This window comes from Takifugu rubripes, chromosome 20, assembly GCF_901000725.2.
Source record: "Takifugu rubripes chromosome 20, fTakRub1.2, whole genome shotgun sequence".
Lineage (NCBI taxonomy): Eukaryota > Metazoa > Chordata > Actinopteri > Tetraodontiformes > Tetraodontidae > Takifugu > Takifugu rubripes.
The window spans coordinates 11,022,777-11,162,858 of record NC_042304.1 but is presented as its reverse complement, the minus strand read 5'-3'; the positions used below and the strand labels follow the sequence as shown (position 1 = coordinate 11,162,858).

Here is a 140,082-nt window from a genome sequence, read left to right as displayed (position 1 = left end):
CAGGATGGTGCTAAAACACCTGAACAACAGCGGTTAAGACACGACGGGCAACTCTGTGAAGCTATTCTCTTTTAGATAGGACACACAGACACACACCTAATTCTCAGCCCAGTACAAGACTGATGGAAACCATAACATGGGCCAGAGGTCCTTCAGGGGATTGAGGAACGCCACACACTAACACAGCTCCAGTTACCGTGAAACTCAAGACACAAAGCTGGGGAGACGGAGAGCTAGGGCAGAAGGGAGGGAAGGATCAAACGCTCTGTTGCCCAATAATTTTATTTAGTTTAAATGCTTTCTGCTTCCAGATGGGCGTGGAGCATCGTGTCAAATTAAAGTGTGAATACAGGAGGGTCAATGAAACCTAATTATAAACTATTTATAACCGTTTGTGGTCCCCTCAGGCCTCCCATGGAGCTAAAACATGGACTCGGGTCCGTCACACGCCTGCCGCTGTGGAGACCTTATATCGGCAACATATGTTAAAGACCAAAGCGGCATCTGCTATTTGAAGTGGTTCAGAGTTGTTTTGAGCAATATCACAGCGATGTGTTTGTGGACAAGCTGCAAAAATCATGGTTGGACTTTGATGAGGCTGGGAAGGCTCACTTTAATGTACAGAAAACTTGACGCCTGGTTTCCAATGTACCGAGAACTCCAGGTCTTTTCAACGTGGCTGGATTAAAATCCAATCTGGTGAAATCATCACGTTTCCTATCAGGCACATTTACTTTGTCCTAAAGGTAGAGTTGAACTGTCTCACCTGGCTTGTACATAGTCCCATTAGATGCAGTTTAATAGCGTTATTAACACATAATGAATACGTCCATATAGGCAGTAAGAGGGACACGTAGCCTGAAGCCTTCGGGCAGCAAAAGGAAGCAGATTAAGCCAGTAAAAAGTGTTAATCCAGCCATGTTAACAAGACCTGGAGTTCTCAGTACATTGGAAACCAGGCATCATCGCTCACGTCCTCAAGGTTTCTGCACATTAAAGTGAGCCGGCCCAGATCCTTTTTAATCGTCTGAATGTTTGCGAGTGAGAGCATGTTGTTATGTGGCAGGTAAGGAAGGAGAACAGGTTGAAATAAGTGATAAAAGGAGCCACCGCTGCCAGATTGGATCCTAGACAGACCTTTCTATTTTGATTCAGTTTTCTGATTAAAATGAGGATTGAGAGCCGTTCAGCTTGGTTGGACAGTTCGATCACATCACTGTTTTGGCTGTTGCTTCTTTTTTTAGCTAACATCATCTCTCTCCAAGTCTGCTGGCCAGAAAATTGTATTTAAAAAAAATCACTGTGGGGAAAAATACGGAACATGGATCTATTTGAGAAAATGGGCTGCTGAAAACACTGCTGGAAATCAAACTGGATGCAGATCTTCATTAGAGGAGATGAAGTCAGACTATGGGAATGTGCGGAGGATAAGACGGAAGAAGGAGTGAACTAGTCAAGGAGTGAGCGGAGCTAATAAGAGGGAGATAAAATGGGATTCACCCATTAATCAGCACGCAGGGACGAAGGAAGAGCAAAGCATCCTCCTGATTCATCCCAGCGTGCTGAGTAAATCCCCTTTATTATTGCAGCCTGTATTTAGTTACATTAGCTGCGTGTGTTTGTTAATAGGTGGTCAAGACAGAGGGAGAGCGAACACCAGAGGGGCCGGCAGGGAGCACGTGAGGCCAACTCAGGCTAATTGTGATTGACTCAGTCTGTAGCCACAAAACGGGTAAACACGTGATTTACCTGTGACTCTGAGCAGTTTTATCTTTCTAATATAGTGACCCCGTTTGACCCCTGTCCAAACCGTTCACAAAGGAGGAGTAGAAGTTTATAATGAAAAACAGATAAACTCAAGACGCACATATACTTAGGCCCTATTTAGCTAATCAGTGCTGCGCAGCAGCTATACGGGTGACTACAGGTATTGCAGATGGTCTGTGCAGCTCAGTGTTCCTTAAACACGCAAAAGACATTTACCTCATGGAAACAAAATTCAGGAAGGGGTCGGACGCTCCACGCCAACGGCCACCGCTGCACGCGTTCATGCTTCTGCTCGCCACTGAGTCGGTTTCATCGACGTGACATGTTTTTTTGACGGGGTCCAACGCTGTCAAGGATGCTGAGGAAGTGCAGAGCCAATAAGCCCCAAGTTTCCTTCTGGGAGCTCACATGGGGTCTGGAGCCTGTTTGAACCCCGTGGCCCCTGGCTTTTGGAGCCCTCCTGAATGCAAGCACACAGGGGTAGAAGGCTAATCCCCACAGGTATACACAGACCTGGGAGAGGAGCATGAAAACAGAGGTTTCCACAACTGAGAACATTTTCTTTATGGCTATTAAGCAAGTTTTGTTTTTCATTTTAAACAAACCCTGTTGGTGAATTTGAACAAATGCGGCGGGGAAACAAAATGGCGGGCTTTGGAATTGCGTTTTGGCACATGCTTACCGCCACCCTTGTGCACACATGCGCATTGTTTAATACCTGTTTTATATTACAATCAACACTGCGATTAGAAATCGAACGCATGGCTTCGTCTTTGCATATATAATTTGCGGTAATGCCAGGAGCAGACGAGCCTTGGCATCGTGTTTCAGGACCAACCTTTGAGACTTCCAACTACATCGACAGAGGAATCTATTTGAACCATCTGCCTGGCGCCTTAACCTATTTTCCAATAATGTAAATTGTACAAGTGGAAAGTAAAAGCATATTCCCACTGTATGTGCCAATGTGAGCCGCTTTGAAATTTTTTTCCCTCCTCCTTTGTTGTTGGTATGTGTTGCTAAGGGATCGGTGCTCCCTCATTTTAGGGTTCGCAAATGTAATGCTCCTAATTTGGTTGGAAGAGTGCAGCTATGTAATTACAATAATCTCATCCTTTCTGGAGTTGGATAGTGATGTTGCAGAAAATCACAAGGGTGGGGGGATTATTGAGAAAGTGGATGTACTTTAAGGTTTAATAATAATAATGCTTTTTTTGGGGGGGGGCGTATACAAAAGTAATGGAGCTCCACGTGTGGAGTTGCAGCATTTGCAATTACGAAGGCCCGAAAAGTGCTTTCAGCTGCGCATTTAAAGCTTCTACGCATCCACATGTTCACCATTTAACTTTCAGCATCGCGCGTTTTTAGTATTGAGGAAATATTCGTAAAACAACGAAAGGCCTCATCAAGCAGAGAGCCAGAGAGGCCCAGTCCCGTCCAACCTGCTCCACTCCTCTCCTACGCATTTCCAAACGGATCCCAACGTGGGGCAGAGCTGCTCTCTGCTCCCAGCCGCTGTGAATCCCATTTGCATTCTAAGTGTTACTGGATGCTCTTATCCAGAGTACATATCAGTAAAAGGGGGACCAGGGGTTCACAGGATGCTTTAACATCCTGCACGGCCCCTCCAAACTCTCGAATATCAGCGTGCTTGAATGCAAACATCAGTCTTTGCAGACAAAAAGGGAACAAAGCTACTGAAGACATTTGTCCTGGACAGTAGAAGACTAGCCAAAGGGAGTTCCTTAAGAGTTGTGACTTCTTAAACACAGAAGCATTAATGTCAGCTGTTTTTCAGACACTCAGAGGCAAAAAGCCTCCATTAATAATTTCCTGCTATGACAAGGCAGAATGTACGGCGTGCGCACATGCAGACTGCGAGTTCCCGGAGCTGAAACCCCTCAACAATTAGATGTCAAACATTGGGCTTTAAAGGTTGCATGATGAATTCCCCTCGTCCATTTTCTCACGTGCACATGTGAACCGTTTACATATTTCCAACCCTCTACTGAACGTTCTTTCTCGAGCCTCTTGGAAAGTCCAGCCGCGAACGGCCTATGTTGCAGATGGAACTGCACAGAGCGGCAGAAACTCCGACTCCTCCAGTCCAGCTCCTCCATAAGTTGTCGACAGCAGCTCCGGCTGTTTAATTACTCGCTGGAAAGTAAATAAGCTTTCTCAAAAACTGCTGAAACAGTTCATTTATTAAGGAAACAACATCAGTGACATTGTTAGCAAATTGCTCTCCATCGGTGTGAGAAACAACAATAAAAAAAAGTTCTTTAAATAACAGATTGTAGCTGTGCACTTGATCTAAGCTGAGGGGTCTTGGTTTGCTTTTACATTACATCACCTGTCCATTCCTCTTCAGTTCTTCATCAGACAGGCTGCAGATGCATCTGTGTGTTCACCAGGACTCACTGGTGATTCAGGTTCCTCTCCTGATACTAAAAAAGAGCCCCTAGATGGCAGTAGAGCCACCAGAACTCACCTGTCCGCTGTCCTTAGATTCGCTCTTCCCTGCTGTTCATCAGCACGGTCACACGACGCTAAAACAGTTCAAAACGCAACAGGAAGTGCAGCTCTCTGATGTTGGAGTTTCCAATTCTTGTGTTTATTGGTCTCTCTTCGTGTTGCCTGCAGCTTTGAGTTAACCAAAGCGTGTCTCCTTGTTCTGATAAACAACCACACACAGAGCAAAAACATAAAAAAAAAGGGGAGAAGAAAATCCCGACACATGGTAGCGCTTGTTTGCACGTGTGCCTGCGCGTGTGAGAGCGGGACGAGTGGCCGCCAATGCAGAGGTGAAGTCAATGAGCTGTGCAACCATTCGCGGGACGCTCGCTGTATTTGGTTAAAGATGATATCCTTGAGAATAAAGGTGTGCGTGTTAATTGCAGGCGTCACTGAGGCGCCACATATTAGTGCGCTGATGTCACAGTGGGCTGCCGAAGGTCCCGGAGAGTTGAGTAATTACTCCCCGCTGTCAAGGGAACCTCCCGGAAGACACGCATCAGTCATTTAGTGACCAAAAAAAAAGAAAAAAAATCTCATTGGCTCACAATAGCACCCAGGAGCAGCGAGCAATTAATTGATAAACGCCAGGACGTGATGTCCTGTCAGATAGTATGGAAGCGCTAAAAGAGGGGGGGCGCTGGGGCATGAATCAAAGACTGAGAAATGTATTAAGAGAAAGTTAGTAAAAAGCCATTAACCTCGCAAAGCCCTCGACTGATAACGGAGGGCAATAGCAAGAGTTTTTAAATTGCGCCGAGCCCCCGAGATTATGGAGAACTCTGTAAGTCTTCCACGAGGAGCTGCGGGTCTATTTTGATTGCTTCTGACACGAGCTCAGGAGGTTCCATGAGCGGGACTTTGAATTAAGGGGGTGCAGTGAGTGTTTTGGCTGAGTGATGATAGCATATACACACGTGTGCATTTCTAATCACTGGTCATTTATGGAAAAAAAAGATCAGACTTTGGTTGGAAGCGGCGTAAATACTCTGCACATTCCGACATGACTAGATATTCCCGGGAAGGGGGTGGGGGGGGGGGCACCCTGAACAAAAGCTTGAATTCATTTTCTGGGCAGTGGATGACAAATCAACAGACTTGGCGAAGACTACAAACTCTCCCTTTATAAAGCCGCGATGCACACGCGGGGAAAGAAACAAAAAAAGGAGCGTGTTTAAAAGAAAAAACAAACACTCATCCTCCCACAAATAAAAATATGCACACATGTTTCCCCCGCTCGTCTCGCCGTGGAGACTCCCCTGACTTTGATTAATCTCTGCCGTCAGGGGGAAGTTCCTGTGTTTGGTCCTGACAGGCCGGTTGCCCGCTGCACATCTGGAAGCTCTAGTCCTACCACCTCACAGAGGCGCACGCTCGGGCTCAAACCCTCCTCCCTCCTGGAGAGAAATCAGCCGAACGCTGCGACCCACCAACCAGAATCGCTCTTCTCTGCAACAATCCTCCTCTGTAATCAGTTATTCCTGGGATTTGCACTCTGTTTAGGTTCGAGTCAGGCGGCTTTATTGATTCTAAATTGTAATTCTAATGAGGCAGCACAGGCCGATCGCGTTTCGGCGTCCGTTTACTCAACGGTTGTCTTGGCGAAGGCTTTGTTAACACCGCGTCTGAATTTATATCAGAACGGGCCGAGATCTAAGCGGGACGTTTTTAAACAACTCCGGACGAGGAAGCCATCCCGAAAACTCCGGCCAGACGTGTCAGGTGTTTCTTACATCTCTTTGACATCATTGGGCATCCGTCTGTCGCCGAACGTAGACGTTTACGCGCTTTAGTGTTAATCTAAACTGAAATCTTCATAAATCCTGACATTTAATCCTAAAAAACGCTGCCTCCGTGGGGTCAGGAGGGGTCATTTCCCTTCACGCAGTCTCTCTGTTGGCTCAAAGGGAAAGGATTAAATTCTGTGTGTGTTTCTGTTTTAATAAATGTTTTCAGCACAGGTCCGACCATATGGCATGAGTCTCCCGTTTATCCTAACATTTAGCGGTTAGCTACACGGCTAAACTGCGTTGCTGCTTTGATATTGTGAAACCATCACAGTTATCGACTAACCCACCTCGCAGTGGAAACACAAACCAGTTCAAACCAGACTCCACACTGGTCTAAATTGGACCGTGCAGCTTTGCACAATGTGTTCTTGTGCCTAATCCAACTTTTATTAGCTTTGTTGTTGCCTCCAATTATCAGATAAACACTTCCACCTTTGCTTCTTGTCATGGCCTGTGTGTTTGGTGCCTTTTATTTGTGTTTTGTTTTCCTGGTTTTCTCACTAGGGGGCGTGGTGGATTCACCTGGGTACCATGGTGACCGTCACACCTGGTTCGTTTCATCGGCTTTATGGTAAATGGGTCAAATGGGTCAATGGTATCTTCAAGGGTCCCTTCAAGTAACTTTCCCTGTTTGTTTCACGTCTCATCCAAGGTCACCACGCGCTGCACTCCGCGCACCTTTTCACCACGTGGTGCAGTTATCCAAGTTAATCAGACCGTTAGTAGTTGTTTACGGGTCCTGCCTGAATCGCATCCTAAAACTTCTTCGATTTTCTGGAAAAGGACGTTTCTGCCGTCTGCCTTTAACAGGATCAGGATTGCAACGCTTACACAGTTCTGCACTGAAATGATCGTTTTCTATAAGGTGTCTGCTTGGCCAAGTGGATTATAATATAATGGAGGGAGAGTCAGGGAGGCTCAGGAGAATAATGTATACACAAATACTGCGCATGTTTGTATCAGTGTGAGACCACCATCCAGCAACATCACAAAGGGACGGGGGTTCTTTTACTCCGCTCGTCCATTAAACTGTTCGCACCCAGACTCATATAGGTAAAATTCATGTTTATGGTCGAGCTCATGTGAATCCTGGTACTGAGCTACAGACAATAACTTTTTTCTTTCAGTCCTCGGTGACATAAATCAGCCTGTAGCCACACAGCCGGTAGTCTCGTGGTCGTGTTTCAACACCACGCTGTATTTATGGATCGGGTCCTTCAGGAGTCAGCGGGGCCGTGTCTGAAATGAATGTGTACAGTAAGTGGTGCGTTTGTAGTGCCAGGAACAGACTTCCGCCGTCCCTCACAGATGAAAGCCCAGTGGGGGGAGGAGGGGGGAGCGGTCTGACGTCGGGCCACTTGGCTTTCAATCCTGGTTCACCAAATCCATTTGGCCATTGTTCACCCTCAGGCTCTATGTGAGATTGCGGAAAGGGAAAAAATATGCTCACCTGGTCGACGTTATGGGTTCGTGTGGAGCATTTTTGGGTCTAAAAATCAATTCATCTGCATGATTGTAATAAAGCGAATGGCTAAAGTGTTGTAGAAAACATGATTTAAACAACTGTGTATTTTACCCAAGAAGTCTGCATCATCTCAACGAAGCCGCCTGACGTCCTGGAATGAGACAGGGAATACGTGACCCGCCGGTTCAGGCTGTGGTCTGTTCTGGCTGCCTCGCTCTGACCTTTTTTGTGAACGAGCAAAAAAGGCCACCTTTCATTCCCAGACATGTCAACTCAACTTCCTCCCTCTCCTCAGAGCCGAGTGTTATTGTGAAGTGCCACTTGGTGCTGTCAGAGCAAGGAGAGATATTTCTGTTACCGCTGGTGTGTGTCTCGCTCTGTGTGTGTGTGTGTGTGTGTGTGTCTGCCACATTCTGCCCGTTTAGCGTTCCAGCTGCTTTGTGAAAAGCCTTGTGTGTGTGTGTGTGTGTGTGTGTGTGTGTGTGTGTGTGTGTGTGTGTGTGTGTGTGTGTGTGAGTGTGTGAGTGTGTGTTAGAAGGGTGCTGTCCGTGGGCACCTCTGTTGTGGTGAGACACTGCCACTCAGTGGCCAGATGATAGAATGCAACAGCAATTCTGCCCTCGGTGATGAGAAAGGGAGGCATTTTTGAAAGACAGTTAAATATTTTGCTGAAGATTTAAAGTTATTCTGATCAAAGGTGCCAGTTAATTCCCGCACAGATCTTCATTTATTTTATTTTATTTAAAAATGTTTTAAAATTTATCACGAACGTTGTGAGTCGGGCGCTCGTCATTTTCACTTTATTTGCGTCAGGAATGTCATAAAAAAAAAATCTTTAAATGTAAACAAGATAAAGGAGTGAATTTGTTTATTTAAACTACAGAAAGGGTGAAGATAGCAACATCTTGTGGTTGAAAGGGTGGAGGGTCAAGTCTGGGACGATACCGTGACAGCAGAAAAGGAATGATGTCATGACCCTGAGGATGCCAAATAACCTTACACAGTTAAGGCTTTTCTTTGTTTCAAGTTCTACACTCTGAAAATTAAGGATTCGATTCCAACTTAATAAAACAAACAAATAATCCCCACATCAAAGGCCAAGCAAGACCTCTGACTTGAATCAGCCATTAAAATTACAGACATGAGCGCTGATTAAAAGTCCCTATTCCTTCCTGGATTATCAGGATTCTCTTAAGACACTTGATATCGGATTTTGTTACCACCTCATTTATCACAAAGTGATGCAGCCTTTATCAAAGCGTGACACTCCTGTGGCAAATCTCAGGAGATAACGGTCTTAATTTAAATTCCCACTGCCGAGCACACTTAGCTTTGAACTCCAAGCATGTCTTTCACCACGAAGTCACCCCGCGCAGGTTCCCTCAGCACTTTAGGGTGGAGGCTGGTACGAGAGGAGATGGATTCCCGGATAAATGAAGGTGGAGACACGGAGAGGCAGTGAGACAAAGAGGGGGAGATGGGAAACGACGCCGTAAAAAGAGATGAAAGTGTTGATAAAGTGAAATTGGAGATCAGGCCAACAGATGGAGGGGCAAAGAATGTGACCTGCCAAGTGGCTTGTGGCACTCCGGGCAAGGATGGACAGATAAACAGACAGTTACAGTCGGGGAGATAAAAAGGGAGGAAGAGTGAGAGTGACAGATGCGCGGCGAGGATGAGAAATGGGAGAGGAAGGAGGGGAGACAGGAGGAGGAAGCTGGGCGGGCACGAAGGGGATGTTAAAGGCAATGAAAACATTAAAGCGTAAAAATGGAGATAGTGGAAATTAGTAAGAAATCATGGGGGAGGAGTTGGGAAAAAGCAGGGGAGGAAGGCCAAAGTCTGCCTTCCTCCCATTCAGACGTGGAACAATAGACGCCTATCAGTCTGTCGGCACCTACGGGCGCGCAGGGAGTGAGAGGCTGGAGCGCCACGGCTTAAGCATCAATGAGCTATTGTCTGTGCAACGACTCCACACTCAGCCAAATCTTACTCACACAGTTTTCCTATTAAAGAAAAAGGTTGTGAGTCTGTGAAGAACAGGCTGAACTCTGGGAGGCCGCGGTGCCGGGAGGCGTGCAGACCGAGCGACTCAGCAGACGCGCGTAAAAGTCGGTGCTGGAGCAGAGCGCGTGGAAACGTTGGCGCATACAGTTAAACAAGGGGAATAAAAACACAAATATATACAGGAAAAGTGTGCTATATCATGATTTTTATGCAGATGGTCTAAAATAACTGACAATCTGGATAATTCGATAGTCGATTCAAAGAAAAATGCCAATTTTAGCAGTCGTGATTGTTAAGATTATATTTTATACTTGTTTTACTTTGTTGGCTTTTGCCGGGAGGGCAGTTTGTACCAGGCTAGTGAACATTAACACGTCAGGAACATGTTTTCTTCCTCCTTTGGACAACTGCACCACCAGCTGGTCCCTTCTTTTCTCTCTCTGTTTTATTTTACACACATAATCCATAATCTGGATTACATTGCTCCTGCATTCATTTAACACCAGTTATGAAAATATTCTGTTGCAAAATTAAATTCAGCATTTCTACAAAGAATTTGTAAAGCTGCAAATTATTTATATGTTTATAAGACAAATAGAAGTCATATATCTGAAAATCAGAGAGGAAGAAAAAGATATGACCTTTTTTGATGGTTTAATGTTGAGTTTGTTAATGCTTGGAAGAAAAGTTCAAAACAAGTTCAAAAACAATCAAAAGGAAACTGAATATTCACTTCCTGGCGTCAGGAAGGAGTTTATGTTTCTCAATTAATAGAGAGAACTGGAATTTTTCAGACATGTTTGATTTGGAATGAATCACAATATTGCGCAGCGTTACAACATTATTCAGTTTGGTGTTGGGTCACGTGAAGGTTAAACACCAGTAGGATTGACAGGTTAAAAAAAGGGTGCTAAACAGGCAATTTTAGCTAGTGAGGAATGATCAACATTATCAGACATGAGGCGCTTTTACATTGATTTGGTTTGCTTCTGTCTGGGTGGTGCACAGGAAACCTGAAATCCTGTAGATCCCCAGATTTTTTTCAGGTTTCGCGCCATCACTAAAACATGTGAAGGAAACAGGTCTGTAAATGGAACCGCTTTGAGTTTCCTCGGTGGCTAAACGGGTAAACTTTCCAGGCAATTTAAACACGATCATCGTTTAGAACATCAGCAAAAGGTCGGGGTTTATTTGACTTCGGCCCGCTACATGTGAAAACATGGCTTTTCTGCGACCTGTTAATTTGGTACAGTTATTAGTGTGCTCCGGCCCTCTCGTGCACCCACACAGCTCATTCCTGCTCTCAATGAGAGAGCTGCTCTCATTGAGCTGCGTTCAAAGCCCGGGTCAATGTGGTTCTGCTTAGGAAGGAAAACTGGGAGACAAAGAAGCAAGAGAAATGTAAAGGTTCTCTTAAATCAACACGGCGGAGCACACTTTCCCTGATGATTTTGACATGCAACAGTGCAAAATAAATATCTGCAAATGATAAAGGAGCACTTAAGGCTTTATCAGTCCCATGTGTGAAACAGTGCAAAGAGTTGAGTGAAGGGAGCGGTTGCTAACTGCATCATGTGTGTATACTGTCACTATGGGAATTTAAGGTGGAAGACACGGTTCGGTATCTGTTTGGTAGGTTTAGTGAGGTCAGCATTTTTTCATTGTAAGTGTGATTATAATTGACCTTTAAGTGGTTTTATAGATATTAAAATATCTATAAAAAGTAGCCTTTAGAGAATCAACCAAACACACCAGTTACTAATGGTGCCAGAAAAATTCCCCACTCTTCAACCCCCCCCCCACACACACACATCCACCATAATCCCTCCATGTTTCAGCAGCTCCCTTTGATTCCATTTTAATTTCTTATCTGTCCAGATTTAGAATCGAGGGAAGAACTTCCACAGATTCTCTTTCCTGCTTCTTCCTTCTGTCCTCTGAAGTTCAGCACGGAAGGTGGAACAGTTAACTCGGATGTTCACTTCCTGTAGGATTCTGCATATTTGCTGCTAGCTTGTCAGTTAAAGCCGCCCGGATCGCATGGGTTCCACATTTCTACACATGATCCCAGCTTTCCAGATGCCTAAAAAAGTTTGCTTCCCATCACAGATCTTGGACCAGTCAGAGGCTGGGCTCTCATTGAACCTGCCAAAGACGATGATATTCCTCTACACTCAAAAAAACAACAAAGGGAGAAAATCAACTGTACTTGGGGGAAAGTCTGCAGTGGCCTGATCTGGGAGCCAGAGGGCTTCTGCTTCAATTCCCAGTTGCAGACCAAGAATTGGTTAGGGGATGGGTAGCAGGAGAGGTGCACAGAACCCCTGTCCAGGTCCAGCTTCCTCCCTCTGACCCCTTTACATTAATTGACTGCAGCCCCATATGTTCATACATACTGACTGGATGGTGCGTAGTAAACGGGGTATAAATACAGTCATTTCCCCTCTGAGGATTAATACAGTCTGCTTCTTTGTCATTATGCACGGGAGTTTCTGGTGGCAGATGGTGTTCTTCTGCCTTGAGCTGGCAAAAGCCTCAAACGTCAGCTTGCTCTAAAGGTCCCGGTGAGAGACACCACTGCTGTTCTGCATGCGCTGGCTTGGATTTAGATATTGACTGGCTGGTTCTGATGGTGCTCACTCGCTCGCTTCGGAGCTGTATTAACTGTTTAAGTCCTTACAAACTGTCTCTAGTCATGAAAAAGACTAATTTTGAAAAGGAAATTCGGTCGACTCAGATACACAGTGTCGCTTACTTGTATTATCCTAACTTTGAGTTGTCCCTCCACCCGGTGGGCTTCAGCCTCCACATCCTCCACTACCTGTGACCCGCGGTGGGGTAAGGAAGGGTAGCACCTACAGTATATTCAAAAGCAACCAAGGCTTTTTGTGAACCATACAGGATCCTGTAAATGTCATTTAGGATGGTGGAAGGAAAGGGAAGAAGATCAGGACCCCCCCCCCCCCCCCACACACACACACACACACACACACACACCCAACCACCCACCCACCCAGTCCTTACATATAATTTCATTCACAGCTGCTGCAATAACCACCTGCAGGTTTAAATCAAATCCTCATCCCAGTCGGGGTATTTGAGACACAGTCTGAACTGTGAATGCTTGGCACTCAAACACAACATGCCTTCAAACTCATAGACTTGTTAGTTTAATTTGGGGGAGGAAGAAATAGGAAGTGTGAAGGGTGGTGTTACTTCCCAGTCAAGGCTCCTCCGTCTGCTCACCGTTTCAAACCACACCGGTGTCACGCAACCATCCTGCGGACAGCCTGATCCTGGTTAGTGTTGGACCTAATTATAGCTAGCAGGAATCACACAGCAAAACGGCCGAGAATAGTTGGAGTATTGTCGGTTTCCTCGGAGGGTGGATCACATTTCTGTTTGTGGTCGTGTCTTGATAGCGAGCAGCAGATTGGGAATGGGGAAATTGAGACTATGTTTCTGTGATTTATGGCCGGTTTTAATGCATTTGGCATGCTGCAGCATTTGAAGGTCCGCATGCATCACAATATCCGTCACGGTAACAAATATTCCGAATGGAGGTTTCATCCGAAATGACGGGAGCAAACTGTGTAAAGTTGTGCAGGGATCCTGCTGAATTCAGCTGATAGTACTAATAGAGTTCTTCTTCTCGCTGCATGTGTTCAGGAACAATAAATCCTAGTCTGCTGATGGCAACTAAACTACACCTCTACAATTGTATGTGTTAATGGTTGCAGTGAGTCTGGCTTAGCTTCTCCAAGATTCCTTGGATAGCGTCTTTAGTATCATCTTCCTGCAGGGCCTGAGCAGACCTTTCTGTCCCAATGAGACCTTTGGCTTATTCTTTTACCCTGACGTTGAGCACCTCTACCCTAAAAAGTCCTACAACAACCTCTGAACTCCAGACGTCCTGATTCTGTTGGAGTCTGCAGCTGGTTGGCAGTTGACTCCTGCAGTCAGTAGATGTATATGGATAGAACGCCTGTATGAAAGGACTGGATGGACAAACAAGTCTCAATAAAGAATGCATGTGTGCTTTTTGGCTCCTGCACCCTGCCCGGGAGGTGTGCTTAGTGGAACAATGTGTGGTGTGAAATCATACTGAGTCATGGTTGGAAAATGCCTCCTTTCCTCAAATGACACGTGGGAACTCAGCAGAAATGCTTTCATATCAGAGTTGAGGTTTACCAGGAAAGATTTTAAAGAAATAAATAAATAACAAAAACCCACTGAGATCTGCATCGTGTGTTTTATGGAAAGATAAAACAAGGATACTCTAGAGGGAAAGACGAGCGTTGCAGAAAGTAAACTTGTCCGAATGAATGTTGCAAAAAAGCGAAAAAACCAACACTACAACCCTGGGAGCTTTTAACCGGCAGGGATACAATAAACCTCCTTCTTTAAAAGCTATAAATCAGCAAGAGTAGAATGTACCTTTCAAATAAATACCAGACTCACGAGACAGCGGCACGGACCAGTGGGGATATGGGGTCAGTTTCTGGGCAATTTAGCACAGCAGGAGGATCGTGGCAGTGGTGACATCATGGTATGGAGTCGAAATCTCACACGTGAGCTTGTCAGCTCTGTCATTTTCCATTCAAATCAACAATTTGGAAATGTTCAAATCTGCAACCGTCACGTGGTCTAGAGTACGCATCTACAACTTGTTAAACAATCTGGGCAATTGATTGTTTTGGAACCGATATGCTGCATTGTCTATAATTTCAGGTCATATTTATTTATGAATTCACATAAGTATCTATGGGAAAGTCCCTGATCAGTTGTCTTCTTGGATTATCCCAGCCGCTGTACAGTGGACATTAGTCTTCATCTATACTGCTACTAATGTTTGGTATTGTTTCCATTTTGAAATATTTAACATCCATACTGGTTGGATTTCAGACTGGATGGGGAAGCAGAAACATTTGGAAAGAATGAACCCTCCAAAGGTGCTTGGCTCAGTTGTTATCAGCAATAACATTTAATTCCATGGTTCGCCGTCAGGACCAGATCAATTTATCATGCATGCAAAGAAAACTTGGAGGGCAGGAAATAAATGTTGTCATGAGAAAACAAATGTCAGGACTGATGAAAACGGAGAATATGACAGGAAGGAATGGAAACAAGTGTGAGCGTTCCGCGGACACTTCCAGCCTGATCTGCAGGGATAGTGCAGCTTTGCCTCAGGGCAGCGAGCGTATGTTAGCATGCAGCTGGGCGCTCCAGGTTGGCTGGTGCTGCCCGTTTCTATGAGTCCTGGTGCTGTTTGTGGGCAGCGAGCCTGAAGAATGGGGCTGTCAGGAGTGAGGCGCCGCATTTCCCCCTGACTCCCTCCATCTCTTTCCCTCCGCCACCTCCTGCTGCTGTGTCAAACTCCACCTTTGACGGTTCAGCGTGGCTCCTCCAGCCACTGTTTTGACAAGTGCTTTAGACATCATGTCACAGAGAACCCAACCCCGCAAACCCCAGGCATGCCAAAAATACTAACTAATCATAACACCAATTAGTCAACCAGCGAATGGGATAGGAAAATGGTAGCTTGAAGCGCACGCCGGTGGTAGCCACTGTGGGGAGAGTTGGACCGCGTCCTGATTGGATGAGGAAGAACTTGAGAGAGGGGAGGTTGATGGAGAAATGGAGCATCCGAGGAGAATTTCAGAGGCTCCCCGTCTATGATTTGCAGATGGCAGTGTGAGCAGCAGGACCTTGTGGTGGAGTCTCGCACGGTCCATCTCTGGCATGTCCTCTGCCCGTACCTTGGATGTCAGGCATAACATTTAACGATTTCATCGACTGCATCCCCGAGAGGCCGTATAAGATTAAATAAAATAAAGTGTCTTCCTCCTATTATTCAGAGATGTGAGGGTAAACTGTTAAATCCATACAAGAAACAAAGACACATTTATAATTATTCCATTCAATCAGTCCAAGATCAATTTCCCCCCAATTTAAACTAAAGGCGTGCAGCTCGGTTTAGTTCCCTGCCTTTAATGTTACATAAAGTTCAGTCCTACAGTGCTGCATTCACATCACTCAGTCCCACCAGGCAGTAAATCCAGCATGTGTGTATATTTTGCTGCCGGCCTGTGGAATTGGGATGACAAGTTGCGAATGAGGAATGAACCGGGGACGGTGGAGTTTTCTTGGAGTGCATAATGATCAGATGAGAGATATCCCACTGGATGGAACGGCGAAAGGGTTTTACGTCATAGATTCTGCCAAACAGTGAGCATGTCTGAGGAGTTGAAGGTTTTGATAAGTCAAAAGCGGAATTTATTTGAACGCTGAGGAGGGAAAAGAAAGGAATCCGTTATCCTCTTATCTGAGATCAAGTTGTGTTGGCAGCAGGATCAGGAGAGTTTTTTCAGATAACCGGGAAGACTTTCGAGTTCCTCAAGGCATCCTCAAGGCAGGCTAGATCTATCCATCCATCCATCTGTCCACCCATCCATCCATCCATCCATCCATCCATCTTCTTTTGCTTTTCCCTTCAAAGGGTCACGGGGGCAGAATAGATACAGAAAGTTCTAGAGTGTTTTGTAACTCAAACCATGTGAGAAAGAAACTGAAGGCTTGCACCTCTGGCCAGGGATCATTGCACCTCAAATCTGCTGTTAGAGTGACAAAGTTGGGATGCAGATGTTCTTTAAGAAAGAAAGTAAGTCTCCAGAGTTGAGGTAAAAGATCGGTGATAATAGGTGTCGTTTTAACTGTGCCCAGGAAATGTAGAATATTGTTCTTTTTCTCTTAAATAGGCCTAAAAGTGCAGCAAGAGCTGGTTTGATACAACATTTCTCAGCTGACTTGGACATGTTCATCCTAAAATGCAGCCGTAGTCTCTCCGGTTTTAAAAAATCCTGACGCTAACCATGCAGGATTTACTGTGGAATCAACACGCCTTCTCAATCGCATCCTTTACAAGTGAATATCAAAGCAAGATTTACTGATCCCTGTGGGGAAATTAACTATACAAACAGCAAGTACACAGAACCAGCCCGTTTAACGTTGAAGGCAAAGATAGACAGACAGACAGACAGACAGACAGCCAGCCAGCCAGCCAGACAGCCAGCCAGCCAGCCAGCCAGCCAGCCAGACAGCCAGACAGCCAGCCAGCCAGCCAGCCAGACAGACAGACAGACAGACAGACAGACAGACAGACAGACAGAGCCTGAGGTAAGTTTCTAAAGGTTCTAATTTATGATGCTGCTGCTACGGGAAGCCGAAGCAGTGGCTCTGATCTCATATCTCGCTGTTCTCTCCTCCATCCATCAGCAGATCCTGACAAATCATTTCTAATGTTTGAGACACACCTGTGTCTGACAGAGATTTTCCCAAATCATTTGTAAGACTCAGGGTGTTCCTGCTATAGGCAGTGTTGTTAAGGACAGTTGACATAAAGGAATGACATGCAAGTAAAATGCATGAATACGTCTGAGTGGTTGACATCAAGGACAATGTGGTCTGGTCAAATCTGCACTGGTGCCTTTTATATTAGTTACAATCCAGCTTAGGGGCTAAATTTGGCCAGTTTGCCCAGTGAGAAGTTCACTTTTAGCGCTGTTTTTGGTTTTTTGGGAGAGTTAACTTTGCTGCTGCAAGTATCTCTTGGCTGACCTCTTTACAAGTCTCTGAAAATGGGCAGAAATTAAACGGGGTTCTAACTACTCGGCGTGAAGGTGACTCGTTTAAGCGAACGGCGTGCGTGTCCGATGAAGGACTGGCCACCGTGTGTGTCCACCTCTTGCTGGACGACTGCTGAGATCAGGCTTCCACACCCCCACTTCCCCTGAGAAATGATAAATGGGACCGTTTCTGACTGAGCTGCAGCGTGTTTGACTAAAAACTCTCTTCTATTAATATTTAGTTCAGTGTTTTCTCATTGGTTTCATATGTTTTTGGTTATGCTATGTATAGAGTGTCAAAACATCATATCTCTGTTGAAGTGGACATTTGCTGTGGAGAGAGCTGTGAAATGTATGTCGACGCATAGTATTTTCTATTGGTTGCCAATAGATCTTAGGGGGATTTTGGATCACACAAGTGGGTGTAAAAGTTCAAAAAGGGTCATGTTAACTATGTCATCTTTGGTATAAATGTCTATTTTTCACTAGATTTTTGATCTCTTTCCATTTTTCCTCCCTGTTGAAGAGTTCTTTCCAACTCTGCCTCTATTGGCGTTTGCTCTTCACACTGTCGGACTCTAAACACATATGTCCACAATTACACACTAACAAAATATAGGCTCACATTCTTATCAAGAACACGTGTCCTGGACGGAGTTTTGTTTTATCTCAATATTAATACTAAGGCGACTCAAAATATTGTGTTTTTTCTAAATAGGAAAGGAAGGATTTTACTGTAATTATGAGGTCTAAGTTTGGCCCAAACACACCTGCTTTTTTAGCAGTTTTGCATTTTTCAGCATCATCATCAGCATCAACACACACACACACACACTCATACAAGCTTGTAATTCTATCTTTGTGAGTACTCTCCTAGACATAATACATTCCCCAGCCCCTCACTGTAACTCTAACCATACCCTCACCTCAACCAAAACATGAACCTTATCCTTAAAACCAAGTCAGATCTCATAAATAGCTCATTGAAGTTGTGAGGACCAGCAAAAATGTCCTCATATCCCAAAACTGTCCTCACTTTCAGTGGAAGTTGTATTCTGGTCCTCACTATGATCTTTATACAAACAAACACACACATATAATTCTGAAACCTTTGGGATTAGAGCCTTTTTTCTCCTTGACGGGCCTCCGTGCAGAATGGCAGCCTGTTTGTGTGACCGACTGTCCCCTGTGCACTGGTGCAGAAGTTGGAACACAAACTCACCCCAACACACTGTGCATGCTGAGCCACCTACACTGAACCACATGCACACACACATATGCCGTCAAGCCGAACGTGCCGGCCCACCCACGTAGCCACGTGAGGTAGCAATACACACACGCACGCACACACACAAGCACACACGCATTATGATGAACATGTTCAACAGCGACTGACTCCAAAAAAAATCTCCTCAGCTGACTTTCCTAATGTTTCTAAATTCCATGTGTGCATCCATTTTTAGAATAAGCAAACTGGCAACTCTAAATCATTTGAGTCTGAATTGATGTATTTGCCAATAAATGCTTCTATTTATTTGCCTCACGACCCAAAACCGCCCTTATGAAAAGGTCAGCTAATAACAAAGCAATTATCGATTGGTGGGGTCATTACATTTTTGTAGGTTGATAAATATAAACTCTGTACCATGATACACTTGCATGAACACTCTTCCACCCCACAACAACATAAAGCTTTACAAAGTACGTGTCCTGTGACCTGCAGATAAACTCTGCTCACGCACTGACTGCTTTGGTCTCCCCGTCCAAAGCAGGATGTGGCAAGAAAATAACCTGAGAAAAGGCTGCAACCTGAAACTGTTGAGGTTCCAGGATGGTACGTCCATCGTTTACACTCTGTCTCTCGGTGAACTCTGGACCTTGTGCGTAACAGACTCCCCTTATCTCATTTCTCAGATTTTTGATATGTTTCAGTGTAGTTTGGGTCACTGCCCGAGGCACTTTGAGGTGAACTTCACCCTCAACTTTAACGGCGCTAAGGGAAAATGTCAATGTCTAAGAGAGAAAAATCGTTAATGCTTGAAGCAGAATGGTAGCAGCCTCCTACAGGAGGGATCGGTGTTAACGTGCATTTCAGCCTTAATTCGGTTTAAGACAAAAAGCCGACCAGGCCAGATAACATCGCCCTGAGAAGGGGAAAGATTTTAAAAATACATCTTAAAGTTGAAAGTTTCACTTTTCTCTTGCTAGAGGGAGATTAAATGTCAGCGCCTGCCCTAGCTGCCGCACACAACATCCAGAAATGCAAAGACAAACATCCATCCATGCTCATACACACCTCAGTTTAGCTCAATTTAGCATTACCCATGCAAATATCCCCCAAACATACGTCTTTGTACTTTGGGAAGAAAACTGGAAAACCCACATAGAGATGAAGCAAACATGCAAACATGCAAACTCCAGACAGAATAGACCCTGGCCCCCAGCAGGGACTCAAACCCAGGACCCTCGTGCTTGTAAAACCACAGTTTTAAGCTGATTTTCTGTCCAGTCTCTCTAGGGAGACACTTCGGAATGTTTTCCGTACCATCTTGTTCAAGTTGCCCGGAACCCTGGATGTGTTAAGAGGGGCTGATGAGGCGGGAGGAGCAAATATTTCAAGTGGTTTATCTAACTGACAAGATGTTGCACACCTGCTTTCTTGGACCATATTACAAAACTATTAACGTAGTCGGGTTCCCAGAGGAATCACGCATCTCCCTCGTCCGCACACAACGTTCCAGGTTTTTTCCTCCCCGTGCCTGAGTAAAGCCAGCCAGTCCAATCGATTAGCCACACCTCTCTAAGCGCCTCTAATGTTGGAGCTGGGAGAGGCCACTGTTTCCCACCTGTTCCAGACAGATAGTTCCCCACGACGCTTGTTAGAGCAAAAGTAGAGGCGTGCATTGAAAAGCAAAGAATGGTGGGGGGAAAGTTTTAATTAATTTCAAGCTGAAGAGTTTCTTTCTTTCTCCCTTGCTCTCATTGTTGAGGTTGTTTCGGTATGATGGGGAACGACTTATTGTAGAGGACTCAGACCAGCATTCTTCTGGAAAGCCCTCTGAAATAAAGCGATAAGAGAGGAAGTTACTGTGCAACAACAACTGCTTACTAATGGAGGCCTCTCTTTTGTTTTCCACACATTCGCAGCGGTTGGATGCTATGTCATTATTCTGCTTTTCCAATGTTGACACAACTGAGGGGTGACTTTTTTCGCTTATCCTTAAGGCGTTTGCAACTTTGAATAGAGATTTATTTTGAAGAAACACAAATGGGTCTGGAGCAAATCTCAGCCTTGTTCAGTGGTAATTAAAAGGCCATTTATTGATTTCATAAACATGCCTGTGACTTATCAACGTGTAATATCAGTTAATTACAATGGAAATTGTACTGTTATCTGAGTATGGGACGTCCCATCATTGGGGTTTGGGCACTCCTGTGAGAAGTGTGGCACAAATTCCAAGAGGTTTAAGTTAAGGTGGAAGGCTTTTCTAACAATCTTATCTGTCTTTATTAAATAAAAATACATGTAAACCTTGTGCAATTTGTCCTCACAAACCTAGAGTGCAAGAACACTAGTGAAGGTCAGCGAGACAACTATGACTATTTTGAAGGCTTTCAAAGCTTCAGCAGCTGTGATGAGAGAGAGGCCTCCACCCAGCAACTGTTGCCAGGGTTCCTCATCAGTCAATATTCATATGAGAAGAGTCTCCAGTAGTGGTCACCCATGGCCACTCAAAGGCTCCAGGGTCAAATGGTGAGTAGATGTTTTTGTCTGGAGGATCACAAACTGCCGTGTGCACCAGGAATCCTGGAGGTGGCAGCATCAGGCAGCGGAGATGCTTCTCTGCAGCAGGTCCTGGAATTCTTCTCAAGGGAAGGTCGCGACAGAATGCTGCAAAGAATAACACCTGGAGGACGATCAGATTAAATCCGAAATTTAAAGGGTGTATTTTAGAGAAAACTCCCTTGAAATGGTTTAAAAAACAATGTTTAAAGGGCTGTTTCGAGCTATTCAGGAAGTGTCCCAACTGTAACACGCCCATTTAGTGAGTTTTTGTTTTCCACCGACTTCTTAGACCAGTCCTTTGTCAAAATGTTCCCAGGAAAAGTGGACTTGGTTTCAAATATGAATCCTTACTTTCAGCATGTCTCCATGGCCACTTTGATGTAAATCATCACGAAATAATATGACTATTGATTAATCCTCAAAGGTGCGTGTAGAACCAGGATTTTGTTCTTAAATGCCAGGAGGATTATCAGCAGAGATAAGTGAGGAAGGTGCACTCAGCTTGATCCTCCGGACTGCCATTTTGTTCCCATTCAAATGTATGAGATGTGCATTTAAAGTACCATTTTCAAAGAATGTATGATGAGTTCAACATTCGTTTTAACTTTAGAGCCGTTGTGCCTCATTAAACAGACAGAAAAACACATGAACAGGCAGACAACCACAGAACACTGGATTTCCCCGCACGTTTGGAGGTGCGTGTCCAAAGGGCCAACGAGCAGATGCTACCCTTGAGGTGGGCAGTTGTATTGTAAACAGGTGATTAGTTTATTACATATGTGATGGTGCTGACAGTGTGAGCTTCAGTCAGACACATTACATGTATTTCAGTGCAATTATTAGTGTATTAAAGTTACAAATCCATCCTGACCTAGAGGCCTTTCCCTACTGCAATACTGCCGCATACACTTGGAGTATACTTGGAGCAAATTCGCCATCTAGTGGTCAAATTTTAAAAATGCATTTCAACATTTCATCATAATTCAACTTTGTACATGGCTGACCAGCATCGTGCCACCATTACTTGCTGCTGCTCAAGTGTAGGCTCTAACATCCCCCAAGACGGACACAAAACAACGATGCATGAACGTTTTGCCTTAATTGTCCTTTATTTAGATGTTTCAGCAGGAAAATGACTGTTTCCACTTGAGACAATGAGATCTTTTTATTGTGCTTATCACAAAAGTTGTAATCAGCAGAAAGTGAAGGATCATAAATCATCTGTAGTCATTTCAGCTAGGAGAGTCAAAGACCCACATCTAAGTTTAACCTCATCAATAGCTCTGTGCTCTTTAAAACCTTGGCCATTTTTACATGTACTGGATGTTTATTTGAGTAGTGCGCTCAATTGACATGTCTAAAAAGGTTTTACGGTCCTTCCTGTCCTTTCTTGTGTCTTTACCATCTATGTTTCAAAGGTTTTCATATATGTTTCTGATTTGTTTTTAAGAGGGAAAAAAGAATTAAAGTACCCAAAACCCAAACAAAGAAAGTAGAGCAAAATATGCTCTTTCATCTCTTCTTTGTTGTTTTTTCCCCTTTAATTGGCTTTCACACCACGCTCAGGTGCGAACCATTTCTGCTGCACTTCCTCCTTGCCCATCTGCATGAGCTTGGTAAGGAGCTCAGTACCACCTTTGGTTGTTTTCAGGAGGTACTTGTTATCAGGGTACTTTTGGGCATTGTACCGCCCCAAAACCAGGGACTGGCACAAACGACCAAGCACCAGGAGGAAAAGGGAGTCCTTTTCCTCCTGGTTAAGGTGCATGATGCTCTCCCAGCCTGCTACCAGAGCACCACCTGCATCCAGAGGACTGGGATTCTCCAGCATAAAGTAAGCAATGGAAATTGCCAACTCGTACACAAAGCAGCCGTTCATGAGCAGGGAGAAGTCCAGGATGCCGGACACCTCGTTGTTCCCGCTGTCGTCGGGCTTCACGATGATGTTGTGGTGACGCAGGTCTCCGTGGATCACACCTGTGTAAAGAGAAGACACAGTTTGTCCCTTTAAGTCCCAGGAAGGGACTGGTGGTGTGTTAATGAAAAACTACTCGTGATGCACCTTTGCGGAAAAAGTTGAGTTTGGGTTGCACGTCTGTCTTGAACTTGTCAATGACCGCCTGGACGACGTCCTTCAGGGGATCGTCCTCCATCACGGACAGGTATTCCTCCAGGAGAGGAATGTTGGACAAGCTCCAAACAGAGTCTCCTTTTTGCAAGACCTCAATGTTTGGAGAATCCATCTACAGGTGAAAAGTAGAATTGACTCCATGCATGTTAACGTTCAAGAACTCTTTCTAAACCAGATCTTCTATAAAAGTAACTAAAGGGTTGCCACCGGCAACGCCTTCAGACTTACAGTCTGCAGTGTCTTGTCCACGGTGGCAGCAAGCTTGCCGACCTCATAAAGATCTTTCTGGGTCACTGGAGTCTCAGCGATGGTTTTGCCAGCGATGTAGTTCATCAGCCTCACACAGTAGGTCTGAACTCCGTGTCCACAGTCTGAAGAGGTCAAAACAAATTGAAACTTACAGATTTCCTCCAACATTGTCTAAGGATACATTTGAACACATGGTTGTCGTCGAGGTCTCTCCTCTTACCGATCTCCTCCATGCTCATCAGCTTCCCGGTGGTGGTGGGGATGACTGTTTGAGCAGGAAGACCATGCTGCTTCAGGAAAGACATGGCAAGGGTCTGCATCTCCAGCAGGGAGGAGTTCTTGCTGTCCTCCACGTTCATGATCTTCAGGACGTACCTCTTCCCATCCTTGCCCTCCAGACGGAAGTTCTGGTCCAGATAACTGGGCAGGTTGGTCATCTTGGTCACCCTCATTCCATACAGCTGCTCCACCAGATCGGTGGCCTGCTGCAGGCTAAGGGTTGGCCTGGCGTAGGTAGATTGGTCTGTGCATCCAGAGAAAGCGAGAAAGGGTGACAGGAAATAAGAGCATTGCGTGAAGTTCTAGAGATGTTCACTATAGGACTCTCACTTACCCATCGTCGCTGTAGATTGAGAGGTGCAGCTCAGGAGCTATGATGGACAGCAGCGGGTCTTCATCCTTTTATACTGATAGTCTGAGAAAAAAAAAAGAAAAACAAACTGGTTCCACTGGAATAACAGGTTTACTGGAAGCAGTTGTGGCTTATTAGGGGAGGCACTTTTCCAGTATCTTGGAAGAGTGCTCCAGTAGTTGCTTGCCAGAAAGCATGAGGAGTATGGCCAGATGGACCCTGTTGCCATGGTACAGGAGGATCATTCGTATGTTAGTCTCGTGGCTCCTCACTCCCCTGGACATCCCCCATTTACAGACAACGTGACTCTAAGGTGAAGCTTCTCCGAAGCACAAGGTTTTAGAATCAGCTTGAGATCTCAACATCTTTTTATTTTTTGAATGTTTTTTTGTTCAAACATTTAGTGAGGATCTGTAAATATAACCATTCTACTTAAATCCCTGGGTCAGAATTATAGAGCATGTGTTCCACCAAACACCACCAACATCCAAGAACAGCAGTTCTCCATAAACCAGCACAGTTTGTGCGTTTTTTAGGGAATCCCAGCAGGAAGTTTGCTCTAAAAAAGCTTCTTGGATCAGAGGTGAAACGTCTCCACAAATCTAAAAGGGTTTTTAGTTTTTAAAGTAAAGAGATTTCTTCATCCTGAATGACTGAGAACATTCACCGACATTCACTGGCCAGAGAACATTCACATTATTGCAGCTTTGTTAATTTGATATTAATTGAAATAAGTTTACAGCACATAACGACAGGTCCAATTTTTCACAAGATTTTTTTTTTTTAAAGAAAACCTTCATAAAAAAAACCCTCCTAAAAACTAGAAAGGATCACTTTTCAAGCACTGTAATAGTTTAAACCAAATTATTCAATGAGCTGCCTGTTTCACACCAATGTAGTTCACCTGCCTCTATAGATTAGGGTGCTCCACTATCAGATATATGATTCTGATCACCAGCCTATAGATGTAATATCCATCTTGTGATTCTTTTTGTGGGGATGGACGAGCATGTTGAGCTGACTAAAGTAACCGTGCATTAAGAGAAGAAACAAAACAACCAAATGCATAGAGTCAGTGGCTCTGTCAGTCACTCGTTTAGCGAAGGCATCATTTAAAATCATGTATAAATATACAGTTCCGTCAGTCTCTGCATGTCCATGTCACTTTGTCAATGCTATAATAACCGGCTGCCCGGAAGAGGCGCCTACTGCTGTGGGAAAGCAATTATGGATATATAATGGAAGTGGAGTGCGCAGTGGAAAGGCAGCAGAGTGCTTTTGGATGTGGAAGATGGATATTAGGTACATTCCGACCTGGAAGTGCCTCCTGACAGGAAGTGGAGATGTGAGGAATAGCACGATGTGAAACATTGTGAGACATGATAATTCAGATCTGAATAAAACAGAAATTGGATTTATATTTGAGAAAAGCAAAATCTTGGGCGAGCATTTTCAGGGGGACCGGTCTATTTTTATATTTACATTAAAGAGCCCAAGAAGCAACAGATACTTGGGATAAAAACTAACGGCTGCGTGTGAAGCTGTGACCCCCCCTTTTTTCTCAAAATAAAAGGCTAGTGTTGCCTGAGTACTTGTCTCGCTTTGAATCTTATATCAAGTTCCTGTTTACATTTTTTAATTGCATTCAAAAACCTGAAAGGAAGAAGGATGTCAAACACAACCTAGGTAATTATATACTAACGAACAGGGTTTGTTCTGGGGAAGGGCCGTTTTTTTATGATAATATATGTTGATGATCCATGTCATCATGAGGGTAACACACACGTATCCTGAGTGTCTGCTCCGACAGGTTACTGCACAGCTAAATATTATTATTATTCACAGATCAAGTAAAGAGCATCTTGCTGCAATCCAAGATTACTTTCTTGGTGAGTTTTAACTCCCCACTGGTGCTCTGAGCTTGTGAGTTCTCTGCACACAGAATCCTAGAAGTTGAACGGACACTGGAGGGGAAATGGGCTAATTGATATGGACACAAGGGGGGTAGAACAGCAAAGGGCAGACTGACTGGTGGAAGGCCCCGGGTGCATCGCTCGCCATCCTCCAGCAAACTCCCTGTGTGACCAAGCAAGCAGGATGTTGTGAGAATATTTATTTTATTGTTATCACTTAAATGCATTTGTATGTTTGACACCTAAGTAGATGAAGGAGAAACAGAGTGTTTTCCACTTCTCTTGATTTAATACACTTGTCCCGAGCATCAGATTTATTGTGATATTGCTATCTGAAACCTTGAGAGCGTTTAGGGAGTGAAAGAAATACCACAAAGATAACAAGGTGATGTGAATAAACGAAGGAGGTTTGCAGTGGAGCAGCAGAACGACGGATGGTGTCCCGGAGTGAACGGCTGCTCGTTCTCAGGTCACCCGTGTGCTCTTTGTTGACTCACGCCGGGTTTTGCCAGGTTGCGCTGTTTCAACTCTAACAATGTGAAGACTAAAGTCAAACCACAGCTATTTTCAATAATTAGGAGGAAACGTGAAGGCAACTTAAAGAAGTCTTTCACGCACAATCTTCACACACCACATTCAAATGTGACGTGTGAGGAGGTTGAAGGGAGGGAGGCTGCAGGCAGCTGCCGTTGGGAACTGGTGTGACCTGAATGTGGGTGGCAAAGCCACCCTGCTATCATGTGACTTGATAACTCTGTGCAATAACAACTACATGTTACAGAAAGCCATAAAAAGATAAATGCAACTCATTGCATGAAGGAAAGTCAGAAGGCAATAATTAGGGGCGAGTGCCGTCTATTTACCTGTCCTCTCACAGACAAAACCAACTCGATAAAACACGTTAGAGCATAACAGAGCAGTAATTAGCCAAATTAATAAAATCAGTTTCACGAATGAAGAGACAGGATGTTATTGCATTATAGTTACTCCAAGTTACTGGAGTTTGAAGATGGTTCTGAGGTGAAAGAAAGTGGAACTCCCCGATTCTGGAACCAGGGATAATGCCAAAGTTGCAGATCTAAGAGAACAGGATCGTGCAGGCATTTCTGAAACCGAGGTCATGTTGTCCGATGATCAAGACCAAATGGGACCATGTGACGTGTTGTACGTGAGCATAGAACCTTGGGGTATGCTGCAGCTGATTAGGGCAGGGTGAAAATCTGTATTGCTCAAGGTGAGAATGCTTCCTGTTCCAAAGGTGGTGGTGAGATGGCTGGTGGAGGGGACGGTGCAGGAGAGTCTGCAGGCTGCAGGAAGGTTAACAGGAAGACCAGTCTGAGAGGTGAGCAGGTGACCAGGTACTGTGATGAGCGTCGTCACTGCAGTGGTTGTTGTTCGTTTATTACTGAAAGCACAGTGCAGCACAAGGACGTGCCAGGTTTTTTATGTTTTTATGTTCTTAGCTCCAGGGATGCATACTTTGCAGAGTGTCATAATTATGAACATATTTTATGCAATAAGGGGACCCTGCCAGGTTTTGTAACTGCTGATAGGATCTAAGACAACTGCAGTTATCACCTCATATTAGACCAGGGTGTACATTAAGCACTATGTCAAATCTCACACTTCCTTTAAGGCCGTTTTGTTGTTCTTCGCCGCAACGTTGTCTGAGTTGGATCTCAAGCACGCACAATGTGAGCATTCAGAAGGTTCATGCTGATGATTAAAGAAAGCCATTAGAAAGTGCACAAATGCTTTGGAGGCAGACGTACCTGACAGGCTATCTTGGGTCACATTCCTTATTTCTTATAACTTAGGATCTCGTTCTGCTCGCATCAACCTGCTGTCGGCCCTGTCCTCACAGTCTCTGCCTTATCACACTCTTCTGTTTAACCAGTATCTTTTTAATGCAGTCTTGAGAGTGCAGAAGATGGAATTTAGTTGCAGTGGCCTTGAATGCCCCACTGTTTTTCGGATGGTTGTTGTCGAGGAACTATTTGCTGTTAACAATAGCGGAAGCTCTGTTTGGCGGAACTGTTTAAATTCAGTAGATCAAACTCAGTAAATATGAGTGTGGTTGTAATCACATTGTGATTGGCTCTGTCGCAGCATCCCCTGTGCCATTCCACGCTGCTGTTATTACCCTGAAATCTACATGGTGATAAAACACGAACAAGTCAATAATGCCAGTCGGGTCTGTTGTAATAGAAATTTAGAAGCATATCAACTTGAAGGCACTTGCCAGATGTGCTCACACACAACTGCTCACTCCTCTGTGTGTTCACGTCCCTTGGCAGCTGCTACTAAAGGGCCTGTGTTCTGATCGTTGCTCAGGTTCCCAAACCAGATCTATTATCTAAAGAGCCACCAAAGGTGACAGCCCTATTCAGATGCAAGATGGAGATGATGACAGAGTACAAAGAATGATTATTTGCACCTTTGATTATCTCTTAAAGTGAATCTGCATACCAAGGGTTTAGAGATATAAAAAAACAAACCTCAGAGTCACAGATGAATGCATCAGTAAATAAAGGCTCAACAATCTTGTTTTGCTGATCATGGTAAAAAGCCTGAACAGGTGTGGAGTTCTGAGGCTTTGACCCTGTTTTTTCCGCTCTTCTGAAGGGAGTGTGAAAAACACAACTGTATTGTAGCAACGTCTGCTAGTACATCCAAGGAAAACAGAGCACGCCTTAACTATACCACAGACCTCAGGGCAAAACAAACCCTTTTATGGCACAGTCCTTTTCTTTTCATGCAGCTAAGGTGACAAATAGAATATATATCTGCAGGTAACTTCATGTTTGATACGTGGACTGGATTATTGCTGTGTTCCACCTGAGATTTTGCTCTGTGCTCACACTTTCTGCAATGTCATTTAATAAGCACATGCAAAATAGAAGAGTTAAAATCTTACCCAATCTGGAAAAAAACAGGGACATTGTTGTTTTTTATGAGGGTTTTTTCATTGTTTGTTTTTGTCATTAGATTTTTGTTCAATTTCTGATTTGCGTCATGAAACGTTTTATCATAGAACAGTTTTATCATAGAGCAATAGTAGCTTTTATTGCTTTTTCTTTCCAGTTGCCATGAGAACAAAGGCTTGAGCCAGGCTGCTGGGCCACTACAGCGTCATTTTATATTGCCCGTAAGCAGCAACATCATCTGTCATTTCCATCTGTGAAATGTCTGTATGAGAAGGGCTTCATCCAACAATAGGATGAGGATCAGATCATGGAGGTCTGTAATTGGAACCCATAGGCTGAGGAGGATAACTCCCAGATCCTTTGTCTTCTCGCCATCCTCACAGCTCCAACGTTGGGGGATTGAAGTTGCTTTATTGCAGTGCGATGAAAATCAAACCCCTTTGCAAAGTTCCAAAACTGTCTGATGCAGAATCGAGTGGCCAGAGCAGCATCATCAAGGTATTCATCCACTTCCTGCTCATCCATCACTCCTTGGAAGATTGGCGTGATGAGGCGAAGGATTAAGGATTAAGGTGTTCAGCCAGCTGATGTGCTCTATAGTCTTTTATACTCATTTTCATGTGTCCTTGAAACTTGAACTAGGTCACATTAATCAATTAATACGCATTGGCATCATCAGCTGGAGGCTAACATCTGCCCAGCACAGATTTATTCATGGAAAAACAGTGATTCCTTTAAATATTTCATGTTTTACATTCTCTTGTCAAAGACACACAGACCCATACTGACATTGAAAAAAGAAGCCATTCCTGTTTACTGTTGCATAACATTAAGCTATGAAGCATCGCCATGAATTAAAATAATAATAAAAAAACAATGCAAATGTATCTACTATCACTGAGTGACATCTGACAGACTGTGGCCTGTTTTGAATTGTAAGTGCTTTCAGATCACATGTCCTGGACCGACTGGGCCAAGTGATCACGTCAGCGGCTTCTACTGAAGGGATTTGGAATGAGTTTTGGGACTGAGGAGTTCACCACAAATGCTATCACATTCAATTGAATGAAATCATACTTCTCACTCCATATCTTTGCAATTAAATAGTCAGCTCCCTGTTTTATTCGCTGAATCTATCTTAATTCCCTTTTGACAGCATTGAGTCATAGCAATCACCCTAGTGGACTAAAACATGCAAACAATCCGCTCTTTCCACGAACTTCTCTGTCTGTTTGTTTTCCCTTTCCCCCGGTGTAATAAACATGATATATCAAGAAAAATAAAAAAAATAGTAATTCATGTTCCGATTAAACATGTGAACTTGGAGCATTTTTAGCTGCCTGTTGGTGATCATCACTTTACAGCAGAAAATTTAGTGGAGTTAGTTTGTGTAAATTCGCTTCAGGTCCTTCTTTTAAGCTGCATGCCATTCGGTAACAGTGAGGAGTGTCCAGTTTCAATGTTTTCAAATCTGTAGTGCATGACGTCCCCTTTCACTCATTTTTTGCAAAACATTCCCTAATATTGGAAACCCAGTAAAAGGAAAAGCATTTAAATATGCACCTGTGAGTCAGGAAAAGGTCAAATGGATCCCTTCCTATGCATTGGCCTCATCGGGCCTGGCTAAACATCTGCTCAGCTTGGTTTATTCATTAAAAAAACAGCAATTCTCCATGATGTTGCATGAGCTGCTATCACCTTTGTTCGACTTGTTATGCTTTAAATGTGTTTAAATGTAAAATAGAAATACATTATAAATAAGAAATACACTATTTACTAGAAAAATCATTTAACTGACTTAGTTCATAATTCCCCATGACAAAAGCCTGTCTCATGAGGGGGAAAGATGGAAATCAAAGATTGCTTCAGCATATTTCAACAGTCTGATCCCGAGAAATGAAATTTAAAAAGTAATAGTAAAAGTAATTCTATTTAAATGATTTCCTTTTCATCAAATGAGGATTGTTTGGACGGGCAATCTCTCCTGGCATGAATGCAGTGTTAAAAGTGATGGCAAAATCAGGAGGACCAATGAACAATACTAAAACTGAATGGCAACAATACCCCGTTGATAAGTAAAATCAGAATAATTGGACCTTATTATGAACCTTCTTTTCAAACTGCAAAATCAATTGTTAATTGTACTGAGCTACATAAATGCTAATTAATCAAATCAAGGTAACGCTTAAATGATATGGTTGAACATCGACTTTCTATTTTATAATAATAAACTTGTGCTGAGGAATAAAAAATGGCGTGTAGACAATATGTTTGGGATTCAGACGCAGTCCTCGTTGGTGTGCATGTGTCAGAAAGATATGCTACTTAGCTTTCCTTACATGTACATACTGACTACGCACTCATTTACATACAATGACCTCATTAGGACAGTAAGTAAATGGGCAGTAAACCAATAAAAAAGGTTATACAGAGGTCACCCCGTTGCATAAAGGAGGTCATCCTTATATAATATCCAGTTTCCAAGCCAATCATTTATGCATTGCTTTGTGTGGTATAGAAACAGTAACAGTGAGCATTAGTGGAAGAGAGAAGAGGAGGCAGAACGAGAGAGAGAGAGAGACAGAGAGAGAGTGCTCCTGTGTGTGTGTGTGTGTGTGTGTGTGTGTGTGTGTGTGTGTGTGTGTGTGTGTGTGTGTGTGTGCGTGCGTGTAAAGGTTCTACAGAGAGTGAGCAGATCAGAAATGGACTGCACACACTCCAGACAGCAATCGGTGCCTTTTCCGATTGAATAACGGGAAAATCACTACAGGTAAGATGTTTTATGCTCTTTGGGATGCTAAGTAACAGATATTTATTCCTGGATGGCTATTTGCTAAACTGTATTTAATTTGTACCTCAGAAAGAGAATGGTGCTTTGTGGTTATTTTTTAAAAATATCTTCCAATGCGAGGGATATTTAAGAATGTTCCCCCTTTTGAAACTATCTACAGGTTGGAGTGCTTGGTTGTTGAAAATATTGTGTATTTCTGTATTACCCTGCACAAAAAAATAAAAATACAAGTTTTGCTTGTGTGAAATGTGTTTCTTTCATTCATTCATTTAGGGTTTTTTTTTTAATATTTGAGGTATGAAACCATCTTCTATACAAGTACGGAGGCTATAATTTAATTCCTGCCCTCCATAACTCCTCATGAGCCTAATTGTTCTTCCTTTTTACGCCATCATGTTCCTTTCATGTCCTTTTAGAAAATATGTAACATCAATAACAATGCTTTAAAAAAATCAATTTGGTTGCCTCTTAAGTCTTTTCTGTTTTAAAAAACAAACATGGGAACATTAGAATGAAAGAGCTACAGCTTATAGAAATCAGAAAATACACATTTGTAATTGTTAAAAGTCTTTTTTTTGTCAGTGATGAGGACCTTTCACACACAACTGCAGTTGATAATACTCTTAAAACGCCGAGGTCTCCGGGACTTTAAACATATTGTAATGGATCACTAAAATCAGAAGTCTTCATTGTCATGACTTGATTTTCTGTGATTATATGGCACTTGTCTCTGAAATGGAGTTGATGAGAACTGAATGTGGGGACAGATTGCGAAGCAAGACCAAGCACATTGTTATTGATTGCCATCATTTCAGCGTGTTGGGGTTGAAAATGTTTCACATTAGTACTTTTCAGAATCATGGGTAGCTGTTGAATAATGGTACTGTAATTAATATTATTTTTCCACCACCTAATGGCCATGCTGAGGTGTAAGCTAGGGCAGTCGGATAAACAAGCAAAGGTGCCCGGTACATACTTCAAAGTTTGGGCCTCAGGATTTGTCGTCCGCACTACGAGTCAGGGTGGGTTTTAGGAGTTGGTGTTGACGATATCTTCAGTGTACGTTGTTGTCCTTTAAAGGAAAAACCGGACACTCACAGGCAATTCTGGGTAACACTTGTAGTGATTTGGATCTATAGTGACGAGTCACAAATGCAGATGGTCACTCAGTTTTCTGTTTACTGTCAGATGACAATTAAAAACTCGTTAGCCGGAACATTAGCCACAACTAATATAATACAGAGTTTTGGTGAATGATCAGGAAACATGAATCTGACAATATCCAACAGCTCCTATTTCCTCCCCCTCCTCCATCCAGCTCCTTCCAGAACTCAAAAATGAAAGAAAGCTCAATAAAATGTTATTTTATTCAATAAAATCATCTGTATAAATGCATTCAGCCTTGTGTTCTTTTCTTTAGAGGACTCATTTCACAAAGATGGACCCTTCGTACAACTGCACCTTCCTGCTGGTTGAGAATGACAGCTGGTTTTGTCCTTTTGAGGAAAAGTGTGTCAATTTGACCTGTGGAGTGAACGAAAGCCTGGCAGATGTGGATGACGCGTGTCTGACGGAGGAAGACTACTTGAAGAAAAATCTGGGTTCTCGCCGATCGCCCGTGTTCTTCCCCGTGTGCCTCATTTACCTGGTCATCTTTGTTGTGGGTGTGGTGGGAAACGTGCTGACCTGCTCCGTCATCGCACGCAACAAAATGATGGGGACGCCAACAAACTACTACCTGTTCAGCTTGGCCGTGTCGGACCTGCTGGTGCTGCTTCTCGGCATGCCTCTCGAATTGTATGAGCTGTGGCAGAACTACCCCTTCCTCCTGGGGAGGGGTGGATGCTACTTCAAGACGTTCCTGTTTGAGACTGTCTGCTTGGCATCGATCCTGAACATCACGGCCCTGAGCATGGAGCGGTACATCGCCGTGGTCCACCCACTACGTGCAAAGTATGTGGTAACCCGTACCCATGCCAAACGGGTCATCCTGTTGGTTTGGAGTGTGTCGGTCCTGTGTGCACTGCCGAACACGAGTCTCCACGGGATCCGTGTCCTTCAGCGCCACTGTGCCGGGGATTTCTATGCAGAAGTCCCTGACTCTGCCATTTGCACGCTTCTAAAGCCGCAGTGGATGTACAACCTGACCATCCAGGTGACCACATTGTTGTTTTTCGTCCTGCCCATGCTCACCATCAGTGCCTTCTACATGCTCATTGGGCTGCGGCTGAGGCAGGAAAAGATACAACAGGCACTGGAGGCCAAGTCAGAACTCGGACAGGACAGCTTCTGTAACATCCGCTCACGGCAACAGAAGGCACGGCGCCAACAGGTCACTAAAATGTTGTGTGAGTATCACACTATCTTTGTCCCACCAGCCTTCAGGTAATCTTGCAATCTGTCTGTCACACATCTTAATGAAAAGAATTGCTATCTCAGTTCGGCTCAGTTCAATCGTGAAGCCAAGACCATCTTCTCCTCACCTACCTCCTTCAGCTCCACCTTAAGAATCACATTTGTTTTCCCATGCCTTGATGATAATCTAATCTCCTCGGCATGTTCTGGGTCTGCCGCGGTGCCTCCTCTCAGATGGACATCCCCAAAAACACATCTCCGGGTAGAGGTCCAGGTGTTATCTTGACCAGTTGACAAAGGAGGAGCAGCGGCTCTGTGCCGTGAGCCTCTTAGATAGAAGACCTTCTCACCCTAGCTCTGAGTCGAGTCAAATCAGCTAAAGTCAAAACACTTCAAATCGCACATCATATTTAAAGTAAGTTATCTCGACATATTCTTCAGGGACCAAATCATACTGAAATCCAATTGATAGGAGTGAAATTCCGTCTGTCGTCACCAAATTGACTTTTTTCATGCGTTTAAATGAGATGGAGAGGAGCAAGAGGCAAGATGGTTAAGAAGGTTATGGGTTTTATTCCTATTTTTGGGGTCTTGCTGCATCGATTTACTGATGAAATCCTTTTCTGCCGCCCCATCCTTTTTTTTCCATCCTTTCCATCCTTTTATCCTTCCAGTCATTTTAGTTGTGGTTTTCGCAATCTGCTGGGCCCCGTTTCACGCGGACCGCCTGATGTGGAGCTTCATCGGCGAGTGGACCGACAGCCACCATGAAATCTTCCAGTACGTGCACATCATCTCGGGGGTGTTTTTCTACATCAGCTCGGCCGTTAACCCTATCCTTTACAACCTGATGTCCACCCGCTTCAGGGAAATGTTCAAGGAGGTGATGTGTCGGCGGGCTCATCGCAGCACACCTCGGAAACACTCCCTCAGTGTTACCCGGGTGACGCTGCGGAGTACCTTAAGCGTTACGCCACTCAGCAATGGAACTGCGGTGGTGGAAGGTGAGGAAGAGGGAGAGGTAAGAGCTAAGGAGGAGACCAGTTTTACCTAGAATGAGAGGCTGGTGACAAGAAGATTTCAGACATCATTAAATTCACCCTCCGCCATCAGGGTCAATTTTGAATAGACCATCAAAAATAACGCTAAAGTCATATTTGAAAACAAACTAGCAGGTGAAACTGAAGTTATCTGATGTTATCAAGTAGATCGGCCTGCACGCATAAACCTCTGCAAAGGTGGTTTAATAACACAGCCAGTTGAAGAATGTGTCAATGTATAAATGTGTTTATATTCTCTAGTACAGTGATGTTAGAGGAGTTTTAAGGTTTTTGTGTAAAATAAGCCCGAGAGAGGAAGAAAACTCTTAAATGATCATTTTTAAATGATCTGTGTAAACAGTGTCTGTGGAGATTCTCAGTCATCCAGGTCTTAGTTATCCAAGGCAGTTTTCTGTGTCAACTGGACTGTTTTCTTTTTCTTTTTTGAAAATGTTTCACCTTCTATCCAGAAGGCTTCTTCAGTTCTGAATTCACTGGGGACCGAGCTTGAAAATATAGCCCTTGTGGACCATTAGCGTGCTAATGATCTGGGTGGTCACCTGAGAGTCTTTGGCAGTCATTGGCAACACTCTCAGAGGCTGGTACACCCGAAGGTCAAGACACCAAGACATAAACAATGTAATGTTGTTTATGCTGTACAGTACCAGGAGGAATGCAAGCAACTGTACATTGGTGAAACCAAACAACCTCTCCACAGAAGAATGGCACAACACAGACGCGCCACCTCTTCAGGCCAGGACTCAGCAGTCCACTTACACCTAAAAGAGAGTGAGCACTCCTTCGAGGACAGCCAAGTAAGGGTACTGGCCAGAGAAGAGCGCTGGTTTGAGAGGGGTGTCAAGGAAGCCATTCATGTCAAATTGGAAAAGCCATCCTTAAACAGAGGCGGTGGGCTAAGGCACTTCCTATCACCCACGTACAATGCAGTCCTCCACTCCTTCCAACAACAAACCAAACGTTCACACCATTTCAGGAGACCTGGAGACTCACCAACATGTGGGTCAGCAGACGAAGGGGAGACACCTCAAATGAAACTAGGTGAACGACCCTACCAACGACCCTGCCAATGACCCTCTGGTGACCACCCAGATCATTAGCATGCTAATGGTCCACAAGGGCTATATTTTCAACACCTGTCCCCAGCGAGTTCAGAACTGAAGAAGCCTTCTGGATAGAAGGGGAAACGTCTTCAAAAGAGAAGAAAAACAGTCCAGTTGACACAGAAAACTGCCTTGGATAACTAATAGTATTACTAAGAAATGTTTAACTGTACATTACTCTGTGATCACACACACACACACACACACACACTCATAGTGCATAACAAATACATTCAAAGACCAGTCATGACAAAAAGAAAAAATGCATATTTTAGAAAAATTAATTCTAAAATAAACTTGTTTCCAACTAAAAATTGTATTATTTATTAGGGAAACAATCTGGAGCAACTTAACGTGGCTTATTAAGCTATAATAACCAAAATTATGGTGTCATTTTGTTGTTATCGGCTCACTGGCAGTCTCAAAATGATCTTTCCAATAACGTGATGGACCGCTCTGCTCCACATCAATTTTATCTGTAAATCTGCCACCCATATTATGAGCACAACCAGAATTACTACCGAACCGCCTCCACACTAGTGGCATTTCATTACTAATGATGTACGGGCTTACAAAGGCTAACGAATAAACCTGAAGCTCAAGACTAACATAACAGGAATAATGAAATATATTCAAATGTCATGGAAAATGTCAAAATTCGAAATCATACGTGGAAAGAAGAGTATTTCAGGTGTGCTTGACCATTGTCCTGAGGCGTTTGACCTGTGCTGCCAAGCAGCTCCGATAAAAATAGAATGTCAGCTCTTCACATCAACAGGCTCAATACTTGTAGTTATACAGTTTCTAACCTTTGTGATGTGTGATTGTCTTGCTATATAAAATATGGAAACTTTCCAAACCCCACAGGAGTTACTGAGCATGATTTTTTTCAAAATGTCTGACACAGCGACACTGCTGCTTCAAGAGGCAGAGCTGTATGAATATCTCCAATCTTCAAAGTCCCATAGAAATGATGCCTGGCTTGTGTTCTCTTAGGTGATTGTAACTGTAGTGCTGCTAATAACTGTGTAATAACAACCCTGCATCAGCCCAAAAGGATTCAAATTTACTTATCTTCTCCAGGTGTCAATGCTGTGTCATCAGTGTTGTTCTGTGTCCAAAAAGTCTCTGATTAATAAATGATAAAAAAAATGAATTATTAGTTTTCAGTTTTCTTTTCTCTGCACGTCATTGTTTTTACCTATGCCTTGAGCTTCCCTTTCCCCCATTCTAAGCAACATTTTGGCCCTCTTAAAATGGAAAGTCCGGCTTCCGAAAACCTAATAAAGGAGTTTTCGCCTCACTGTAGCACCTCCTGCTTAAATTGCCACATCCACGCAAAGCAAACGTTAGAAACCCAGCTTGCATCAAACCCTCATAGAACCTCACAGGATGTTCGTGGGCCCCAATTAGTTTGCCACTGATAAATTGAGTGGCACAACATGGGTCCCAAAACACCGTGGGGCCACATTTTCCAAATCACTTATTCGTATTCTAAAACACTTTCAGCTACAGTGTATTCTGAATCATGCTATATTTAAGGTTCTTAATGGGAGACATACTGTGTTTAACCATCACATGCTGCTTCATTCTAGCTTTTACGCAGCTTGTCAAACATCCCACAAAGATATGGATCTGGCATTAGCCTGGTCTGTAGGGGACGGGAAGCAGATTTTAAGCCCCGCTACGGACAGTAGCTTGGGAGTTGTGCTGATAGCCACGGGAGGTGCCAGAATACTGCTGAGGTACCCACGACCATAGTACTGAGCCCCCAATCACTCCCTGCAATCTGCTGATGATTCATCCAGGGGCTCGGCTCCAACTCCCTTCCTGTGACCCCAAAAGGGGTGTAGCAGTCAAGGGAGTAAAAAAAAACCCTGGTCCATTCACATTCCCCTCAGTCACAGATGGCTAAGAGCATTTTAAGTCCATACATTTGGAGCTTTATCGTCAAAGCAGAGTAACATCTTAGATGCTGCACAGTGAGAGGATATATGAAGCAGAGTCAACGAAGGACAAGAAAATAGTCTAATTGCCAAAGTGGAGATGGAACATCTCAGGCCTGGTATTTGGATTCAGTCAGTGTTTGATTATCAGGCCGGTGTTGCAACCAAACACTGTGTACGTGACAAGGGAATGTGTTGTTAGGGTTAGGGTTTTCTCTGTGCAAGAATAGAAAGAATCCTGATGTGCTGTTTCTGTAGCCTCGGTGGCAATCATCACATAACGCAAATATTCCCGCATTTCTGGCCTGTACTGTAGATGGAGTTCACTCAAATGTGACATTAATTACAACGAAACATTCATGAAAAATCACACGCCCTTAAAATGGCACTTTGCCACACTGATCAAACTGGTCCTGCAGCATAAAGAACTTTAGCAGCAGTTGGTATATGAATGATAGGTAACAAGTGAGCCGCACGCAGATGCTGAGACAGGTTAGCGATCACATCGTGGTGTTTACCCGAGAAGCTGATTCGTTCATCCTCAAGCAGTGGCTGCTGCGAGGTGAAAAACAGGCCAAATTAATGCACAGACATGTGCACAGACAACATCAAGTAGGTGCATCCATCAGAAGAATGTAAACATCATATGGTGCCACCATAGGGAATGTCTGAACCTAAGGTGGGAGATAATGAGACAGGATAAATAATAAAAAGTTCAATAAATTGTGGCTTTTTCGCTTCATAGTCATTGCAAACGGAGACCCAGGTTGATAGAGACAGAGGAAGATGGGAAGCCAGGTACAAACAAACAGGCATAACAGGGTTTGAAGAGTAAGGAGGTGTGAGGAGTCACAAAGGAGACATAATGTGCCTGTTACACGTGGTGTGCTATGTGTCAAAAAACATCAGCAAAACAAGAGTTCTGTGCCATTTACCCCATGGCTCACAGGCACAACACGTTGCCATGGATACTGGAACACACCTAAATGGTCTCACATAGGAAGGCAAAGGTCAGTGGCCCCCTGTATCTTTGCTAGGGAGTGAGAGAGTCCACCTCTCCTGAATAAAAACCCAGCAAAGATGGCAGATAACAAAACCAGTGTTGAGTGTTCTCACTGAAATTTAAATTTTAAATATTTGTAACCATGCCAACCACTCTCAGATAAGTAAGACACGCAGTGCACCGCGCTTCAGGTAGCTTCATTGTTTGGACCGTTAAGTGAGCTGGACTCCACCCGCCTGCTCCATTAATTCTACTGAGCGCCTCTCGGTAACATCAGATGGTGCCGCTCTGCCCCATGTGTCTACCCCTCCACCCCCAACCCCTACCCCCACCAGCCAGTGACGTGCAGTGAGGTCTGAGGTTGGGGAGGCAATGACCCACGAGTCGGATTTAAAAACAGAGAGTATGATGCCATGGCACCGGCTCAAAATCCCAAATCGTTTTCTACTTATTAACTTTTGAACTACAAGTTCACAATATATGGGCCGCCTCTTTGAGGCAGAGCTACTTGCTGCCTCGTCGCCTGCCTTTTTCTCGCGGCACCAAGCACCTCGCACGCACACGCCCAATACACTTTGTGTGTAGTCGTGCAGGCACCTGTCTGCTCATCTGCCTTGTTATTTTGATCAGGAAAGACGGGATTTCCGCAATTTTAACCTTCCAAATTATCAAAATATACAGGAACCACACCAAAATCACATAGAAGATATTAAAACTTATTTTATTGCTTCGTTTTTGAACATCTCATGGTTAAGCCTTTTACCCCCCCACCGGCAGCACGTCACTGCCACCACCCGCCACTTGCATGTGCAAATCATTCACTTCAGTGAGCGTGTCCACAGATTTCTACCGTAGGTCCCAATGCTAATGAAGACCATCAGGAACGAGGCAATATCCTGCCAATTAAGTTGAAAAAAGAGTCTTCAATCTTCTCCTAAGCGGAGCAATTTCCCACCACGCGCCCGCTCCCCACGATACCCATTATCCAAGATAAATTGAATCGGAAGGCTCAATATTGTCCGGAGGAATCAAGCGGTGGCTCCTCTTCCCTCAAAGTAAAGTGATTGGGAGAGTATAGAGGGAGAGTACCCGGTGAAATCAAATCCACATTGCAGTGTGGCTGCTGTGAGGCTACTCAACTACAAATTGATCTCGTCACCAACACACATTGTCACAACTGCAGCGTGGGGGAGGGGTGGAACCTCCAGAAAACCTCCTGAAGACGCAGATGAAATTCCTTTTAGATGTCAGGTTAGAGTCCTTATAGGTGCAAACGCATTCAACCCACCCACTGATTATTACCCTTTACTGTCCCTGATTAGTTTAATTACCAGTCTGTAACCTGATATTCAGATAATTAGTGCCGTTTTATAGATATTTCCGTCGACGTTTTGGCTCTGAAGAAATGAAAGCAAGAGATGCTCACAAATAGCATCGCATGCTGCACATGAGAACCCGCGACGAGCACTTCCGCGGGCCTTGGCATTGGCAACAACCTACACGGCCACACCGTCGGATTACATCATCTCCCAAGGTCGCTGACACGTTTCTGCCAGCAACTCGTATTAGATTTAAATCTAATAAACAAAAGTCTCAGCAGAGGTCACCCATTTGTCATCTGGAGTGGTGGAACCAAAGTAGGCTCAAAATCCTCCATCAGGGTTAACAATGGGGGGGGCAGATCTTGACCCCGTGATGGTCATGTGAGTGGGTTTGAGGGCAAGTGGAATAGGAGGTCATGAGTGATTACAGGTTGGTAGTAGCTCATTGTTTTTAAAGGAGGGGTAGAAAACTATCCAGGTTTTGCCCCGCATGGCTCTCCTTTTGATGTTTATTGTCAGAGAACTAGTGAAGTAGGAAGAGCTGATCTGACAACACCGCCCCCCCCCCCTCTTGGCGAGCTTTGATTCAGCTCACCCAGTGTTACCAGGACGCTGGACATGATGCCCGAGAAGCACAAAGTGAAGGGCTTCAGAATTTCTACTTAAATTTAAAAGGAATCAAACCAACACGTGGAAGGTGTCAATGTAATCAGTGTAGGATGCTTAAATCAGTTTATCCTGCACCTTATTTAATTTGGCTCTCACTCCCTGCATGTCTGATTTACACAGCTCGAGCAGGAATATAAATGTTTCTCTTGTTTTATTAAATATTGACTCTTAAAAACAGGAAGAACAGAGCAGTGTCTTTGGTTGGGTCCAAAATAAACACAGTAGTTCAGTCAAAAAACAACCCCCGGCTGTGTTTCTGTAGAAATATCTAACTTTACTTCAGGATTGAGCACTGGAATAATTATCACCTCTAAATGGAAATGAACCCATTTAATCCCACCGGTCACAATAGTGACCGTAAAAAAATGTTTCATTTCTAAGGCTATAAAAATGTTACTGAATGATCTATCAATGCATTTCCAGCAGATATTGAAATAATAAAGGGTCTCAGTGAAATATGTGCAGTGTCGCACATTTACTGTAAATTGTCACATGACCAGAGCTGTTTACTTCCTGTTTGCGCCAAGAGAAGAGGATGGCGGCAAGAAAGCTCCCAAAGAAAAGGTTAGTAAAATATGTTAACATAAAGATAGGACATAGATTTTTGGTACACATCATGTTTAAGGTGTCTAGTATTGATATATGCATTTGCAATTATTCAACTTTGTTTAATGTGGTCATAGAACTCACAAACATGTCACCGGCAACAATAGTGACCGGTGGGATAACCCATTGTATCTACATGCTAATACACATAGGCTAACTGTTCTACCTTACTTTCTGCTGCTACCTAACTTTGTACCTAATTGTACACACAGACACACACACACACACGACTAGCTAGCTAACTAATTCTACCTAACTTTCCACACATGCACGCACACACGCAATTACAGGTAGGCACACACGCACACCACACACACATGAACCCCAGGAAGACTAGCTAGCTAACTACCAAACTTTCTGCTGTGTTTTCTTTTAGATTTACTTTGAGTCAAGTTCTTGATTTGTTGGATCAAGATGAGTTCCCAGACAAGGCATGCAGCATTGCAATCATCCCTCAAAATGAAAAAGATGCTGTACTCAGTGATTGTGACAGTGATGGGTCTGACATGGACTATGAGGGGGAAACCGGTCATTTGCCAGCAAGGCTGTTGAATGCATATGCAGAAGTTATGCAAACAGAACATCATTGGAATGATGGTCTCCCCTTCACCACACCCCCTTCCCCCTCCCCAACCTCCCCTGTTCCAGCTCCCCCACCTCCTGCTATAACAATGAAGGCCAGCTAGAAGACCCAAGGGCCTCTAAGCACCAGAGGGTCCAGACAGAAGACCCAAGGGCCTCTAAGCGCCAAAGGGTTCAGCCAAGTTAGCCAGAAGAACCAAGGGCAAAACTGCAAGTGGTCAAAAATAAAGAGTATTTAAGCGATCCAAGAGGCCTTCCACTGCTGTTATTCCAGAATACACAGTATACAGACCAAATGCTGCAGAATGTGTAAAACAAAGCTGCTCCAACCCAGTGGATGTTGTCTTACTGATGTATCCACCCACCCTGAGAGAGATCACAGTTGAAATGTCCAACCTCTACTCCACCCAGACCAAGGGAAAGCAACTGAATCTAAGTATGGATGAGCTCCTCACCTTCTATGGGATCCTAATTGCAAGTGGATACAGCTCTGTCCCAAGAAGACACATGTACTGGTCAGTTGACAATGATGTACACAATGAGAGCATTTCAGGTGTAATGCGGAGAAACCGCTTTGATGATATAATGGCCTCAGTTCATGTGGTTGACAACACCAAGATCACTGATGACCCATTTTTTAAGGTTAGACCCATCCTCTCTGAGCTCAATCACTCATACAAAATCATGCCATTTCAGGAATGGCTGTCAGTGGACGAGAGCATGATCCCATACTACGGCCGACATGGATGTTCATCAAAGGCAAACCAATTCGCTTTGGTTACAAGGTATGGAGCTATGTACCACATGGAGCCATATTGTGGATCACACACTCTCCTCCCAGAGACAGGGTTGTGTCAGGGACCCAGCGTTATCATAGGTTTGGCAGAGCAAGCTCAGGTGCCTCAAGGTTGCAAGTTCTTCCATGACAACCTCTTTACCACTCTTTCAATCATGGATGAGATGACAAAAAGAGGATATGGGAGCTCTGGAACCATGAGGCAGAACCGCCTGTTTGATGTCCCATTCACACCACTGAATGCCTTCATGAAGGGGAACCTCTGAGGTTCTGTGCCAAGGAGAGAAGCTGCTGGTCCGTTGGAAAGACAATAACATTGTCACAGTGGCAACAAACATGGAGGAAAAATACACTGAGACCTGTCAAGAGATGGAACAGGCATCGACGTGCCTTTGACAACGTCCAACAACCAAAAGGCATCAGCCGATACATTGAGCACATGGGTGGTGTAGACCTTCACGACCTACAGGTTTCACGATACCATATCGCAATCAGGTCAAAGAAGTGGTGGTGGCCCGTCTTTGCATGGTCTATCAACAGTGCTCTTGTAAATGGCCAGAGATGTTATTGGAGGGACCTTCGACCTGCTCACCTTCTCAAGGACAGTCTCACAGTCTCTTCTGCAAAGGTTTGGAACGAAACCACTGAGCTCAGGCAAGATCAGGCAAGATACGACAAAGCCTCCCACTGGCCAATTAACACGATGCACCGGTTCCAGAGATGTCGCCATTGTGAGAAACGCACAACCTATGCATGTGAGAAATGCAAAGTACCACTGCACCTTGAGTGCTTCAAGCTGTACCATGGAGTGTAGAAGAAAAACAGGAAAGACAGGAGAATGCAGTCGGACATAGAGTTCACAACCATGCACACACACACACACACACACGCACACACACACAAGTGGTTGCATAGTTACAAACAAACAGTACTTTGGAGTCTAGGAAGAAAAGCTGAAAAAAAAACCCCATTAAAATGTAATAAATGTTGCAGGAAAAGATGTTATTTTTTAGTCATTCAAGGCGTTGCTTTGCTCTTTGTTCTTCAACCTATTTTATTTTGCTGTTCAGTCGGTCAGTGTAGGCCTATACTTGAAAGCATGTTCAGCCGGCTACCTCTATCCTAAATGTTTACCTTCATGTTCAGTGTGGTCAATGTATACTGCACTAAAAATGAACGTTTTCAAATGAATGTTGCACTAAGTAAGTTGCACTAAAGTTACAATGTTGAAATACATTGATGATTGTTGTTGTTTTTTGTCTTAACCTCAATATTCATAACAGTGCTCCCAGTATTCACATTGCTAGCCGATAGTATAAGGCTTTTAAAAGTGATAATAACTAGCCTTTGATATAAGGATTTTATACACTCACGCTCGCACACACGCACGTACGCACACACGCGCATGCACACACACACACAGAAACACACACCCAAACACACTGCACAGGTCAAATAGTCTTATATTCCGTCTTGATTCAATGGTTGATACAACACAGTATCCCACCGGTCACAATTGTGACTGATCATAAAACACACTTTTTCACACACCTTTCCATGAAAATTTCTAAAAATTATGATTGATTGTTTCAAAGGGATACACATGATTTGGATATTTTTGTGTCTGGGAAAAATTTGGGATTAAATGGGTTAAATGAGACTACAGCTCTGGATGCAGGGGAGCCTTTCTCCCAACAGCACAAAGGAAACCAAGTGTTTTTACATTCCCCTGCTCAAAACAGATTGGGAGAGAACTTTATTCAACCCAGACATTTGATGAAAAAAAGAGGTTTCTGGAAATAAACAGGACGGCAGCGACTCCAGCCTTAACTCCAGCATCAACCCCACACAGGTGAGCACAGATTTTCATCGTGTGCAGACGCCTGTGGCTGCACACACGCCACCACCCAGGTATCCTGTTTGGTTCCATTTTACATCGTTGTCCAGAGGCTTTTCTTGCAGGCATCCTTCAATCCTCAGTAATAATAGCTTCCAAACACTGTCACGGCACAGAACAGGCTCTCCTGTGGCACAAAAAAAGAGAAAGGCTATGTTGGTTTTATGAGTAAACACCCTCATGCATGACAAGGAGGGACGGACTTACATTAATAAAAACCTCCTCTGCATAGTTGTCCGTGTCAGCGTCCCACAAGCATCTCAAGGACATCCTGGTGAGCGACAAAGTGTGTTAGAGAGGTCACTTACAGTATTTCCACTGTGTCCAAGGCGGACTCACTTGACGCCTTGTCCTCGCTGCTCTCCGATGACAACTTGAACAACAAGTTTGTATCTGTCAAACCCTAAACCTGTAGAAGAGGCACAGTCAGTCAGCGTGTACATGTTCAGACGCTGCACGTAATGTGTCTTACGACGACTTTCAAACCACTGATTTGGTTTTGTTTTTTTAAATTCTGGTACATGTGCATATCAGAAAAGTAGAGTTTGGACAAAATACCTTTCACTTTGTCTTTAATGCACTCCGCCAGTGAACTGGTCAGCTGTGGGACTTCCTCCGGGTCGTAGTGCATCCCAGACAGTCGTTCCCTCACAATTTCACGAATACATTTCTTCACGATAGCCGGCTTAAACCTGCAATTGTTTAAATTCGGTAGTGGGCAGACGGCAAAGTAACGGTGGCGGATCAAGACGTGGCTATTTAACATTAACATTTAACTGTAATGAGGAGCTGAGAGCGGGGAAGGACGAGGAGAGGAGGTGCAGACGTGTAACCATGAGTGGATCATGTTTCTGTGTCCCCACCTATGGCAGCTTTATTTAAAATAACGGCTGCTGGGTCAGACACCTGGAACAGTCTCATCTCGTCGCTGCTCCCAGTAAAATGGGACTTTCCACTCACTTGTATTTAGGATTAGGTCGTATGACGTATGTAGCCTCCCCGTCCATCGCGTTGCCAGCTCCTCAACAAGGAAAGTTGCTATCAGCCGTTGTAAATGATGCCACCATCCAATTGGCATGAATTCCAATTTGCATGTTATTGTTAAGGCCAGAGGAGTAGCGTCATGGGAGACAAAAAGTGAGCAAAAGACACCTTAGTGTGCTTGGAACAGCCAGTAAATTATCTGTTGATTTGGCTTTTGTTTGAAATAGGTCAAGCTTCAAATAAATTTACATGAATTTTGTCCTGTTTAGTCAAATGTTGGAAGATTAAATCTAATGTAAAAAACAAACAAACTCCTCAGCCCACACAGAAAGTAATGGTGCAGCAACAGGAAATAAAATAAATAATAATCCTTGCAATTAAGCGGACGACAGAACGCTATTTTAGATGTGACATCCACATGTCCTCCTACACGTAGCAGGAAGTGCCACGATTAACATGTTTCTTGCATTCAAAGCAGCAGAAAACAGGATCAGATTCCAGTTTCAATGTCTCACCGAATTGTTTGTTTGTTGAATTGTTTGTTTTTTAAAGGAATCGGCCCCACAGAGGGCAGGCGCAGTATGTAGTAACATGATCACAACAGCTGCTTTGAACCAAAGCTCATTTTATCATCAACAAAACAAAGTTTCTTCCATCATTTGTTCTTTAGATTTAGGTGATGTTAATTTTGCATGGTGTTAATGCATGAGTTTGTGTGTGTGTGTGTGGGGGGGGGGGGGGGGGGAGTTCCATGGTCTGTCACCTTTGAACCCTTTTCCATTCATTTTCAAGTGCCCAAAATATGTATTTTTGTTGCAGGAGATATGAACAAATGAGAGGAGGTGAAAATGTGTGGCCATGTTTTTTTTATAGGAGGGAGAAACCTCTTAGTGGATGATGTTTCTGTTCTTTGGTGTGTTGTAGCTTAATAAAAATGGCTTTCGTATAATATAATAATAACTTTAGCTATAGAATTACTGACGAAGCTTTCTCAAAGCAGTAGCTCCCCAGCTACATTCTAACTACATGAGGGTAGTTAGATGGAGATGTGTTTTCAGGATTGGTACATGCTTTAAAACCACTATCTTTGTTGGAAACATCATTTATGTGCCCTGGATGAGAGGAGGCTTCTGCACGGAGCTGTGGGAGCTCCTGCAGAGGCAACGTTCACCCCTTCGAATTACAACATAAAATCCACTTTAAATACTGTCTATAAGCCCGGGACAGCATAAAATGTGACTTTTTGACTCACTTGTGTTGATAGTTAGGTCGTATGAGGTATGTAGCCGTCCCCTCCATCCTGCATCAATATTAGCCTGTTGCTAACGGGCCTAGCTAGGCGCTAACAAGCTAAATATGCTGCTACAAGCTGGTTCCGTTCCCAGTTAAGAGTTTTTGCCCATATTAGAAAAGGAAAAAATCTCAATCTTTGCCTCTTACAGCCCTCACTCTCGGGTAATAGCAGCTAGCCTCAGGAGTAGCTTTGTTACTATAGCAACAACTGTCTCCGGTTGTTCTTGTTTCAAAATAAAAGCATGTTTACGCGGAATCTTTTACATTGAATGGAATGTCACGTTGGTTGTGTAGGTATATCTTACTAAAGCTGCTTTATAAAATGTGTAAAAACAAGCAAAAAAAAAAGATTTGGCATTTCTTCAGCAATTAAAAACATATCGTGAGGAAAGAGGAGCTTTTTTAGCCAGAAAAGGAAGATTCTAAAGGGCATCTTGTTTCCTATCATCCTTCCTAAATGTCAACACTTGACTCCTAACCCTGGCCTTAATCCAGCTGTCACACAAATCATCTATATCCCTTCAGCTCAGCTCACTCTTATCAGGTCTTTTGAAGGGGAGCTGCTGCTTTTTATTATTATTATTACTCAGACTTCCTCAAATGGCAAGGACTTTAGATAGGATTGTCTTTTTAAATGTCAGTCCATCATGCAAACTTTGTCTGTTTTATAGGCATGGCGTAAATCCACGATCACGTGAATGTAACGCCTCCATTTCACTGCATGCTTCAGCTTCAGCTTTACGAACTTTAGGGAAATGAGTTAAAATGATCAATTGTTATAATTTACAGCTGAATACATTTTTAAAAAGCACACTTCTTCATATATTAATATGCTGCCAATTCTCCAAGGCAGGGGGGTTCGATTTGAATAACTAAAATATATAACCCATTTTATAGAGTATCACTTTAATGATAAAAGGCTTAGTGTGGGATAGTGTCACCATCTAAGCTATGCTGATAGGGACTTTGTCGACATTGCTGTATAAAATAAATGAGTCCGTATTCATGAGTCTATCTCAACTACCAATAATGTGAATCGCTGTATACATGGAGAAAACTGTGTTGGATTATACCGCCACCCAGTGGCCACGTTTAGATATCGATACATATATAAAATGTTATTTATTTGTACACGCTGTTTGTACACGTGAGACCTCAAAATGTAAATGCTGAAACGTGAATGAACCCAAATCAAAATAAAACACAGTTTATTCTAAATGAAAGGCAGAAAACTAATGTAACTCGCCTTAGTGTTTTGGGTGAATGATGCAATAACAGTGATTGTGTCAGTAAAATTTTAACTCAATGCTCAAGCAAATTCACAGTTTAACTGCGTGTTTATCTATTTGTTGATAGATACATTGTCCATATGTGGACAATAACATGCTTGTTTCTCATGGTGTTGCTTCTGACACTGGTATATTGACAGGCAAACAAAATAATAACCTTTTTAGCTGTATATATACAGTACCTATAAAGCTGCACACTATCCACTCAGGCTAACGTGTTGTTGCCCAAGTCCAGTATTTGTTCATTTATTGCGAAATGTTCCCTGTTTAAAGCCTTTTGCACAGCTATGCTTAGTGCTTATTTGTGATGTAGGTTTAAGAAGAGCAGTTTACAGAAGGTTACAGTTGCCTGTGAGGACTCCACCCAAGGCTGTTGATGCAGATAACCAGATGGTTTAGTGCCAGTTTCTTGATTAGATTTCAGTGTGTGAGGCAGTGCGGAGAAAATTTAATACGTGAATATATCTGTCGCCTGGGCAGTTCAGGAAATGGTATTATTTTAGCTCAAGATAATCCAGCCAGTAGCTCCTCGAGGTCCTCCTCAAAGCTAGGGAAGCATTGGGGAGAATGCTTCTGTCTGAATGTCACTTTCTTTCTCTTTGAATTGTTTTAACATTTTACTCTGCCGTGGATCCTGCAACGGAGTCTGAAGTACACAACTGAATGAAAAGAAACAACAACTGTACAGTAATTTTGTTGAGTATTCATGTCACCCGAAGGCTCCAGCAGCAAATGCCAATGTAAAAGAGACAGAGAAGGTTTAGGGGTTTTATTTAGTTTAGCAGCATTCTGTCTGCCAAAACCAACAAAGCATGAGAAACATTGTTATCAGACAAAAGTCTAATTACAAAATTGTTTGTATGTCTTTTTTCAACGTTCATTGAACCGTGCTTGATACACAAAGCAGATAAGTCAAAATGTTCAAGTCTTTTGTGTTGACACTTTCTTTTTACCCAGTGTAGGTGAAATTTAAGTGAAAACATTTTCTGATGATCTCCTTGAAGATGTTTTCCTCTCATCCAAGAAGCAAGAGCAACCAACAACTCGGTGGCTCCTGAACGGTACAATTATCTGAAACCCCCCAACAGTCAAAACTGATGAAGCCTCTTGGATGAGAGGTCAAATGTCTTCAACAAACTCAAACAGACTACAGTTGCTAAGATTCAACAACCAGATTTAAATTGTCTTTCACTAATTAAGGCCAAACAACCAAGGTATATTTAATATTTGGACAGGAATGTTTTAATTTTGCTCCTGAGTTGTTCATCTTATTTTACAATGATGATCAATGTCATCACCAGCTTCAACAAGCAGAAGGTTTTCTTTGGTTATATATGTGTCCAGTCTGTCAGATGACAGATACACGTACATATATATATATATATATATTTTTTTTTTTTTTTTTTTCTTTTAAAGAAACATGCTGGTTTATTTGCTGCATGGTTTGTATGCACAGTCAGGCAGTTGAAACAAGAGCCAAGCATGAAAGAAGAGAGAAACAGCAGAAGGCTAACCTGTCACTATCAGTGAAAGAGGTCTGGAAAGAATGTACAGGTACGTAGAAAGTATGTAGTTTGGGTGGTGAGAGGCGTTGACTCAGCAAGCTGACTTTGAAATTGAAATTGAAACCGCAGCAATTTCAGTGGTTATGCACAAAGCCAACAAAGTGCGCTCAAACTAGCAAGCTGTAGTGTCCATAAAAGCAAGTTTTCCCCCTAAATATTGCATTTTTGGGATAGCATGAGTGTACCCTTAAGCAAGGAACACTTCTTCAGACCGACGCACGAGCACAGTTGTGCACAATGTGCTAAAAGTGCTCAATACAAATGAACAATGTGACTCTCGTCATTGTTTGTGAGGATGGAGTGTTGTGAAAATTGAACAGAAACATTTACAATAACACAACTAAGGTGTGCGAGCTGCTTCACACTGCTCCAAACAGAAGCAGAAACAACAGTTTAAATGCATACATGTCCCATACCAAATCAAATTTATTTCTAAAACATGTTCTAATTCATAAAAACAACCTAGGTCTGCCAAAGTATTGCACAATGCCACAAAAACAAAGGTGTAACAGGTGAGTCCAATCATGAAGATACAGACTCAAACAAAGTAAGAGAATAAGACATTAAGACTTACTCTCAAGCTGAAACCTCGGGGCTGAAAACCTAAAGTACGCTCTAGAGTTGAATTTGCCCATGAAAAAATGACCTTTCACAAAAGTGATCATTTAATAAATGTATGTGTCAGAGGCATTAAGTCAGTAGTTACACCCTCAAAGAGGTTTGGGGGACTGAACAACACCATTTCTGTCCTGTCCTCATTCAGTTGGAGTGAGTTGCTCATCACCCATCCTTGTCAGAGGAATCAGTGCTTGAGCACAGTTTGCTAAAGGTAATGCAGCAGGGGACAGGTTAGTAGGGCTGCGTTAAAAAAATATATATTTAAAAAAGGACAAAGAAAAAACTCCGTTAATCAATCCTTATCAAGTTGTTGATAGTAATTGTGTACATTGCAATTTTTGAAGATGTATTTTGATGTATTTTCCCTCCTGCCAGGCTGGGTTGTTCTAAAAGTTTGCACTGAGGGGGTTGGAAAATGTAAAATAAATGAGTATTTTATATTTAGGATTCTATTGACGTGGAAAAATATATTTTATATAAATATATTTGTGTTTATACATAGCTGGTGACAAGTGTGTAATTGACACATAATGGAAGCAATAAAAACAGAATTGTTTCTTCAGACCATTAAAAAAGACTAGGAAAACTCAAGGAAACGAGCTTCACTTTCATTTCAGTTTATACATAAGTTGCTCTTTGAAACTGATAACAAGTCATTGCGGGTTTTCCTCTGCTCTGGTCACCCATCTCATTTTTGCTCTTCTTCAGGCATCAGTGCTTCAGGACTGGACAGGATGGAATGGACAAGCAACTTTGCTCATCACATAAAAGCTTTAGAATGTGACGATTCCTGGAACTTGGAATTTGATGACAAGATTGACCCGAAAAACCCAGACCCAGGCTGGAGAACATTTATGTGGTGCTCCAGTGCATGGTAAGTGCACGGCCAAGTTTACTGTATGTAGGCATGAATAAAAATCACATACAAACTGTTTAATTTATAGAAATATTTTGTTTTAGTCTCTGTAGAAATAGACGTTGAATGTATCGCGCCCAGTATTATAACTTATTTCATATGTTGATGCAATGAAGGGGGAAAAAATACAAAAAAACCCACAAAAGTCTTTCAGTGAAAATGTCAACTATAAAATAAAATGTTTGACACTTTGTGCTAGATGCAATAAATATAAGCTGTCATTCACAGTTTTAACCACGAGATGGCACAGTTCTCAGTCGACAAACAAATCTTATCAACCTATTTAAAAAATACATATCATTAACTACCCAAATAGCAAGCCAGCTAATGACTGCTGTTTTTTTCTCTGTAGTCAAAGCTTTGCATTTTAAAAGTGATAATCAAGACTGTGCATACTCAAACTCATTTTCAAGGTTCAAATGCAGTGGTTGTAAGAGAAGCTGGCCCTCCAATAATGTGATGGTAGCCTTCCACATGCGCCTGATGGATAAGGAGGGCACAGTCAAGGTGAAGCGTTTCCGCCAGAGCTGCAAGATCTGCAGCAATGCTCCAATGGAGACGCCCGACATCTCGCCCGAAAACATCGACATCCTCATGGAGAAGCTGGTACAGCACATAGAAGCAAAGTGCTACGGCAAGGTGGTGAATTTTGGGTCCGGCCGAAGTGCTCCCCTGAAGGTCCGCAACAAACATGAGCCAGAACACTGTGAGGGCTGTAAGGCAGGTGTCTGCAGGAGGGGGGGCATTTAGATTGAAATCATGTTAGTCACCTTTGCTTTGTAAAGGCTTCGGGTGGAAATAAATGTGATAAAGAAATCTTAAAACTTATACACAATGCTTGTGTGATTCTATATTTCTTTTTGTCTGTCTGTCGGTCGGTCGGTCGGTCGGTCGGTCGGTCGGTCGGTCGGTCGATTTATCGATCGATATATTTATCGATAGATATTCATGGCTGCACAAGAACAGGCCCTGAACACCAGAGCAATAGAGGCTGGAGAAGCTGGAGAAATACCAAGGACTGAAGGAGGAGATAGAGAGAATGTGGGGCATGAAGGTAACAGAGGTCCCAGTAGTGATTGGACACTAGGGGGCAGTAAGCTGAGTACTTGGCTCCAACAGATACCAGGAACCACATCAGAGATCTCTGTCCAGAACTGGGCTGTCCTAGGAACAGCCAAGATCCCACGCAGAACCCTCAGACTCCCAGGCCTCTGGTAGAGGACCCGAGTCTGAAGGAGGCACCGCCCAGGAGGGCGAGGAAGAGATTTTTTTTTTTTAAACATTGTTTTGAGGACCAAGTAAAGTGCAAAGGAGACCATTTAACAGGCAAGTATTGAGACAAATGTTTAAAAAAATATATAAAAAAGGAACAGTATGATCAAATACACATAAGAATTTTTACATTGAGACAACTCTTAAGCAAAGACAAAAACATTTTGAAACACGTGTGGATTTTCTGATAAACCCTTCACTGTAGCAGGAAATCCTTCCTGTTAACAGCCAATGTACCAGTCCACCAGCAGCCTGAAGGCCGAGTAGATCCTGGGGTTAAAGGAGCAGATCAGTCCTCCTCCGCGCCACATTTGGGCCCTCTCCCTGTTCAGATCCCCCAGGCAGGTCACCTGGTCCTTGAAGGCCAATGACACGCACCACTTGGAGTGGTCGTAGTGGGACTGGAAGGGGACCGACCCGGGGAGCCGAATCCGCTTGATGTTCATGGTGTGTTTGGGCAGCGAGCAGTTGGAGGGCAGGGCGTGGCTTTGCCTCTGCCACGTTTCCACCAGCAGGTCGGTGTGTAGATCTTGAGCCACCCAGCCTGTATAGATGTCTGGGTAAACATCGTTGGGTTAGACAAATAACAATAAACAGCATTAAACAAAACAATATACACAGGAAATCCATTGTTGAAGTATTTGATCTTCCACTACAAGTGTTTCCAAAAGAATTCCATGACATTATAGAGTACAAGCCCTGATGAATCAGCTTTCAGGCCTCTAAAAATGCAAACATTTCTAAAACAAAAAAATCTTTTTTGAGGAGGCTCAAACCAAAACTGGCTGCCAATCCTCACCTGTCAACAGTGGTTATGCAAGTCATGTCTGATAAAACTGCCCGTCAGCACATTAAAAACAACTTACCATCCACAAAATGCTCAGATTTGGCAAAACTGACAAATTTCTCTCCCCTGACCGAGAGAAGTGGCTCCGCCCATTTGTCCCTAATCATTTGTCCAGTACCTTTAAAGCTGCACACTATCTACTCAGGCTAACGTGTTACTGCCCAAGTCCAGTATTTGTTCATTGATTGCGAAATGTTCCCTGTTTAAAGCCTTTTGCACACCTATGCTTAGTGCTTATTTGTCGCCTGGGCAGTTCAGGAAATGGTATTATTTTAGCTCAAGATAATCCAGCCAGTAGCTCCTCGAGGTCCTCCTCAAAGCTAGGGAAGCATTGGGGAGAATGCTTCTGTCTGAATGTCACTTTCTTTCTCTTTGAATTGTTTTAACATTTTACTCTGCCGTGGATCCTGCAACAGAGTCTGAAGTACACAACTGAATGAAAAGAAACAACAACTGTACAGTCATTTTGTTGAGTATTCATGTCACCCGAAGGCTCCAGCAGCAAATGCCAATGTAAAAGAGACAGAGAAGGTTTAGGGGTTTTATTTAGTTTAGCAGCATTCTGTCTGCCAAAACCAACAAAGCATGAGAAACATTGTTATCAGACAAAAGTCTAATTACAAAATTGTTTGTATGTCTTTTTTCAACGTTCATTGAACCATGCTTGATACACAAAGCAGATAAGTCAAAATGTTCAAGTCTTTTGTGTTGACACTTTCTTTTTACCCAGTGTAGGTGAAATTTAAGTGAAAACATTTTCTGATGATCTCCTTGAAGATGTTTTCCTCTCATCCAAGAAGCAAGAGCAACCAACAACTCGGTGGCTCCTGAACGGTACAATTATCTGAAACCCCCCAACAGTCAAAACTGATGAAGCCTCTTGGATGAGAGGTCAAATGTCTTCAACAAACTCAAACAGACTACAGTTGCTAAGATTCAACAACCAGATTTAAATTGTCTTTCACTAATTAAGGCCAAACAACCAAGGTATATTTAATATTTGGACAGGAATGTTTTAATTTTGCTCCTGAGTTGTTCATCTTATTTTACAATGATGATCAATGTCATCACCAGCTTCAACAAGCAGAAGGTTTTCTTTGGTTAACATTTCTGTCTTTTAGTTGTTGCAGGACATGCCTGGAAAAAGGTGTGACATGATTGTGGGTTGCAAGTCCATATAATTAATAACAACACCACTGTTGCTACAGGTGACAGATGAAATAATAAAACAGCTCAACGAAGGTGAGTCAGTTAAGAACCACCTCTCAGAAAAATGTTTTTAGGATTACAAACTACGGAACCACACTAAGATTTCCTGTTAACAGATTATTGTTGTGTTTTAAGCACATGCCAAATACACACGTGATAAAGTACAGCCTATTATTGTATGTGACTTGATTTGGACCGCTGACACGTTTTTGTGATTAAAACTGTTAAAATCTGTGAGAAACGCAAATAAGCGTCCAGATTGATGTCATAATTGATTGATGTCTCCTTCGCCTCAGGTCTCGGTGCCCAGCCATGTCTCAGCTTGCCTCAGCTTGTTTATGTGTGTGGGTGTGTGTGTAAGTGTGTTGTATGCATGTGTGTGTCTCTGTCCTTTTCTTAATTCTGTTGTTCTCTTTGCTGTTTTTATCCTTTGTGAGGCACTTTGTGCTACCTAGCGTATGAAAAGTGCCATATAAATAAAGATTGATTTGATAAACAGACTTTATTTCGCGTTCCTCTGCAATGGACTGGAGAAGAATGCTGGAGTGCGTCTCATTCGATGTGTCACCAGCAGGCGGAAGTGTTGAATACTAGTGCGTTCTTTCAGATTCGTTTCCATGACACTGGCCTTGGAAACATAACTAAGTTGCTGAAAGTTATTGTTTACATTGCAATTTTTGAGAAGGAAGGAAATAAGACATTAACTTAGTATAAAGCTGAACCCTAGAGGCAGCAAACCTAAAGTATGCTCTAGATTTGAGTTTTCTGATGGAAAAAACAACCGTTAACAAAAATGATAAGTTTAGAAATGTATGTGTCAGAGGCCCTAGGTCAGTAGTTACATCATCGAAGGGGTTTGGGGGACCGTTTCTGTCTTGTAGAGAGAGTTGCTCATCACCCATCCTGGTCAGGGGAATTAGTGCTTGAGCACAGTTTGCTAAAGGTAATGCAGCAGGGGACAGGTTAGTAGGGCTGCGTTAAAAAAATATAAGAAAGAAACTCTGTTAATCAATCCTAATCAAGTTGCTGATAGTAATTGTGTACATTGCAATTTTTGAAGATGTATTTTGATGTATTTTCCTTCTGCCAGGCTGGGTTGTTCCAAAAGTTTGCACTGAGGGGGTTGGAAAATGTAAAATAAATGAGTATTTTATATTTAGGATTCTATTGACGTGGAAAAATATATTTTATATAAATATATTTGTGTTTATACATAGCTGGTGACAAGTGTGTAATTGACACATAATGGAAGCAATAAAAACAGAATTGTTTCTTCAGACCATAAAAAAAGACTAGGAAAACTCAAGGAAACGAGTTTCACTTTCATTTCAGTTTATACATAAGTTGCTCTTTGAAACTGATAACAAGTCATTGTGGGTTTTCCTCTGCTCTGGTCACCCATCTCATTTTTGCTCTTCTTCAGGCATCCGTGCTTCAGGAATGGACAATATAAAATGGAGACGCAACTTTGCTTGTCACATAAAAGCTTTAGAATGTGACAATTCCTGGAACTTGGAATTTGATGACGAGATTGACCCGAACCCAAAACCAGGCTGGAGAACATTTATGTTGTACACCAGTGCGCGGTAAGTGCACGGCCAAGTTTACTGTATTTAGGCATGAATAAAAATCACATACAAACTGTTTAATTTATAGAAATATTTTGTTTTAGTCTCTGTAGAAATAGACGTTGAATGTATCGCACCCAGTATTATAACTTATTTCATATGTTGATGCAATGAAGGGGGAAAAATACAAAAAAAACCACAAAAGTCTTTCAGTGAAAATGTCAACTATAAAATAAAATGTTTGACACTTTGTGCTAGATGCAATAAATATAAGCTGTCATTCACAGTTTTAACCACGAGATGGCACAGTTCTCAGTCGACAAACAAATCTTATCAACCTATTTAGAAAATACATATCATTAACTACCCAAATAGCAAGCCAGCTAATGACTGCTGTTTTTTTCTCTGTAGTCAAAGCTTTGCATTTTAAAAGTGATAATCAAGACTGTGCATACTCAAACTCATTTTCAAGGTTCAAATGCAGTGGTTGTCAGAGAAGATGGCCCGCCGATAAGGTGAAGGTAGCCTTCCACATGCGCCGGTGGAAAAAGAAGGGCACAGTCAAGGTGAAGCGTTTCCGCCAGAGATGCAAGAGCTGCAGCAATGCTCCAATGGCGATGCCCAGCATCCCGCCCAAAAACATCGACATCCTCATGGAGAAGCTGGTACAGCACATAGAAGTAAAGTGCTACGGCAAGGCGGTGGATTTTGGGTCCGGCCGAAGTGCTACCCTGGAGGTCCATGACAACCATGAGCCAGAACACTGTGAGGCCTGTAAGGCAGGTGTCTGCAGGAGCGGGGGCATTTAGATTGAAATCATGTTAGTCACCTTGGATTTGTAAAGGCTTCGGGTGGAAATAAATGTGATAAAGAAATCTTAAAACTTATACACAATGCTTGTGTGATTCTATATTTCTTTTTGTCTGTCGGTCGGTCGGTCGGTCTGTCGGTCGATTTATCGATCGATATATTTATCGATAGATATTCATGGCTGCACAAGAACAGGCCCTGAACACCAGAGCAATAGAGGCCAGGGTCCACCATACCAGACAAGACCCCAGGTGCAGACTGTGTGGAGACGCCCCTGAGACAGTCCAGCACATCACAGCAGGGTGCAAGATGTTAGCAGGCAAGGCATACATGGAACGGCATAACCAGGTGGCTGGCATAGTGCACAGGAACATCTGCACTGAGTATGGACTGGAGGTCCCAGGGTCCAGGTGGGAGACACCCCCGAAAGTACTGGAGAACAAGCAGGCCAAGATCCTGTGGGACTTCCAGATCCAGACTGGCAAGATGGTGGTGGCCAACCAGCCTGACATAGTGGTGGTGGATAAACACCGGGAGACAGTGGTGGTGATAGATGTAGCAATCCCGAGTGATAGCAACATCAGGAAGAAGGAACACAAGAAGCTGGAGAAGTACCAAGGACTGAAGGAGGAGATAGAGAGAATGTGGGGCATGAAGGTAACAGAGGTCCCAGTAGTGATTAGACACTAGGGGGCAGTAAGCTGAGTACTTGGCTCCAACAGATACCAGGAACCACATCAGAGATCTCTGTCCAGAACTGGGCTGTCCTAGGAACAGCCAAGATCCTGCGCCGAACCCTCAGACTCCCAGGCCTCTGGTAGAGGACCCGAGTCTGAAGGAGGCACCGCCCAGGAGGGCGAGGAAGAGATTTATTTTTTTTAAACAATGTTTTGAGGACCAAGTAAAGTGCAAAGGAGACCATTTAACAGGCAAGTATTGAGACAAATGTTTAAAATAATATATAAAAAAGGAACAGTATGATCAAATACACATAAGAATTTTTACATTGAGACAACTCTTAAGCAAAGACAAAAACATTTTGAAACACGTGTGGATTTTCTGATAAACCCTTCACTGTAGCAGGAAATCCTTCCTGTTAACAGCCAATGTACCAGTCCACCAGCAGCCTGAAGGCCGAGTAGATCCTGGGGTTAAAGGAGCAGATCAGTCCTCCTCCGCGCCACATTTGGGCCCTCTCCCTGTTCAGATCCCCCAGGCAGGTCACCTGGTCCTTGAAGGCCAATGACACGCACCACTTGGAGTGGTCGTAGTGGGACTGGAAGGGGACCGACCCGGGGAGCCGAATCCGCTTGATGTTCATGGTGTGTTTGGGCAGCGAGCAGTTGGAGGGCAGGGCGTGGCTTTGCCTCTGCCACGTTTCCACCAGCAGGTCGGTGTGTAGATCTTGAGCCACCCAGCCTGTATAGATGTCTGGGTAAACATCGTTGGGTTAGACAAATAACAATAAACAGCATTAAACAAAACAATATACACAGAAAATCCATTGTTGAAATATTTGATCTTCTACTACAAGTGTTACCAAAAGAATTCCATGACATTATAGAGTACAAGCCCTGATGAATCAGCTTTCAGGCCTCTAAAAATGCAAACATTTCTAAAACAAAAAAATCTTTTTTGAGGAGGCTCAAACCAAAACTGGCTGCCAATCCTCACCTGTCAACAGTGGTTATGCAAGTCATGTCCCATAAAACTGCCCGTCAGCACATTAAAAACAACTTACCGTCCACAAAACGCTCAGATTTGGCAAAACTGACAAATTTCTCTCCTCGGACCGAGAGAAGTGGCTCCGCCCATTTGTCTGAGGTCAGCGCCGCCTTGTTGCCCTCACACAACCGGGACAGCTGTGGCAGGTCGGCCGAGAACATGGCAGGTACGGAGCAGTTATAAAAACGTGGGTAAAGGTACGCCAACTGCTTTGCTACAGACAGCGAGAGGTGGAGGGAGAGAGGGGGGAGGGAGAGGGGGGAGGGAGAGAGGGGGAGGGAGAGAGGGGGAGGGAGAGAGGGGGAGGGAGAACCCTGTTGTATTACATTAAGAATAACAGATATTCTACCAGCACATTTGCATGATTGGCTAACCTTAAACTAACACATTAACCACACCTTATATTATATACTGTATATGTGTGCGTGTGTTTGTGTGTGTGTGTTTGTGTGTGTGTGTGCGCTCTGCAAATATATTCAGCAGTTTTCCTGCCACGGATCAATAAAAGGTCTGCCTTACAAAAAAACATCCCACAATGCACAAACAAGGTCAGGTTTGTACTGCACATACATAATATCTGGAAAACGTTGTCATGCCATCACGGTAGATGATGAACGGGTCCATTCGGTGCTGCTGGCAGTGTTACGCAACGGCGGGTTTGCAAACAGACAATTTTGTAATGTGTGTTGACAGGAACAAGTCCAGCCCTGTCGGACGATAAGAGGTTACTCACCTATAAGCTGGACCTGGTCGTAGCTGTAGGTCACGCAGAGGGCCGTCTGGCCGTTGGTTCTGCCAGATGAAGGGTAACGGTAGCCTCTCTCGGGGAATGATGGGAAGTGAGGAATGCTGTGGGACAGCCAGAAACCCTGAGAGTGGTCGGAGAGCAGAACCCCTGCGGGGTGACACACGGACACTCAGTGACGCTCTCCGTCCACACCTGTCCTGATATGGATGCTCTGATGCTGACGGCTGCTTCGGAACTAAGCAGCGTGCCAGCGTCGTGCTGTACCTTTGGTGTGGCCATATCCCTGGATGTAGTCCAGCACTGGAGGAGCATCGTTGTAGAAGGCGTAAACCGAACTGTTGGACTGAGAGAAAGGTTTTATTTTGTATCGCGTGCAGCTCATTCCTCCTTTCTCCTGTCGATCTGCCTGTAATTATCTGGTACAGACCCACCCACCGCCAGCCCCGAGTTAGCGTTGCAAGCCAGCGAGTTTGGCCAAAGAAAAATCCAAAAGGGAATAAACAAAAAATAGATAAAAAAACTGGCTGAAATATTTGCTTAAACCTCAGAAAATTAAGACAGAATGTCTGAAAACCCAGGCTTGACTGACAGAAAGGCCAGGAACCCAGCCTTGGATTCAGTTCCCCACACGAACCAGAATGTCTGCGCAGCAAACTGAAACTGAGCTTCAGGAGCTTCTGGCACTCACAGGAATCTCAAAAAACACAAGGGTGTAATCTCACCTGGTAGGCCTTTCCCTTGTAAAGCTGGTTCAGTGTTTGGCCGAGAGCCCCCTCACTGGTGTTCACCAGGTATTTACTCATATGCCAGCTGCCTCCAGAAGAGTCCAGATACATGTAATCCACACCGCTGCCCACCTCGCCGATTTTATACATGGGCAGTTTGTAAATGATGAACCTGAAGCAAAAAAAAAAAAAAAAGACAAGTATTTAATTGTGTCAGAGCAGATTTAAATACAGCTTCTACTTCCCTCAACTGCACCTTATCCACTCACCAGTCGACAGGCTCCCCAGCTTCATCCTGGCAGGAAACACCAGCAGTTACAGGACACAAAAAGACAACAATTATCTGCGCACACAACCCAATGTCCATGGGGAGTGTTGGTTTTGGCACCGTGTGACAACAGGGCAAAAAGGAGAAATCTTTGTTTCACGGGTGAACATGGCGCAGCTGTAAAACAGGAAGTCATGAGGTCTGGTCACATGATGGAGGGATACAGAGGAAAAGAGGTGATATTTAGTGTTGCGCATACCTGGGCCTTCCTCTCATCACAACCTGCTAGTCTTATTCTAATTATCAGCACTTGCTGTTTATTTGCTCTAGTGATCATCGTGTGTATTGTTTTACTTCCCCCCAGATGATTATGTGAGATATTTTGGATTCCCTTTAATTATGCATCCTACATATTATTTTCGCTCATTTGGATTTCATAATTTGAAAAACAGGTATGTCATAAACCATCTAAACAGTTAATGAAACAAAATCAGCTTTCAGGGATGGTAAAAGATTGAAAAAGATCTAAATTCCTGTTAGCAGAGGAGCACAAGGAGCATAAAAGCTGAATCAGAGGGGGGGATGCACACAGACACACCTCTAAAAACGCTTATATCCTCTCATAAGGACATTTATGTCAAGTAGTGACAGAATTGTTGTCACGACGACCATAAAATCAGCCGCTGCTTCTGAACGGTGCCAAAACGGTCTCATCACTAAATCGTCAGCATGTACTATAACTTATATATAACTAAGAAGGCATTAAAAACAAGAGTAAATATGTCACAGACCTTATGGGGAGGGGGCTAGGCAGACTGATGACCTTTGCCTTCCATTAGTTTTGGCTCTATTAATGCGACCAATGCAAGTTCGTCCAACAATTGAACAGAAATGTTGTCAGACACAAGGTTAACATTGGAACTGCACTGGAAAAACAGGTGAGGATGGGCCTGAAGTGAGACCACCCTCGCTACAAAACCCTCCGCTGGTGGGAGGACCTGCGCACAGACGGGCAGAGAGGGCAGAGACGACGCCATGTCGACAGCTTCGGATCAGGTAATCAATCATGCACATCAGGAACACACCGACAGCAAGGAGGCGTTTACATGTGGCAACACTGGAATGGTCCTCACCATTGAGTGTTGCACGCTGGCTCGCGACAGGTCTCACTCATGTATGAGTCTATCAGATAGAAGAGCCTCGCTTTATTTCACCTCAGGGGTAATTATCAAAATTCACCCTCTATGTTGGATAAAATGACACAACAAAAAATTGTTATGAGAAAAACAGACAGCAAGAGATAGAGAGAGGTAGAGGGTTGAGGGGCAATAACCTCCCCTAACCCTGGGGGGAGGAGCCTTACACAGTTGATTTAACCTTTTTGCATCCAAACTTTTTATTATTATTAATGAATGAAGTCACATTCAACCCTAATTGATTAGATGTGAGGTTTAGACAGGATGATGAGGGCAAGTAAACCAAAAAAAACCAACAAATAATAAAAAAGCACTTTAAAGTAGAGAGTAGTGCAAAACCATATCTCACTCAAGTAATACCAGACTGTGCTGCATCCACAGAATGTGGAGTTTGTGCGAACCGGCTACGGCAAGAACGCCGTCAAAGTGCTGGTCATCCGCAGACACAGGAGCCGCCACGACATCATCGAGTTGAAGGCCGACGTGCAGCTCACGCTCAAGTCACGCAAGGACTATTTACACGGAGACAACTCGGACATAATCCCGACCGACACCATAAAGAACACCGTCCACGCTCTGGCTAAGCTCAAAGGGGTGAGATAAGAAATGCACTTGATTGATAACTTGATGATCAAAGCAATTTCTTCTCCAGTTCAACATATCATTAACAGTAGCCCCGCCCACTCCCTGTCTGATAGGTGCAAACCATTGAGCAGTTTTCCCTGGACATCTGTCATCACTTCCTGACCTCGTTCAACCACGTGTTGAGGGCCAGAGTCTACATGGAGGAGGCCCCGTGGAGAAGACTGGAGAAGGTGGGCCAACACTTCAAATACTGCACATGACAGGAAAGAGCAACGTCAGGTTGCTCTCCTGCAGCACCTAATAAATGCAGGTAGGCAGAAAAAACAAACCCTACATAGATGTGGTATTTTCTGATGTATATTTCCCAGAATGGGGCGGAGCATGTGCACGCGTTCATCCACAGCCCAGAGGCGTGCCGCTTCTGTGATGTTGAACAGAATCTTAATGGTAAAGCAAACACACGCGGCTGCAAAACACATTAAAACCGCTTTCATGGGGCAAAAAGGAGGTTCTGTTGGATTGAAGAGGTCAGCTGTGGCCACGACCAATCCAACATATGAAAGTAACAGTTTCAGCTGCACTAACCTACTTTGAATCCCAACATGGAATGCGGATTGACCTGAGTTACTGGTTTCCCGTCTCTATCGGCTGGATCTAAGCCAGTGCCTTTGCCTCCCTTGCAGGCGTCCCAGTGGTTCACAGCGGGCTAAAGGACATGACCTTGCTGAAGACCACCCAGTCGGGCTTTGAGGGGTTCCTCAAAGACCGTTTCACCACTCTGCAGGAGACCAGGGACAGATGCTTCTGCACCTCAGTCTACAGCAGGTGGCGCTACAACCAGATTCGCAACGTGGACTTCAATGCTGCGTGGTACGGTAGAACCGCCGGGACCTCCGTCCCACACGACATCAGACATCAGGTTAAAGTCTCGTCTTCAACAGGAAATGCGCCAAGGCGACGATTGTGGAGAAGTTTTCTGGCCCTTACGACCGCGGGGAGTTCTCACCGAGCGTGCAGAAAACGCTTTACGACTCCCAAGTTCTGATTCTGCAAAGAGTTCCTGAAGTACGCTCACATTTTAGGACAAGTCAAGGAAATATGCACCACCGCCCTCAGATCAATGAATAAATGCTCTGTCTCCAAAGGTGGAGGAAATTGAGATCGTCATGCCAAACCAGCATTACCTCACTATAGACATGACAAAAATGGGCATCGTCAACAAAGATGAAGTACTTCCTGTCATTTACACTCATTGTGAACCTGCTGATGCGTGATTTGACTGCCTTACTCTACTCACATTCTTTTGTTTTGCTCTCGCAGGTTCTGCTTCCGCTCGATAACCCCTCAGGGAACATCACTGGAACCCTGCGCAGGAGACAGCTGGCCAAGCTGTGAATGACACTTCTGTGATCCAATCAAACCAGAGAAGAGATGGCGGTGAAACCCTGGGCGCCGCATGAAACGGGACCAAAAGGACAAAGAACAGCTGGGAATAAACCCACATTTGTTGAGAAAACAGCACCGTTTATTGCAAATCTTTGAATCAGAAAGTCCAGTGTAATGTTACACGTCAGTCTTTCCCTCACACACACACACACATTTCATTACAGACGTCGTCGTGACAATGTTGAGAGCACCACAGTTAAAAACATGATGACAACATGGACACAAATAAGAATATCAAGGGCTCTGAGCTTTAAAAAAGTAGGTGATGAGTTCAGTTTTGGCTCCTTGTGTCTGGGAAAACAAACTTTTTCATTATTTCATGCTAATGGACTCAGCTGCAGTGTCAACATGGAAAAAACAAACAAAGAAAACCCAAAACAGGATGCAACAAGGTCATTTTCTGCATCTTTGAACATGTTCAAGTATGACAGACCACACAGTTTTAAACTATATATATATATATATATATATATATCTCATCTTATATACAAATACTTATTTCAAAACCAAGATAGGTTATTTCACTTTGCAAACATACACTCACAAATCATGATCGCTCTCCAATTTATTTTAAATAAAACATAAAAATACATATTTCAAGCAGCGAAAATAATGGCTAAAAAGGTAAACGACCGAGCGGACTCCGTGTGCGGCTCAGTTTTTCGGGATCCACGTTGATTAAAAACATACAGCATTTAAATCCCCGTTAAGGTGCCGCCGCGGCCAGAGGAGTCTCTGAAGCAGAAGCTAACCTGGGTTCTCTTGACATGGTGATTGTCACTGAGGTGGGTGGGGGGGGGACCGGTGGGGGCCAGCGTTGCTATGCGGCGTTGCTCTTCAGGTGTTGGGTTTGCAACGGCTTCACGTGATACTCGTAGATTTTAAGCGCTGGGCCGAGCTTTATCGACAGCCCCGTCAGCACGTCGTTGCGCGTCATCAGCAGCAGGGACTTGCCGTCGATTTCCTGTCGGGCAGAGGCAGAGATATTAGACTTCGGTGTGTGTTTTCATCAGGAACCTTTAGCGGGAAGGGCGGTCTGACCTGATCCTGGAAAGCCGTGGCTTGCTCCTCAAACCCGGTCGCTTTAAAGTAATTGACAACGTCAGCGACCCCCCAGTTAGCGGGGTCCGGGAGTTGACCGTTCTCAACTGGGCTGTGAAGACAAGCACGAACGGAATCAATTTAACGTACCTGTTAATTACAGTGAATGCATTACAGTAGTTATAGGGGGAAGGGGGGGGGGGGGTACCTTTTGGAGTCAACAGAACCATTTGCCTTGTCTTCCATTCTGGCTGTAAATGGAATACATGATTACATTTTCAAGGAAAACACATAGTAAATAATGTCAGCTTGTAAATTCTTTAGTGCCCGAAAATCTGCAAAAGTTTCCAAGAACCAAGTGGAGATTCTTTCCTGACGTCATCATGTCAACAGTGCATCGATATAATAAAACATTCTTACAAACAAAATTTTAAATTTATAATAGCCAACAATCTCTATCTTACCGATGATTTCCTTGATATTGTGATTTTACTGGTATATCCCAATAAAGACCTGTTTCTAAATCTAATCGTAATGGAAAGAAATTATATATATCTGCATAAACAGCACATAACTTATTCAAATATACCAACAATATACGAACGATGATATACCAAGAAAGGACAAAACGCACCCTCCGAAAGATGAAAAGACAATTAACTCCTTTCAGAAACGACAGTTTGATTGTTTGTTTTGATGGACCGCATTTCCTCTCCCATTCACTACCGAATAGATTACAGATATTTTCTTACAATCGACAACGTTGTAATAAGTTTTCATTGGGTGTTTTGTCACTCGGTGGACCGGCAGCTGAAATACCATCGTTTGTCTGTAGCACTGTGGACGAATTCACTGCAATCGGCAAGAAAAAAGAGGAGAAAGAAGCCTGAAATTAAGAGGAAAAGCTAATGCTAAAACTGTGACCGTCACAATAACAGCGAAACTGGGTTGACCAAATCACGCTGGCGTTGTTACGTGAATTAAGAGCAGCAAAATAATACACATTATAAGGCATTGCTAGAGTGCTTAAAACATTACTACAAATAAAATGTGGCAGTTTATCGCAGCACAAATCCGATGTGACGTTGCGCTGGAGTGACGACACAGAGAATTGAGTCGCTGCCTTCATGTAATTCCTATTAAGCTAACAGTAACAGTTAGCCGGACTCGCTAATACAAAATTTATCAGTTAACGTTACCTTATTAAAGATGATCCTTGCTTGACAACAAGTTATTCCGGTGTGTGAGCTGCCTTTTCATAACAAAAAATATTGTTTGGCAAATGGGATATTTAACAAATTAAGAAACAGCAACAATAATTTGATAAAAGAAAGATTAAATCAAGTAAAGGCAACTAGCCCTTCTTCATCGGCTTCGCTTCCTTCGCCCACGTGACAGCAAAGACTCATGGGAAGTGAAGTTTTTTGTGATTCGACGCCATTGCTCATCAGTCATGTGCAGTGTATCCACAAAACCATCCGATTGAATACTAACCATTAAGATTTTGATAAAAAGAATTTATTATAGTGCCATATCCTTCGTTACATAAAATCTGCTACAGCAAAGTATATTCCCCTCAAAAACAAAAGTGTGGGTGACAAAACCAAAAGAAAAACACGTGTTAGCCTTCTAAACAAAGTGCAAAACATATTCCACAAAGTACAGACACATTTCAGAATACGGATCCCCAACTGTAATATGTAACTTGCTACAAAAAAAAATCCAAACTGATTACTCTCTGTCCGGCATTTGAGGATGTCCATGGTCAACGAAATGTGCCATCACTTACATCAAATATGACAATCAGCACTCATATGGGGAAAATGACACATAAAAAGAGCTGTGGATGTCCTACACACTTTCTGGGAAGATTTATGCACAGGTATGGAGTGAAACATGCTGACTTTTAAGAGATAGCTTCTGACATTTATATATATATATATATATATATATTTTGTTCTTTTATTTTTGCCATTGATTCTGCACTTTACATTCTGTTCACCCGTCTGTTTGGGAGCATGTTGGTTGGTAATTTCAACAGAAAAAACATACAACATAAAGAATGGAACTTGGATTATAATGTCACCTTTAAATGATGGGGTAAGGTTAACAAAATATCTTTTTAAATGGGGGCAAAATGTAACACAATATATTAATACTTCAATGTAACCATTCTAATTAACTCTGATATAAATAAAAATACGATAATAAACAAGTTGTGCCTTTTGACATAAAACAGTTGAATAAAATGTCACATCGTGTGCTTAGCCAAGGCATAGCAAATAAATTTGTACACGATACACAAGTACCTTAAAAACAGCATTCAATCCCCAAAAGCATTTGGATATTTGGTTGTCAAAGATTGTTGAAATTGAACTGCGATCCCCCCCCCCCACCCCCATGAACACTTGAGCACCATGAAAAACAACAACCAAGACTGAAGAGGACATCAAATTGACAGACAAAAACGGAGGATCAGATAAACCTTGATTTCTCTGCAACCCTGAGTGTCCAACCTGCAGAAAGGGTCCTCAATCTCTGAGCGTCTTGTGGACGGCAAACAAACAAAAAGGAAACAGCTGCAGGAGCGATCTGGGCTTTTCTGACATCTGGAAGTTCAAAAAGTTACACAAAGCCACCTCAGCCTTCGCAGCATAACACTACCTATCACATACACACGCTGACTCGTCACGAAGGTGAGGAGTTTGCAGAAGCAGATTTCAGCAGCAAGGACAGGCCGGTTGGATCCTGGGTGGGGGGTGGTGAGAGGGTGGCTATGGTAAAAACAATAGGAGTGAATGACAATAAAACTGTTCATCAAGGTCAAATCTTGTGTTGTCCCTTATAGTTCTCTAACTGAACCACCTGAGCAAGCGTCTGAGCAAGAATGAGCAACTGCTACTATCACAGTGTGTACATTTATGGAAAAGAAAGATACAAAGACACAAGCTACAGATGAGGTAAGTCTATGTTCTTACCGAAAAACAGACCAAGAGGAATTAATACATTAGAAAATGTTATGATACTTCAGTGCCTTATCATTTCACGATTAAATATTTTGGATTCTCCACCTTTATGTGACTATGCTGGGATCAAATCCTAATGCATGACCTTCCTGAAAAAGCAACAGATCCAACCAAAAACAAGGAAAAGAAACAAACCTCAAAACAAAACAGCTCTGTGGATTTGCTATTGTGACAGTGTTGCACAAACGTAACCAAAGTGTGATTGTAACACATGTAATAAAAATAATACGGTAGCTACACAATGCCCGAGTGCTCTGCTGAAAAAGGACTTAAACAGTGATAAAATATGGATAAAACACACCCACGTGGGCAACACTGCTTTAAAACCTCAGCAATATACGTCAGTAAGCTGCTTTCTTTGTTCCGCATGTACTTCTATTATTTTTCATTGACAGATTCAGCCTGTTTGTGGAAGAACACACAACTAAAAATCCCTTATGATCCTTTGGTGGGATGTGACGTGCACCACCTTGTCCCTACACTGAAAAGAAATGCCTTCAGAAAAGATATGAATTAACTCCTGCGACGGATCACCACTGGGGTCACACAGCACTTGTCAATTCCCTGGTGTTTTCACTGTTGTTTCTCATTAACAACACCATATTTCTGCTTTTATATATATATATGTTTGTTATTGTGAGCACGAGTGGGAATCACTGAATAAAACTGCGTCTTCAAGCGCACTCCGTGTAAAAATGATGACTGGAAAACTCAACAGAAGCTGAACTGATTACAAAATAAAAGTGCAACCCCAGCTAAAATAATCACAGTTTGGGCAGAATAATCATTTAGCTTTTCAAATAATTATTGCATGTCAATGAAAATGAGGGACGGCAAAAAAAAAAAAGAAGAAAGAAAATGTCTACTATGTTTGGAGCCTGCGGGATGTACGTGTTTATAGATTAGTGCTGATCGCACGCAGAAACATGACAAGAAGGACCTCATTCAGCTGTTGGAATGAAGGAATGAGGATTTTTTTTTTTGTTTTGAAAGTATGATGCCTCTGTTCCACTTCGACCCCCCCAGGAGAGTGCACGTTTCCTCAAAACACGTGAGCCCCGATGGAAGTCCTGCGCGCCTGCTAAAAATCAGCAAACTCTTTCGCGCACTTTTCCGTCTGCGAGACGTGAACATCCTCCTCTTCGTAATCATCGAAGTTACTCGTGTCTCCGGGTCCTCGGCACTTTGGCAAAAAAGGCGCTTCCACCTGAGATTAGAGAACATAAATAAATAGGGAAAAATTGAGATAATGAACAGTTTTAATATTTGACATAATTACTCCAGAATCCATTCTAAAATGAACCAATACGGAAACATTTCTCTTGTCCCAGTGAGGATAACTCCAACAGTTGCTGGGACACACTGTTACTGGACAATCTCTGAAGCTCCAACCTACAATTTTAATGAATGTGAGACATTGCACCAGGACTGAAATAGCAGATAAGCGCCCATCTTGCGCCATATAAATGTGGTGCTGGCTTGACCAGCTCCAAACAGCAAAATCGAACCGGAAGCTTGAGTTTGGAGCCTCTTTATTACCTTTTTCTCATATATGGCGATCCAATCTGTTGTGGAGAACCACTTGTGGTTTTTGATGTCGTTCACGCCGTTCTTCAGGTTGCCAAATCTTTTCGTCAGGTCAACCTGCAGCAGGTTCCTCAGCAGATCCTTCAAGTCGGAGCTAAAGTGGGAGGGAAATCGTACCTGCAGGAGAGATGGGAGCAATGAAGCAAACAGAAGTCCCAGTGCGTCCAAGTGTGGGAATTTGTTTTCTTTGCAGCAGACCTTGCCAGACACGATCTTTTCGTAGATCTGGATGGGCTGATCGGCAAAAAAAGGAGGGTAACCAGCAGCCATTTCGTAGATAAGAACTCCGAGGGCCCACCAGTCCACAGCTTTGTTGTAGCCCTAAAAGGAGCAAAAGAAAGACAAAGAATTGAAGATTGAGACATGCAGACTGCTGCTGGCTCCTTACATTCACGTCTAGTGGGTTACAGGTTACAAAAATGACTGATGATTTTGTTCTTCATTGCGGCTTTTCTTAAACTGTTCTTTGTGTGGCTTTTCACCCGAACCAATCTGCCCGAGGCAAACCGTCCTCAAAGACAGAGAATCTAGCATCATTAAAACAGACCTTAAAGCTGCTCTAGAACAGGTGTGATCATGTCTAACAGCGCTGCAGGAAGCATCCGGGATCAACCGCTCACCTTGCTAAGGATGATCTCTGGAGCCAGGTACTCTGGAGTTCCACACAACGTCCAGGTTCGACCTTTTACTCTTTTGGCAAATCCAAAGTCTGTAACCTAAAGAGAGGCAAAGTAAGAATCGTAAAGGTGTACTCCTCTTAAAAGGTGAAAATTGAATTGACCTGTACCTGAATATACCCCTGCTGATCTATGAGCAGGTTTTCAGGCTTCAGGTCTCTGTAGATGAGGTCCAGGGAGTGAAGGTACTCAAAGGTCAGTATAATCTGAGCCGCATAAAATCTTGCATGGTGTTCACTGAAAGCCAACAGGACAGACAGTGGGACACAGGAGTAACACATCCCGCGCTTCAATGTCATGGGAATACTTTTAAAAGGTGCCTGGCTCGCTGTTGCGGTAATATTTTGGCAGGAAAATGCCACCCAACATACACTTTACCTGAATCTTCCAATACGTCTGAGGTGCGAGAACATCTCCCCACCGGGCACATATTCCATCACCATGTAGAGATTAGAGTTGTCCTGTTAGAATAATGGTAATAATCAGTGCCGGGTAGCGTTAGAATCAAACGGTTTACGATTTAAAGAAGCTGTTAACGTAGTAACCAGAGTACCTTGAAAGAGTAGACCAGTCTGACGAGGAAAGGGAAAGAGACCGCCTGTAGTATTCTCTTTTCATTTAATGTGTGTTCTATCTGCTTCAACTTAACCACCTGACAAGACACACAGATGGAATATTTATACAGTGCATGTGGCTGTTAATGTGCAGTTACACTACAAAGATGTGCATTTGTAGAGGGACTCAATCGGTTTCTCTTGAAACGGTCCGAAAGTAGCAGGATGTGAAGTGCGTGGGAGGAAATAAGAATAGCAAGAGAGGACCATTAACAGCTGTAGTGGTACGTGTTGATGTAACACGTAGATGCACGCCAGGCTACCGCCTCAGGGTCCGCATATGGTCGCCGCCCACACTCATGCAGTAGCTATACTGTGGCTTCAATACAGAAGTGTGTAAATTTAAAAAAAAAACAAAAAATTCTCTAATACTTTTTGATCCATCGCCCGACTTGTTTAAAAGTTAAAACTTCCAAAATGAAAGATAAGAACTCTCCTCAGAAGAGTCTCAGAGGTGCTTGGCGATTACAGGCTGTGCTGTTCACGAGAGGAAATGTTCCATTTCCTTTTATGAGAGGCACCACATCACTGTCGTTACAGCGTCTGTCAGGCTCATTTGCCTTCCGCAGACTGCTGAGGCAAAGAGGCATACAGTATTTCGTCTTTGACTGGGGAAAACAAGAAAACGCCTTACTTTTTGTTTGTCCAAGATCTTCATCGCATAGAACTGGTTTGTTTCTTTGTGTTTGACGAGCATCACTCTGCCAAAGGAGCCGGTTCCCAGAGTCTTGAACCTGTCGAAATCATCCAGGCCTGTTGTGCACTGAGGAAACACATTTATGACAGATGCAGAGTGATTTACCCCATCGAAACAACATCCGAATCCACCGTTTGAAGGAAAATCATCTGTTTACCTGCTGAGGACACTCCCATTTTCTTAAAAAATCTTCTTTGGCTTTAGCTAAGAACTCTTTCACTATTAAAACAAACACACACATGTTATTTTACCAGCTAATTGGGGAGCGCTTGGCACTCACACAAGGTAACACGTTGAGGAAAATAACAAACTGGGGCAATTTAATGTGTCGAAGAAAATAAACACAGGGCAATATCACGCTCAGGGAAAAGCAGAAAGGTCAGGCAAATGTCAGGTACTGGGGATGCAGGATTAGGCTGGAAATAAAACAGCAGAAAAAAAATAGTATCTCCAGGATAAATTCAAAAGCAATCATCTAAGCAGGAAAATGAAAGGAATCTGGCAAATTTAAAGATATTTTGCATCCCCCAGAGGGGTAATTGCGAGTAAAAAGGAGAAATGGTGATTAAACGCACACGGTATGCAGATTTCTGGGACTACATTGCAGGCATGAGACATTGTGAAACCACGGCAGATATGAGATGTCCAAAGTCACAGAGCCGTGCAAGAATCACACGTCTAATCAGTGCTGCAGCTACTCGTGTGGAGATCTGTCAATTGTATCAAACAGCAGCACGTATACGTGGGAGAAAAGTCTCTCTCTCTCTGTGACTTGGGATGGCTCATGGAAGACGTGAGCGTACCAAAAGTCTCTACAGTTCACCAAGGTTTTTGCAGGAACATTCACCCGCATGGATGGGAATGATGGAGAAGAGAAGAGAGGAAGAGACACATATGAAGATCATAAAATGAGAACATTTCAGAGTCAAGTGGATTCAATGCAACACGCAACAAAATGGCAAGAAACCGGACTGAGCCCAGAAAACAGCGAAACAGTAAAAACAGATGCACTTATATGCACAGATAAATGGACTTTATGATAACAATATAGTTAATCATACATTTAAGCATTTAGTGGAGGGGTTCAATAAATATGCATCACATAAAAACACATATAATATGATTTAGTAAAAGGATGGACATGAATAAGTAAATAAATCGCAGATAAATAAATCAATAACTGTCCAAACCTAGTGACTGGATAAGGAAGAGAGGAAGAGAAACTAAAACACAAGTGATAAAACTGAGAAGCTGTTCAAAGTTTTTCTGCAAATTATGTAAAAACAGTATGTGTAAATACGGTCACATTTTAAACGAGCCCCTCGAATACAACAGAAGCAGCAGTGAATGCAGCCAAAGACTTCTGTCTGCAGCTGCAGAGGGTGGCCGACATATTTTATGTGTAAAGGCAAGACACTGCACTTACTCAGCTTCTCCCACATGGTGGTGAACTCTGAAATGTGAGGCACCTCACTGTCTGGTTCTCTGTGCTCTTGGCTATTCTTACAGTATTTGTGGAAAATGCGGCTGGCAAACGATCCCTGGGCCATTTTGTGATGGATCTGTTGATTCTTTACGGGCTTCAGGCAAAATAACCATTGAGCGACAATGACTTCCTGTAAAGGCTGCAATGCTGGGCTAACCACATACAGAAACACTTCCTGTTGATTTTCCCTGCTTCAGTTTTAGCAGCGATTGTAGATTTCGATGGCGTATCACCTGCAAAGACTTATTGCTCACACGGTGAGTGACAGTTCTAAAACAATAACAGAAAGTCACCCCCGTGTGCCTCCCTCTACACATTATACATGAAAGCATTGCACAGCTGAGGAAGGGTCAAGGTACTGACGAGGAAAACATGTTTGCAACATTGCAAAGCCAGGATATATGTTCAGGATGGTGTGCTCTCTGATTGTGGCGTTTAATAGTGCTGTACATCAAGCAGATGCATGTGGGTAACTCGACAAGATATCTTGCTTACTTTGCATTGTGTTACAACAAGACATAATGCCACGTTTGACAGTGGCGATCCAAAAATTGGATTTTATCATGCAGAGCACACGATGACAGTTCGGCTTAGTATGTTGCTGCAGCGTCTGAAAGAAAGCAACACTGACATTAAAGTGCTTATTTCCATGATTACGGAATCACATGATGTGCTCTAACATCAATAGCCTCCTTGGTTGTTATCATGTTGTTAGCAGGGACTAGGCCTTGTGCTGGACCTCCTGTGCACACTAGTGTTTGCTGATGCTATCTTGCTCCAGGCAGCTAATATTGGCCGTTTGCAAATCACACCGGGTGTCATGGCGAAATCTATTCACATCTGCAATGTGACAACTGGAAAACCGACTATTTGCGTTAAATGCGCGAAAATCAGCAGCAAGGTGGGGACCAGCTGCCACTTGTTCACATGTCGCTTTCGATTGGCTAGCTGCATCATCTGCAACACCGTTTCCAAGTGACATGGGCAACTGGAAATGAGAACAAAATGACTAAACCATGAGTTAAATCGGGTTGCTCTAAGGAGGATTTTTGGACACACCATCCTCCTTTGTTTTTAAGAGTTAGGGACGCTTGACAGCTGATGTTAGGCTGCGTTTTTCCACTGCGAGCTTACGCTGAGTAACAGTTAGCATTGCAGGGCTAACAGGCTAGTTGGATGCTCACCGCTTTCTTGCTCATTGCCTTTCTTGGCAGTTGCTGCGTTTCCCATCGCAGGAAGACAGCGCGATGCACAGCTGGCTAGGAGCGAGGATGGGCGCAGTTAGCTAACAGGGTCCTCCGTTCGCTCGCTAACAAATTTCAGCTGGACTCGGGATGTTGGCTAACAACATCAATGTCTTCTCTTTGAGGACAGGTCCTCCACAATGCCCTTTGTCGTTTCAAGTATACCTCCGCTGGAAAGAAAACATGATCCAGACTTTCACCTCTGCCTGCTGTCGTTTGATGCTGCGTTCACGTCGTATAGGAAAGTCTGGCGTTACGTGGAACGTCAAAAACGCGACCAGGAAATCAACGTTAAGCATCATGTTTACGTCTATTATAACGGCATTTGCAGGCTCGGTGGCCATATGCAAATTATATGTTGCATTTCAACAACTTTAACGTCATAAAGATAGCATTATATGTCCTATTATATGGACACGATGTAAGAAAATATTGTTTTCCACCATCACTCTTTAAATATAATCAGTTTATTGTATTGTTTATTGTAGTTGTTTATAGGTCTAATATTTTGTAGCGTAAAATAGACATGCTGAAGACGTTGCTCCAACTTAATGGCCTGTCGGGCATTGTGTGATTTAATTCCAATTTCACGTGAATACACCAAACTATATATTTACTACAATGCTTTGCGGACGCGGGAAGTGACGTCAATGAACGAATTCGTTCGAAATAGTCAATAAAAACCGCCTCAGACTGGATCAGGGTTAAAAACCAATAAATACATGATTTTTCGTTACTAGCTTTTAACTGGATAAAGTAAATGGAAAAAAGTAAACAATTGTGAAAGCTATTTGTAGAGGCTTGTATTTGAATTAAAACACCTTTAATGTTGTGGTTAACAGGAACTTTTGAACTTTGATTTTCACCTCGATAAAAGGGTTCAGTTCAAAATGACTTTTGCATCAAAGTGGTCGAGGTTCTGGTATAATCCTATTGGCCAGTAAATTAAAGTGAAGCTCGAGTCCCAGCTTTAACTGTCGAGACAGATATATGTTGGCGATCAAGCTGAGACGATTATAGAAACACGGATCCTCCAAAATGTTATATGTCTACAAAATACACTGTTTGCACGTCAGGAGAGTGAAATCTTTGGAGGAAAGAGCCCCCTTGGCGGCCTCTGGGCCAGTGCAGCATCCGCTCCGCAGGGCTGTTTTAATAGCACCATGGTCAGCGACACCGTTGCTAGGTAGCTCACGTTGTTTGTGTCACAAACCTTTGGAGGGAGAACCGCACCGAAACGTGCACCTGGAGGCCCACGCTTTGTAATTAGGAGCTGCGCTAATACGGTTATTTCAACTTTAAAGCGCTGATCATAATGCGTCCACCTCCCCAGCCTTTACAAACAGCCCGCGTTTCCAGTCGATACAGGATGCAAACTTTAGCACTTCTCTGATCCCCCCCATCTTACTGAGCAAGTGGTTCAGCCCATTGACTCGCTTCATCACCTAAAGGGGGTCTATAAGATTCTACACAGATTTAATTTGTATGCCGGCTAACCTGCGGCTGTCTTTAAGATTAACGCCACCGTACACTGACAATACCGTGGTGTTGTGTTAAAAATACTGTTTTTCCTAGACAGACCACCGGGTCTCCTTTAATAAGGGTGACTGTCGTTCGGAAGAACCCAGCCAAAGAGCCGTACTGCCAATGACTGCAATAAATAAGGTAACGTTATCGGGCTACTTCGTTCTCCATCCTTTGCTAGCTAGTGCGGCTAAGCTAACAGTGGAGTAGACTGGGGTCATTGTGTTACCTTTAAATTATCCGAGGGAATAAATGTTGCTTTTTGACCATTTCAATTATCCCAGAGGGAAAAGAAACGACTACCAATGTAGTAACAACCGGTAATTACCAAACGCGGGCTGCGTTCCCATATTGTTTTCTTGTCTGGTCATTGCAGATTTCTACCTGACACACACACACACACGTATATATTATATTTATTAGCAGTTAGCAACCTGGGGCTAGCAGCTGCTCGCTCGTTTAAACACCTGCTACGAAGCTTCGATCTCGATCAGGCATTTTTTTTTTAAAAAGACACATAAGCCAAGATGCTACATGCATAATGCAGAAAGACATTTCATTATTATTATTATTTTTTTATATGATACAAAGTCTTGGAAGAGGGGGGGCTGCTATCGTTCCAGATATGTGGGAGATACCATGTTGACTGTCGGGCTGTGATAGAATGAAGTCGCCGTAGTGGGGTTATAGCGCCGCATCCTAGCTTTAGCTAGCTGTGTGTGCACCTATAAGAAACACGTGTCTGCATCATTTTATCGCTGTCATTTTTTAGATTTGGGTGCTCTAATCTAGGGTGTTTTTTTCCTATTAATTGGATGCACTTGTTGACGAACAGTTTCATTTAGCTCCACCGGTTATTGTGCCTCCAAAAGGGCACATGCTAATGAGCGCATGCTAATGAGCACCATGGAGATGACCGGTACCAAGACAGCAGATGGATTACATAATAACAGCTTAATAACGGCTTAACATATGAGTTCTGTCTGGCACCCTGCCTTCTGGACATGGCCTAGACATAAGGCTATTAAGACGGACATGATATATGTAAATCCTTTTTTTTTAAACTGCAGACTAAATTCTCAAATGTGAACACATTAAAAAAAATGAGTGCATCGTTTTGTTGGAAAAATCCAAATCCCGTTTTAGCCCTGTTTCTGTTACATAACTGTGTTTATTTTTGTGCAGATTTACATTTTCCCTGTGTTGACCTCAGGACATGTTCCTGATTGCCGTCATCTTTGGCCTTTAATTTTTGTGTCTTTTCCGTCACAAGTGGAGCTCCTGACATTTTCTTCTGCCAGTGGTCCACCTCTCACTCCGTGGGTGATGCCTGCAGTCTGGAGTTTGCTTTTTTGTTTGATTTGCCCTCCTTTCTCAGCAGTTGCCTCTGTGTTTCTGTGCCCTGTGGGCCGACAGCTCCCACACTTGCTCTTCCTGGTACCTGGAAGAACGCGTGACCCCCTGAGTCAGGTCACCCTAATGTTAGAATGCTAGTGTTAGATCATCTGGTGGTTTCAAACTTTACAGCGTTCATCCTTGTGGATTAAACCAAACAAGCAATGCTGTTTTCCAGCCAAAATCAGTAGTGTGCATGTACAATTCAAGACCTCAAGGTTTAATCTCTTTTATTGCTCTTTAAGGTTTGTAAAACGGCCTCGTGTGTCAGTTCTGAGTCAGCGTTTTAAGAGTCTTCCATACATCCTGATGGTGACATCGCAGTAAGAGTAGACAGGTGTGCTTTCAGCAGAATAGGAGCCGGTGACTCCCTCAGACTGGTGATGCTGCAGTTGACGGGCGCTTTCATGGGGATTCTTTCAAAGCAGCGAACATAAAACAAACCCTCGAGGGATTCGCCACTAACTGGTGTACGATCCTGTAACCGTGACGCCGCTCGTTCACAATAAAGGCTCTTTCTTTGGTTTGTACTGTACGTGTACTGAAAAAAAATGAAACAGAAGGAATGTTTGAATTGCCGTCATCTAATGAAGACTTCATAATGTCCCTTTCAGCATACATTTGCTGCCAATAAACACGATCTTGATGTGCTTTAGGACCTGGTGGCACAGAAAGTGTGTTTCTGAGGCAACATATCACAAACACAGGTTAAGCAATATCCCATGAATCCAGAGTAGGAAGGCACAGAGGACTGGTTGTCTCCAACAAAGCCCCTCTGTGGTGTGAAACAAAGGAGTGGGATGAGCTTTACGCTTTTATTGTCCATCCCGTCTGTTTTACTGAGCATCTGCCGCCACCTGTCGGCAGTAGTCTGTCACTACACATGGGGCGATGCATATTGACTCTAAGTGCCTTTCCTCCCCCTTCTTGTTCTGGGGGAGGTTTAGGAGATGTGCATCCATATGCACTCCAAAGAAAATCCACCAGTCTCTACTGTTTATTTTCTCATCATCAGTCTTATGTTTCAGTGCTAGGACAGCCTGAAGTTGCAGCTTTTAAAAATAACTGATTGGTAAAGCTTGTTTTTAAAACCCCATTAGAGCCATTATGGTCTGTGATCGCCTCGTTTTTACTACGAGCTTCAGAAGCACAGAGACTTCTAGGGGACTATCTTGCCCTCTCACAGCTCAGGCAGCTCTTTAAATAGTTTCATGGAGATTGAGTGACTTGAAATGTGCACCATGAGCGGAACAATGAAGGAATAATTATCTCTTGTTTCATTCGACAGAAAAAGCCTGTTTTTACTTGCACTGGGTATCTTTCGGGAGTCGGTTTCACAATTCACACTTTCTGGGATTTAACCCTTTGAATGATTATGTGTTCTGATGCTTGAATCAGATTGAAGCACTGTATTTAACAGCGTTTCATAAGCAACCTTAGAAATTCGTATAGGTGTAAACTGTTTATTCTGTGGAAATTCCTAGACAGGGGTTGTTATGACCCTCATGGTTTGTCTAATTTCATCACCGCAGCTTTGTTATTGCTCTCTGATCTCCTCCCGATCTCAGTCCGCCTCGGGATCAATCCTACTTAGCGCCCTGTCAGACTGAGAAGCTGACAGGGAAGACGACCCAGTGATCTGACGTGATTGGATTGGATTGTTTTCCCGCTCCGCTTTGTCCCACGGACGGTGATTAAATTGATGGGGCCTCCTCTGAAGTCAGCATGTGTGTTTGACTGCATGTTTAACTGGAGCCAAACCGCTGTGCGCCCGGAGGCTCGACCCCGACTCCGCTTTTTCATTGTCTTCTCACCACTAGAGGACACTGTGGATCTCTTTTTGGAACAGAAGCCTCTCAGTGTACATGGAAACGTGGATTTCACCATTTTTAGGGTTTTTGTTCTTTTACATGTATATTTCTGTCTGCCATGTTTGTTTCAATTTATTTGTTACGTTTCCATTTATTTGTTTGTTTGCTGTTCTGGCTCGTTGCCCATTTATGTAGCTGCACTTTATTTAGATGTGAAGAAAAAAGAATTTTGGTAAATATGAATTTGTCAAGTCGTGCAAAATTGGTTCTGTATGGTAGTGCTTCATAAGTCAAAAACCTCGAAATCAATGAAGAGACAGAATAAACTGTGACGTCTGAACAATAGTGAATTTCATCCAAAAGTGGTGCGATTGGACACCGCCAAGCTGCAGCCAGGCAATAACCAGATCTGGCTCATACCGGATGTTAATTTTGCACACTGTTAATACCTCCAAGCATCAATTTAACCACTGTAAAGATGCCATCTGTTTAAATGAAGCGACTCCTCAGCCAGCGAAGCCCAGCTGACACAGTCGTGAGGCACAAAATGCTGCAAACCCTCTGTTTGACAGCCACATTAATATTTCACAGTGGCGCCACAGAATTCCAATTACTCCAGTTAACACTGCACAGCTAGCATATTTCATTAGCAGCGCTGCAGAAAGAGCTGGACAGAGTTATCTTCGAAGTATTGTGGCGCTGCGTTACATCATAAAAATGTCCACTGGACCCCAGTCTGGTGAGAAAACACACAAATCCACCGCGGATGCCCCCAGAGGATTCACCTCGCTTTAAAATACTGCTGCACTGCTATTATAAATATGTTTTTTTCTCCTCCTCCTCAGACATTCTGAGCCATCCCTCCGTCCACTCCTTCCCTCCTCTGTCTCCTCTTGTGGCTGTAAATAAGCTCTGCGGACCCCCGAGAAGCCCTCCCACTCATCTTTACCACTGTGCCCCGTTTCGAAGTCCCCTGCCCACTCAGCCGCTGCTCTTTATGCTGCTGGGAGACGCTCAGATGATCCATCGGACCATCCTGAACCACCTCACCCACACAGCCCAAGGCAGGGAAGACTAACTACGGCCACTGTGAGAACCCCCCTGGAGGGTGCTGTTAGTACACTGAGAAGTCGGCCCACCCGCCAAGCCTGGCAGAAAGCTCGGCTTGCCCCTTCATTTCACTAGCCCCTGAGATGCCCTCCCCCCCAAATGAAGGAGGTGAGTAAGAGCGCCCCAGCTAACGCCGGGCTGGGAGAATCACTCTCTTAGATGTTGTGCATAAATTGTGAGGCGCACACTTGAACAGCTGTCTGAGTAGAGTGTGTATCTGCTTGTCTGCTCCTTATCAGCTTTATTCCTCACACACACACGCACATGCACGCACACACACACACACACACACACACACACACACACACACACACACACACACACAAATGAGAAGTCTAAAATCTGTCCAGGTAGCCAAATACCTTCAGTAAACACTTCAGTTTTGTATAAATGCTAATATTTGCTAGACTTTCAACTTCTGTGGGGGTCATTTTTGTACTTTTACTGCTTTTGTCACATTTTAATACTAAGAACTTTTTATTTGAGTCAAAAAAAAATGGAACTCTTAAAAAGCATTGTAATAAAAAAAGTTCTTGCAAATCTGTTAATTATTACTCTTTTACAAGCAGCCAGGGTATTAACGATGTCCTAGAGCAGGGAGGGCATACTGCTCACTTTTAAATGCACATAAATTCAATTTTAGCAGGGAATTTTTACAAAAAAAGTGTTTTGCTTGAACATTCCTCAAACATGGGATGTTGTTTATTAATTTAATTTAGCATCAGTGTTTTTCCCCCTCATATACAGATTTAATTGGCAACATCTTTTCCTTATCTCAAGCATTTATTTCATGTTTTCTTACACAAGGTCGTGATGCATGCAGCTATGACAAAGTAAACCCCTCTAATTTATTTATGCCAGAGCTTCGTAAACAAGCCCGGCTAATTCCCCCTGCAGGAATGAGGACAGTATATCAGAAAACCCCCACCGCTCCCCCCCTCTGTCTGGAGCACAAACTGTGACTGCATTTACTTTAGTTCTTTGCTTTCTCCTTCCCTAGAGGATCAAGGAGCGTCCCCCGTGAACGGGCCATCTGTAGGCTGCTACTCAGGCACTGGCAAGAGGAAAGCACGCGGCAAAAAGAAGAAAGGCACCATCAGCGCCAATATCGCCGGCACCAAGTATGAGATCGGTACGGTACAGTTAAACGTACAGGGATACAGGGTTTTTGTCATGTGGTGCTGATAGAGCGGACGTAAATCTTTATCGCGAGCATGTAAATCGGCAGCGAGATTCCTTTTATTTTTAATTTTTTTGCAAAAGGCCAAAAGAGCAGCGTAAGCGTAAGAGTTGAGTATATTGCGCGGCAGCACAGCTCTCCAGGGTGAACTACAACCTATGAAAATCAGGAGTCAGCAGCAGCCAGTCGGAGCCAGAAGCTGCCCGGCTCCTGTAGCTAGATGGGAGTCTAGCTGCGAGTCAGTTCGCTTGCTGTGACGGGACCCTCACAGCGGCCGTTGCGACGGCGCGCACGGCTATTTTGAATGAGAATTAACGCCGAGGGCCAGATGGTCGTCTCGTTTTGTTGTTAACTTTTATGTTGCTGCTTCGGAATTGATCGTATTAGAGAGAAAGGTTAAAAGTCAAGGAATTTGGTGTTGGAAATTTGCTTTGCGCCCGCTGTGAGGGGAGGGTAAAGTCTGGCCCCCGATCGTGTCTGTGCGCTGAGATGCGTAAGGAGTGATTGATTCTAGCTTTGTGCAGCTCAGAGCCCCGCTGTGATACAAAACCATCACGTTGCAGTTAGCAAAACACTAGAAGAAACAGAGAGAGGAGCTTTTTACATGCACAAGTGCCACTTTCTAACATTGGGCGAGCGTTCTAAATAATTGATACCTAGTTTATTTAGGACATGTGATTTTTTTTCTTTCCTCACTAGATAATGAATATTTAAAATCCTGCGTCTGTCATGCTGCTTCCTGTGGTTTGGGAGTGCATTACATACAATTAGGCATTTTCCAAGAGAAGCTGCTGATTGGCTGCTCTGCAAAATGGGACCAAATCACTGATCTGCAGTGGAGAAATTCTTTTGGATGTGGGTCATTATGTCATGAAAGTTATTTAAGTTTGTTGCATAACTAATTAGGTAAGTAACTCATTCTAATCCCCAGTTCGCATAGCCATCAATGAAATGGACTTCATTAAGACCCGGGACGAAGATGAAACCGCCAACCTCATCTGGAACGACTCGGCCGTGCAGCACGAGAAAATCGCTGAGCTCAGGAATTATCAGGTATGCCGAACGTCTATCAGCATGCATTATACACTGGCCAAGAGGTTAGGAATGAGAGTTGGAAAGCAAGGATGTCGGGGATTTTTCCCCTGATGCCTTGAACAGGAAAGCGAAGCGCAGCCTGCAGTATCGAGCGTATCCCTGATGTTTAAAGATAATCCATTTTAACTCCCAAGCCCAAATTCTTCCAACGTCTCCAGTCGAAATCAATTAATAATAAAAAAAAAACAGGCGAAGCAGAAAGGAAGTTGAATTTTACTGCACTGTTTCTGTGGGTTTTTTATTTTATTTATTTATTTTTTACAGATTTCTCTGCAGCAGCAGATACACTCTCGTACTCATCCACCTGACTATTACCTGCTGGAATATTTCAGTACTTGTATGAGTGTTTCTGAAGAAGATGGGTTGTGCAAATGTTGGGGAAAAAGGTTGTTAATGAACATGAAAACTGTTGCCTTTAAGGTGAAGGTGTCAGAGGTGCGGGGCAGAAAATGCAGTGATTTGAACAGCAACATCATTTCTACTATTAATCCACACAATCTCCTCTATTTAGGAGTCTGTTTTGTTCAAAGACGAATACCTTTACCAGCACGAGGATGTTTATGTGCTGTATTCCTATTTAGATGAAGCTTGATGAAAAAAGGAACATAAAGTGCTGAAGTAATTGTGCAACTGAGGGAAAGTTCACTAAGAACACAGCCAAGGTTAAGTTTCAGAGCAGCACAGAGACGAAGAATTGCTATTAAATGTAAATTAAATCCAAGAAATGTCAGGTGGGAAAAGGAACAAAAGCGAGGGGAGACTGAAGATGAACGGAAGAGTTTGACCTTTTTACCAACCTGGGAGGTAAAAGTGAGGCGGGGAAGAGAGGAGGGCGGACAGAGCGTCAAACAGATGGGATGATTGACAGGTAGACTGGCAAGTTGTGATCAGCAGGGGGTGGGGGGGTCAGGTTTCACATGTCACTCGTGATGCCGACAAGACAGGCCTAAACAACAAGACTTGTTCTGTATGCCGGGTACTGGTCTGACAGCGATCTCTCCTCCGTTTGACCTTGCCGTCCCGCCGCGTGACCTTGCTGCCTCTGGAGGGCTGAGCGTTTTACCATCCATCTTCCTCTGTGTTTGTTTGATTAGACCGGTCAACGATTGATTCAGTCGCAACTTAGAAAGACTTTGGCTCAGCGGCGGCAAGTATTAGACTGCCTTCCCATACGGTCGTGAAGCCAGTGGCTGGATGGAAACAGAGTTTTCCCATCAACCGTGGAATGGATTTATTTCTTTAAAACAGTAGACGTGGAACCCGACAACTGCTTTTCATTTCCCATCACGAGCCACGACCGTGTTGCCACATTGACATACAGTAATTGCGCGATCTCTTCCGAATCCCTAATTACGTCTGTCTCCTTTGGATAATAATCACAGGAGCTTATTATTCACACACACACACACACACACACACACACTTTTAATTTTTTCCTTTCTTTTTGGTGTGTTCAGAGGTTTTGCCGTCAAGTTTCACTTCATACAAGCCTAATTAACGCCCCGTTCAGGCTCATTTGGTCAAAGAATACATAAAACACAGAGTTTTCATTTACCCCCCCCCCCCACACACACCTCCTGCTCACCTCCCTTTCGGCACATTCAAAGCAATTCATTCAACTGTCACTGCAGGAGTTTGCCAAGCAGAACCAATTACCTCAGCTCCTCTGAGTTGAGATTGATCTTTCTCCCCCCCCTCCCCTTAAATAGTATACAAAAACATGGTAAACTAAATAAGGGTTGGAAAAGGTCTCGGTGTCACCTTTTTGTTTTGAGTCCATAATTGGGCATAAATGTCAGAACATCGTAAGCTCACTTCAGGTTGCCGCCTTTAATGTGCTCATTTTTATGTGGAGGTGGGGGTGGAACTGAGTAGGGTAATGGCCCTAACGGCATTATTATGTCTGTATGTCCCTCTGCAGAGAATTAACCATTTCCCTGGCATGGGAGAAATCTGCCGGAAAGACTGCTTAGCAAGAAACACGTCCAAGTAAGGCTCCTGTCTCTCTTAACGCAGCCAGCGAGAGCAACATTAGCTGTTGCGGCAGTACAGACTTTCTAAATGGGGATGATGGTGATGTTTTGTTGCTCCCACCCTCTGTCCTTGTTTCTGTAGAATGATCAAGTGCCAGCCTCAAGAGTACAGCTTCATACCCAAAACCTGGATCTTCCCCGCCGAGTACACTCAGTTCCAGAACTACGTCACAGAGCTGCGCAGGAAACGCAAGCAGAAGACTTTTATCGTCAAACCAGCCAACGGAGCCATGGGCCACGGGTAAGCTTGAAATGAGCTGGAGTAACTTTTGTGCTCCACTGAAACTATTTTGGCATTCCTGCGGTCCAGTGTGGGCAGGAACAGTTTTCAAAGTTAGCTTGTCCCTGTAAACATCATCAGGGGAACAATAAAACACATTAATTACTGTGTTTCTGAACTTTTGATTGATGCGAGGTCATGGGGAAAATGTCCTCAGCAGCAAGGAGTACCTGTAAATCAGTTTAGATACAGTCCTCAGAACAGATGGCGTTTTAAATAAATCCGCAGTTGTTTGGACGGAGTGGCTACATGAGGGAGGGCGACGTTGGCATCAACAGGACAAAGGGTTGTTATTGATACGCTTTGAAGAGGTACTCTTTGATGGAGCTAGCACAGTCATAGCAGTAATGCATTGTGAAGGGAGGATGGGTGCAAATATATATATATAAATACAATATACATGCACAAATATATATTCCATTGCCAGTGTCTTCTGCCAAGCAATACTTCAGATTAATAAAGCCACTAAAAGGCACTGCAGTGGATATATATCCCATATATTCCTGTGATGCATTGCATACTGGCTGTTCACTTCCATATGCACGCTCATCTGTCCATATGAAATAAACATAAAAGCGAGTAAATGAATAAAGAGTAGAAATTTAAGGCGGGCAAAGCAGTTATTGATTATTCCTTTTGACTGCTGCTTCAATGAAAACACGATCCCCCAAGTGCCCACACGAAGCCCAGAGTGCATTCATCACTGGCACCAATAGATGGGGATATTGAGGTACTAATAGCTGAGTGCGCTTCACTTCCCCCTCTGATTCTCTTTGAATTTGTCCTTTCTGGTATCATGTGAGCATTACTTATAACTCCGAGCTGCACTAAGCCCTTATTTATTAAAGAATAAAAGGCAGCAAGGGCTGAATTATTGCAATACATTAGGAATATGAAAGATGATGAGTTTAGCTCATCCTCTCAGCAGCAGGCAGCTCACGAGATTAGAGTCTTCCCTGCCTTTTTGTTGTGGGTTTTTTTGTGTGACGGTGTGACGTGTCAGGAAATTAAGTTATACTCCACCCCGTGTAATTTATTTTTCCTTCGGCCCACTAAATGAAGTTATTGTTTACGTCTGAAGTGCAGCTTGTTACGGAGGAAACAAAATAAAAGGCACGCGCGGGGCTTAAAAAGGCGAGATCCCCTCTGGTGGTAAATTAAGTAGGCAAGGGAGAGTGGGCTGTGATTATCTGACACCACAGCTCATCAATCATGTCATCTTCTCCTGGGCTACTCCTCCTCAGCTAACTAACACCGTTAACCCCGTCCTCATCATTCAGCTCGCTGTCGGCCGGTTAAGAGGGCCCCTTCACGTTGTCGGTCAGGATCTCATCAACGTCTCCCCCGTTCTCTTATGTTCAAGTACTGTACTAAGAAGGACAATGAGATGTTTGTTCGCAGCGTGCTGGTTTTAGTTGGAAATTGATTTAGAAAGCCTGCGTTGAACTGCAAGGCTCAAAGGTGAGTGTAGTTGAAGTTCGCCAAACTAGGATATCTAATTTTGTCTTTTTTAAATCCCCGTTTAGATTCAGTGCCAGTGCTGCTGTGCATTAGTGTTAACACAGTGGAAAAAAGGGGGGGGGAAGAAAGAAACCACATGGTTCCCAAGATACCCGATGTTGTGGTTGTGATTACAGAATCCACAAAGCAGAATAGCGTCAGCCCTTTGCTGCTCTGCTGCCGCACTGTATTATCACAATTCCTCAAAACGTCCTCTTTCGTGCAGTCGGGTCTCTACATCTCGGATAAGAATTGTGTGTTTGTGCATGATACGCCTGCTCGCACGTGAATAATGGAGCCTTTTAGCCTGTGCATGTTAGCAATTTAAGCAAATTCTACCTTAACCATGAGTGATGGTGATACGGGTCAGTCGCAATGCTTGTACATAGTGGGAGATTGTTTAACGTTGACCCCTCACCCCCTGGGCAAACAGGACCCCCCCCCCCCCCACACACACACACACACACACACACACATCACCACACTGGAACAAACATGCACATGTTGACATTTGTTTTTTAAAGTATTGCCACTTAGCTCTCCACGCACGCGCCCGAGTCCACACAAACGCACATTCAGCCCGTTCTTGAGCCCAGCTCACAATGGCCTGCGTACTATACGCTCTGAGTGCCGGTGACACCAGGGCGAAGCAAATGAATTAGGGTGGAGGTTGAAACGCAGCACAATGTCTGCTCCTATTAACCCGCCCATAGTTACATTTGATGCATTTCCCATTGAAAGAATCGACCTTAGAGAGTCGCGGTTTTCTCTCTCCTTGCTGTTTTATTATTGCTTTTTCAAACACGGGTTATTTTTAACCAAGCCCGTTCTTTCAGTGTTGATGGCCAGCCAGTGCTTTACCTTTATTTAATACTGTGTAATTCCATCAAGTGTTCTGCAGCGGTGGAAACTCACCACGGGGGAACCTTGACTTCATACAATGTTTCACGCTTTTTATTTCACATTCTGTTTTTACAACTTTTGCCTACACCAAGGCCCAATTATTCAGTGAACGTCTGCCTTTCCAGGATCTCGCTCATACGGAACTGTGAGAAGCTGCCAGCCCAGGAGCACCTCATTGTCCAGGAATACCTGGACAAGCCGTTTCTCATGGAGGGCTACAAGTTTGACCTGCGTGTCTACATCCTTGTCACTTCCTGCGACCCGCTTCGCATTTTTCTGTACAAAGACGGCCTTGTCCGCATGGGTACAGAGAAATACCATGCGCCCACTGAGGCCAACCTGGTGAGTCACTGGGAGATAACAGCAAGAATGAATTGTGGGAAACTCTTTATTAGACAAAGGAGATTCACAGCTCTTTACTTGTAACGGTTGGAGGCTGGGTAGATGATTAATAACAACCTCAGTTTATACTGTCTGTGTCAAACAGGTTCAGAAACGCACTGCCAATACATAGTAAAAGGAAATTTACAGGGCAATATAATCGCGAGCGCTCCCATAAGTCTGAGACGACAGCTTGTGCCACTCAACCTAATCAAATCGGGCACTCAGATGCACGGAGGGACAGAGGTTGGGAGCCGCAATGTAATCTCCATATGATCACAAAACACTGAAGTGCTTATTTACACGGTAAACAATGCCCAAATGCTGACAACTGAAAGACTGATATTGTTCTCAAACGCATGCACACACACACACACACACACACACAAAACACACGCACATTCACGCTGCCAAGCACAAACGTCCACATACCAGATGTCTCCTGTAATTTCCACACACTTATATTTGCCTTGAGGTTCTGCACCTGCCAAGCTCCGTGTGCTGATGTTGAGAGGATGCTCCACACACACACACACACCCACACACACACTTGGGGCGACATGCAGTTGGTGCCAGTGCTGTTGAATATGAGGTCGATGCTATTATAGCATTGCAGTATACAGCTTTAATGTACTTCCCATCAGGATGTCTATAACAGCAATGAACAAAAGTGCACTTGCTGGAGTAGCTGTGTGTAAATGCACCAGCTGAGACGGAGGTGAGGCATCTTTACATATTTCTATACTATGCAGGTTAGAGAGAGAGAGATGTGATCTACAGTATGATCCCGTCCAGAACCGCAGACGGGCTGTATAGGATTAGCCAATGTGTGAGACACATCATTGAGCGTGTCACGCCACTGAGATGGATGCTCAGTCCCAGAGAGTGGCCCTCAGACAGTCATCAGGACTGGAGTGGCCTGTGTCCTAACTGCTATTTACCCACCCATTAGGAGGAAGGAGGCGCCACGAACTGAACGTGAAAATGTTCTGAGAGGGATGTACCAAATCAATGCTGGTGTCCTTTTAGTCACCTTTCAAATTGGAATTAATTTCATCACTGTGGTTTAACTGAACAAGTGCCCATTTTTATATTCACCTCAGAGTTATTCATCACACGAAGGTAAAAAAAAAAGATGTCTTTTATCTCAGTAAATACTCTATATGCATTCAGAGGAAAGAAGAAGAGGTTGTATTCTACACAACAAAACAAACAGATGAGACCATCTGGTGTAAATATTATCAGCTGTGGCTTCAATGTTATGTTTTTATTGATGTTTCTCATAAGAAGAAGCTGTTTTACAAGCTAGCAGTGGGTTCAGTTATATTTCACCAGACAGGGAAAATTCTCAGTTGATAGTCTTTATTGTATTTTTAATATTTACGTATGTTATAGTGTCAGCAGAGTGTATGCCCTCTTTTTTATTGTCTGGGTTCTTTTTCAGAGCTGAGATTTATTTATTAAAATATGTCACAAGGTATAGCTTAAACATGTTTATTTACCAATGTTACTCTATTATGGTTTTCTGTTACTCTGTTATTGTATGTTATTACTGAACAGCACTCAGTCCATTACAAGTATATCAAATATCATGTCCCCGTGTGTGTTTAGATTGGCATATTTTAAAAATCTGTCCTTTTTTCCATTTTTGTTTCCACAGAGCCAGCTCTACATGCACCTGACAAACTACTCAGTCAACAAGCACAATGAGAACTTTGAGCGGGACGAAACGGTGGATAAAGGCAGCAAGAGGTCCATCAGCTGGTTCACTGAGTTCCTGCGCAGCAACGACTATGACGTGGCCAAATTCTGGGGAGACATTTCTGTACGTGGGTGCTTCACAGAAGCACAGATACACTCATTCTCTTCCGTTTATCTTGTTTTTGCACTTCCCTTCTTGCGTTTGACTGTTCTCGTTTGATCCCTGCGGTGCCTCGGTATTCCTTTGGTTTCTACCTTTTCTTCTGCAGCCGTATCACATCACATATGTTACTTTACTCTCCTTGAGGCAGACGTTCATTCGTTTACCTTCACATAACATTGCAGCTACTTTGGGTATGTCGTTTCAGTTATATTCATTTATTTTTACTCTCCTTTCCCAGGCACCCGATCTCTCCATGTGCTCACCGTTGTCAAAGTGATTACACTCTACTTATTTTCCCTTTTCTTAACTGAGTGAAACACTAACTCTTTATTGAGATGTTGCATCACTTGGTGCATGTCATTTATATTCACACAGCGATCCTCGTATCAACTCCCTTCAATGTTCTCGCTCCCTTTCACTTTGTTCTCATACAAACCACTAGCAGGCTGCCCCGAATCCAAACAGTCCACGCTTGTTTGTCAGGTTTTTTTTTTTTTAATCCGTGGGAGTTAACAGTTCCCTGTATTTTCTTAGCGATGTGTTATTGATATGCTGCAGGAGGCAGCCTGTCTAAGGTCTGACCAGCAAAGCTGCAGCTTTGTTATGAGCTGGTAATGTTCAGAGCATAAATGGGCCAGTCATGCTCGCTGCTGTCCTGCACTCAGCATGCAGACGATAACTGCAGGGCTTTAGAGAGAGAGAGAGTGTGTGTGTGTGTGTGTGTGTGTGTGTGTGTGTGTGTGTGTGTGTGTGTGTGTGTGTGTGTGTGTGTGTGTCTGTCTGCCTGCCTGCCTGTCTGTCTGTCAGTCATTAAAGCTTATTTCCTTATCACTCTATTTTTAGAAACAATTAAATTTAGGGTGTTTCATAAATGAAAATAAACATCAGTCCTCAATTATCATTGATACGTTAACAAATGAGTTTTGGGATAAAACTGTCTCTTGAGGATGTCTAGTCTTTGTCTAAACACTGAGATGTCCAACTTGACTAGCTAGCCACATGTCAACCAGGTGCCCAGGAATCATTGGGGTTTTTTCCAAGTTATTTGAAAATATTGTTTCCAAAGCCCGAGAAAACAGTGCAAAATCCTGCCCAGTGTTCAGCAGCGGCCAGTGCTGGGAGCTGATGCAAGCAGGGACCAAAACACAAACCGTGCAGTACTGAGGGCATAAACTGGGGTAAGTGGGAGCAGGTGTTTGTTTTAGGCAGCCTGTGGGTCAGATGGGTGGATGGATGGACAAATGAATGGAGGTGTGTGATGACAGAAAGATAGAAGAGGAAGGGGGGCTGCTGCCTTATCAGGCTGGGGCCAGACTGCCAAAGCTATTCTCCTCCACCCTGAAGTCAGAATGGGGTTTGAGTGAACTGCGGGCCAGCAGCAGCACGGGGGGCTGCTCGGTGAGGGAAGGCCAGAGTGAGTGTGTCTAACGCAGAACTCAGGTCCACTATGCACTTTTTATTCCTTGATAATTGTTGACTTTTGAAGGATATGTCAAGTTTAAAAAAAAGACGGTTCCCTCAGCTGCTACGCAGAATTCAGCTTTGCTTTAGATGCGAATGAACAAACAAACGAATGAAAACGGATTTCTGTCTTTGGCTTTGCCTTTTTGTTTGTGTGTCCTTCCAGGAGCTCGTGGTGAAGACATTAATTGTGGCTGAGCCCCACGTGCTGCACGCTTATCGCATGTGTCGTCCCGGCCAACCACCAGGGAGCGACAGTGTCTGCTTCGAGGTCCTGGGCTTTGACATCATTCTGGACCGCAAACTCAAGCCGTGGCTGCTGGAGGTACGCGTGTGTGTTCAAGCATGAAGGCCGTCTAAAAGTCCTTCTTACTGTTGCTTTAATTACACTCTACAAAATGATAATTCAAGTATTTGTGGTTTTTAATTGACTGATAAGAGGAAGCATAATTATTCTCTTCTACATTTCCTTTTTATTTAACGTAGTTTAGTATATTAAACATTTCATTTCTTTGAGGCTTTGCATAAGTCCGTGTTGCAGCGGTCTGTTGACTCTCACCTGCTCACACTCTTCCTAAAGTGACAGTAAAATGGCTTCAGACAGAGGAAAATGTAGATCAACACCGACAGAGAGCATAAACACATGGATTTCGCTGTTGTCTCGTATGTGCAGAAACAAGCCCAAACGCCACACCGTCAAACTGAACACACTTATAGATCTATCAAAAACATTAGAGCACATGCACAAGTGTGCACTCAGGACAACAGACAGATGCATCTATTACACATACAAAAGCAACCAAGTGCACATCAGTAACAAAATATAGGTCACGGCTGCAGGTTGGCTCATTAGTTTCCAAGTACGAGACTGTCAAGTGTCACTAAATTGGGAGATGGATTCAAGTTGAGACTCCACTCCAGGATTTCAGTCTCACTGCTCTGATGTCATCTAGTCAGTTAAAGCATGACCTAAATCCTTTAACCCAAAGTGGCGGTGTGCCTTGGCCCCCACCTTTCCCATAAATTGACTCCAGGTTGGGAAATGCTCCTGGGATAATTGTTTGTTTTTCCTCCCCATCACGCCTGCCCAAAATAAATCGGGTGTATTTGCAGTAGCTTTTGATTTTTTGGGGGGAAGAAGGGTGACATTTTAGTTGGTGTTTTCTTAGGAGGCATTGTGGAATTGCAGTGTTGTAATTACATGACTTGTGATGTGGTTGAGCAGTTGTCTATGACAACATCATGTTGTAGAAGACAAGGAGACGGTGTTCCTTCTGACTGCTGGAGCACTGTGGCATCATGCATGTGCTCGTCTGTGCGTGTGAGTAAACGTGTACGAGACATGGCGAACAGCCGTGAACGCAGTAGTTCCACTCCAGCAGTAATGATCCCCCCTGTGCTACTAGCAGTTCTATAACTCTCATCAGTTAACCCCCCCCCCCCGACACACACAAGCACACACTGTTCCTGTTTCACACAACATTTATTGCCACAATCTTTTTTTTTTCCTTAATTTCAGCTGATTAACCAAGTGATAGTTCCAAGTGACTGTATGCTGTCAAGCCTGAAAATAATTTTGTTGCTCCTTTCAAGTTCATTTTAAATCCACTGGGACACTATGTGCAGCCTGCCCATAGGCCAGTTGCCACAAATGGCACCCTATGGCAAGCCCTCAGGTCCAAATTAAAATTTCTCCAGAATGCTTAGCAGCGTTTGTGGCATCTACATCTATTTCACCCCCGTTACACCATTTTTGTCTCATTATACTATTATTTTTGTCGACCCACTGAGGCCCAAAGCAGTAAGAATCATGTCAGAAATCCAAACACAATCTGGGTCTTGCGGGTTTGTTTTGAATCTGCGGACCGCTCCTCTCAGGTTTCCCTGTTGGTGTCACTGCGAATTATGCGTGCCATGCACGTCGGAGCTTTACCCGGACTGCCGTTCTGACACTGTCTTCCTCTCTTACTCGTTAAAATGTCAGAATTGGTTGTCGGACATGCAAACTCACAACCAGGAAATTAAGGTTCAACCTGTGTAAACTCAAAGCCTGTCAGATACCCAAAAGTCAGGATATCATATGCAAGAAACTGTCAGCTGGTATTAGTTCTGTCTTTTGTATTCTATTTGTATTTAGGCTGCTGTGGTGCCTGCGAAGGAATAATGCACTAGTTGCCTCTATCATTCTCCATTTAAACTTATAAAAATATCTAAAAGCGTATGCTGTAAAATTTAAATGAGCATGTGATCAGGAGGATGCTTCCTTCTATCTTCTCTGCAAAAGCTTTGTGTAAAAACACAATGCTGCACAATGCTTTGTAAGCACAAAGAGAAATCATTTCAAAAACTGAACAAATTCAGACGCTCAGGAGGAGCAGCCCACAGACCAGCACACACCTGCTAAAAAGCTCGTCACGGGCGCTGGCAGAGAAGGCAGGAATGATGCTTCTTCTACCAAGGCAAGGCATCAAATAGACTTATTGTTCTCAGAGCAAGTATAGAAGTGGGAGAAGAGGACCTATAAAAAGAGAGACGGGCTTTTGTGTGATCCCTATCTTAATTCAGCAGGGTTTTCAGCCCAAGTTTTACCTCCTATTGACATTCAAAACATCAAGACTGCGCAGGCGACACAAACCAGCCTGCTCGAATGGCGTAACCTGAACCGTTCACTTTCATTAAGCCAGTCCAGACGGCATCTGTGTCTTGTATAGCAGAGGCGTTTCACTGAGCCACCGTCACCCATGCACTGCAGACACACACGCACTCGGACTGGTTTCCACGCCAAGGCGTGCTTCTTTTTTTCCCCTGTAAATGCCTCATTGACTGTTTCTTTATCAAGGACAAAAAAAGAAGCCCAAGGAAAGATATTTGATGAGAGACAAGCATGCAGCTTATTTAAGGCCCTTGCTCTGTAAAGCAGCATGACAGACCATGACAAACAATGTCAACTGCAGTAAGCAGAATTACAATAACATTACAGACTTGGGGAGCCTCGGTGGGGCTCCAACTCTCTGTTCTAGACCTCCTTATACTTGAAATAGAATCAGATAATGTGAGAGTATGATCTATTGCTCCCTGGAATCCATCTTCTTGTGTCCGTAGACCCCAAACGGTGGGTTGAGGCCTGCCCTCGTGGCCTTTTCCTTTGTTTTCAGCTGTTCAGCGAAATCTTACAGAGCTGGTCTGAGCACCCGGGTCATCTAAATAAAAAAGAAGCAATAACTAGAAGACCTGACTGATCCTTGTGAAGCCGCGGCTCTAATGTCAGGCAGGCCACAGGCGGAAGGAACGGGTGCATATTGAAGGCACTGTGTTGAGTATATGTTTGGCTTCACTGTTGTGTTTTTTGTGAATGTCTCTATTCCCCGATGTGGATGAGAATATAGATGTGTGGTCCTTTCTGCTTCTGGGAATATTGCAGCTTGGTGTGTATGTGTCTGGGGGGTTGGGTGGGGGGTCTATTCTGCTCTGCCTACCACACCAGCTCCATCCCTGAGCACAGCTTTTCATCCATTTAATGAGGCAAGAAGGAATTCAGCTTGAAAAAAAGAAGTATGAATCTTTTTCATTGGCTAACTGTTCAGTATAAAGATGCCGCTACAGCTTACGTGGTGATATGAATGACGTCTGATCTTTATCTCTGGCTGACCCTGATTAATAGGATGAGTGGTGTGCAGCTAATGAGGAAGGCTTTTCTAACTGAACTGTGGAATTGGTTTGTTTGTGTCTCACTTTGTGTGGGTGTGTGAACGGGCACAGCGACAACAGACTACAGTTGTAGCACTCCCCCTCAGGGCAGTGATTCTTTACCCGTCTCCTTCCTCCCGTCACTCCTTACTGAAACTTTCCTGTTTCCATGAACTGTTCCCAATTGTTTCAAGATGAGTATCGTTTGCCTGTCCATCCAACAGAGCCGACATAATCCAGATTTCCTGTCCTTTTGAGTCCAGACGTGTGTGTAGTATAGACTGAGAGTAAATCAAATGGAGTTTCTGGTGCAAAATAAATAGTCCCTTACACGTGAAGGAGCTTTCTCTTGAAATTCAATTTAACATGAGATGAATTTGAATTGCTTGAATTTTAAAGCCAAGCTGTCTTTCAAGGTGTTTTAAAAGATGTGTTTAGAGGTTAGCCTGCCTTTCAGGAAATTTGAGAAGTATTTCCACCACCCCCCCACCCCACAACAGCCAGGTCTATCCAGCATTATTTTGTATTCAGAGTGATTAAAGAGGAATTTGCTCGCTAGCTGTGCTCTCCAAATAACGTTCATCCCCTCATGATTGAATTTTCAAGGCTGAAAAATGACAGAGGAGAACACATACAGTTTGATAGAGTCAATTATCTCTAGGTCCGTCTTAGACCCTTCCACCTTTCCTTCTCCTTGCCTTTGATTAATCTTTTGCACTTCGATGACTTCATTTTTATTTAAATGTTCAGAGATATCTCTTGGAGGTGGCGCGTCATTCGGCATCTGACCTGTAGATGGCAGTAGTTACCAACACGTCAGTTAGGCAGAGGTTTATTAAAGAATAATTAGAATGATGTATGGCACTGTCTGTCTCTATCCACATCCATTTTCCCCCAACATGACTATTTCATGGAATAAGTATCAAATTAGGAGCGCACAGGCCGCATATGTGGGGCAGCTCTAAACACACCTCAACATTTAGTCATTTATCATCAGGCATGTGTGGTAGCCCCAGTGACTGTTGTGGGCATGTTTGTGTGCAGGCACGCCATCGAGAGGTCGGGTATATTGCATGCTTATTGGTGACATATGGAACCGCCGTTTGAGTTGGTGGAGCGTGCAATATTCATGATCCTTGGAGTTTTGTTGATGTATTCCCGCATTTTGAAAAGTACACAGGGGTTAAATCAGGTTTGTGTGCAAACTATCTCACGGCTGCTTCAGAGCTGCAGTTTTGTGGCAGTCTTTTTGTGTTTGCTCCTTCAGCGTCCTTGAACGCAAAAAAAATGAAAATAAAAAAAAGCGAACCAGCGAGGCGGTCAAGACAGCTCCCTCAGATCGGTGTCAAAGTGAAGCAGAGAACTGCTCACTTCCAGGGATTTGTCCAGCATCTCCTGATGCTCAGTGAGATTATTCTCCTATCTACCAGCTCCACTCAAATCACCACCTCAATAAAAGAAAACTGTGAGGGAAAACAAGCGATCCACTTAACATGGCGGGCAGCTGTCTGTCCCTGTTGCTCTGCGACTCCTGCTCCCGCCCCTCCCTCCTTTTCTTCTCCCGCCATTGTGTAGCAACAAACACCCCATTCTGACAGTGGTTGAACTGTGCCGAAACACTCAAGCGTGCGGAGCTCATCATTGCAACGCTCTGCCGGGAATAATAAGAAGGGTTGGCTTTTCTGAACCGATTAATCTGGACTGAGCCCTTTCGCTTCTGACCAGTAGCGTTCACAGCTGATGCCAGGGTGGGGGGGGGGGGCAGTTGTTGTTGGAAGAAGAAGCCATTTTATTAGCACCACGCTGCAGACACCACAGGTATGCTCTCCGATGTCTGCAGCAGTTTCAAGAGTTTGCACATGTCACAGGACTGATGAAAATGGCCCGAACGCGTCAGTATTCACTCCAAGATGCAGTGTGTAATTAAAACATTGCACTTATTTACCCGCCCGGCACAAACTTTGTGTCACAGCTGCCTCTAAAGGAGAAAATTACCTTTGTGTCTCACACCCGCAGGCGCAGAAAGCAAATGAGGTGTTTGTCCTGTACAGTTTGTCCTCTTTTTTCCAGCAAACCCCCTGATTTCTGCATTTTCGATCAGATCCCCAGATGTCCTCAAAACCTGTATTATAAGAAAATGGGTAATTGGCTGATATGATCTCCTTGATGTTGGAGTGAGTGACTGCAATGACGCAGTGCTGATGTTCAACTAAAATCAAGGCAAAAGTCGAAAGACGTTTCGTTTCATCTGACATTTTTATTGAACCCATCTTGGTGAGGCTCAGGAGCCTTTTAAGAGCCTGCCAGAGACACTTAAGCAAATTCAGAGTAGGGTTTTTTGGAAGCCCGCAGGGGTTCATTAAGGCCAGACAGATCCTACCTCCTCCACCAGGGAGAAGAACGCCTAAATGTGGAGAGAGATATGAATACCAGGAAGTAATGACCAGTGAGTGAAGGCTGAAAACAGTGCTCTCATAGGGACAACTGAGAAGAAGCAGGAGACTTCTGGCTAGAATTATGCTGTTGTTTACTATATGTTGCACATACCATGCAGCGAGTGCAACAGCGACCTGCTGCTCGTTGACAGCTCGACACCACCGATCTGCTGGTGAGGTAAAACAAAAGGATGGCTGTCATTCTGGCTGTTTCCTATAGGCTACAGTCATCTAAATGTACACCCTTTACATTGTGTCAATCACGCCGGAGTTTTTGAAATCAAAAGCAGATTTTGATGGGTTGCTCTGTCACAGAACACTACTAACTAGGACTGCTGTGTTCCATCCATGGAGGCAACACAGATGCTCTCACAGACTCACATTGTGTTTGTGTATACAAGATTTATGACTATTTCACGGTGTGTTGGGATTTATTTTCTGAGTTGCTATCCTAGCAGGCTCACAGAAAGCTTCCAATTGCTCCAGGTTAGCACAGACAGAACTTGTTACTTCTAAAAGCTACAAACATGTTACCTTACAGCAGAAGCTTCCTTGTGCAGTATACATCAGTATTTCCTGGGGGGGACTGAGGCTTTACTAAGTTGGCGAAGAACATTTTTGAAGCTTTATTGAGCTAAAGTTTTTTTTACTGTCACTCTTAGTTCCTTGGCGACTGATTATTGTGTAAGTCTTTGCTCAAGCATGTCATACAGCCCTAGTTAAAAGAGTAATTAGCAAAAGCTAGTTCAGATGAGGGGGGGGGGGGGGTTCTGGAGTGTCGGGCTCCACTGACCCATGAGATGCTTTGTGCATCTGTGGAAGAGAAGTTTCCACAGAATGACCCTAAAGATTCTAAACATTCCGATTTCCCTCTGCTGCTCATTGGTTTAATAAATGAAAAGCTGCTTCCTCTCCAAACATTTGATTGGCTCAGTGATGCTCGACGCTGTGGTCACGAGATGTTATTGGCTCTTGTTTTGGTGAGTCCATCTGTATCCGAATTCTTTTCATGACAAGCAAGTATTTCTGATGCAAATGCTCAGTCTGACTGCAGATTAACTCTGCAGAGATCTTAATATCTCTAACTATTCGTTTATTGACCAGTGGTTTATAAAATATAATGCATAAAACGACCCAAAAACATCCCTAGATTACAATGCTCTAACCTCTGTTTCTAACTACACATTTTATTTTCAGGTCTGTGTTTAAAATGTTTAAATACACATGTGCTGCTCTCAGTCAAACACACCACTGTAATATTACTATTATATCAGCAATCAAAAATACATAAAGTGGAGCCAGTCTTCTGCTGTGCATCTGTTATACTGGCATTTGAAATCACCTCCAGAACAGCATTATTGTATTCACAAATGCCACCACAGCTCACTCTCCTACTGCTCTTTTGTCCATTAGTTGGTTTCTATGACGTCTCAGACATTCTCTGCCTCACCTTGGGAGCGATAGCAGAAACATAACAGAGAATAAAATAGAAGGCTTGAGGTTTGTTGTGTCAGGTTTAATAACCTGGTATCTGAATACTTTGCACCATGAATTGAAATTGTTCTCATAAGAAAAGCAGGTTGTTCCTGATGTTTTCCCCAGCGGTGCTATCTTTTGTAACCTAAATCAGGGGTTACTTATGTTTTTGAACACTGGACTCCCTGTTGAGCTGAGTCATGGTAATTTGCTGGTGCATACTCAAATTACAGATACTCCTTACTCAGATACTCCTTACTCCTCACTACAGTGGTTGGGTCTAACACTGTATGGTTGAGCTTAGGAAAGGGCTAAAAGTGCCAGTGTGTCCTTGAAAGAGAACTTATACCTTCCCTTCCCACCTCTGCCATATCCTCGCATCGATGCCCCACTCCTGTAAAGCATTCTGACACAATTTCTGGCTTATGATGTAAAACGAAAGTGAAAAACTAACGATGCAAAGCAGAAAACACCCAGTTATTCTTTGACTATTTCTCTCCTCTCTTCTCTGGCAGATCAATCGAGCCCCGAGCTTCGGGACCGATCAGAAGATTGATTACAACGTGAAGAAAGGGGTGCTGCTCAATGCACTCAAGCTGCTCAACATTCGGTATTCCAGCACCGTCACGCATGCTCTGACACGTATTATTGCAACTGGAGCCTTGACGTACACCGAGAGTCAAAGCTTATATCAGAATTTGGTTTACGGAGTTCAGTCGATACTTCAAACACACGATTGCACGTGCACTGTAAGTGCAGCTCCTCAGATCTCTAATGGCTAACTGTGGACGTTGAGCAGTATCATCCTCAACTTTAACTTTTTGCTATATTGCTGCTGATTTAAAGGTTAATACTCTGGTTTAATGACAAATGAATTGACGAGGCCTCGGTGAGAGCAGGGGTTTGTTTTCCTGGGACAAACGGCATTATGTTGATGCCAGAGTGAATGAGCACTTTGTTCCACCTCTCTTGCTTTTACAGCAGTGGCTCTGCTTCTTATAAGGGAGGGTCTGGTGGTGTCCCGAGGTGGGGTCAGCTCACAAATCTGCTCACAACACCAACTGTATCAACATGGGATCAATTCATACCCAACCGGGCATGGACATTGATAAACCTCAGCCCACCAACAGCACTCAAGATCCAATTTAAAGGGCCAGTGACTGACCAAAATGAATTGGCCTTTTTTTCCCAGACCACAATGGCTCACTTGTTCTGAATTAGCTGTCTGGTCTTGTTCATCTTGGATTTGTCAGTTTGTTTGTGTCAAGGCCCTGCCTTTTCATCTCTGTGCTGCTGCATTTTCTTGTCAGAAATTATTCTGGTTTGGAGTTGTTTGTTTCACTAACCTTGGTGATTTGATCAAAAGACAAATTCCGTTCTTTCAATCTAGAGTGAAAATTAGTTGTTTTACAAGTTCATGAGTCTGCTTAAAATCACGCTTTCTGCAGGTTGCGTCTGCTGTCCCTGTAGCAATAGTCTCTAAGTAGTGCATTTGATTGTGGCATTCAAATTAGAAATTAAGAGCAAAAATGTTAGTGATAATTATATTTCAATTGGATTTTTTTAACAAGAGTGAATGATAATTAAACAGTTTAACTTAATTACATTCTTTAAGTTTTCCATACTTTTCTTGAGGTCGACAGTAATTGATTCACTACCGTGACTCTGTTCCTGTTTCTGGTGATTCAGAGCCAGTGATAAGAAACGTAACCTAGCCCAGCAGAAGGCCGAGGCCCAAAGACGTCTCTATGGCCACGGCTCCGTGAAGAAACTCTCCGCTTCATCCTCCGACAGGGAAAAACAACGTCACACGCTGGAACGAAGGAGAGAAGAACTGGTAAATCCCAAACCTACCGCTCAAATGTGTGTTCGTTGGTTCACAGTTTGCTATGAAAAGCGTCTCTGCCTGACATTTATATTCTTCCCAGGTTAATTTAGGCAGCAATATATTTGCTAGTTAAGTAATGATTAGAACTGCTGATTCCAATGTATTGATTTAAACCATGTTTATTTTGGTATTTCCAGCACTGTCCTAAAAACACCACAGTCCTCTCTGCTGTTAACTGACCACCTGTTACAGATAAGCTGAAATGCCAAGTGAAATTTTAAAGGCCACATTAATGTATGTCTCCATGCAGGCTTTCAAAAGAAGGGGGGGTTAAAACAGCAGTTATACAACCCTAAGACCTGATCATAACAAAGTCTTAAAGTCTATTTTTTCCATATTTTTGGACAATTGCATCATAAGCTAACATCATCAGGACAAATTAACACTCAGCCAGACATCTGCTGAAGAAACTTATCATTGCGTTAATCATGAAATCGTATTTCTTTTTATTTGTTCACTACAGCATTTCCAATGGAGTTAGTTGCAAAGAAGTCAAAAGCCTTGGGATAAAAAAATCAGTTTCACTTACTTTTCGCTGTGTCAAAAGAATCAAAGTTGCCTGCGTCAGGCATACCCATATAATTATTTTCTCTTTGAAATGAAGGAGTCAAGGAGCTTTTCTCATCTCATATAGGAGAGAAGTGGCAGCCACTCGTACTTTCCATTTCCCTCCTTCTTTGATTAGCCTTTTGATCAACCACAACAGTAATCACCAGGAATAAGGAAAGATGGCACAGAGGCACTACTTTAACAGGGGCACTGTCTCTTCTTTGAGTGCTGTTATGGCTGAAGTCTGAGGCAAATACTGGTCCGTCAAAGGTACAGAGTATGATGATGCTGCGTCGCAAGTAGCAGAGCGAGCCCCTCCTCTCTGTAACAGTGGTCAATCAAGCAGCCTTGGAAGTGTGTGAACGTCTTGAAATTATCAGCGTAAGGCAACGAAAGCCTCTGTGGCTTTAAGACTTCATTCCTGTTTTATTTAATGGATGGCAAGACGGTGGTGTCCGTGACTTTCTCCTGAGTGATTCATGGCTTTTCCTTTGTCCTGGTTTGCTGCTAATGTATCTCTAGAAAGAGCGACTGGCCCAGGTCCGCAAGCAGATCTCCAGGGAGGAACATGAAAAGCAACATCTGGGGAACTACAGGTAAGAAGAAGAAGGAAAAAAAACAGCAACCAACTCTGGCTGTATTCGTGGGGTCATCTACAAAACACCAAGCTCCCACGAGAATAAATAACCGCTGCTGGAAACAGCCATTGTTGTGAGCACACGAGCCGGAGAATTAATATCTAAGACGGGATGGCAAAGTTCGAGATGTTGCCGTTTCAGACACGCATTAGAATAAGCATATACGGTCATTCCACATTCAATTTTCTCCTCAGTTCTATTTTTTCCACCCCTTAAGTACAGCTGGGTCTTTGGAAAGCATCAAATGGGTCAACTTTTCATAGTCAGCTCACAGAAAAGCAGATCTGACTCATTTGGCAACACCATGATCTCATTTCTGTCTTTTAGATTTTATAAAAATTACATTTTCCCTTAGCTCCCTGCTTTTGTCATTGCAACATAGCATTTATGTTCCGCATTATTCATTTCGTATATATCATGATACCTGCTGTAGCTGACATCTGCAGATTGAGATCAGGAAAGTGTTCGCAATCCTTTTTTTGCTGTTAGTTATGCATTATTAGTTATTTCTCTGCCTGTCAAAGTGTAGAGATTTCAGAAATGACCCCAATGCACTGGGAGCAGCTTGCTAGAAAAGATGTAACAGTATCGTAAAGAGAAAAAAATTCTATGGAGTGTAGCTGAAGAACGCACTCTAATAAATTCATTTCTCCAACTGAACCAATGCATGGTTTTCAGTCACCTTTATATTACTACTAGAGGGCCTAAGGAGAATATTTCCTCTTTACTGATGGGTGCAGTTAGTTTTATGATGAAATGATTGGAGGGAGGTTTTAAACAAAAAGAGCTGCATACACATTAAACTGCAGCCTTCCTCCAGCCTTGTAGGGGATGAAAACATGTTAATAGAGACTGTAACATATGCAGAAGGGCACATCTGCCGTGCGTAGCTATGCTAGATGAAGGCAGCAGAAAAGGTGCCTCTCTAAGTCTGCTTCCACTCTCCATTTTTCTGTCTTTGTTTCACACCATTCGTTCAAACCCCTGTAACATGCTCCACCTGTGTGCCAGCTATCTCACCTGCTGGACCTCTCTTTACCTCCTTTCACCCACTTGTGTGTCATCTTGTGCCGTTTGCCTGATTTTCCTTCTGACCCATTGTCGCTTGTTGCCAACCGTTCTCTTCTTCTCCCTTCTATCCCGTCGTTTTCTCAGTCCAAATGTTCTTTCTTTGTCTCCTCCTCATCACTCCCACCAGCTCAATGAACCCAAATACCAGTTCCACTCTCTTTTTCATCGTGTCTTCTGCACTAACGACCCCTTTTCCTTTCTTCCCCTTTCTCCACTTTTCCAATACTCTCCTTTCTTTTCTGCCTTTTTCTCTGCGGCCTACAGGCGCATATACCCCCCAGATGACAAGCTGCTGCTGGAGAAGTATGAAAGCCTGCTCTCAGCCGCCTTTCAGACCTTCCTCGCTGGGCGAGCTGCCTCACTTCAAAAGGAAATGAATAATCCTCTGAAACGAATGAAGGCACGTACCTCAATGACACACACATACTTCTCATTGAATTGTGCAGAGAGAGAGACAAACGCATGCCAAAATATACACAAAGACATGCACACATGTACACAATTATGAAAGAGAAAACACACGGTTCTCTTAAGTTTCCATCCACAGTGGCAGAAAATATCGAAAATAATGTATGTAGCCTCCCTCAGTCCGTAATAGTTTGTAAAGTCTGGTAGAACGTCGTTCACTGTCTTTGTTCCACCGCTGCTATCTGCTCTGTCACTCCACCGTTATTTACTGAGCTGCACTTACTGGTTTACCAACAAACCCTCCTCATTTGTTTCTCTATAATAAGAAATTCTTCAATTATTCTTCTTTGCTTAGTCTTTTCAAGAGGCCTCAGCCTTGAGTCACTCCTTCAGTAAGTAGATGGATGTGATGTGCTGCAGCTCACATTAAACTCTGCGAATGGACGCACACTTGGAAACCAACAACAGCGTATTATATGTCCCTGAAAGCTGCTATAACTTTGCATACTTTTTCAGTAATTTCACTGGAAATGGAGTAACAATATGAGACAATTTTGACCAAGAATACCTTGGTGTTTAAGTCCAACTTTGGAAGAAAGTGCCTTTTTTAAAGAAGAAAATGCCCCGAAGGCTGTATCACCTTCTAGTCTCTGATAACTAATTCATAACTGAGGTAAAACATTATTATCTACTGTGATCAAATTCCTCAGCAGCCCAGCTCCGCATTAGAGTAATTGTTTTTTTTAGAAAGGTATACTTAAATATGTCTTTGTTTTAATGGCGTTGTCAATCATTGATTGACACGAGACACAGTTGAACCATCAGATTGAGGTTGGTTTAATTTAGCTGAGAAACAGATTTGGCTGCGATTCAAAATATGGAAGGAGATAATCGGAACAAAGGATTCTATCTAAGAATGTAATCACGAGAAACAACTGGACGAAAGAACCATTGAGGCACTAATCTTGAAAATTCATGGTGACGACGGACCTTAAAATGACGGATTTCAATTTGATAGTCATCAGACCACAAATAATTCTAATTTAATTAAAATGTTTTTTCATCCCCTGTACATTTTAAAATCTAATCTAAGATGAGGGAAGAAGTTGGGTTTCTTGACTGAATGTCAATGTCTTTTTTTGTGCTATACAGTATAATCTCGTTAATCTTCTACAGAGTGACAGCTTGAGCAAAGCTAAAAGCTAGCCAATGCTCTTTGGAGCAGTAGGGATGCAGCATGGGATCAAGTCACTGGCTGCCAGTCAAGACATTAGAGAGAAACAGAGGCTGGAAAATTACAATGGTTGTTATTTTCTTGTGTCAAAAAAGAGCAATTTCATAAAGTAATTTTTGAATCAATTTTAAATTTCTGTCCTTTTCAGGTGATGTATTTTTACTGAGTCCATCATTGTTGGAGGTTGTGAATATCCAAGTGTGCCCTAATCTGTTTTTTTTTTGTTTGGTTGTGTTTGTCATAACCCATTCTATTCCAGTCGGGAAAAATAATGCTCCATATTCAGAAACCTGTGTCATTCTCTATGTATCGTCTTTGGCTGGTCTGCAGGAGGAGGACATCTTGGACCTGCTGGAGCAGTGTGAACTGGACGACGAGAAGCTAACGGGAAAGTCCTCCAGGCAGCGTGGACCTAAGGTGAGTGAAAATTAGAGAGGAGAATAGAAAAACCCAACGAGAGAAGCGGGAAAATAATGGCCTCGCTCCTCAAAGGACCCCAGAAGAAGTGTAAAGGAAAGTATCAGAAAGGGAGAAATGGGGACGGAGGACGAGGGCAGGTAGGCAGATAATGCCCACAGAAAGCACATTGGACCTGATTGAGAAAAATAAAGGGGGGTGGGGGGGGCAACAGGATAGGCAAGAAAGAAAAGAATTTAAATGAAGCCCAAAGGGGGAAAAAAAAGTCCCTTAGGGGACAGCTGTCAAGCTGTCTCCGTGGTTCTCTGTCTATCTGCCTCTCTTTCTTCCTCTGTCTCTGTGTCACACACCTGTAAGCCACCTCCATTTCCCACGACAGCGCGGCTCCCTACGTCGCCCTGTTCCCTCGCCATCCTTTCTAGGCTGATTTCTCTCTCTGCAAATCTACATCCATCCCTCGCTTGAGCGCTAAATTGGCCGGAACACTCAAAGCGTGCGTTAGAGAGGCAACAGGGCAGTTCAGCGCCACATTAGAGGAGCCTTCGCTGGAATAAGGACTCGTTCAGACACAATTGCTGTTGTCCAAATTAATTTGGACCCCATCAGTTTTAATGTTGCTTAGTGTGTGTGGAAGAGATGTTTAGATAAGGGGGAGAGAAGAACTGTGACGGATAGATTCGCTCCTCAGAGTGTAGCGCTCACAAGCCATCTGTCGGAAAGGAACCATTCAGTGTGTATGAAAGCTAGAGGAGAGGAGTGAGAAGGGATTAAGGTCTGGATTTCAAGGGAAGGAATGCTATGTACACTCAGAGAGTGCAAGAAATAGAAGGAAAGAGTTGAGTTGAGGATTTCTACCAGCAGGATGAGCCAACCATTTTTTTTTTTTTTTGGCCAGCTCAGTTCTTTAGTTATACTGTGTGTAACATTGTCTTAGTCTGGGGAGGTTGTGTTTGCATAAATCTGTAACACAGCTTGAAGCAGATGTGACTACTTCACGTCTGTGCATGATGCCAGCAGCTATTGCGCCACCTACAGTCCCGGAAGGTTTGTAAAATAGCAAAAGCCTTCATTATTGCTTGTTTTAACGTGCCAAGTTGTTTTATCTGATAAATGAAATGTTGAAAATTCTTGGATAAATAACAGGAATTCCTTCAAGAATGCGAGGATGAAATCTTACTCGGGAGAACGGTTCTAGATCCAGATCAGTTAGAATTGTACGCTTATTACTAACTTGGCTTTCTAGGTTTTGTGCGGATTTAGCGTATGATTGGGATGTAAGGTTCTAACCAATTTTCAGACCTTTATATTCATTTTTTAAATGAGCTTTTCTTCCCCCTCTTAAATCTTACTCATACATATTACAGTTTAGGCTGATTTCATCTCCCTGTGCTTTCCATCATACTGTAAGATCATCGAGCTCTATTTTTCTATTCCATCCTGCGTATCTTGTTTAAAATGTTTCATCCTGTCCTCCTTTTTTATTTCTCATCCCATTGCTCATCCGCTCCCACCTCGGTCTTTATTTTCCTTTCATGTAATTAATCTCTATATATCTCCAGCTGCCCATCGGCAAACCTGTAGGCCCAGCGATTACTTCCTGCACATTAATTTGGGTTGTCTGACAGCAAAGTCTGTTCTAACTGTTAAATAACAGATGTATAAATGCTTTATTAATACTGCCGGCGTGGTTGTAATAGAGATAACATAACATATCAGTACATAATGACTCACTGCACATGTATTACGTACTAATGCATGTCTGTGTTCCTGCCAGCCTCTGACAGCTATGCCAGAATGCAGTCAGAGCTCAAAACGCCAGCGACCCGACTACCTGGCTGACTTCACCAGCGGCAGCAGCGCCGATAACTCCTGCTCCTCCTCAGATGAGGATGAAGAGGAGAGGAGAAAAGCAGGAGGAGGGAGAGAGGGGGAGAAGAAGGAGAAAAAGGTTTCTTACGACCTTGGAGACAATAAGGAGAAACACAGCGCTGAACGCTCAGGTGAAGCAACATTGTTTTGTATTTATATTTCTTTTCTTAAGACTGGTTTACTTATTTTCATTTTTTAAAATCTTGTTATTTACCTATTTATTCCTCTTGCAAAAGTAAAAGGTTGCCAGAACACACTATTACAAATAAAGAGTTTTTTATGGCCTGAAGAACAGCCAGCATACGGAGTGTTTTAGTTATCGTCATCATCATCACGTAAATCTTGTTTTACGATAAAGGAGACAAGTGCCGGTCAGTCACAGAGATGATTGTCGTAAATCTCCCAGTTCCCATAAACTTGAGAAGACGGCGTTCTATTCAGCCGTCAGCCTTGGGAAAAAAAATCTCTGGTTTCATTGTAGGCTGCTGATTTCATTGGGCAAGAGCGAGGACTACTTATGCACATGACAAGCCCATGAAAGGATTTGAACTGTGTGTGAGCGAGAGAGTGTGCAGAGAAGTAGTTACCCTGCCAAGCGCTACTCCATACCAAACCACCAAGACTAAAGCCTGTAAATCTGTCCTTTGGAAATTGTTGAACCTTGGAGGGTTCAGCAGATACACACTTGCACATATATATATTATACACACGCACATGCACTCAGATGAGTACAAGCGATAAGATGGAACTTGAGTTTCTTTTTTTCCTTTATTTTGTGTCTGAGAACCGAGGGAGAACTGTTCCTTGAATCATCCCCCAAATCAGCCGAGTCTGCTGTGCAGTTAATAAGATAAATGTGGTACTGGGAATCTTATTGCTAGACTACGTCAGACCTTCCCTGCTTTTTATGTTGCGTTTACAGGTCGGATGGGCTGGAAGCATCCAGTCAAGTCGCTCAAAAGCAGCCCCGTCCCCTCTGCCTCCCCGACACTTCCGGGTCCCATCAGAAGGTCCATCTCTTGCCCCCGCTCAATCGCTTCCCTGTCTTCACCCGGCGAGGTGCGCTCCTCGTCCACCAGGCCCTCTCCGACATTTTCCTCGGCCGCCCCACTGGTCAGGCCGAGTTCCGCCACGCTGCGTTCTCATTCGCTGAGTCGCAGCGTCTCCGCCCCCCGCGTCCCCCACAGCAACAGCCTTGGGACCATCCACTCCAACATTGTAAGATGCAGGAACACAACAGATGCTCTGATCATTAAAAGATCTAATATGTTTATAGCATCGCCTTTTAGAACTGTGTTCTTAACACCATATTATGAAAACAATATCAAATATGTTAATGGTAGCATTCACAGCAGATGTTTTAAATGTGTTTGCAGTTGTGATAATATAATTCTAGGTTGCCTTAATGTTGATTAGCTCCAGTAAAACTGTGATACTTCCTTAATTCTGTCCTTTTTTCTGCCTGCAGGGTGATCCGCTGATAAATCTACGGAGTAAAGAACAAGAGGCCGAGCTCGTAAACCAGACTCTGGCTGCCCTCACCGCTATGAGGATAAGATTTCCAGGCAAATCAGAAGAAGAGGCCGAGTCCGTGCTGGATGAGGTGAGTTTAATCATGCTACTCTCTAGTGAAGTTGTTGTCATGGATGAAAAGCGTTCAGGTATGCAAGTAGAAACTACATAAAATAGGGCTTTGACTTCTATGGGATCTTTTACTAAAGCAATCGCAAGTTATCTCAACATATGTCGTTTAAATACGATTTAAAATGGGAGATGATACTTTTTTGACAGTTCAAATCCAGAAACAGGCCAAAAGGTGGCTGACATTGAAATCCCACCAAAATAACACTTCAGCTGGACTGTGTTACATTTGTGTTCATGTGTCCAGCTCACGGTTCTCAATTTTGAACAGTAAGGGCCATTAGTCTCCTCAGCAGCTGTGTTTGCAGTGTCGTGACCACCAGAATGATGGATGGTGGAATCATAAACAGCAAAAACAGGTATAAGTGAGAAAAACTCAAAATGGAAAAGAAATCAGCGTGTTTTTTGTTGGGTTTTTTTGTTGTTTTGTTTGTGTACAACCTTTAGGCAACCTTTCAGCCTGACTCATGTATGAATCTGATTGAAGACAGGGATTAAAATAGCTCAGTGGTGTTTTTTCACTCCGCAGCGTCTGAGAGGGAGAGAGAGTCTTTGCCACCGGAAGTGAAGGTGTTTTAGCAGCACTGTATGGAACATAAGCGAGCTACTCATTCACCACCTACATTCAAATCTGGTCTGTATTCATTATCTGTGATGTAAAAGGCAGGTTCTTTTTTAGTAGGTTATATGTCTCACTGTATGGACATTTCTAGCATTTTGTTGCGCAACTTCAGACTTACCAGGAGGTTCACGGTCCTGTAAAGACCAGTCTCCATATTAGCCCTGATTCTGATACTGACCCATCTCCATATCAAACCTATTATTTGGGTCAGTACCTGAGGTAAAAATTCAACAGTCTGCTTTAATTGGTGCACTGGGCCTTAAGAGATTTTCACTGCTCTTAGTGGAGCACGTCAGCTTCCCGGCTGCTCAGAGCACCATCAGTCAGTCACAGAGGATCACCTGAGAGGACAGAAAGGTGAACAGAAAGGTGAAAGGTGTCTATTTTGTTGAGTCGAGTCCCTTTGAGATGCATTGTGGCTCTGCAGCTCCTCGAGAGGTTACTGGACATCATGTTTGGGGAGAAAACCTGTTCATTCTGCATGAGAGAGCTTTAATTCTCAAGATGTGAGCACAGCAAACAACCGATGAGGACATGCAGCCATAATCTGAGACAGGCATCAGATGCAGATTCAGACGTGCTTTCTGTGATGGAACTGGGAGGGCCATTCAGTTAACGCCAGAAACATAATTTTAAGTATATTTAGCAACAGGCACTCAACATCAGGGTGGGATGGCATCATGGTGGATAAGTAACATCACACCTGGACTGCTCACTAAGTCAAATGGGGTTACCATGGAAACACTGATAGTAAGAGAGAAAGAATGTCCTTTTGGCATATAATTAATCTTTACCAACGAATGCTTGTTGTGATGTAAGCCCAGAGTGACAACGGAAGTGTACACTGCTGTATTTGTGTGTACCTGGAAACCCTGGAGGTTTTGCGTGTGTGTATTTGTGTGTATTGTGTGGTGTGTGTGTGTTTGTGACAGATAGAAAGAGAGCATGAGTAAACAAAAAGTTTACACTGGAGCCTCCCAATGGGAATGGTGTTTGCAGGGGATCGGGCATGTGATGTGCGAGGTTTATATGCACCTGTGGGGAGATGCAGACTAAGTCAACTGAGCAACAATAACAGCACCTGTAGGTACACAGGGATTTTGGCAGGAGCAGCACGTCTATGGGAATATTCAACATTGTATTTGAGCATAACGTCACATGCCCCAAGGATTTCTAACTCACACACCACAAATCATCAAATGAATGAATTTATACATTCAGTTCTTCATTTAATAATTCCTCTTTATTGATAAAAAAAATGCTTTTTTTACTTACAGATCCTTGACAACTGGAAATACCATAAATCAAAAGTGGCCTCCTATTGGCTGGTGAAGTTGGATTCCACCAAACAACGAAAGGTGATTTTTGCACTATAACTGCATCAAAATGTCTTAATTCAGCCAATTCATGAGACTTGTGTGTCACAGTTTGCCTTTACTAGCGATGAATTTAAAATAGGATTGTTTTACCAATTTAATGTCTTGTTGTTATTAAATAGCACATATTATGTAACCTTCAAAAGCATTAAAATGTAATTAATTTCATCATTTTGCAGATGCAATGTCCTACTTCTGTATTCATGGTGCATGTAGAGGAAATTAACATTTGAGAAGGTTTTTCTGTGCATCGGCGTGTGTGTTTATGTCAACAATAGCCCGATTAACACTAAAATCTGGCTGGTTATCAGTTATAGGCTGATTATAGAATATGGCTGGAAAATCCTCCAGGTTACTGTACAGTATGGCTTCCTATTTAGTGAGATGTTAATTACCAACTCATCTAGCTGGCACAGTTCATAAATAGGAATGGAATAGGTTTTGCCTAAAACATTTTAAATTATGGACAAACATCAACAGTTTGACCTGTAATGTAAAAGTGCTAATTAATATAACAAAAGGTTCACCGCTGTTCCCTCAAATTCCTCTGAAATTGTTTCAGGATACAACATGTAATTCCGAGTTAAACATGGGAGAACGCTTGTTAACGTGTGAGATGCTTGAAGATCATTATCGTGCCAAAAAACGAAAGCTGGAGACGTGAAATGGGGTGTAAACAAAACCAACAAGATCACTAGATATAAAATGGCATCCAGTAGGCGTGCCAGCAGTGATATGATCTTTGAGCCGCAGCTCCCTGCACCACCATGATCATCTCTCTTCTGGGATATGTTGGCGCGAGCTGATGTTTTATTTGGAGTGGAGCAGCCCTAATGAGCAGCAGGCAGAGGTCATGAATGCAGCACCTATTGCTGAACCGTCTGATTACCGTCCCAAAACATATCTGCATGCGCTTACTTATCAAGTGGTTTGTTCTGGCGCGTCCGTGCCCCCTTTCCTCACAATACTGTGGAGGAATATCACCTCTTTGCATCACAACCACACAGACCGAGCAAGAGAGCTGCGTCAGTAATGAGGAGTGGAGAATCAAAGTCAGAAGGGCCAGAGCACTGCACTCAGAAGGGCCCAAAATGAGGCAGTAAAGAAGGATGGGGAAGGGGAAATGAAATGCTGGTGCAGATGTCCTCAGACTGCCTGGAGACTTCTGACACCCTCTTTCTAAGACTGACATTTGGTGCTGCAATTAGCCCTCTTCCCTGCTCTCCACTGTTTGCCCTGATGCCTCTCGTTCTCGCGTGCGCACGCCTGAACACGAATGTATGCAAGTTCCAATGAAAATTTTGGTTTATGCAAATCCTGCCTGTGTTGCTGGACGTCTCGTGCGCCTCCCTCTGTTTCCCAGGAAGCCTCCGTGACTGCTTATTTTACAGCAGAAATACGATTTTGAAAAAAAATAAAAATAAAGCAGCTTTCAAACGTGAGATGCATATCAATGATTCACACCATCGCCTTTATCACCGCTCGTCTCCGTCATCATTACATGTTCCGTTCAAGCTTTTCCTCCCACCTTTCACCAGGTGCTGGATATCGTGCGAACCAACGTGCGCTCGGCGCTGCAGCGGATCTGGAGGGAGCCCGATGTGGACAGTCTCCACCTGTACCGCCTTTTTAACCGCGTCTTCAACAGGCTGCTCTGGAGTCACGGCCAGGGCCTGTGGAGCTGCTTCTCCAACAGCAGGTAGCCAAGTTACAAGGAGCAAAGACAATGCGGTCGAATCCCAGCCGGCGAGTTTTCAGTGCAAAAAAGTGAAGGCTGTAGACGTGTTCATGACAACATAATCCTTTAAAGCAGGACAAACAAGTACTGCAGTCCAATTACCAGCACTCCTCTTTCACCCTCCGATAGCTTTATTCTAGCCTATTCACTCTATACCGTGCCCTCCAGAAGAGCGGTTGTCAATATATCAATTTCAATGACAGTGGGGACAGTTTTCTCGCTTGTATTCAATATAACTAGGAATGCAGTGGCAGCAGAATGACAGAGAATGAGTGACAGACCGCGTAGACCCTGCTACACTCATGAAAGCTCTGAGGAATGAAAGAACCACACAGAATACTCAGTGGAGACAGGGTCGCATCTTAGGGTCACAAATCCCGGCTGTTAATTAGGGTTATATCACAGGTGAGCGCAAGAAAAGGGCCGAGGACTGAATGGAAGCAGAAAAGGGCTGAATATGGGAGTCAGGGTTCTTTTATTTCAGTTTGTTATCAGACTCTAAAGTTTACTTTTTCGGTTCTTTTTGATAAAAGCGATTGTCAGCGGTATGTCAAGGCAGTGACAGCTCGCTCGCCTGCTCTTGTCCCTGTAAGAATGCAGCAGGAGTAAAACACCAAAGCCAATTTTAACCTCAATTCCCATATTTCCTCTTAGTTTACACTGGCTGTTAAATGAGGTGGTTTTCACAACTCTGAAGTAACTCTGATTAGCATACAGCTGCGTTGATAAAACTGTCACTTTCCTGAATCTACTCCTCTTAGTTCTTGATAGATTAGTTGCTCTCGGGCCATGTCTTCCGTGGCACAGAGGGCGTTGGTGTAACTTCACAGTCATATTTGAGGGAGTGTGAGGCTGAGGATGAGTGGGAGATGGAGCCTATGGAAGCGACAAGCAGTCAGGAAAAGAAGAGGGGACCTGGAGACAAAGGAAAAAGCAGAAGAATGAGCCAAGGGATTGAAAATGAGACACCCAAAGAAGGCAGAGAAAAGTGTGGGTCGAGTGGTAGATGCTGGTGAAGATTAGCTTAACGTAGCATCACCTCCCGGGTGAAAACCCTGCTGCTTCTGTCTGATTATAGCCCAGTCAGAATGAGTCAGGCAGCCTGCTGGATATCGGCCAGACCCCCTGCTATAAACAAGACAAGACAAAAACACGGTCAAGCCCAACAGGGGGGGTGAAGATGTCGCGTCGCCGCAGTGACATCATGTCGTGTGAAAAGAACCCTCCTTCCGCTGTCCCATCTGCCTTTACATACACAGCCTAAAGGAATTCCATCCTTGTCCCATTGTACATTCAATGGAGAAAGTTGGATAACTGGCGGGATGATGAGTAAGGATAAGAAGTCCGATATTAGTCAGAATATTGTATTTACATGCACGTTAGTTGTCTGGTTATAGTCGGATTAAGGCAATGATTTGTCCCTTCAAGCGCGGTGTAAACGTACTGACTTTCTCCCGTTAGATATTTTATCTGAGCGACAAACAGCCCCGCAGCTATTGTGGCTGATCAATTCAAAGGGCTTTGTAAAAGACTTCGAAGGAAGAGAATGGAAACACAAAGTTTTGAAGCCTTTCAGTCAAAGCGCCACCCTCTTGCCGAGGAGGAAAAGGAGGGGCAGACATCAAACATGCCCCCCGGAGTTGCGCGTCTCAGTTGTTTAAGCTCTCTCCCAGTGGGTGGTATGTCCACGGCTGTAAAGGGGGTTAACTGTACTTGTTTCCTTTTATCCTCTCTGTGCATCCGTCTGTCTTCCTGTGTGCAGGAGCGTGCGTTGGCTTGTGGACAGTCAGATGATAATTGTATTTTACGTCATTTTTCATCACCAAAAATGTCCCTGAGTGTTGCGATGTCTCTGTTCTCCCCAGTTCATCATGGGAACACATCTTCAGTAAGAGCAGCGAGGTGGTCTCGCCTCAGGAGCTGAAGTGCTGCCGCCGGCTGGTCCAGCTGTGCCGAGACTGCCTGCTGGTCGTCTACAAGTTTGTATCAGAGTCCCGCTCTTTGACCGGACTGATCCCTGAATGGGATGATACTAGGTAAGGACAATGTCAGTTTTTTTTTCTTTTCTTCTTTCTGCGAGTCTCTGCTCCATCTCAGACAGTTTATTTTCCATTACAGTGGCTGAATAAGCACAAAGGACACAATTTGAGCTGTTCAGTCCACTGAGACTCTCAAATTAAAGCTGTCCCCAGTGCTTATAAAGCAGGTTTAAAGGTTGCTTGAATGAAATCTGATTAAAAAGGTAACTATCAGTGACTGGGATGATCTCTGCACAGACCTGAAGCTGTGCAAATCACAGAGAAGTCCAAGAAAAAAAGCTTTCTTAAGTATAAAATGCCCTAGATTAAGGGACAAAAAAGAAACAAAACTAATGAACACACACTGACAGGCAGAAAAGCTTTGAAGGTTTCAACAGTTACATTAGCGCTCTCTCTGGAAACCTCCTCTTTCCTCACTCCACGGAGTCTCAGAGCCATCATCCTCATCACACGACACCATCAAACAAACAAACAAACATAAAAATCACCCCCATTCTATTTTTAAGTTGTATCCCTGCAGGACGCGACAGGCGGTGTTTTAAAAGGAGCATAAGCTTCAGGCTGGCAGACAGTTAGGGAGAAGGTTGGGGAGAAGGAGAGAAAGAGTGTGCTGTTAACAGGAAATAATGGCCCACAGATTAGCACTCAGGTTAGCCCGGGGCCCCTGGAGGCCTGCTTAATTCAATTAGAGCCCAGATGAGCCTATGCATCAAATGACCTTATGAGACAGAGAGAGATCCTCTATTCCTCGGGCTTCTCTTTACATGATTCATAACTCCTGCACATATTTTAAAAGGCTATCACTTTGTGCCCGGAGTATAAAACCTTAGCTGTTAACAGCGCGCAGGGTTTGTGTACACGTTGGAGCCGCTTTACACTGGAACACTATTGATCGTTTCATCTCCGGTCTATTGATTTCATAGATAAATTCATTTCCTTGTGGACTGAGTGAGTTATTAGGGAGGATTCGTTATGGAACGGCAGGGTTTAATAACACAACGTGCACAAGCGTATCAGTGTTTTGTTGCAGGTCTATTTGAACATACATTGGTCTGTCTCTCTTTATTTCTTCTGTTTATATATGTCTGTATAAAAAAGCTTACCATTTACCGCCGGACCGGCCTCTACCCATGGCTCCACCCCCGCTGACGCCGCCGCCGCTTCTTCCTCCTCTTCTTCCTCCGTCTCTTCGCCCCTCGTTGCAGGTCTCTGCTGGGTTTAGTTCTGCTAACCTCCCGCCCGCTCCCTTCCCCCATTTTCCAACACTGTCTGTTTCCTGCTGCTCCCACCACCTCACAGCTGCAACTCAGGCTTGCCCCCCCCCACCCCACTTATCCAGTGATGGCTGCTGTGACTGCACGACCAACAGTCTGGCTTTGTCCTCTCTCCTGTCCACCACTATTGTTTATCTGGATTGACACACAGCTTCGTAAACGGGAAATGTTTTGGGCTTAAATCTATAATCAGCATGTTAGACTGGAACGGGACCGGAGAAGGAATCATAATAAGACTGTTTGGAACACTGTTTGTCAACACTGTAACCATTTGCAACCAGCTTGCAGTACATCGCCAGCCAATCACCCCGCCGACACACGCCCAGTTCTGCATTTCACCCGGCGCTTTTCTCGAGAGCATCTTACCCTGAGTGCATTTTCAGTACGAGTGGGCTCGGTGGGAGCCGAGCGCCTCACCTGTGCTGCATCAGTGCCCTGATCATGCTGAGCACCACTCTCCTCATGTCTCATGAAAGCAGAAAATGGCTCCGTTTTCCCATTCCGCTCGCAGTTTCACAGCCCAGACGGCCGACGCGCCTCCATCAGACGTACAGCGAGCAGTCAGAAGCAGCCCCCCCCACTTCACTCAGAGCTGTGAAGCAATTAGGATTATTTTCCTATTGATGCATAAGATTTATATGAGATGATAGACTGTGTGCAGAGGAGAGTGCGTGGGCGTGCACGTGCATCTCATCCTCTCCTAATTGTTGCACTCTCAGACCGACTCTGACTAAAGTGTGCACATGTGGAGCTAGATTCTGGATTTAATGGCATTCTGATTTAGATAAACGTCACCTTTTTTTGGCAGTAGATTGGTGCGACCCAAGTAAAGCAGTTTAAATGGAAACCATTAAACTAACCAATAATTCTACACCAAAACAACCTTGATTTGTTTCAAACTCACATGAAATGCCCCCTCCACTGAATGCTACAGTTTCATTTTTATTTTAACTAAGAGGCTTTATTTGCATGAACATTTGATGTTACATTCTCATTTTTCAGAGCTTTCTGAACCTTTTAATGGGCATCCCAATGAGCCTATTATATAAAAAGCTCTCCATTGTTGACCAGACCCGCCTGATCTCTTTTAAGCATCTTTCTTCCAGCCAGTCTAATAATCAGGTGTGTCAACAACAGCCTCGCGGGTCTCGCAGGTCCTTCTGTGTGGGCAGTCGAGAGGAAGTAGCAGAACAGCTCCACTAATGACTTTCTCGTTAAGCCTTGAATTACGTTACATCCAAAAAGACAGTTTTTCCCATGATGGCAAAAGTTTCAGAGTCTATTAACTTTCAGCTGTTTGAAAAGTGTGGCAGTAATTAGGGCTAATCGGGGTGTCGGGTAGAAGGTGGGCTGCAGATAACCTTTAAGCCTCTTTTGTACATCTTGGCTTAGAATTGCATCAGCGGTGTTCCCCTCCATCTCCGACCACGGCATCTCATCTCATCTGGACCCCCCCTTAATGTGCCCTGGCAGTCCTGACAGAGGACATAATGCCTGTGTTGAAGGCCCGTCAGTGGTAACAGAGGTAGCTGGTCGGTGGCGTGTCCGTCTCCCTCTCTCTCTCTCTCTCTCTTCTCTCCATTCCTGCCTACCTGTTGCCAAGACGACCTTCTTAATCAGAAACAAGAGGAACCTAGTTGATGCCAAATAAGGGTTCGAGTCAAAGTAGCCTGCAGGGACAGTGGACATGTCTACCCCTTCCATACTGGAGGATCTCCCACTCCGCCTCAAATGAACGCTCAATATTTTATTTCCCCCTTTTTTCTCGGGTAATTTCCATCCTTCGGACGTGGAGGTTTCAGTGAGGACGCTATGAAAATGAAGCGAATAGGAGGCAACCACAGGACGAGAGGGAAGAGAAGACAGAAGAACGTGCGCCATGTTGGGATGAAAACTGCCGGGTAGATCTGTAAAAGGACTGAGCAGATACTGACCTCCTCTTGTCATCAGCTTTTTTTCTTCTTTGCACCATTTAGCACCAGAGAAGTGCTGGAAGGGTACCTACAGCCCACTTGGAGCCATTTCAAGGGCACTCTTGTTGGACTAAATGAAGTTAATTCCAATCCCTCGTAACTCTCTTGGGTCTGGAGCTGTACAGAGAGACCCCTCAGTGACGGGCGCCTTTTTTCCCCTCCCCCTCCTCTCTGGTCAACTTTGGAAGCAGCCGCAGTGTAATTTGTCTGAGAGCTATTTCACAAAGAGAACGAGCTGTCAGAGAATTAAGCGCGTTGTTGCCGCTCCGGTTTAAAAGAAGATATTATTGCGTCACTGTAATCCTCAGCCCCAGTGGCTCCCGTCTGATTAGATTGTTACATCTTAAACACCTCCAGAGGGACCGTTTCTTGTAACCGTTCCGCTCATTTACACAAGCATCAGGTGTATATGTTTATTAGCTAAAGATCTTGGCTGTGAACGTAACAAGAAAGTCTGGGAAATTCATTCTTTCAGCTAATCCGCGAGGAACCATCCATCCAGACGACTGTTTCACGTCCGCCATTAACGTTCAGCTAGCTTTAGCCAGGATCATCTCATCTGGCATTCCTCTGACAACCTTGGGATGGGAGCAGGGTTCAGCCTCACCTGACTCCATCCATCTCAACCTGGTGCTGCTCTCATTCTCAGGTACTGGAACGCTGTTAGCAGGAGCTGCCTCACTGCTCTGTCTCGCTGGAAGGTGTCATAGAAGAGTCTGAGGAGGGTTCAGACATAAATTCCTCAGAATAATAGGTGAGGATTTGCAGGTGCTGGTTCCAGCCGGGAGGAAGACCGCGTATTTGCTGCTTTAAAACGAACCCAGCCACATCCGGGCTCCCGACTGTGGGTCCGTCATTTAGCCTCATCGCTTTTGTGGATTTACAAACAAGACAGTTGTGCAAATCATCATAATTTGCAGCCATTTTCTTGATTTTAAGGTTAGGTCACAATATGTTTGCATCCCCAGGACATTAATATAGCTGCTCAATCACTACAATATATGAAAGGTGGGTGGTATGTGATTTCAGTACCGAGCGCTAATGCAGCTCTGACCTCTAAATTGTGACCTTTGCATATCTAATCCTCTCATTACGTCCACCCTTTCCCCTAATCCCTCGCTCTTCTCCGTCTGCACAGGTATCTGCTGCCAGTGACCGCCCAGTTCATCATGAAGTGGCCTTCGTCCAGCTTTGGCCGCGCCGCCACCCTCAAGCAGCCTTTTTTCGCCGCCAGAAAAGCCACTTTGGAGGTCACCGTGGCAACCCGGGCTTCTGCCACCTTGTCTGTTGACCTTAATTCCTCCCCTTCCCTGACTCACTCGGCCAATATTCAGTCCTCACTGTAAGGCAGCTCTGGACTTTAGATGGAGCTACAATCCTGCTTAATTTGGACCCGACCAGTCCAGCAGCCCACCTGCACTCCCCACCGGCACCACCAGAGAGTGGGTTGACCCGTCTCTCCTCATTGTAATTGCTGTATTATACCTACTTACTGTACAGTTACAAGTCACGGTACTGTAAATGGAAAACAATTATTTAAAAAAAAAAGCAAGATTTATTTATGTACTTATAATTTTATAGGGTTTCCATGAATGCTGATGTGATACACAGGAACGGAATGATACAAAAATCCTGTACCTTGGTTGCAGAAGTGGATGTAACAGCTTTGATTTGCTTGCAGTAATCAGTTACTTTAGCATTTAATTTATTTCCTAATTTATATTGGAGATTTTTTTTTTTTTTTTTGGAGGTTTTAATATATTCGTCCTAGATTTTGAAGGAGCGAGGTGGAGCCCAGGCACCCGTTTCAACTTCCAAACTCTAATGCTTCATATTTTAACTGTGTAATATTTAAACGTGCCACATTTAAGCATCACAAAAGTGAACAAAATAGTAGAAAGCCAAGCCTCTTAGAAAAAGAAGGGAGCCAAAAATAAGTCCCGGAGTGCACCGGGTTCCCTAATTTGCACTTTGCAGTTCTTCTTTTTTTTCCATGGAAAAAGAAAGTTGGTGCACATGAACCGTGGCGTCTGCATGCCTAGACTTTAGTCCCTCACCCAGATTTAGAAGCTGCATTTGGAACATACTTGAAGTTTTGTGTTGTCATGTTTTATCTCGTCTTTGTTCGCGCCGCCGTTGAGTCATTTAGAGATTATCCGGCAGGTAGAAAAACTCTGCTCTTCAGCCAAGATACACGCCAGCGTCACAGGCGAGGGGGCGCCGCTGCATCCTCGCCGTACGCATCAGTGCCATGGTTTCATTTTAGGTTTGTCTGCCATGAAAATTCAGAAAGACTTCATTTCAATACAGTATAACATGTGTACAGGGTGTTTGCACATTCACTCTTTAACTTAGTGGTGTTTCATCAATGAAAGAAGTAGGTCAGTCTGTCCAGAAAGCTGCACGTGGCGGCGCCTGTTTCCTGTTGTTGAGGGGGGTTACAGCCACCCATTTACTCCATACAGCCAATATCAGTTGACATGCCAAATACTTTTTATTCTGCCTGTTCCAGGTGGTGTCACAGGACATTTTCATCCAGAGGTTTCGGATTATTTTTAATTTAACAAAGCAATAAAATGTGTCAGACTAAGGCTTTTTGGTCTTGTTCATTGTGGCTGTTTGTCATTGGCATGAACCAACGGGCTTCCACATAAACGCAGAACGATAAATGAAACCAAACTGACCTGAGGGATTATTTAATGGAAACATAGATTCAAGTTCCTTTTGGAGTCTCAAGGGTTGTTCTGGCTACAAAACAAACATGATAGAGCCTCACATCAGCCATACATCATTAATATAATGTCAATATCATTTTATATATATATATATTTTAATTGAGCCTCTGACAGCAAATTAAAAAAAAAAACACTCAGCAAACCAAATGTACATTAACATTAAGTGTGTATGTGTGTGTGTGTGTGTGTGTGAGATGGTCGGGTTCATGATTCATGACCCTCCTGATACCTCAATGAGGAATAAATAACAGAAAAAGGGTGGATGAACAGACGGTAAATGAGTAAAGAACAGAATACTAAACCTTTCCCATCTACCGGTGGACAAAATAATGGAATTCTAGACGTTTTGCCCTGAAGTGATTAAGGGCTCCATTAGCGACTGCTGCATGGTTGCTAATATTTCTCTCAACGATATATAATATTTCCCTCTATTTACCTAATATGTGTTATTTTTGCCTCTACGTAAGGACGAACAGCTCAGCAACCAACTGTTGTCATCTGACGGCTTCATTTCCTCATGAATTCAAGCAGGAACTGTGAAACCAATCACTTGAAACTAATTATAAACATTGCACTTCAGCGCCGTCCGGCTCTAATGGGTTTTAAAGCCTGGAGTCCACCTGGTATCCGTTACTGGAGCGGCTCTTGGGGTTTGTGGGTGAGGATCTGAGCCGTATCGCGTTTCACGGCGGAGGCCCCCGTGGACAGGTGACACTTCTGAACCGTCACTTGCTTCAGAAATGAGAACGTGCACCAAGCAGACCCTCCTTGTACCATCCTGACCTGAAAGCGTCCCCCTTGGCCCCCATTTGTGTGTGTAAACCCACTACGGTTCTTATTTAGACCAGATTCCCGTGACCCATCCACCCTTCCTTTCTCCCTAAATCCCTCTCTTGTTCTCTCTTCCTGTCAGCAGAAGAGGTGCGGGTCGCGACCTTGAGTCCCCCCTCAAGCCGCCGCCTTGGCTGCGGAGCAGCAGAAGCTGACAGTCTGGCACTGCGAGCGCCGGCGCGCTGTCCAAAAATACCTCCCCGAGCCACCCTGGCCCGTCCTGACCTTTCCGTTCCTCACTGTCCTATTGCTCCGTCCATTTCTCCCCCGCCTGTGCTGCCAGGATCCAGCCTTTCCACTGGATTTGATATACCTGCTGTTCAAAACCAACACCCAGGTGACCCAGTTCGAGGGCCCTGATCCGGCCTCTGCTGGTGTCTGGAAGCCTTCGTGCGAGTGGAACGGTTGTGATGAGATAACGCCAACAGACCAGGGCTGTTTGTTTCCTAAATATGCTCCTAATCCACTTCAAACAGCCGAGGACGGACCAGCTTGATCCACACTGGGAGCGGAGTGTCCGGAAAAACAAAAGGCCCACGCTTGTGTTTACCTGGCCAGGTTGGTCCCGAGTCCCGCTCGTTCCCGCCTTCCCCCGAGACGTATCGAGCGGAACCCAAACCTCTGACATGAGAGTCGGTAATGGCTTTAAAAAGAAAAGATTAAACTTCTGGGCAAAAAAAAAAAAAAAACTCAAGAAAAGTTCTGCCTCCAAACTTGAGTAATCCTGGAGCGACTGCTGGAATCAAAGAACTCCCAGTGGGTTACTGGTTTGAGTGAGACGATGAAACGAGCGTGCGCGCGTTCCCCCTGCGTGCCGTGTTTAATGGCGTTTTCACGCCACATCAGTTTACCGGGCCTCCCAACAGCCTGTTCCAGTGACACGCGTGTTTGTTTGCGTGCTGCGTGTGTATTCTCAGAGGGACGCGCTGCCGCGGCGCGTTATCCACGCTGCCGCGTGTGTGACACGTCTCCTCCGCAGGAGTCCAGCCTGTAGCTGACACATGTAACCAGCAGATAAACACGGCGCGCTCTGGCGTCTATACGTCCTCATATGCTTAATAATTCACCCGGTGTCAATTTGTTTCACCGTTTTTACTCTTTAATGGTGATTTGCAGGAAAAATGTGAATATTTTCTGGATCTATACAAAATAAAAGCAACCGCCGAGGCGAGGAAAACGCAGCTTTCACTTCACCTGCCTTTTTAGGACTGAAACAGGCTGTAAATAAGAAGGGGGCGGAGCCTGAGCGACAGCAATTGACCTTAACTTTATTCCATCAGCATCTGTTACAATCAAGATTGTCTCTGATGGCCTGATGACACAAACAACAACAGCTGGGGGACAAACACGCTTAACAGGAAGAAACCTGGACCAGGATCAGGTTCATATTGGGGGTGTCCCAGCTGCTGCTGGTGGGCCCGGTAAAGGAGCTGGAGAAGGGGAGGCAGGGCAAGAGAAGGACAGAAATAGGAGAGCAACTGACACCCAGGTGGATCGGGGGTCAGGGGGTCAGAGGTCAGCACCAAACATGGAGTCATTGCCCTCTGTTTACCGCTGCATCTTTGATCGCAACAGTCGCTCCAGTTGTGTTTCCTACATTATCCATTTAGACTTGTTTGTTTTAGTTTAACCGTGGGCAGAAAAGGCTACGCGGAGCCAATCCAAGGTGAGAGTCTTAGGAACACACAGGCCTGCATATTATTTTCTGCTCCTCGACCAGCACCACCAGATTCATTCATCACCAGACTAACTCAGTTGCTTCCTGCGCTATAGAAGAGTAATCTTCCGTGCGCATCCGTCCCGCCTCGTTTTGTAAATCAATTTATCAGGGGGAAGGCTCGTGCTGAGTGTCCCGGCTCTGCGCTCCCTCACATTCACATATTTTACACCTGGGATCTGTGCGGTGACGGCTGGACGCTGCAGGCTGCGCTGAACTCGCAGGAGGTTCTCGGTGGGCTGCGGGTTGCTGACTCGCCTCCTGCCGCATTAACGCAGGTGTAAACAGGAAGAAATCTGAACGAGTCACTCAAAACTTGTATGGGCACCTCACGCCGCGTCCTGTAGCTGTCCATAATCTGTTCCCACAGCGTCCGGATGGAGCCAACACGACATGCTAATTCTATTTGTCTACCATCTGGACAAAAGCGTTCAGCCACGCTTGATAATTATTGAATCCAGGCCCCTTAAAAGACTCCTTGACTTCGTCGGGCAGTTGGTCGGATACATCAGTCGTGGCATTATGAGAGGACACCACCTCCCCTGGACCCAGGAAGTATTTAAGAACAACAGGAACACCATTAGATCCACAGATTTCACCTCCCCCCTGGTGTCGAGGGAAGACGCTTCATCCAACATCGGTTCTGGACCCGACAAACCTTGTGGGGCGCCTACCGAGACGTGCGGAAACTGTTACTGTTAACGTAGAAATACGTGAATACGATATCATTAGAGAGAAGGTTTATTATGCGTGTTTATTATGTCCGATTATTCTCATAGTTTATATCTATATAGTGTGACATGATGGTTGTATAAATGGAGTGTGTAGAATTGTTTGCAGCATTTCTGTGAGGAAGCTGCACTGCACCACCTCCAAATGTTAACCTTGGAATCGACATCCAAGGAGTCCGCTGTACTTTGTTCCAGCCACAGGGGGGTTAGGGATGAGCACAGTTCTGCATATGGCCATCATTCACAGCCTCGGGCTCCCCCTCGAGTGTGTGTCCTGAGTGTGTGTAACAAATGGAAGGGAACAGTAAAGGTATTAATGTGGAGGAAGGAGCGCTGCGTTGGAAGTGCAGCAGGAAGTTGCTTCCGGCCTCTAACAAGATGGGAAGGAGGAGGCGTGTGTGAGTGGCGACTCCTCCGTCTGGATTAGCACATCTGATGGAGAAGCGGGGATGTGCGGGTCTCCTCGGCGTGGACTGTCATTCACTCCCGTATGTCTCCTCGCCTCCTCTCCTTGCCCCCCTCTCTCTCTCTCTGGAGCTGCAAGACTGAAAATGAGAAGGAATGAGGTTGAGGCAAAGACACGTGCGTTCCTGTTTGCGGCCTCACGCACACTCGGCTTCTATCAGATCTTCCCTCGGATATATTTCCAGCCGTGGAGCCAAAAGACCGACCGGGGACTCTTCATCCACTCATTGCGGAGTGCCCCCGGGGATGGATTGAACCTTGCAGGCTGAGGTATTATCAATACCTCCCCTCCAGGCAGCCCAGGAGACGGGGGATGGAGCCACTGTCTTACTCTGCCTGTCAGCCCACTGCTGAGCAGCAGCGCTGGGATGAGCAGCTGGTTTTACTGGGCCTGTGCCAACCTGTTCTCCATCTCTGACTCATTTTCACCTCCCGCCTCTCCTTTCAGAATCCCTCTCTCCTCTCAGCTCCTCAGTCAAACCCCCAAACCTGCATGTCTCCCTCCCCACGCTCGCACGGATGTTCTGATCATTTCTTTGTCTTCTTAAACCCTGTTTTTGTCCACTTTATGTCCCCTCCAAATAAATTTGCATTGCTACTCATTCATTTTTTTTCCAGTTTTCACTGAACTATGATCCACATCCACAATGAGACTTCACCATCTCTCCCTCTCACCCACCCACACACACACACACACACACACACACACACACACACACTTATATAAGTACTTCATTTCGCTGACGTATTTTAACCAAGCTACATATCACATATATCTTTAACCTCTCAACGACACTCTAAAGGTTTCTCACACTTTACAAGGACAAAGGCAACAAAGTGAGCTAATTATAAGGGTTTGTGTTAACATAAAAGACAATTGTGACCTGATCACTGGGATATAGGTGCTAAAATGCAGCAATTATCATTTTCACTGACATGAAAGAAACATTTCCCAGCTATAATCTGTTGGTATCGGACCCACAACTCAAGATGTAAGTGGGAAATGCTTAGGTCCCCTTTTGTACCACTTAAGATATGTAGACAGGTCGCGATGTAGAAAATATAGAGCATAAAAATGAAAGTATCAGCTGGATCTGACAGAGAGCATCTGTTTTAGCTTTTCCGTTAAGGCTGCTAGCGATGCAGACGCAATATCAACCGCGATCTCGAGGATTTACAGATCACCCCCCCTCCCAGATCGGTCCCTAATGTCACCTTTCTGAACCCCTCTCAGGTTGCTTGAGCAGTCATTAAACACGACCTCATCTGTGTTCTATACAGGAGATCATAAAACTGCTGCGCTATTTGAACCCCATCTGCTGTCTCCAATTCATTTTTACTTTCTTTCTCAAATCTGTGACTTTTATATTGTTGAAAGTTCTTTTGATTTGAGGAGCAAATGACATGGCTTTTTGAGATGACATTTTCTGGTTCTAGCCTATCTATGAAGCTGTGCGTCTGCATTCATGGTTCCAACAGCATTTGTTCTCTGCTGATGTGAGCTGTAATTAAGCCTGAAATCGTTTCTGTAAAAATAGCCGTTATCTCTTACAAGACTTGGTTGAGCTTGACATTCTAAATAAAAGATCTCAACAAATAGGACGCTAACGTTGACCAATCAAACGTTAGCGTCCTATCGGAGCGGGCGGATTTTCCCAACGATTCAAAATGTCGTTTAAGTAAAAGTTCCACGTTAAAGTAGCAGATGGATCCCCAAAGAGACAATTGATTATTAAATCATCAGCAGGATTCAGTGGGTGCTGTTGAGTGTGTGCGGCTTTTCTGTAAATGAGCTCAGTTTGCAGCCCTGAAACTGGGAATAATTGTTTGCTCATGGTCGAGCTGCGTCATTCGGCCATTTTTGAACAAGATGTCAGGAGTGGGAACCTGGCAACAGAACCCAGGGAAGTAAACTATTATGTCTTTGCTCCTTATCTATGAACTGCAGCGGCCATAAATACAGTGCGCATTCATCAACATACATGGTGGCACGCTCCCTCAGCTCTGAACGAAGCCCTCGAATACGTTTTCAATAAGGTCGTCTCAACAGGTACGAGCGCCCAATTCAGCTATCGGCGGTCTGATAATTGCTTTAATTGGATTTGATTGCTCAACAGAACTTAACTCTCACCCAGACCACTTCAAATAACTGTATATCAATTATATAATTAAAAGACTTATTAAAACATTGATATTTCAAAGGACGGTCTGCTCATCACCATCGACAAAAATGGGAGCAAATAAATCATATCCACTCAGGAAGTGCTGTTTATGCGGCTCACTCGTGGTTTCTGACACACTTTCACTGACACGGTGCTTCTATTATTATTATTATTATTATTATTATTATTATTATTATTATTATTATTATTATTATTACTTAAATGTCTTCACTTTCAGAAGACAAAGAAATGCAATTTATCCTGGTCTCGGTTAAACAAGTAAAATCATTAATTAGCCTGTTTTACGAGGTTGAGTTAATCAAAAATACAAACAGCATTGAGTGCAAACGTACAGAAGATGCTCGGCTGTTTTAAATGTCCTCAGTCCTTCAGGACCCTGTAGGAGAGCAGATTCATGTGTGTCGGAACAGCACCAGCCTGGGGCAAATGCAGATAGCAGGAACAGCTGCAGGTGCAGATTTCTGTCTCGCTGGAGGACGAGTGGTCGGATTAAAAGCCCGTTTCTGTTCCCTCCTGCATGGTTCCGCCTGCTAATAAAGTGCTAATAAAGGATAAATCACAATAGACGACAATCAGTAATGAGTAAAGTCTCGCATCCAAAGAAATATCTGGACATTTGTCAGGAGCTATAATTTGCCAAAGCCCCCCCCCCCTCTCGAAAGGTGCAAAATGGCTACCTCCGATCTGTGACACTTGGCTGTGACCCGCCTGTCCTCAGTTGAACCGGCTCCCGGCGAGAGCGCCTTTCCACAGAGCGCAGAGGAAGTGTGTGAGCGAGGGGAGGCAAAAAAACAGGCCAACCCCGCTTGGTTTTCGTCGTATTTTTCTGCAATGATCTCGAACGCCTCGCACAAGATCGTGCACTGTTTGACTGTACGCAGCGATGGATAACGCGGTCCGGCCACGTCCTTCATTTGTGTTATGAAGGGACTGCATCCGGCAGTGCCATTAGTCAAACATGAAGTGTTTGAGAGAAAAGGCAGAAACACACAGTTGGCTATCCCTGACAGACAGACTGGGGGACAGATGGGGAGCAAAAGATTTTTTGGAGGGGTAGAGTAAACACACCAATACACAACAAATAAGCCCGACTAGAACACCAGCGGATCTGCCAGTGCTGCTCGCTGAGCATAAACTCCCACTTTGGTGTGTCATGTTTAAAAATCAAGTTGTCAATAGGCAGCCTACAAATATCTTTATGCGGGGAGCCGTTCTAACGCCGGCCAACAGAAAACCAGCGAAAGAGGTCCGGCGGGCGAAGCGGCAGCCAAGGCTTCACTTTAAACTGGAGGTGACGGGATCGTACGCTAACCAGAGGACGCGCCATGTTTGTGGCTCCGCGTGTGAGTTGATCCGGAGGACCGGGTCCAGCACACGAGGCTGACCTTCTGCGGCCTCAGTCGAGCTTGGAAACACAGAGGGACAGTGGGAGGGACAGGCTGAGAATGTCACCGTGCCGCATGTGCAGTAGAAATGCGTGTGGAATCCTGTATTTTGCCACTTGGAGGTTGTGGAGAATAGTTCTCTGCACTCTCGGGAGAGACCCGTGGAATTCGACAAAACTTATATGAGCCCCGACAAGGTTGAGGTATTTGACTACAGCCTTGCCTCTGGCGTGGTATTACACATGAATGCGTGATCGTCCGCGCTCTGAATCTCTTCCTACACGAGCGCGCGTGAGAACAATGTGCCCCCTCGGAGCGACTCAAAGCGGATGAGCCCGAAGGGCCCACAGGGGTTGGTAAAAATAGCCCAGAGGCTGATTAAGAGCGAGGCGGCGGGAAGATTTTAAGAACCTGCTCATTACAGCAGCTGGAAGGCCCCTTTTTTAAGTAGACCTACTGCAGGGCCCAGATGCTCACAGCAGCCAGGAGCTGCTCACCAAGTCATCCACTCAGGCATCCTCTGGGGGCAGGGCATCACAAACCAAGACGGGGACAACGGTGGGCAAAAACGATGGCCTTGAAACATCCAACAGTAGCACACCCACCTCCAGGAAAAATCTGCTTAAAAGGACTGCAGCGGGAATCCTTAATGGCCTCAATTTCTATTGCCTGGTGCCACAGAGACAGAGAGTTTTTAGCTTGACCTCTAAATCAAAGGCAACTTTGTTAAATTTCTCTGGCACCGACAATCACCAATACAAAAATAGGGCCGTGGAATCAAGAGGTCAGTCCAGAGGGCTTCACTCGCACGAGTAATTTGATTAAAGATAATCTTCGTTGTGCACAGTTCCGCTCACTGGCGAGGGGGGTCGCGATCCGGCGAAATCTGTCGGCAGAACACAGCAACGCGTCGGCCCTTCAGATGAAGTTTGAGGACGAACCCCCCCCCCCCAGAAAGGAGTAAAGTAGTTCACATTCTGCAGTGCAGTGTTTTGGTTTCACCGAAGCAATGGAAGCAAGTCAGGAGTTCTGTGTGAGTAACTCGCATCCAACCAAACCCGGGCGGTCTTGGAAGTGGATCATACAGAACCACAAATCTTATAGTCAAGAGTGGCAGTAAGAGATCTTTCATTTCAGGCTGCTAACGCTCTAACCCTTCATACATACAGGCTACATCTGCAAACATCACTAGAGCGTCAGGATCAGGACTGACGTGGATGTAGATTAAAGAAACTGGATGTTGGACCCTCTCACAGCAGTTGTGCAAAGTCTAAGGTGGCACCTGGTGAGTGGAGGAGGAGAACAGGTAGAAGATGAAACACCTTATCTTTCTTTAGCAACAGCAACAGCTCAACCACGCTTGATTAAAGTTGTCCTCTGTAAAGGGTACACGCGCTCCCGGAGAGTGATGCTTAGAGCTGTTGTTGAACCAGCAATCTGTGGGGTCTGAGGAGGCCACGCCCCCCCCCGTCAAACCACCGCTAAGAATCCTCAGCCTGCCGTGACCCCGCTCCACTCCCATCAGGCCTCCTGCTGGGACAGTGAAACAAACATCCCCCCCACGGACAGGCTGTTTAGAGACGCGCCGTCCCAGGACACCTCTTGGAAGTGAGACGTGGGAAAAGACGAACTCGCCTGTGATCGGTGTCGAAACCCCAAGATCGGTGGCGACGCCTGTGTCCCCGCACAGCTGCACCTGGAGAGGACAGGAACCAAAGCAGCGGTCGGCTTCTCTGGCGGTAACCGTCCACGGGCGATTTTCGCCTCTGATGTTTGGACGGCAGTCGATAATTGTTGCGTGTTTTTGTTCCTGGCGTGGGTTGAGATGAACAGCTGGGCCCGGGCCCGGTTCAGGATGTGGCAGACTCCTTGCTGCAGCCATATTTCCTGCCGTTTGGCTGTTTTCCTCCCTCATTTTAATATTGCCTTTAATTAGCCGTCCTTGCACTTATTTAAATGTAGAAACGCGCCCGAGGCTGGAAACTTGCTAACAAGTTTCAACTCCTAAACGGGTTTAAAGACCTGGGAGACCACAGACACGAGGACAAACCGATTTTGACGTTATAATCCTCCGAAACTACAGCCTAGACACTCCGGCCAGACCGCAAATCCACTTCCACAGTGGTGATCAACAGACACCAGATCCCGCGAATCAAATCTAATCAAACCTGACTTTTACCGCCAACGTAAGCAGCATCTGGTCGGCTCGTGCGGTCAGCATTCCGGTTTGGAATGTAAATATCAGTTTATGTGTTTATCCAGGATGTTTGCAGACACCGGACTTCAACGGTTCCTGGAGCTCGTCTGCTCGCATTCATCTGCCGGATTTACACACATTCTGAGACCTGCTCGCCCGGTGCATTAGAGTCCCCGGTTCACCAAGAAGGCCCTGGACATATGGATATCAGGGATTCATCTGCCTCTCTGCATTCAGATATCAAACGCGGCGGCTGCGTCTCTCAGTCTGACACCCGTCCTTTCATGTCCCGCGCCTCTTCCCCTCTGGCTGGCTCACACGCTGTAGCCCAGCTGCAGGTTTCCCTCTAATCCCGCTGTCCTCTCATGTTGTCACAGCTCTGAACTTGAGCCCTCGGTAAAGGGAGTCTCACCCTCAGCCTGTTTTCACAGAGAGCGGCATCTGGAGCCTCAGACGTCAGTCCAGCGGCGTCCTGTTTGGGGTCAGGGGGATCAGAAATGGAGACACAATGTATCCCTTTAAAAAAAAAAAAAAACATCCGTGGCAAAAGTGGGTGACAACAGTCAAAGCCCCACGTTTCCTGCCCCATCGTTTGCATTGTTTTGTTGCTTTAAATGTAGAAATGACATCACAATTCTCTTCCATGCAATACGAGAGACAATATAAATGATTAACTGATGGCTTCTGTGTTTCCCACACTCTCCTGCCCCTCTCGTCTCGCTGTCTTCAGCATCCAGAAACTCAATCCTCTCCAGTTTTTTTAGTTTTATTTGGACCTTCAGGTCTGGGCCCGCGTGAACCGATTAGAGCAGGTAGTAAAAACGTGGAATAAAAGATTCAGTAAAAGGAGGGGTCGGTAATCTTACGCTCAATTCTAAATTCCCCTCTCTTTCTTTCATCCATCATTGTATTTATTTTTCTTCCCGTGTCCGTACTTCACTGCCTCGTCCACCCTGGATCGCTGCCGTCTTCATCTGCCGTGTCCAAAGCACATAAACTGTGTTTCTGCCAGCCGTCTGGCTCAGGTTGACTCAACCCAATTTAGCCAACGCGCCGGATTTTTTTTTATTTTTTTTTATTTCCTGTCCACCTCTGATGATTGATTTTTGGTCCTCAGAAAGGATCACGTCGACTTCCAGCCTAATCCAGGCATTTCCCAGGTCAGCCGAGGAGCCCACAGCCATCTTTCTGCCTCATCCCCCCCGTTCCCCAGCGCTCCACGGCTCTCACCTCTTCCAGGAGGTCCTGAGAGGGGTCAGCGTGGCCTGGTGTGCGAATGGGAGCCATACTGCGGATATTTATTATTTCATTTATTTCTCCTCTTTGCTCTGGAGAGTCGAGGGGCCGCTGCTATTTAACAGAGGTAAAAGATGGTTCACAAGGAGTCCACGTGAACTCTTGAACCCCGAGCCGAGCTCCGCGTGTTCGGAGCGCTCTCTAAAAGGTCCCCTGAAGAATTTAGCAACTATGAGTTTATTTGGCATGATAAATCCAAAAGATTCTCGCACGAACGAGCAGCCGCACACACACACACACACACACACACCCACACACACACACACAATTTGGAAGAGAGACGCGGTTGCTTTTTAAGTAATTGCTACATTTATTTTACACTCAAGCAGAACACCTTTATACCCGCTCTCTCCTCCCAACTACCGCATTATTGGATAGAAATTATGGGTTTTGGTGGAGTTGGCCTCTGATTTATACGGGTAATATGCATTTTTTTTTTAGAATTTTCTTTCGTCAATTTATAGATGTTCTTTCAACTCGACCTTCAGCAACAGCAAAGTTGGAGGTCGCGTACATGTTCGCGCAAGTTTTGGTTTTATTAACAGCATAACTCAACGTTGAGCAGGATTCGTGGTGTTTGGCTCTGGTATTACCTGCTACTGCCTTTGGTTTCATTTTTTTTGACAAATTACTTGGAACAACATTTTTGGGGAGGAGCTTAGCTTACTTTAACTTAAACATCTAATCGCTGCTGGAGGCAGACACCCAGCTGTGGGTATCGCACGTCACTATAATGTCGCTTTTTGTGCCATCTAAAACCAGTTCTAGAGCAGAATTGACGGCAATGATTGTGGTTAGCGTTGGTTCTTTGAATGGATGCGTCTGCTGCTATCGACCCCAGATGATGTCTTCATTCATGAATGTGTGTTTCCGATGGGAAAAGGGAGCAGGAAACTACCAAGATGTGAAAAATTTGCTTCCCCGACTCCTCATTTGATTTGGATTTGATTAACAAATGGTTAAAGGCACCACCGCCGACAACAGAGAGGACCCCCTGACCTCCGAGTTGCCTTCCTTTCCTCCCCTAATATGAACACATTTTTCCAAACTCTCTAACAAGCAGCCGTCTGGCAGAAGGTCAGCCGCCTCCAACTCATGCTGGGCTGCTTCGTATCTCTCAGATGCAAACTTTTAGCACAGTTGGCTGAAGTTTCTGAATTTTCCGACTAAATTTCGGTGGAAATGTGGATTAAACGATGCACCGTTTTATGAATAATTGAAACGTTTGAAGGGTTTTTTCCCCCCTCCATTTTTCCTCGGTAGAGATCGCTGCATCAAAGGGAAAAAAAAGTTCACTCAGAAATTTAAGATCAGTTAATATTTACTCCCGCAACTCTCACAGCGATATTAAAAGCTGTCCTGAATTTCTTCGGACATTTTCGGAGCAGAAACCGACACAGGTTTGCATTGTGAGCGCGTGTTTAGCGTAGGCAAACGCACCCCTCCACCATCAACCTTCTGAAGATTAAACCTGAACTTCCGCTGCTCCGGCTGATAGCGCCTCCTCACCCAGAGCCAAACGGGGGCTGGCCGGGGAGCTGGAGAGCGGAGCAGCCCGGGAGTCCTCACATCATTACAGGGCTGAGAGAGGCAATAAAGCCAGGTCTTGGGAGATTACCGCCGTGTACAAACCTGCTGCCTTCTGGTTTGCGAAAGTGATCTCGCTGTCTGCTCTTGTACACCAGTGTGATAGATGATTTGGGCTGGGGGCTGTGTGAACCCATCCTGGTTTTCATTAACTGGAGAATCCACTGATGGGTTTACGTTTCACTTCCCATTCCGAGTGTGCGCTGCCGCCTTAAACAATAGCGAAGAGAAGAGGTTTAGCGGCAGTCGCTGCAGGTTCGGGTTTCACGTTGTGACACGCCAGCGTGGACGGGGGCTGCCTCTGTTATGGATGAAGGCATCGCTCGGCGGGACAGGACGGGGATGGATACCATCTGTGACCAGTTGCTCCCGGGGAGAAGTGAGATTAATGATTTTATGAACATGATGAATGGCTGCGATGGGTGATGACAGGCCTTGAGTGACATGTTACAGGTGTGTCCGCTCGCAGCTCCCAAAACTCTTCCAACCCCCCCCCCAACCAGGCGCGACAGCCGCTTCTGTGCACCGCTACCTTTCCTGCTCGGCCGACCGCAACGCTATGAAGGGGGTTATTAGGCCCAGCGCGACCTCTGACCCCTCCTAATGAACACAGCCAGTCGGCTCTATGAAGCCCAGTCGCCATTAGGAAACCAGCCGAAGCCGCCGGACTTTGCCGCTTGTTTTACGACTTCATTCAGAGGAACGGTTGAGCCGTCGCTCGCCGGAGAGGTCGCGCAGCAGCTTTTTGTGCAGCTCGATACCAGTTGTGATTGTGGATTGGGAGAAATCAAAAGGCAGCGCAAACAGCTGCCGACGGGGTTAAGATTACAAAGGGAAGATGGCGAGGACCGGGCCGGACTACGAGGGCCAAGTTTTCCCACTGACGTCGCAAATTTTTAACTTGTGTGTTTGGTTGTTATTACACACAGCTGAAACTTCTGAATCATCCCATTGTTTATTTGTTTACAAAGTGGGGGGAAAAAAACAACTGCAATTTTTTCTTAAAAATCAAAACTATATTCAGCTTTATTTTACTCTCCTATACAGAAGGAGTCCAAGTTAGGAATGAAAATAAATCACTGATGAGCTGCAATACATTTTTTTATATCATCTTTTTTTATTTTTTTTTAAATGATTACTTCAATCTGGCAACTCCAGTAAAAATGTTTTGAGCTTCAGTACAATGGCATGCAGATGCAGGAGAACAACGTCGATTTTTCACAATGACTGTCTGCGTTCCAATCGTACCTCAGATTTGACAAACGAACCACCTGGAACAGCCATCCAGATAGTTTGCTTGTTTATCGACACTGTTAAAGTGGTGAGAAACTGCGCTGCAAATAAATACACACACTTTCACACACTAATGGCAAAGCTTTGGGCAGTTTCGTCTGTCCGTGCCCCCCCGACACCTGCACGGGGCTCGCAAAGATCCAGCCGTCAAGCCTCCCCCCTTGACAAAAGTCTGCGTCTAAACCCGTCTCGGCAGGCGGGGACCTCGTCAAACTCTGATGCCAGAGACACTTTAGAATTTGTTGCCCTCTCTGATTATTTTTGCAACCCCCCAATACTCCCCCCCCACCATTACTTGGAGCAGTACCCGAGTGTGCCAGACGGGGGCAGTGTATGCACTCACTTCAATCACGTCCCTTTTTTTCGCTTCTTCCTCTCCCTCCGTTCTCTCTTGTTATTCATTAAAGCGGCCGCGGAATAATAAGTCCCAGAGAAACTGGAACCATGTGATGAAGTCGTAGTTAATAATGTATATGCCCCCCCTCCCTGCCTCTTTTTTATCCCCACTTCCCCCTCGGCCTCCCCCCACCAACCTTCCACAGCACAAATGCTTGGTGCACCCCTGCCCTTGTTGTGAATGGGGGGTAAACATGCATTAACATATTTATATCCCCCCCCCCCTTCCCTACTCCACCCCAAAAAAGTGACAACACCTCTGATGTAAATGGGCTCATTTGAAAGCCTCCAGAACACAACTTCTTTCACAGTTCAGTGCCGCCACTTAATTACATCGTCTTGCTGTGTCGGCGCCCCCGTTGGCGGCTCTCGGCCGGCCACTCGGATGCTTCCGAGCACGCCGGCTGACAGTCTTTGCTCCACGCATCGCTCCTGCCGTGGCGCTGGTGACGTTGTTAGACCATGTGATCTGCTGCGTTGCTCTGTGTGGCCTGTGATGAGCTGATCTTGTGGATCCTCGCCTCCTCTGTGCACTTTCATTCCTCTTTTCCCCCCCATGCAGTGGTGCTTTCAGGAGCTTTGTGGTGGTGCATTCAGGAGCCAAACTGTTTCTCCTGCTTTCTGGCAGTTTTCCCCCCACCATTATTGCATATAGCACCCTTGTCCTCCCTCCTCTGATCCTGAGACGCCTCCTGACTCAGATCAGACCCCGTTCCGCCATGACCGGGCCTCGAGGAAGACGCCCTTTCAATGGCACGGACTGCAACAACATGAGCGTGATTGTTCTGCATTGTTCCTCAATTACCGAAGCACCGGGATCAATACGCAGCTCTGGAATATTTTTATAAGAGGCTGAGTAATGTGCGGTGCCCATGACACTGTCACAGGAAATGGAGGCTGATAGCGAGCACGAGGAGGGAGGGGGGCAAAATCAAGAACAGGCTCGGGAGAATTACGATCGATTTAATTCAATTTGGGTCAGTTTCTCATCTTTGAGGATACATTTTCCCCCTTTTTTAACCTTATGGGTAAAATGGGGGGGGGGGGGTCTGGGTATCATTTCACCCCTTCTTCCCATTCTTTTTCTTATTTGTCTTGGATGGAAACTACGTGGGTTGCTACGGTGAGAATTTATTTATTTTAGAAATGGACTGCACCCTTCACGCCTCTTTTCTCGTCCCCCACCACACACACACACACACACACACACACACACACACACACACACACACACACACACGCTTCCGTCTCTCATAAGCTCCAGATGCAAATGTGACTGTGTCCCTTCCCTATAAATAGTAGCCGCCACAGGGTTTCTTCCAGGAGTCAGCCACAGTTTTTCCTGCTGCACCAGAACAAACGTGAGGGGGGGTGGGGGTGGGGGGGGGGGGTGGGCAGGAGCGTTTCTCACGTTCAGTCAGAGCGTTCCATCAGCACAACGATAACCGAGCAGAGGAGAATGAGGAGAGAGTCGGGGAAAAAAAAGAAAGTTTCGCGAGGGACTCGTCAGCCAGCGCAGACTCCTGATTGGTCACCGGCTTTAGGATGCTGCGTCCTGATTGGCTGTTGTGACGTGCCCCAGTTTGGTGGGTTTCATTCCCTCACGGTTGGAGATTTGGGTTTAATGACTCCCACAACTGAGGATGGTGGCGATAATAAGAACGCCATGTTTAGCCTGAGCGACAGTCTGCCGGATGAAAATGTGGTAAAATACAGAGTTGATGAGCCAACGCAGGCAGAAAAATTAGAAATTTGTCCGGATTGTTGCTTTGGTGGTGATGGCCTTCGGAATATGGGCGTTCCAGCCTGAAACTGTCACCAGAATATGGCTCCCGAAGGCTTTTCTGTTAATCTTACAATCACATTTCATTTGCATTTTATTTGAAAAATAAATGAAATAATCTTTTTAAAGGGCTCCAGCTCTGATGTGCATATCTAATCTAAATCTTAAATGCACAGGGCATCAAAATTGAATTATGCTCGATAATAAATCATTTGATACAATAAAGGAAGACTTTGGATCTTTCCCCCATTACTTGACTTGGTCAGTGTTTTATATCAGCTCGATATTGATCTTAAAAAATTAAAATGTAAATGCAGTCACTCCTGAGATGACAAGATATCTTAATTGTTAAATAATTCTTCAGAGAAAATGACAAATTAGCTCAGTGTTACCATGTTAAATACGTTGACAAAATCCCCCCCCCCCCCAAATATTCCTAAATGTAAAAAAAAAATGGACGAGTGGTTTGTGCAAATATTAAAAAATCTGAAAATATTTTCAAATATTGTTTGAAAATATTTTTGATTATTATTTCCATGATATTTTATTCAATTTTAAAATAAGCTTTAACAGGTTTGTTGTGTGCTAAATAGTTTCCAGACTCATTCATTTCCACACACACACACACACACACACACACGCACACACACACACACACACACATACACACACACAGCTCACCTACTGACTTAATTAAAGCAGCTGTTCAGTCCTACTGCCTGATTTTGAGGACGGCACAAATTGATCCTGAAGAAGTCTTTATTTCCCCAGCTAAACTACCCCTCCACCCCACTCCTCTGCCTAACCCTCTGCTCTACTTCTGCCCCCTCTGCCCTCTCGCTGCCTCGCTCCATAAAAGACTGCCGCGCAGCAACAAGCGCGCCAATTTCACTAACGCCGAGCGTGGTGTATCTGAGCCACTAACAACGTGGTCGTGATAACTGGGCAACTCAATTAAGTCAGGTGGAAAACAGATGTTAGAAATGCCTGTAATGCATAATATGCACTTCCTTAGCCCAGATTTGTTCTGGAAATGGCTGAGGGAAAAAGCTGAGATGAAAAGAGCTTTAAATTTATAAAAAACATTCTTTTTTTTGGTCACTTTTAAGGCTCTTGCTGCCACAGAAGTGGATTTATTTATACATTCAAATCAGTCCTACACAAAAAATGAGATGGGCTCACGTTCATAGAATAGAGCTGAATAAAACAACACACACACACACACACACACACACACACACACACACACACACACCCCAAACTCATTTTGCCCGTGCAACCAGAGCGTAAACATCAGCTACACACGACAGGCTAAATAAACGTCAGTCCCTTCTTATTCAGCGCATTCATCCAAAGACAGCAGAGCTGCAGCGTCTGCAAATGAACTCAGGGCTGAAAACACACGAGCGCTCGTTCACACAGCCGACATGTCAGAGACTTTACGGCAACCCCCCCCCCCCCACCGATGAGACTCTCCGTCTCCCTGCAGCTCTTCCCGGGGCGGGACACGCAGGCGCGGGGCTGATGTCGCCGAGGAGTCGATCCGCCGGGGCGCTGAGACAAAGGCCTCTAATCCAGCCGTGCTGGAGCTGACGCGGGGCCGGCGGAGTGCATGTTTCAGCAGAGCGCTTTAACTCTGAGCCGACAGAGGATGTCGTTGCGAGGTTTGGAGATGGTCTAGCCTGTTTTTTTTCTTCTCTTTTACTCATTACAACACTGTATTAGTCACCCCTCGACTCCTCATTGGTTACAGTCCATATTTATGAGCATAATCATGACATGATGGGCACAACCCAGTCAAATTTTAGTTAACCCGCCTCCACAAGTAACAGTTCAAGGTTCTGCTGAAAAGTGCCAACCTACAGCACCAAAACAACCCCACGAGTCTCCTGAAAACGCCACCATATTTACTGCACATGTGACGATATTATCAGCAGCACTGTATTTCTAAAACACCTGCAGTCCACCATGTAATAAAATGGTAATAACAGTTTTGTTGCGTCTATATATCTCCACGGTTCACGAGGACTCCAGGCAGCATAAACTGCACGTCTGAATGCATTCCCCCCCACACACAGACGACCATTGGCTCTCTGGTGGAGCTCCATTAGCTGGTTTAGAGATTCCCAGCCAGGGTACCTCCCAGGACAGTAAAAGAGAGCCGAGCCGAGGCTCTTTGAGAGTGACTGATTGTACATTTGTGGCAGAAAAGCCCACCACCCAAAAAGAATTCCATTGTGAGCGCCCGCATTCACAGAAACTGAGGCTCATTCTCATCGACTTCCGCGCCATATTTGCAAGTGATGAAATTGAGATTGTGAAGGCTAATTCTGCCCCGGGCACGGCGATATTTATCTTTTTCAGGTCTGTTTACCTTTTTCCTCCCTCCTGCCGACAGGAATATTAATGGGGATCCGACTTTCAGTGCCACCGTAATCCCAGTGATTAAGACCTGCTGACAGTTGAAGGTAAAGTTTATTGTTACTCTGGGACCAGGGCTGCGCCGCCATATTAAAAACCGGCTTGGCATGCAGAGCTGGCCGTGAAAGGAGACACGAGAGACCAGGACAGATCAAAGGGCTGCCCAGTAAGCATCTCGCCACTACCGTGGTACTGTGTAGCTGGGGAGAGGGCGCGCGCGTGTGTGTGTGTGTGTGTGGCGCTCACAGATGGAAGAAAGCAGCACATTGTTAGCATACTCTGTAGCGTACAGTGAATAGATGCAGATAAAAATGACCTTTGATGGGTCACATTTAATCATCAAATGGGATTTTTTTTTTTAAAGGTAAAATTTAGTCATTCTAAATTCAAGGCCTTAATTAATGTGATTGTGAGTGACCTCATGTCAAGTTAAACAGAGGATAATAAATCAAGTGAAACACATCCACTGGTTTTCTGTGCTTTTTCCAGAAAACAAAAAAGGCTGTCGCCGCAGCATAAACCTGACCTTCACACCGCCGAAACACAAACAGGATTAGCTTAAATAAAAACAAAAAACAAAAAAAAACACCAAAACAAACCAAAGGAAGCACCTTAAAGTGGCAATGACAGGCTGGAGACGGGATCCACGCCGCTGTGTAGTTACACAGTGCAGGAAAATACAGTATTCACTTTTTGTCTCCCTCTCCCACTGTCCAATCAGCTGCTCAGGTTGGGAGATGAAAATGCCAGTTTTCCTGCAGGCAGCCCCAGGCATGTCATTAGGAAAAGAATTTGATGCCCCATCGAAGCGCTTGGAACTATCAAGTGCAGTAAAAGTGAAAACTCATCAGTTTCTCTCCAAATCGCACAGTGTCCTTGACTTAAATGTTTGTGGGAGGAGGAAGGAAGAGGAGGAGGAGGAGGGAGGAGAAAGCCTCAGACAGGGCCTGTAGGATCAGGCCTTTAGGTGTCACTGTACTTTCAAGAATCCGTCCTGCTCCCCGCAACACCAACACCCGCCTGCTGCAAACAAAATGGTGTCACGTCGGGGCAGCCATTGTTCAAGAACGCCGGGCTCGGCCCCGCTGCGGCAACCCAGAGAGCGCCTTGTGCTCCAACGAATTCCCCTCTCCAGGGACGGGTGATTAATGGCCAGGGCAACAACTTCAGAGTTGTTCACGAAATCATATTTCTCTCCGAGGCGACGTGCCACATCCTGACTTCCACCACTGCTACTTTATTTATTCTTCGAGTGGTGAGAACCCCACTGATACGTGCATTCATTCCCGTAGAAGGAGGACACTTACTGGAACAAATGATTGGCGCTTTACTGCTCCAAACCTTGTAAAGCAGGAAGCACCGAGAAGGCGGAGAGACAACCTCGCCGGTCCAACGCTGCTGACGCGGCGCAGCATAAAGGTGCGATCCGTGCTATTTAGAACAGAACCTGAGCAGCCGAGAGGATATGAAACAGCTCTGCCCCCCCATCCGCCTCCCCCTCTTCCTCCTCTCCTCTCTTCCCCAGCAGGATTTTGCTGCAGTATCACGGCAGCCGGAGGTCCGATGTCGACGACGGGCTCCGGAGAAATTGCTCCGGTTTTAATATTCAAGCAACCTTCATCCAGACGGCGGCCGTATTTACAGCACCTGAGCAACAGCTGTGACAAAAATCCCCCCCCCATGACTTCACATTCAGATGCAGATGTAATCTGCGAGGTCCGCCGGTGAGAAACGTGTGACATTTCCTCAAAACGAGCAACCCCAGCACATAAACACAAAGTTGTGGCGTCCTTGTTGTGTCTGGTGTTGCAGGGGCCCCT

The 140,082-nt window shown here is 44.3% G+C and overlaps 11 protein-coding genes across 20 annotated transcripts; 5 read left to right on the top strand and 6 right to left on the bottom strand.

The window, feature by feature from the left end:
- Positions 1-22,043: 22,043 nt before the first annotated feature.
- Positions 22,044-24,045, bottom strand: hykk.2 (hydroxylysine kinase, tandem duplicate 2). Its single transcript, XM_003974276.3, has 5 exons — positions 23,949-24,045; positions 23,556-23,858; positions 23,315-23,457; positions 23,018-23,198; positions 22,044-22,932 (listed from the first exon to the last, which is right to left on the bottom strand). Exons 1-5 carry the CDS (start codon positions 23,950-23,952, stop codon positions 22,496-22,498), a joined length of 1,068 nt encoding a protein of 355 aa, XP_003974325.1. The 5' UTR covers positions 23,953-24,045; the 3' UTR covers positions 22,044-22,495.
- A 3,117-nt stretch (positions 24,046-27,162) lies between these two features.
- On the top strand, positions 27,163-35,699 carry nmur1a (neuromedin U receptor 1a). Of its 3 annotated transcripts, XM_029828644.1 has the most exons (4): positions 31,470-31,576; positions 33,018-33,945; positions 34,627-34,732; positions 34,820-35,699. In XM_029828644.1, the coding sequence occupies exons 2-4, from the start codon at positions 33,036-33,038 to the stop codon at positions 35,004-35,006; spliced, it is 1,203 nt and encodes a 400-aa protein (XP_029684504.1). In that variant the 5' UTR covers positions 31,470-31,576; positions 33,018-33,035; the 3' UTR covers positions 35,007-35,699. The 3 variants fall into 3 exon arrangements, with proteins under 3 accessions (XP_029684503.1, XP_029684504.1, XP_011613295.2); XM_029828643.1 differs by lacking the exon at positions 31,470-31,576 and adding an exon at positions 27,163-27,237 and having other exon boundaries at positions 34,627-35,699; XM_011614993.2 differs by having other exon boundaries at positions 34,627-35,699.
- Positions 35,700-44,751: 9,052 nt separating this feature from the next.
- dynlt2b (dynein light chain Tctex-type 2B) lies at positions 44,752-47,420 on the bottom strand. 4 transcript variants are annotated; one of them, XM_029828649.1, is made up of 6 exons: positions 47,171-47,420; positions 45,895-45,972; positions 45,493-45,626; positions 45,274-45,343; positions 45,142-45,205; positions 44,752-45,061 (listed from the first exon to the last, which is right to left on the bottom strand). In XM_029828649.1, exons 2-6 carry the CDS (start codon positions 45,939-45,941, stop codon positions 45,014-45,016), a joined length of 363 nt encoding a protein of 120 aa, XP_029684509.1. In that variant the 5' UTR covers positions 45,942-45,972; positions 47,171-47,420; the 3' UTR covers positions 44,752-45,013. The 4 variants fall into 4 exon arrangements, with proteins under 4 accessions (XP_029684509.1, XP_029684508.1, XP_029684511.1 ...); XM_029828648.1 differs by lacking the exon at positions 47,171-47,420 and adding an exon at positions 46,434-46,472; XM_029828651.1 differs by lacking the exon at positions 45,895-45,972.
- Positions 47,421-49,152: 1,732 nt separating this feature from the next.
- On the top strand, positions 49,153-52,429 carry LOC101063606 (receptor-transporting protein 4). The gene is made up of 4 exons (XM_029828652.1): positions 49,153-49,182; positions 49,957-50,054; positions 51,392-51,557; positions 52,013-52,429. Exons 3-4 carry the CDS (start codon positions 51,418-51,420, stop codon positions 52,347-52,349), a joined length of 477 nt encoding a protein of 158 aa, XP_029684512.1. The 5' UTR covers positions 49,153-49,182; positions 49,957-50,054; positions 51,392-51,417; the 3' UTR covers positions 52,350-52,429.
- A 488-nt stretch (positions 52,430-52,917) lies between these two features.
- LOC101063383 (deoxyribonuclease-2-beta-like) lies at positions 52,918-53,866 on the bottom strand. The gene is made up of 2 exons (XM_003974289.3): positions 53,738-53,866; positions 52,918-53,427 (listed from the first exon to the last, which is right to left on the bottom strand). Exons 1-2 carry the CDS (start codon positions 53,823-53,825, stop codon positions 53,093-53,095), a joined length of 423 nt encoding a protein of 140 aa, XP_003974338.1. The 5' UTR covers positions 53,826-53,866; the 3' UTR covers positions 52,918-53,092.
- Positions 53,867-56,279: 2,413 nt separating this feature from the next.
- Positions 56,280-57,380, top strand: LOC101079169 (receptor-transporting protein 3-like). Its single transcript, XM_003974274.3, has 2 exons — positions 56,280-56,513; positions 56,968-57,380. The coding sequence occupies exons 1-2, from the start codon at positions 56,368-56,370 to the stop codon at positions 57,302-57,304; spliced, it is 483 nt and encodes a 160-aa protein (XP_003974323.2). The 5' UTR covers positions 56,280-56,367; the 3' UTR covers positions 57,305-57,380.
- Positions 57,381-58,228: 848 nt separating this feature from the next.
- dnase2b (deoxyribonuclease II beta) lies at positions 58,229-61,671 on the bottom strand. The gene is made up of 7 exons (XM_003974288.3): positions 61,563-61,671; positions 60,773-60,948; positions 60,501-60,675; positions 60,043-60,121; positions 59,764-59,925; positions 59,047-59,244; positions 58,229-58,736 (listed from the first exon to the last, which is right to left on the bottom strand). Exons 2-7 carry the CDS (start codon positions 60,868-60,870, stop codon positions 58,402-58,404), a joined length of 1,047 nt encoding a protein of 348 aa, XP_003974337.1. The 5' UTR covers positions 60,871-60,948; positions 61,563-61,671; the 3' UTR covers positions 58,229-58,401.
- On the top strand, positions 61,670-64,072 carry uox (urate oxidase). Its single transcript, XM_003974273.3, has 8 exons — positions 61,670-61,827; positions 62,349-62,561; positions 62,666-62,782; positions 62,921-62,999; positions 63,236-63,422; positions 63,494-63,617; positions 63,698-63,781; positions 63,873-64,072. The coding sequence occupies exons 1-8, from the start codon at positions 61,807-61,809 to the stop codon at positions 63,945-63,947; spliced, it is 900 nt and encodes a 299-aa protein (XP_003974322.2). The 5' UTR covers positions 61,670-61,806; the 3' UTR covers positions 63,948-64,072.
- samd13 (sterile alpha motif domain containing 13) lies at positions 64,060-66,455 on the bottom strand. Of its 2 annotated transcripts, XM_011614962.2 has the most exons (5): positions 66,239-66,455; positions 65,792-65,891; positions 65,248-65,290; positions 65,040-65,151; positions 64,060-64,962 (listed from the first exon to the last, which is right to left on the bottom strand). In XM_011614962.2, exons 2-5 carry the CDS (start codon positions 65,859-65,861, stop codon positions 64,819-64,821), a joined length of 369 nt encoding a protein of 122 aa, XP_011613264.1. In that variant the 5' UTR covers positions 65,862-65,891; positions 66,239-66,455; the 3' UTR covers positions 64,060-64,818. The 2 variants fall into 2 exon arrangements, with proteins under 2 accessions (XP_011613264.1, XP_003974321.1); XM_003974272.3 differs by lacking the exon at positions 65,792-65,891 and having other exon boundaries at positions 66,239-66,454.
- An 80-nt stretch (positions 66,456-66,535) lies between these two features.
- On the bottom strand, positions 66,536-74,624 carry prkacba (protein kinase, cAMP-dependent, catalytic, beta a). Of its 3 annotated transcripts, XM_011614960.2 has the most exons (11): positions 74,311-74,624; positions 72,444-72,452; positions 71,798-71,859; positions 71,578-71,706; positions 70,883-70,981; positions 70,708-70,790; positions 70,440-70,566; positions 70,273-70,368; positions 69,851-69,973; positions 69,605-69,769; positions 66,536-69,272 (listed from the first exon to the last, which is right to left on the bottom strand). In XM_011614960.2, the coding sequence occupies exons 1-11, from the start codon at positions 74,354-74,356 to the stop codon at positions 69,147-69,149; spliced, it is 1,065 nt and encodes a 354-aa protein (XP_011613262.1). In that variant the 5' UTR covers positions 74,357-74,624; the 3' UTR covers positions 66,536-69,146. The 3 variants fall into 3 exon arrangements, with proteins under 3 accessions (XP_011613262.1, XP_011613263.1, XP_003974336.1); XM_011614961.2 differs by lacking the exon at positions 72,444-72,452 and having other exon boundaries at positions 74,311-74,623; XM_003974287.3 differs by lacking the exons at positions 72,444-72,452; positions 74,311-74,624 and adding an exon at positions 73,067-74,288.
- Positions 74,625-75,806: 1,182 nt separating this feature from the next.
- Positions 75,807-118,558, top strand: ttll7 (tubulin tyrosine ligase-like family, member 7). Of its 2 annotated transcripts, XM_029828593.1 has the most exons (23): positions 75,807-76,035; positions 79,946-80,318; positions 81,211-81,342; positions 82,322-82,443; positions 84,407-84,474; positions 84,601-84,759; positions 87,327-87,543; positions 89,243-89,407; positions 91,074-91,232; positions 99,021-99,115; positions 100,195-100,342; positions 101,465-101,538; positions 102,916-103,051; positions 104,624-104,710; positions 106,485-106,710; positions 107,502-107,797; positions 108,048-108,182; positions 110,120-110,200; positions 111,757-111,917; positions 113,822-113,992; positions 115,094-115,200; positions 117,892-117,996; positions 118,381-118,558. In XM_029828593.1, the coding sequence occupies exons 2-22, from the start codon at positions 80,294-80,296 to the stop codon at positions 117,960-117,962; spliced, it is 2,835 nt and encodes a 944-aa protein (XP_029684453.1). In that variant the 5' UTR covers positions 75,807-76,035; positions 79,946-80,293; the 3' UTR covers positions 117,963-117,996; positions 118,381-118,558. The 2 variants fall into 2 exon arrangements, with proteins under 2 accessions (XP_029684453.1, XP_029684454.1); XM_029828594.1 differs by lacking the exon at positions 115,094-115,200 and having other exon boundaries at positions 75,808-76,035.
- The last annotated feature ends 21,524 nt before the right edge of the window (positions 118,559-140,082 follow it).

Bases quoted from the DNA above. Each gene is read 5' to 3' on its own strand.
- hykk.2 (XM_003974276.3), bottom strand. The intron at 23,199-23,314 runs GTAAGTCTGAAG...TTTCACCTGTAG, and splicing joins TGGACAAGACACTGCAGACT to ATGGATTCTCCAAACATTGA. The intron at 22,933-23,017 runs GTGCATCACGAG...CTCTTTACACAG, and splicing joins ACTCAACTTTTTCCGCAAAG to GTGTGATCCACGGAGACCTG.
- nmur1a (XM_029828643.1), top strand. From the start codon at position 33,036: ATGGACCCTTCGTACAACTGCACCTTCCTGCTGGTTGAGAATGACAGC. The intron at 33,946-34,626 runs GTGAGTATCACA...TTATCCTTCCAG, and splicing joins ACAGGTCACTAAAATGTTGT to TCATTTTAGTTGTGGTTTTC.
- dynlt2b (XM_029828649.1), bottom strand. From the start codon at position 45,941: ATGGACGGGGAGGCTACATACGTCATACGACCTAATCCTAAATACAA. The intron at 45,627-45,894 runs GTGAGTGGAAAG...AAACAATTGCAG, and splicing joins CGACCTAATCCTAAATACAA to GTTTAAGCCGGCTATCGTGA. The intron at 45,344-45,492 runs GTATTTTGTCCA...CCTCTTCTACAG, and splicing joins CATTAAAGACAAAGTGAAAG to GTTTAGGGTTTGACAGATAC.
- LOC101063606 (XM_029828652.1), top strand. From the start codon at position 51,418: ATGGAATGGACAAGCAACTTTGCTCATCACATAAAAGCTTTAGAATGT. The intron at 51,558-52,012 runs GTAAGTGCACGG...CTCATTTTCAAG, and splicing joins ATGTGGTGCTCCAGTGCATG to GTTCAAATGCAGTGGTTGTA.
- LOC101063383 (XM_003974289.3), bottom strand. From the start codon at position 53,825: ATGATTAGGGACAAATGGGCGGAGCCACTTCTCTCGGTCAGGGGAGAG. The intron at 53,428-53,737 runs GTAAGTTGTTTT...ATGTTTACCCAG, and splicing joins ATCTGAGCATTTTGTGGATG to ACATCTATACAGGCTGGGTG.
- LOC101079169 (XM_003974274.3), top strand. From the start codon at position 56,368: ATGGACAATATAAAATGGAGACGCAACTTTGCTTGTCACATAAAAGCT. The intron at 56,514-56,967 runs GTAAGTGCACGG...CTCATTTTCAAG, and splicing joins ATGTTGTACACCAGTGCGCG to GTTCAAATGCAGTGGTTGTC.
- dnase2b (XM_003974288.3), bottom strand. From the start codon at position 60,870: ATGGACATTGGGTTGTGTGCGCAGATAATTGTTGTCTTTTTGTGTCCT. The intron at 60,122-60,500 runs GTGAGATTACAC...CCTTTCTCTCAG, and splicing joins ACAAGGGAAAGGCCTACCAG to TCCAACAGTTCGGTTTACGC. The intron at 58,737-59,046 runs GTAAGTTGTTTT...ATGTTTACCCAG, and splicing joins ATCTGAGCGTTTTGTGGACG to ACATCTATACAGGCTGGGTG.
- uox (XM_003974273.3), top strand. From the start codon at position 61,807: ATGTCGACAGCTTCGGATCAG. The intron at 63,000-63,235 runs GTAAAGCAAACA...CCTCCCTTGCAG, and splicing joins TGTTGAACAGAATCTTAATG to GCGTCCCAGTGGTTCACAGC. The intron at 63,618-63,697 runs GTACGCTCACAT...CTGTCTCCAAAG, and splicing joins TTCTGCAAAGAGTTCCTGAA to GTGGAGGAAATTGAGATCGT.
- samd13 (XM_011614962.2), bottom strand. From the start codon at position 65,861: ATGGTATTTCAGCTGCCGGTCCACCGAGTGACAAAACACCCAATGAAA. The intron at 65,291-65,791 runs GTAAGAAAATAT...TTCCATTTACAG, and splicing joins TTATTACAACGTTGTCGATT to CCAGAATGGAAGACAAGGCA. The intron at 65,152-65,247 runs GTACCCCCCCCC...TTGTCTTCACAG, and splicing joins GGTTCTGTTGACTCCAAAAG to CCCAGTTGAGAACGGTCAAC.
- prkacba (XM_003974287.3), bottom strand. From the start codon at position 73,190: ATGGCCCAGGGATCGTTTGCCAGCCGCATTTTCCACAAATACTGTAAG. The intron at 70,369-70,439 runs GTACAGGTCAAT...GCCTCTCTTTAG, and splicing joins ATCAGCAGGGGTATATTCAG to GTTACAGACTTTGGATTTGC. The intron at 69,273-69,604 runs GTAATAAAGAGG...CTCTAATCTCAG, and splicing joins TCGCCATATATGAGAAAAAG to GTGGAAGCGCCTTTTTTGCC.
- ttll7 (XM_029828593.1), top strand. From the start codon at position 80,294: ATGCCCTCCCCCCCAAATGAAGGAG. The intron at 82,444-84,406 runs GTATGCCGAACG...GTCCCTCTGCAG, and splicing joins CTGAGCTCAGGAATTATCAG to AGAATTAACCATTTCCCTGG. The intron at 99,116-100,194 runs GTATTCCAGCAC...CTGGTGATTCAG, and splicing joins CTCAAGCTGCTCAACATTCG to AGCCAGTGATAAGAAACGTA.